General features: G+C 37.5%; 4 protein-coding genes across 5 annotated transcripts; 2 read left to right on the top strand and 2 right to left on the bottom strand.

The window, feature by feature from the left end:
* Positions 1 to 9,823: 9,823 nt before the first annotated feature.
* On the bottom strand, positions 9,824 to 10,345 carry LOC127087675 (uncharacterized). Its single transcript, XM_051028614.1, has one exon. It carries the CDS (start codon positions 10,343 to 10,345, stop codon positions 9,824 to 9,826), a length of 522 nt encoding a protein of 173 aa, XP_050884571.1.
* A 10,029-nt stretch (positions 10,346 to 20,374) lies between these two features.
* Positions 20,375 to 27,556, bottom strand: LOC127131244 (uncharacterized). 2 transcript variants are annotated; one of them, XM_051060235.1, is made up of 9 exons: positions 27,204 to 27,556; positions 22,904 to 25,422; positions 22,735 to 22,818; positions 21,892 to 22,044; positions 21,632 to 21,795; positions 21,376 to 21,523; positions 21,149 to 21,271; positions 20,978 to 21,065; positions 20,375 to 20,787 (listed from the first exon to the last, which is right to left on the bottom strand). In XM_051060235.1, the coding sequence occupies exons 2-9, from the start codon at positions 25,397 to 25,399 to the stop codon at positions 20,594 to 20,596; spliced, it is 3,450 nt and encodes a 1,149-aa protein (XP_050916192.1). In that variant the 5' UTR covers positions 25,400 to 25,422; positions 27,204 to 27,556; the 3' UTR covers positions 20,375 to 20,593. The 2 variants fall into 2 exon arrangements, with proteins under 2 accessions (XP_050916192.1, XP_050916155.1); XM_051060198.1 differs by having other exon boundaries at positions 22,904 to 25,438; positions 27,204 to 27,555.
* Positions 27,557 to 50,945: 23,389 nt separating this feature from the next.
* Positions 50,946 to 113,509, top strand: LOC127087669 (sugar transporter ERD6-like 6). Its single transcript, XM_051028602.1, has 5 exons — positions 50,946 to 51,392; positions 112,887 to 112,952; positions 113,041 to 113,100; positions 113,205 to 113,319; positions 113,397 to 113,509. Exons 1-5 carry the CDS (start codon positions 50,946 to 50,948, stop codon positions 113,507 to 113,509), a joined length of 801 nt encoding a protein of 266 aa, XP_050884559.1.
* A 16,473-nt stretch (positions 113,510 to 129,982) lies between these two features.
* Positions 129,983 to 131,314, top strand: LOC127115359 (aspartic proteinase CDR1). The gene has a single exon (XM_051046925.1). The coding sequence runs from the start codon at positions 129,983 to 129,985 to the stop codon at positions 131,312 to 131,314; it is 1,332 nt and encodes a 443-aa protein (XP_050902882.1).
* The last annotated feature ends 12,865 nt before the right edge of the window (positions 131,315 to 144,179 follow it).

Raw genomic sequence — 144,179 nt, 5'->3', positions numbered from 1 at the left:
AAGAGGAGATGTTGACTCGATGAAAAATCAGATAAACCAACTTGTAGAGGCTATGATAGATTTAGAAAAAATGGAGGATAATGTTCAGCAGACTGTAGTTGTCGAGAATGTTATTCTAGCTCCAATAAATGATCTCACTCATCCCCGATCTGTGCAAACCACAGTTGATAACGCTGTTGTACAAGAGCTTCATATTGTATAAGATGTGTGGTCCTCATATCATGATGTTATTGAGTATCACAGTTTTGCATTCTATGTACAAGATTCCCATGGGACAAGCTTGGTGGTTAATACTGAACAACCACAAGATGAGGAGATTGCTTAAAGATGTCGTGTACTAGAGAAAAGAGTCAAGGCCATAGAAACGCAAGATACTATTGAATTGAATGCCTTAGACATGTGTTTGGTTCCTGGCCTGGTTATACCCCCAAAGTTTAAAGTACCAGAATTTGAGAAGTACAAAGGGGATAACTGTCCAAAGCACCATTTGGTGATGTTTTGCCGCAAAATGACTTCTTATGCTCACAATGATAAGCTAATGATTCACTATTTTTAAGACAATTTGACTAGGGCATCATTGAGTTGGTATATGAAGTTAGAAAGGAGTCGCATTCGATCATGGGTGGACCTAGCTAATGCCTTTTTGAAGCAATACAAATAAAATTTGGACATGGCTCTCAATCGCATGCAGTTGAGGGCCTTATCTTAGGAAAGCAACGAATCCTTCAGAGGGTATGCCCAAAGATGGAGAGAGTTAGCAACTCACATTGAACCACCACTCTCGGAGAAAGAATTGATGGAATTATTCAGGGATACCTTGCAAAGTCCTTACTTCAAGAGGATGATTAGCAGTGCATCATCAAACCTTGCTCACTTGGTGTCAATCGGAGAACGCATCGAGTGTGGCCTCAAAAGTGGAAGAATCCAATACGCCTCAAATAGCCAGAGCATTGAGAATGAATTTATTGTCTGTTCCCAAGAGGAAGAAGAGGATGAAGTTATTGCAGTCTGGGAAATCCCACAAGCTCCATACCAGACAACATCCTTTCCACATGGTCAGTATCATACAAATCAAGGATCTCCTCGGTATCAATGATAGATTCCACCTCAGCAGCCACACAAACGACAGGATGTTCCACATCGACAATGTTATCACGCCCGACAAAGGCCAAGGAATCTAGAGATACACATCGATCTACTTCCAATGCCATACACTCAAGTACTTCCATATTTGATTGAGAGAGGAATGGTAGTGCCAAAGGAGCTAAAACTAGTAAGTCCTCCATATCTACCAGGATTTGATGCCAATGCTCAATGTGACTTCCATTCTAGGGCACATGGGCATTCAACTGAAGACTGCAAAGTGCTTAAAAGTAAGGTACAAACCCTGCTTGATTCCAATATGTTCTCATTTGTGCCTCGATGCTTGCAAATCGATATTACTCCTTCACCTATTTGTGATGGGCCATCAGTCCATGTTATGGAAGAAATTTTTGAGAATAGGTCTGAAGATGATTATCATACTGGTCTCGATGAGCAGAACTACCACTACTCTGAAGAAGGCTAGCCCAACAGTGAACCATACACGAGAGAGCTTCCTCTGCACTTGCAACCATTTGGATATTTCTAGAATTTCATTTGTATTTTTCTTTACATGTTAAGTACTTATCTGCTTTCAAGTATTGTTGATTTCCTTCAATGGTAATATTAATAAAATGATCATGCATGTTTTGAACGAATCCTTTTGTATTCACTCACCTTTTCCATTTATATATAAAAAAACAAAAGGATATTTCTCCCATTCATTTATCAAATTGTTATTTTAGCAAAGATTGAAGGGAGGATGACGAAAACAAAATACCCATAATTGTTGATTGTATGCTTTTGAATAAAATCATGCTGATGACGTACATGTATTATTTCAAATTCCCAAACACTTGAGAGATAAGGAGTTAATCCCTAGTTAACCACTTTGAGCCTAGAAGTAGGAGATTCTTTCGGATTTACAAACCCTTACGCTTAACCTGGGGAAGGGTAGTGTTCAGTTAATCTGACTACACATTCGAATTACAAGACGAAGCATCTCGTCTGTGGATCAACTACATGCCATTCTTCGTACACCTCCTGAAGTGTTGAAGGAACCAAGCAAAACTCACAATTGATGTCGGTTGTTCTTCAATGACCAATTTCTTGGCAGTCACAATTTTTCAAAAAAAAAAATCAAAGAAAGAGCCCGCGAAGTCAAATACCCAAAGAGGCGACTTAGGCAAAAAATAGGGGCAATCTCGGTGGACTAAAGCTTCAAAAAATGGTCCAGGAAAAAGTTAGGGATCAAAACAAAAATCAAAAGAGGTCACAAAAACCCTCAACAAAAGAAAAATAAGATTTAATGACCACCATACCAAAATCAAAGGGTCACCGACATCCAAAAGACGAAATAAGGTGGCTGCCATTTCAAGAGACCTTAAATCACCATCTTTATCCTTACACCTTCAAAAAGAAGAATGTGTATGTTGAATTAACTGAGCATAGGATTAGAGATCATCATGAAGAAATGGGGGGTTAAAACAAAATTTGAGCCTTACATCCTTTGTTTAAATAACCATGAACCAGACCACGTTACAATCCTTGAAAGATCTAATTGAGGATGGGTTTATACTGAAAGCATACTACAACAAGTTTGCATAAACTGACTCCTAAGTATTTGCTAATCACCTGTATTAGTATCATATTTTCGCTGTATCTTTCACACACTAGCTAAATCAGCAATGCGTTTGAACTATTGGTTCATTCGCCACACACTATCACATCACCTCAATAATTGATTTTTTAAAAATACATGAATATCGCATTAAAATTACCATTGATTAAATAAACAATTTTAGCTTCAAGTAAGAACTTGACATCAAGGAACTTCAAAGGAGTAATCAAAGAAGAACTTGATCATTCGTCAATGCTGACCCAAATCAAGACTACTTCCCAACCCTATAGATTAGGGGCATGATACCCAATGATCATGAATTGGTCAGTCAAAAAACAAATCTCCAAGCATTAATTGATCAAGGAGGAAAATAGTTTCAAAATACCCTGTCCATCTAGGGCAAGCCTTTCAAAAATCTCAATCAGGGGCAAACTACTGCAAGGCCCATACACTGGGCAAAATTGGTTCCGGCCATGGTATAATCGTTCCCAGGGTTTCCTTTCAAAGATGAATTCCTTCAAGGACCCTACAGACTAAGGCAGACAAGTTCCAAAGAGCCTTAGGGCAGAGCAAGAGCACAATCGTCATGCATTGATTACGTCGCTACGCTTACAAAATTATTTACGAGCCATCATGACATACCAGTCAAAGAAGTTGAGATTCCCTCCGAAACAAACATGCAGACTATCAGTAACGGATCAAACTTGGGGCATCAAAAGCATCCATATTTATCCTCCAATCATCGTATCGTCAAATACGAAGTGTCGGGAAGTCGAAACCTTTCACCAATCAAAAGTCTAATCCGTATTGGCAACTACCAAAAATAAAAGTCCACTTTGCTGACATCTTCATAAACTCAAGTCCAATCAACATTGGTACCCAGAAAGTCTCACCTTCAAAAAGGGAGATCAATCCAAACTAACCAATAATCCTCTTGCATTACCATATGCATTGCATACAATAAACACACATGACTTTCCTGCCAAATCAGGAAGTTGCATATCCAAAAGCTTTCTCGCAAAAATGAGAGATTTCCATTAACATGCAGCATATGCATACATAACAAAATAAATCCTTTCCATAAAACCCTTTAATAAGGACATAACCTGATTTTTCTTTTCCATCAGCCCTCTGATGATGACAATCTTTTCCATCATCCCTCTGATAAAGATATTTTACAACAGATCTTTTCCATCAACCCTTTGATGATGATATTCTATATTTGATTTCTTTTCCGTCAACCCTTTGACAATGACGATTATTTTCCATCAACCCTTTGATGATGCCACTCCATAGTGAAGTTTATTTCCGTCAACCCTTTGACGATGACAGTGTCTTTTCCATCAACCCTTTGATGATGCCACTTCATAGTGAAGTCTCTTTTCCATCAGCCCTCTGATGATGATCATCTTTTCCACCAACCCTTTGGTGATATCACTCCATAGTGAAGCATTTTCCGTCAACCCCTTGACGATGACAAGTTTTCTTTCCGTCAACCCTTTGACAATGACAAATTCTTTTCCACCAACCCTTTGGTGATGACATCCTTTAACTATTTTCGTCAATCCTTTGACGATGAAAAATTATATTCCATCAACCCTTTGATGACGATATTCACTATCTTCCATCAACCCTTTGATGATGATATTCCCCAACAATCCCTCAGTGGAAACAAAATAAAACCCTACAAAATATCCAAGTACCCAATTGCATTCCCACATGCATCAATTCATAAATTCATGAATAATTTTCCCGTCAAACAGGAATTTCATCAAACATAATCCCATCAATCATCATCATACTTATGCATAACCTTATACAAAATCAAAAATCAGTTGTATTCCCATGCACATCCTAAATATCCCCAGCAATTTTATACCTACATACATTTCATGCATTATTCCATGCATGGTACTGCCACCCAAAATGGAACATCATACAAAAATCATATTAAAATATCAAGATCCAGGGTCATTCATGTATATCTTGGACATTCCTTATTTCTAAATAAAGTTATTACCCTGCATGTGCTCGTGGAATTATTTCCCAGCAAGTCTTTCTTCAAATTTTATGGTTAATAACGATATTCCCCGACATCTTTGTTATCATTGCTCCCCAAGCAGAGGTTGCCCTAAAAAGTCTCTTATGAGCTTCTCCACTGCAGAGCTTTACCAACAAATTTCCTCCAAAAGGGGTCGTTTCTGAACTATTTCCCCTAACAAATGAATGTTTGAGATACTGCTTCATTCATATGGAGAATCTCATTTATCTGTTTGAGATACTGCTTCATTCATATGGAGAATCTCATTTATCTGTTTGAGATGTTGTTTCATTCATATGGAGAATCCCATTTATCTATTTGGGATGCTGCTTCATTAATATGAAGAGTCTCATTCGTTTTTAGAGATACTGCTCTAAGTATCCGTGGAAAATCTTAGATATGATTGAGGTATCATTCCCTTGTCGGAATATCTCGATTATATCACATAGGATACTACTTCATTGATCCTCAGAGAATCTTGTGCGTTAAAATCAAGACACTGCTCTGCTAATCTTCAGAAAGTCTTAGATACAATTGAGGTATCACTCCATTGTTAGAATATCTCGATCATGGCATGGAAGATATTGTTCTAATAATTCCCAGAGAGTCTTGATTGTTTCATTTTACATTCTAAAAACTTTTTCTTACTGTATTTCTCACTGCATCTTCTTTTTGTGTTTCTTCCTTGCATTCCAAAGGACAAAATTCGGGTCTTTTCGTATTTAATTATCTTCCACCACGAATGTACGAAGACTACTGTCATTCTTAGCTTCTAGTTCAAGTTAATTAAATAGGGGCAACTGTTATACCCCAATTTTGTCCGGGCATTTTAAAGTTTTCATAAATTCAATTTTAATTTCAGTTTGCATCATTTGTACAACATAATATGCATTTCATCACAAATAATACCTAAAATAGCAGTCAGAATAAATTCTTCAATATACAGACAATTTGGTTAAATCATTCCTCAAGTATGTGCAAAATCAGCGGGTAAAAAGTTTTGAAATCAAACTTCCAGACGCCAGTATTATTAGTCTACGGTCTGCGTAGCTTGATCTGATATGCTCGTTTTATTTTTCGACGACTTTTTCAGTGGTATTTTGACTCGCCTGAGCCTTTTAACCGGTCAAAATTTATTTCAAAATTAAAAGAAACGTTGTATTTTTCCAATAAATATATTTCATGCTGATCATTTTAGTGCATCCGATTTAATTTTTTGAGCAAATTTTTGCCCGACATTTGTTCATTTTCCGTCATTTTATTTTTATTCTTTCGTCAAAATATTCAAAAAAAATAAATAGAAATTTCCATGGTCTTATTTTATTTTTATCACATTTATTTCCAAATTTGTGAATTTTATTTGATTTAATTGGTTTAAATTATTTTAAATCAATTAAATCATCTAGAAATGGTAATTTTACCATTTAGAAATGTTTGTGCTTCTTTGATTCAATCCAAAGCATCGATTCAAATTAATCAACGATCAACATTTGCTATTCAAGCTCATTTCCATCATCCAATCAAAATCAAAATAATTAGATTATTAAAAAATCAGAAAAAATAATAATATATCTCTTTCTCCAACTACATGGTGCCACATGGCCATTCTTCTCCTTTCCATTGAGGAGTGCATGCGGCCAGCTGTAGACAGGTTGGTTATGATTTAAAAATAAATAAACATTGGAAGGATGACACGTGTTTCTAATGATGAAAAGGTTTATGCTGGCAAATGAATGAAAAAGGAAAAAGGTCGTCATATCCTCGAAAACGAAAAAAAGATCTTCCGAAAATGATTTTTGGTGGGAGTGCCACCTACTCCCTCACGCATCCTCTCTCAACGGAAAAAGAAAAAAGAAGATTGGATCTTCTTCCTCTCCATCTTCCACACCATACAGACTGTTCCTCTTCTTCGTCCGCTAAACACCCCTCGACGCTCTTCCAAACATCACACCACCAACCGCTGTAAAATGTTCGCATCACACACAACCACGCCTCCGTCGCTGACCCTTCATCGACCTCCAAAACAACTCACGAATCGGAGATGATGATGTCCCTTCGTCCGCGCCAACACCATCCCTCGCTGCGAAACCGACAATCAACATTCAACTCACTCCTCTTCCACCTACCGCTGTTCTAAGCTTCACACTAAGCCCACCATTAGTCCATCTCATTTCTCCTTCCGCATTTGGTAATATTTCGATCCGAGAATATCTTTGCAAATTTGAACTTGTTTGAGGTCTTGATTCTGTTTTTCTATTATACTGCTTTGTTATTTGTTTAGTTTCCGATTTGGTCATACCATATATCTCTTGTATTGTGAGCTTCCATTGCGTATCCGTTTCAATTGCAGCTTTATAGACCTGTAATTATCTATTAGTTTTTGGGTTATGATGTTAACTCTACTTTTGTATAAGTCGATTGGGTGATTGATGTTGTCACTTGTTTTAGCTCATATGTTGAACTAATGTATCGTTTGTAAAACATCTTTATGCTGCTATCCAGAATTTTAGCACTACTGAGTATTTGAATTTGACAAAATATGTGGTTGGATGCCTAAGTTTCCTTCAGTTAATTGTGCACCTTTTTTTTCACTGCACCTGTTAATCACCAATGGGATATGGACGTATTGCAGTTTTTATGCATAAGGCTTTCAATAGGTTATCACTTTCTGGTTATTCTTGTGAATTTATCATAATTTTTTTCCATGCTATTTGATGCATGATAGGACATGATTTGTCTCTAAGACTATAACATTATAAATAATTGGATTGATCCTGACTTTTTGGTTGTAAATATTGTGTAAATATTACATTGATTTGTTGCTTTTTAACCTCATTGCAAACCGAATTTTATCCATGGTTTCGACTTGATGATATGTCGTTATACCTCTAATTTCTATTCAATATATTAACATAATATTATAGTTTTCTTTGTATGATAATTTCATCAGTACGTATTCGTTTTATTATGAAAAAATCCGTTTCTGTTCTTTCAAAGAAGGAGGGAGCAATGATGTTGTAGAATGATGAGAGATAGGAAACGTTTGCATAGAAAATATTGTTCCTGGTTTTTAAAGTTTTTTTTGTCCATGTTTTTTTGAGATTAGTCCTTACATTGATTAAAGAGTCTCTCTCTCTCTCTCTCTCTCTCTCTCTCTCTCTCTCTCTCTCTCTCTCTCTCTCTCTCTCTCTCTCTCTCTCTCTATATATATATATATATATATATATATATATATATATTTGTTAAAAAAGGGGTATATTCCATTTTTTATCATCATTGTTATTATGTTAAAAATAATTAGAACACACATGTTATCGGTATGAGAAATCATGACTCTTTTCCCTATTTTTATTTATTCAAATTTGAATCATATAATTTAATTTGAAATTTACAATAATTCTTGTGTTGTATTGTCGAAAAATTATAGTAGTAATATTGGGTCATCACATTATCTTGCATTCAGGCCCATTAATTTATGTTTCTTATTGTTTACTATCTTACTATATGTACTCTCTCTTCTTTCAACTCACATTTCTCGTTCTTAGCTTTATTACCATTATTCTTGTACTTATCTTTTATTTATCATTTAACTCTAATAATGAATTTTAAATTTTTATATATATACCTGGTAGTAGTTCGATTGACATAAATAAATAAAAACCTATTTTTGCAAATCAAATCATTTTTCTAAGCCAATATAATTTCTAAAGATATTCTTTTAAAATTTAAACTTGGGATGAAAAGGAGTATAGGAAGCTTTCGCTCCACTATTTCTCAAGTACTCGAATGATTGGTGCACACCATATTGCTCGGATTCTTGTCACACGATTAAAACTTTAATCGTATAAGTTTAAATTATTTTTCAAATCAATATAAATATTTTTACAATTTAAACTTCAGATGAAAAATAATGGGAGGCGTTTGCCTCACCATCTCTTGAATAATTGAATAATTGGCGCTCGCTATATAGCTTAAATTATCGACTTCCGATTAAAACACGCTAAATGGACTTGGATAAAGGAATGGGTGGCGCACGCCTTATTGTTCCTTGAATAAGCAAGTGGGAGGTGATCGCTTCACTACCGCGCATATTCGATTTCCGCAAACAATTTTCAATAATAATTTGAATGAAAAAGGAAATATGAGGCATTCACCTTGTTATTCCTCGAAAGAATTGAATGATTGGTGTGCACCATATTGCTCAATCTTTTATCGTTCTTCTAAAAAATACCAAATATGTTAAACCTAATTTCTCGCCCTCATGCGATCAACAACTTAACTCCTTTTAAAAAAGAACATTGCTTAATCTTTTCTAGTGATTACACAAACTAGCGCTTAAGTCTCCACCGCGAGCATGCAAGCCAACATTTAACCGCTAGGATGTGATCTAAGCACTTGTTCATTAAAACACATCCAACTTATCAAACCTCTTTCGTCGCCCCCGTGCGATCGAAACTCCTTTAAAAAAGAACATTGTTTAATCCTTTCAAACGCACACAACAAACTAATGCTTAAGCCTCCACCGAGAGTAGACAAGCCAACATTTATCCTTTAGAACACGATCTAAATAGTCGTTTATTAAAAGATACCAACCAACCGTAGTTCCCCGAACTACGAATGCTCTGATTTCCTTATTGCACCATAAGAATACGTAGGCAGGAGATTGCTAGATCTTCGCGAGCACACTAATAAAAAACTTCCCATTTCCCCCTTTAGAGGTTTCCATCCATCTCTATTTTTTAATCCTTTATTCAGTCGAAGAAAACAAACAATATAAGCTAACATTCAAATTGCAAATTAAACTAAAAGGTTCCCGTTTAGTACAACGGACGTGAGCGGTGCTAACACCTTCCCTTTGCGTAATCGATCCCGAACCCGAATATGGTTGCGACGACCATTATTCTACTTTTGAAAGGTTTTATTGATATTTTCTTATTCCTTCATTGGGATAAATAAAGTTCGGTGGCGACTCTATTCGAACAATTTTTCCGCGACCATCGCGAGGGATCGTATTTTTTGAGATGGGACGGATATTTAACGGATCTATCAGCTAATTGAAGGGACATCCTAGTTGGTTGCATTTATCGTAGGTTTAACCTATTACAAATGGCTAAAGGCGTTAAGCTTACACTGATTCCTAAGTTCAGAAGTGTTTTATTGATAACATGATTTCCTAAAACACAAGGTATAGACAAACTTCTGGGGTCTTTCTCCTTTTTAGCAAGTTTATTTTCAGTAATAGAGTTGCATTCTAAGGGTTTATGATCATCAAGTCTACGTTTGTTGGTTAAGATGTCTTTAAGGAATTTAGCATAAGATGGTATTTGGGTAATAGCTTCGGTGAATGGAATCTCAACATTGAGTTTCTCAGTCACTTTTACGAACTTTTTGTATTGGTTATGTAATTTGGTTTGTTTTAGTCTTTGTGGATATGGAATTGGTGGTTTATAAGGAGGGGGTGGTACATATACTTTGTTATTCTTCACTCCTTCCATATCTTTAGCTTCTTCATCTTTTTGTTTCTCAGTCTCTACTGGTTTCTCTACTTGTTTCTCAGGTGTAATCATAACATTTTTCTTTAGGGGTTCTGGTTTATTCAACATGGGGTTTACATGTTCATCGTAAGTGGTTCCACTCCGTATGGCAATAGCGTTAGCGTGCCCCTTAGGGTTGGGTTGAGGTTGTCCAAGAAATTGTCCTTATGGCGTAGCTTGAGCAGCTTGTTGTTGTGCCACTTGAGAGATTTGGGTTTCAAGCATCTTATTATGGGTAATCACAGAATCAACCTTAATTCCTAATTGTATAATCAGTCCATTTATATGAATGTTATGGTTCATGAATTCTTTGTTTTGCTGAGTTTGGGCTATAATGAAGCTCTCCATGATTTTCTCAAGATTTGATTTCTGAGGAGAAGCTTGCATAGGCTGGTTCGGTCTTTGGGCTTAGAAACCTGGTGGTCTTTAAGGTCTAGAGTTTTGAGTATGGTTGTTATTCTTATAGGAAAAGTTCGGGTGATTCCTCCTTCCAGGGTTATAAGTGTTTGAATAAGGGTTTCCTTGGGCATAATTGACATGATTTGGGTTTAATTCAGCCAAAAGATTGCATTCAGATGTGATGTGTCATTGGATTCCACAAATTTCGTATCCGAGTTGAACTTCATCTATGGTAGTTGTAGGGTTAACATATAAACTTTCGACTTTTTGGGTTATGGCGTCCATTTTGGCATTCATATGGTCTAGGCAACAAACTTCATAAATACCTCATTTGGTTTCTTTCTTTTCTACTAATGCTCGTTTCGTTCCCCATTGGTAATGGTTTTGTGTCATATCTTCAATGAAAGCGCAAACTTCATAGTATGGTTTGTTCATCAGTGCACCATCGGCGGCAACGTCGATGGTCATCTTTGTGTTATAGATAAGTCTGTTATAAAATGTATGAATAATAAGCCATTATTCAAAACCATGGTGTGGACAAGCTGTTAATAGCTCTTTATATCTCTCTCAAGCGTCGAAAAGTGATTCGCCATCTTGTTGAGTGAATCTAGTTATTTGGTTTCGTAGGACAACAGTCTTACTCGGTGGAAAGTATCTAGCAAGGAATACTTTCTTTAAGTCATTCCAAGTGGTTATTGAATTTGCTGGAAGGGAATCTAAACATGATCGTGCTCTATCTCTGAGGGAAAAGGGAAATAGTTTTAGACGTATCGCCTCAGGAGAAGCACCATTGGTTTTTAAGGTACAGCTAATTGGATAAAAACTTTTAAATGTTGGTTCGGGTTCTCAGTAGGGAGACCTGCGAACTGATTTTGTTGTACTATTTGCAACAAAGAGGGTTTTAATTCAAAGTTATTAGCTGGAATAGTGGGGTTTACAATACTAGAATGGGGTTCTTCGTTAGAAGGCATGGCGAAGTCTTTAAAAGGTCTTTGGTTTTGTTCTTCGGCCGAGAAAAAGACGAGCGTGACATCTTTCAGGTTCTTCTATTGGATCTACTAAATTTCTGGTACTACGAGTTCTTCGCATTAACCGGCAAAAAGGGGTGCCTTAATCTAGATAGTGTAACAACAGGGTACGAAATTTGACATAATTGGTCCCCGACAAAGGCGCCAAAAACTTGATGTCGTCTTTCCGCAAGTATACGGAATACGTCAGAGTAATATAAAATATTATCGATCCCCCATAGACCAATGTCAATCTATCGATTACTATCGTTACAGTGTTTATCTAAGGCTAATCAAACAGGTGTATAGAGTGCATAGGAATTAAAAGTAGTGACGATAAATTCAGAGAAAATGATACTGGAATGTAATTCACATCGATTAAACAATACTCCTATTATTTCTAAATAGAATTATTTATGGGGAAAAATTTTCTTCCTAGAAAAATAGTTAATTAAAAAGGAAACATTGTGTTAGCGTAATCGGAACCTTACCTAATGTCTAATTTATATCAGCCGCTCACGCTGCACCGGTCGCGTATTGTGTAAAAGTGAAAAATCCTTTTTTTATATAATTACCTCTAAGACTCACTTGAAAAGTGATTTTGATTGGAAACTTTTAACATAAAAGGGTTTCTGGCATATGCTCGGCCAACCGGATCATAAACCTATAAACGCGTCCGAAAATAGTTTTAAAATAACTTTCTAATAATATTAAAATCTCCTAATTAACTTAACAAAGCGCTTTCGTTGTTTTTATCAATTAAAAACTAACCAAGTTTTATCTTAAATGTCCGATGACTTTCGATCTGACCCGACTTAATCGTGGATCTACTTTCATAGTAACCGATCAAGTTAAACACAAAAAACTTGTATTAAAATCAAAACAGCCCCTAAAGTATTCCTACAGATACAACATGCGGAGTACCGTCGAAACGACGGTCCTCACATTCCAACACTAAGGATTTAGCTGGACATGGTAACGTTAAACAACATAGCATATAATTGATTCATGGAATAAGTCATTTAGGAAAATAAAGTGCTAAGTGTGAAAATGGTTTTAAAAGTGAACAACAGGAATGATACGTTTAAAGTATGGTTTGAAAACAAATCTTTTGTGATGATAAAATAAATCTGACAAGTAATCGTGCAAGGAAAATAAACAAGATAAAGCAGAGCAATGAAGTAAACAACTTAAAGGCAGTGCGAGGAAATAAACAATTTAAAAGCGAAGCGAAAAATAAATAATAATAATGCGATTTGTATTAAAAACCCGCTTCAAACCCGATTACAACAATGTGCAATAATCCTCCCATGTGAAGAATTACTGCTTTAACAATGTGATTATATGGCCTATGCTGCAACTAGACTTGGATGCCTATAACTAAAGATCTAAGTCCTATTTATAGTGTAACAATACCTTGGAAGTTACATAGCATCTTCAAAATTCGTGCAGAGGAAATGTCTCTGGTCATGGCCATTTTCTACAACCGTCCTTGACTGGACGCGAAATGGGAAGATAGCGCCCGCCATCTAGGCATGGCGTCCGCCATGTGTACAACGGGTGGAAGACATGGCCTTGTGATCGTTGGAACATGGGTAAGTGCTTACACATCATGGCTACCCTCATGGCCAACGCCATGTGGAACGCCATATGTGTATTTTCCACTGAAAATCTCTCATTCTTGCTCTTTTCGCTTCCTTTTTCCGTGAAAGGCTTTATTTAGGCAATGTACATGAAAACAAGACAAAGGACAAGAATAACGCAAGAAAATAACAATAAAACTATAATAATCATGTGCAATCTGAGCCAAATACGCAGTGTGTTTCAGTGTTATCAAATACAAAGTCGATGCAACTTTGTTCAAACAAATTGTCGGATCTCTGAGATATGTGTGCAATAGTCAAATAGATATAGGTTTCTCAATCGAACTAGTGAGCAAATACATGAGTGAACCGAGCGTGTTACACATGAAGGTTGCAAGAAGAATCCTGAGATACTTAAAAGGATCGATAAACTATGGAATTCTATTTCTACGAGACTCTGAAAGCAAAGAAGCTATGGTTACTCTCTATTCAAATGTTGATTGGTGTGGAGATAAGGAAGACTGAAGAAACACAACTGGTTATTTCTTTCAAGTATTTGATGCCTAAATCTCATGGTGCTCGAGAAAGAAACTTGTGGTGGCATTGTCATAATGTGAGGATGAATATAGCAGGATCTTATGTTGTGTGTCAAGTAATTTGGATCAGTTCTATACTGGAAGAGATGGAGATCAAAGTGAAGAAACCTCTTGTGTTGCAGATTGACAATAAGTCATCTATAAATCTTGTGAAGAATCAACATTTGCATGGAAGGAGTAAGCACATTAAGACGAGATTTAATTTCTTAAAGGAGAAGGTAAATCAAGGTGAACTTGAAATAAGGCATTGCTTAAGTGAAGTACATTTGTCCGACATTTTCACCAAAGTATTGAAGATCGACAGATTCGTGAATTTGAGAAGGAAATGAGGTAGTTCAGATCGACTATAATTAGCGTTTGTTCGACAATTTGGATTATAGGGGTTTTAATATGGATTTAGGGTTTGTTACTTAGTAGAAAAGTTAGTTAGTTGTATATAAATATATATCATGTAATTCAATTTGTGTTTATTTAATAATATCAATCATTATTTCATATTCTCTCTCTTTCTCTCCTCACTAAAAGTTCCTCACACACTAACAACGGCGAAACCAGAATCAGAGCGGAAAAAAATTATACATGAAAACGAAGAAGGCACTGGGAGTCAGAGCGAGTCAGAGGAACGAGTTACAAATGTGTAGTGATGTTTTGTTGTGAGGCTTCTGGGAGCGATTTGTGTTTAGGGTTTACGCTGAATTTCATTTATATTTTGCCACTAGAGCGATTCGTGTTATTTGATTTTATTGGTTATTTGATTCGCCTGTGTTTCCTTTGGGTGTGCTTTAAAAGATTGTGTTTCCTTTGTGTGTGTTTTTTGAAAGATTGAGACTTTGTTTGTGGTTTTAATGTTTTTGATAAGTGTTTTTCTTGCTTGGGTTGGGTGTTGTGAAGGTTTGATGGTGTGTGGAGTTGTGGAAGGTTAATGACCGTGTGGTGTGATTTGAGAGAGTGCGTTGTCAAAACTGTGTAATGGTATTGGTGATAAAGGAAACTTTAATATAGGTTGGTGACCGTGTGATGTTGAAAACAAAGAGATCTATTATGCTACAATTTTTATTTAGAGCAATTTTGGATTTTAAATATGGGTTTAATGGATATGCACTGACAGTGTAAAATAGTTTTACACTATTATCCAATAGAAAACCAACAGTCTACCATATCATTAAAAGAAATTTAAAATATAAACGTGATGTGGCGGGATATGTGATCGTCATTGGTTGACAGTATACAAATAACTTACCCTGTCAATTAGTCGCCCACTTTCTATTTAAATATAACTTCTATTTAGAGAAATTGTCTTTTAATTATAGTTAATACACATTGCAATTTTGGCTTCAAGTATTGTTATTTTGGATACTTCGATTATAAGCATATTTCCACATCATCAAATGGAATTTTTAATTTTCGATTTGGAGAAGATTTATGTGCTTTTAATTATTTTTTGATGAAAATATGATAAGTGTATAATTTTCTACTCCTTAAATGATATTTAAGTATACTTGTCATATTTTCATTGAAAAATAATAAAAATCACACATAAGAAATTGTAGGTAAGTTTTCTCCTTTTCAATTTAATGTGAATTAAAAATTGATCAAATGGATTTCTATACTGCTATTGCAAATTCCGTTCAGTTCTATGTATTTCAAACTCGAATTTGGATCTTCTCCTTCATTTTTCTGTCATCTCTTCTCCTAATTATCTATCTCTCTTAATTTCGCTCTCGCTCACTATTAAAAAATAAAATTTTAATTAAGAAAGAGAATGAGATTGAGAAAAAGATAGAGAATAAAGAGAGGAAATGACATAAAAATAAAAGAGATGATCCAAAATATCCAAACTCACTAAATAATTAGTTCGGCTTAAAAATTCAATTTAACCAATTTAATTTTGACTTATCATTTAAGTCATACTCGTTTTGTCATTTTATAATAATGAGACTAAATTTTGACCCATTAATTGGTCAAGGAGTATCCCCTCCGTCATAAATTATAAGGCTTTTTGGATATTTCTTTTGAATTAAAAAATATAATCAATGTTGTATGAGAAAGAAAAATTATATATAGTTTTACAACATCAACTTTCATTATTATAGATGAAAGAAAAATTTTAAGAATTAAAAGAAAAAATAGTAATAAATGATATATAATATATTAGAAAAATGTCATTACCGTTATATTGGAATTGTAAAGTAACAAATTTTTTGATAAAATGACTTATAATTTGAGACAAATTCAAAATAATTTATAATTTGTGATAGAGAAAGTAATTGACAAGAATAATTGAAGGTGTTATATACTACTAATAAACAGAAATTTCATTGAGTCATAAGCTTAGCTTATTTTAAATTATTAGGGTAATTATTAGAAAATGAATAACAATGAACCACACATTTGGACTAAATTACACTCATACGGTAACCTATGTGCAAATTACAAAATAGAGTTTGAACAACTAAAAAAAACTTTCTTAACTAGCCAATATACAAAATTAAATCTTCTGCAATTACTAAAATCACGTATTCGGATTAGTAATAACCGTTTGACCAATTATCTAATTTAATAAAATATATATTTAACCCTTTTTAATAATTTAAATATTAAATTTAAATTTAAATCATTTGATCTTGATCAAACAATTATTTGTATTTCAAATATTTGAATAGGTTTGGTAGCTGCACGGAAGCTCAATCCCCAATTGACAATCGGATTTGTTATGTAACAAACCTTAAAGTTATTTCCTCCGATTTAAAATTACTTAATTTAACAAATTACTTCTTTCATTTTTAAATAATTTTTATTTAAAAAAAAAATATTTCATCGGTTTAGATTGCTTCGGTTTTTAATATTTTTTATAAATGGGTCTGAACCAAACTAATCGGTTTTGTTTGGTTTTTAACATTTTTTTTAAAATAGGTCCGAATCAAACTAATTGGATTGATTCGGTTGATCGATTTATAATATCTTTTTTACAAATATTATATTCATCAGTGTATTTTTCACTATCGTGTTTTTCGGCATGCTATTATTTTTTGTAAATAATACATTTCATGTGATTTATTTTCTGCTCTATCTTTTCAAACAAATTACAAGTTTCTCTTAATCCATACGAAATAGTGACATGATTTCCATTGCATCATGAAATAAGTTCACCATCATAAAAGTTGACACTTGGTATCAAAAGGTTAGGAAGGTATTTAACAGTTTAACAAATAAAACACACATCAATTAACATGTTTCACCTGAAGAAGAAGAAACAAAAAAGGTAAAAAAAAAAAATTAATTAAGGGAACTTAAACACAAAGAATACTACCATAATATATTAGAATGACGGTTGAGAGATAAACACTTGTGGTAGGTAGCGAGAGTAACAGTTTAGTGAAAACAAGTTTGACTTATGATTTCTACTTTCTATGTTTTGGAGTTTGATTCTAGATGTGTGTTTTATTGAAAGGAAAAAAATGTAAACAAAGATGCAGAATGGTTGGATTGATACAAAATTTAGGCTTAATGATGGGGTGGAATAAAAGATTTAAAGTATAATTATATCGATTGGATTCATCGGTTCCTGAAAACTAAAATCGAGAACTGAACCAAACCACATCGATTTTTATTGATTCATTTTGATTTTAGAACCGAACCAAAAACAATTGATTCATTTTGATTTTTATTGATTCATTTTGATTTTAGAACTGAACCAAACCACATGGATTGTAGGTTTAATTGGTTTTTTCTGATCCGCTTACGCCCTAACATTAACCACATGCATAACTAGCATTAACCACGTACATAGTTATCAGTAACCACATAACTAGCAGTAAAAATAATTAAAAAAAAAACAAGAGTCCCTTAATTTATAGAAGTTAGTAGACAAATATGGACCTCAAATATTCTATCATGTATCAGTGTTGGTTTCAGAGATATATTTTCGATACCACACCCTATCATGTTATTCCGGAGATACATATCTGGAACCTATCTTGAACCAGGCAGAATAAATCAGGCATAAAACAGAACCTAATTGATGACTTTATTTGACAAATGAACAAATGTTTTAGCAAAGATAAAAACAATGTATTAAATTATTTAGAATTTTGTATATATTACACTTCATTAATATTAAGAGACAATTACATACACTTAATTGATGACGAAAAATTAAAATGAATCGAAAGATTTATCGCCGGCTAAATCTTTAAGTATGGGTGGTACCCCCTTTGACTTTTGTGAATTTGTTTATCTTTAAATGTTGCTCAATTTCTCGAACTCTTGCATCCTTTCCACAATTTGGTTCGACCAAGTCTCGACTGTTGTTGTTGAATGAGTTGCTCACTCCGGTGATATAAGTGGTATAACGCATTTTGGTTTCAAGTAAACTTGAACAAAGTGTCGTGATCTCGAAAGCCATCAAATACACATAATACGATAATTTGGATTTTGAGGCGCGGCGGTGCATTGTGGGAAAAAAGTTTTCGAAAAAACGTCAACACACACTTTATCATACCCACATGTTATGAGGTGACTTATTTCAGGGAAGCGCATCCATTTTTCCTCCGGTGTCGGTCCACTAATGCAAGGAACAAAAGATTCATAAATTGCATCAAAATTTTCTTTCTTTCCATAAAGTCGTGTGTATGATTCTTTATGAGTTCTCGACTTATGGATAAGTTGATGGCGGACAAGATTATCTTCTCATTTACTAAGTAAAGCCGAAACAAATTGATAACCGCAATTATCGTCACCCTCAACATTGACGATCCACTCGATGTATTTGTGCATAAAAATCGGCATCTCGTCAATGAATGAAATCTTTAGTGAAGGCGGTGAAGGAAGTGGTATGTTAACGTGAGTTCATTTAAAAACACTTTTTTGAGATTTTGGAGTTGGTGAGTCCGGAAAAACTTTGTCAAGATGTTCAAAATACGAAGGAGATTGCGGCGTTGAATTGTCACTCGGTGTAGGTTTGACCTTCTTTGGAGAACCTTTTGTTTTTACTGGTTGAGAGGTTGGTTTCAAGTCAATGGTTTCCGAATAAACAATCTTTCTCGATTGTTCTTTGATGTGGAGCTCATATTGTCATCGGTTTTCAAAAATATCTCTTGTATCACTTCCCTTTTGGTCAATATAGAGATATTCGATTTACCGTCTTTCATGACACCATCATCATCAAACCTAAGTTTCTTCCCGTGATTGCAAACTTCATTCATTCTTAACGCACTACCAAGTTTCACCTCCTTTGCAATAAGACAAGCACATGGGAGACCATAGGTGTTCATAATTGTGCATCCACACTTTGCGTTATCGGAGCCTACATTATTAACTCGTTTAGTTTCGTGAAAAATATAACTCAAACCTGCTCGAAATATGTTGTCGACCAACTGAGAATAAGATTGTTATCATTAAATATGTGTTTCAAAACTGTGATGATCCGACCAAATGTTGTGTGTATCTCATTATGCTGGTTCTGGATCATTTGGTTCACAGAGTCTCAATCCCTACACAAATCACTCTTACTATTTCACAACAAATTCTTCAATGTAGCATGGGAAGACTCAACTCGGTTTGTTGTTGTATTTCCAATGTGTCTAACCTGATCAGTCTATGCACAAACAATGTTCTCCTTCACTTGATCAAGAATTGTGTTTTCAACATATTTCAACAAATTTGGATATTTCTCGCACACCTTCGTGAAATGTATAACAAAATCAGCATATAACCTTTTAGTGGAAGAATTTAGTATAACATTTTATGCATCCATTATTTTTTCCAGTACCACACCCGCCTTCACTCTTTTTATATCTTCAACATTTATTTGTTTCGTCTCTAATGTGGATTTAACCAAACTTATCACATTCTTTGTTATGTGATACCTATAAAGCAATGCATAAGAAGTAAGAAATACTTTTACAACCGAATTCATCAAAGTGGTATTGTAATCGATAACAATCACTTTAGACATCTCTTCTTTGTCATTCAACATTGTCCGACACATCTCTAAGACCCAAGTAACATTCTCCATTAGACTACTCAAATATCGATATATTTGTTGAAAATATCCGAAGATACATCTCCAGAATAAATTTTTGTTTTAATCTGGGATGACACTCATTTGATGCACCATAAAATGGTGCAAAATACGTTCGAAGATGTATCACTGAAATCTAAGGGACAATTTCGATTTTTCATTGGGTATTTTTTCATCCCATAGAGTAAGGATAAGAAATTCTCTTTTAATTTATGTGAAACTTTGTTTTTTCTAATAACACTTCACGACTAAATCTATTTGAGGTAACTTCTAAAATATTATCATCTGATTATATACATATATAAATGATAAATATCAAAAGAAACATGTGGGGTGATTTATAGAAACTCCCTTTGATGTATGTTGCAACAAAAAGTGTTATTATTTTTTCAACTAATTATTTCTTTTTTTAAGAGGTCAAGAAAAGAGAAAGTAAATACTAAAGAACTAGGTGATTTGATTTCGAGATGAAATGCCATACTAAAAAACAATTTAAACAGAAAAATTAATCTGAAGTTCTATGAATGCAGTTTTGAGTGTGTAACAATACTTCAATCAGCCATGGACTTTTGACATACAAAATTCATCAAATACTTCCATGGATGACCAATCAATGAACCATCAATTGTCATATTAAAAAAGAAAGCTTCCATGCCTATAATAATGGCAAAAGATAGAACAAACACTACACCAGCATGCATTTGTTTCAATCATTTGGATGCTTTGTGGCCTGGTGATTTCGTTTGGCTAGCTGCCGATGACATAATACGCAACCGACTCGCTATTTCTGTGAAAGATGGCCTAGCTGCAGGATTTGGTGCCCAACATTGCTCCATTAGTGTTCGCCATTCAAGATCACAGTAATTTGGAATTGTTGGTCTTAGTGTGTTGTTAACAATTCCACCTGCATAAACATTAAGATAGTCGACGAACCAAGTGGTTAGCCCAAATGGTCAATTATCTGTTTCAGTCATACGCCTGTGGCGTTTGTGACAACACTCTGAATCTTTGTGATGGAGCTTTGATCTCATTCCGTTAAAGTCGAATTGATCGGGAGCATAAACATAAACAAGAGCATAAGAAAAAGATTGTACCTATGATTGCACCATAGTGCATATTCGCGTACGGTTCCTCGCCCGTAAGAATCTCCCATAGTACTATGCCAAAGGAGAACACATCAACCTATACAAATCCAAATTCAATATCAAACAACCAAAACATATATAGCAAATAAAGTAATTAGTTTAGACAGTTCAAAATTCTACCTTTTCTGAGACTTTGCTGCTGCTACCATTCAGCAGCTCCGGTGCCATCCACGGTAGAGTTCCCCGCACCCCACCGGAAACTAAGGTATTTCGCTTAATTTTTGACAAACCAAAATCACCAACCTGAAAAAAAAATCTCAGTCTTGTCAGCATTTACATTAAATGTACAATATTTTAAAGCTCGTGGAAAATAGGCTAAGATAAAAGATCTCAGCTTAGTTCGGTACCTTGCATATTGGCCGTAATGGATCTTTTAAGTTTACAAGTAAATTGTCGCATTTTAAGTCGAAATGCACAATATTTTTGGAGTGCAAATACTCCATTCCAAAAGCTGCATCCATTGCAATTATCAGTCTCTTGCGACGATCAAGATACCTGCAATGAAAAACCATGCAAGGATTCTTAGAGTTAAATCCATTCGTTAAACACGATGAAAGATTCATCATCATACACTCTTTACGACTCTTACTCAATATGCATTACCTATCCTTGCGAAGTAATACATGCCTAAGAGAACCATCAACCATATACTCCGTAACAGTTGCCATTGTTCCTCCCGGTCCATCCTGCACCACGCCATAAAATGCCACCACGTTCGGATGATGAAGCTTGGAAAGAATATCAGCTTCCCGCCAAAACTCAAGAGTCTGAAAAAGAAGCAGATATGATTTCATTTCACATCTCTTAAAGATTATCGTTATCATTGAAGCACTTTCAAGAAAATGCGATAAGATTATCGTTACCAGTCTCTCTTGCTCAGATGACCGACCGGTAAAACAGGTTTTCTTTATTCTCTTAATGGCAACATCTGTTCCTCGCCATTTTCCATGATAAACAGTACCGAAGGTACCAGATCCTAGTTCCTTCAGCTCTTCAAGATCTTCATTCATTATGACCTACAATTTGCATCAGAGGAACGATGAATTAAATTTTTATGACAGTGTTTAACCAAGACAAAAATCACTAAATTTTCCACGGACATTTTCCAATCTAACTCAATTTTAAAACACATTACAAAAATAGAAACTTTAGGATCTTAAACTATGACAAAAACCAAATAATAGATCTAGATTTACCTAACATTACTTTTAATTTAATTAGATCAATTTTAACGATTATGATTATTATTACTATTATTTTCATATGTCCGACTAGATGCTATTGCCCTAATTGTAAATGTGGAATAAAATCATATTTGTATGTTGCAAAAGCATAAACAAATCTCAAATTTACTGTCATTTTAAGGTTCTGAAGTCGGCTTAATTAAACCTCGATTATGAATTAAATATTACGAATCCAAGCAGCAAAACATGTCATTAAACCTGGGCTTACTAAAGGCGGATGACCGGCAATGATATTTCTTTTACAACATCATACCTAAATTGTTAGAAATGCAACCTTAGTTCAAAAGAAAACAGATGTGAAAAACGCAAATAAAGAGCACACGAGATTTTATCACAGATTTCGACCAATTGTGTCTATGACTCCAATTTGATCAGTAGACTATGAGCCATTAAATTGCCACCTCCCCCAAATAAAAATCACAGCGCAGAAGAAATATCACACAAGAAAAATGAACATTTTACCTGCAATGTACTCGTATCAAATTCTTCTAAAGAAGGATCAAGAGGAGGAGGTAGACTGCTATTTTTCTTTTCAAACTTCCCAACCTAAGTTAAAGCGATAAGAAATTATGTCAGCAAGCATATACAAATATTTGTAAGATTTTCAATTAAGAAAATACTAAAATAGTACCTCATAGTGTGACTCTTGTTCTCTTAGGTTGTCCAACATAGCATCGAATTGCATACTTTCAGTGTCATTAATTTGGGACTGATCATAATTAGTTTTCAGACCAGTAGTTTCGGTTCCGTTTTCTCCATGCAAGTCTTTCTGAATTTCTTCGCCAAAATTTAGATGGAATTCTGCACGGTTTAGAGGAACTTCATCAGTTGTTAAAGGTGTAACATGTTGAGCTCTATTATCTCCAACTATTGCAGGTGAAAAACCAAGATGATCCTGGTCAATAAGAGATGCGTTATCGTTATCAATCCCGTCTTGCGCCAATTTTTGAAAATATGACCAACTTCTAGGTTCGTGATTCTCCATGTTTATGCTTAAACCGATTCCATCTGAAGCTAATGGATGTTGACTAGAGGAATCTTCTTCTAGTATTGCTTTGGAGAAGATATCGTTAAGCAACTCGCGGGGGAATCTATCATTAATATCAATAAGAATGTCACCTTGTGCCTGCGAATCAACTTTTGCAGTTGCGTTTGCATTCAAAGGAACAGGCAGTGCTTGATTGTTAAAATCATTGTTTGATTCTTTCACAGAGGTGTCACCCCAATCAACATCGGGAAGATTGGACGCTGGATCATGATACCGAGCAGAGATGTCTGATTTACCTTCAAGCGGGGATTTTTTATGGTTATTGTTAAAACTATTTTCTGTTTCCAACGAAACAGCATTGTCCTTATTTAAGATATCTTCAGTTCCTTTTCCATCTGTATGCAAAGGCTTCGATGTGATGTTCAATTCCTCGGCTAGATTAGACAGATTTCCGTCATGCAAGTTGTTTCCAGAGTCTATAGCTGAATCCTGTGAGTTGACCCCAGAAAGTAAATCTGAAACGTGGAACTGAGAATTGTGCGCATCATCAGACTTTGAGGATCGATTCAGCGACTCTACTTGCTTCCTTGGAGCTCTTTCGGAATAATAAACTCTTTTAGGAAGAGGAGGAGGGTGAAGACAACTTAAGTCAACTGCATTGGATCGGGAATCAACATAAGGAGCACCAAATGCACTGCCGGAAGTAGAAGAAGCTTCGTCGTAATCCTGGATCTGGTTCGTTCTGGGAGGCAATGAATGTCCCTCTGGCGCAGTAACTACAACTGACGCTTCCAGAAAATCATTTTGTGAGTAACCGTCAAACAGTTGGGAAGGAGACGACAATAGTGTTTCTTGTTGAATTGAATTATCACCCGTCATTCTCATCGAAGTTTCTGGTATTTCTGAATTTTGCACTTCATTTAAAACCCCTTGTTGAATATTCGGCATATAAGGAATCATATTAATAGGAGTCTCTTCAATAAAAGGTTTATAAGAAGGATTAACAACGCCATGATGCATAAGATATTGGCCATGACCATTCGGTTCACCATGGTGCATCATTTGATCAGCGTAAAACAGTGGATACATTTCGTATGAATTAGAGGAAGTTGGTAGCCTTGGTTGAGAAAAATGAGTAGGCAATGATGAGTCGAAATTGCTCGTCATGGGAGCATTGCTCTGTCCGTCAATATTTTGCCCACCCAATTCATTTATATCATTTGCAGAATAGCTGAAACCGGCCATAGTTGAGTTTTTTCTCGGTTCCAAGTCCATGCCATTGATAGCAATAACATACTGGATTTCAGAATCATCGCCCATGGAGGTGAGACCAAACTGAGCATCCTCCAAATCACTGATTGAGAACAAAAACATCCTAAGCTTTTGTGATCCTTCTCTATCTTCTAGATGATTACATTCTTCCATCATATTCTGTAAATCCTCGTCGGATGACACAGATACCAAAGCATCAAGATCTTCCCCAGGAAGCTGATACTTAATTGTATGAACCTGGTTATATATTAGCAATGCTTTCTGAATGAGCTCATGATAAGATATGTCCTTTCTTAAACGGAGAATCCGTGTTTGGCCTCCTACATACCTTAGCTTTCCATCAGATGGTCGCGGCAATATTCGACCGCCGAAGCTGCAAAGAAACTTCATCATCGTCGATGAGTTATAGTAACTTTCAGAAGAGCCATATCCATGCACAAACTGCCTGTTGTCCTGATTCAGTGAAGTTCTTGGTATCGATTGAATTGATCCATAGTTGCTTCTGTCTCCAAGAAACGACGTGCTTGTTCTATCAAACTCTTTAGGATATTTCTCCATCATTGATAGCATAGAAATGTCTGATCCAGTTTCAGATCCTGCGTGACTGATGCCTAAAATTCCTTTCAGTTCCATATACCCTGTGGTATAATTCGGATCACCGATATTCGAAAACACAGGCTTCCCGGGATTTGCCCTATCTCTCATAAATTCAAGGGCAAATTCCTCGCCCGTCTGTATCGAGAAATGATGTACAGGTTTAACTTCTGATGCATTGAGGTCATACGGTCTTCTACTCGGATAAATTTCATTCATATGGTCCTGCACTACTGGCTGTGATCCAGGCTGGTAGTCATTTCTAGGTTCCATGCGTTCGTATAGAAACGTTTTACCTATAAAGAAACTTCTCTGTAAACAGAACGGAATCGAGACAACTTTTAGCAACAAATTAACATGCAATAAGATATTACATAAATGGAAACCAATATACTTTCTATTTATAAGTGCAGAAACAATAAATGTTAGCCACATTCAAATCAAATATAAAAATTTACACAATGACAGCACCTTATTTTAATGTAGTAAGAATAATAACAATAATAATAAATTCTGCAAGGCAAGACTTGAATTACTAAACATATATATCAGATCATGCAAGCTTGAATGTGAATGTCTCGGGAAGTTTCCGATAAATTACACATCTACTCCTGCTACTACAATTTTGGAAACTTGTAAGTTTTTCACTCAATAGTCTAAAAGTGTGTTTGGTTCTATAGTGATAATAATTGAGTGAATGATTTATCTGTAGAGACACATTCATGTTAAAGTGAGTTGAACAAAAAATTTGAGACTCAAATCAATTTTAGAGGCAAAAGCTCTAGATTATAACTTTAAGTTAGAATCACTTCCATGGTTTTACAAAACGGTCGCAGTCGCGTCATGGTCGCGTATAGGCTTTCGTGATTTTGGTCAGTACATGTGTCGTGACACTGATTGTGGTCGCCGTGGTGTGAATTAATCATAATTTGTTCTTTAACATAAGACGGTGATAACAGTATCGGTATCGGCATCTGCCGATACCATTTTATCGCAGCCGTTTTGCGATCGCGGACCATTTTTTAAAACCCTCACTTCTACACGAGAACATCAAAACATGTTGGAATGGGATAAATTTATTGGGCCTAAAAAGGGACGGTCCATGATAAAGCGATCCGAAAGTGCAATGACATTGGGCGAGCGCCCGAAGCTGGCCTAATCGCCCAGTTAGGCTTGATTGCCTAATTGGACTTGGGTGGCTCGCCGAACTGGGACCCAATCCGCCTGTCAAACAGTCTGAAGATATTAGTCAAAGAAGAGAAACAGTCTCCCCCACGATTCAAGAAAGAATCAGTCCTCCCCACTTCCACTGTTAAGGGAATGAAGGAAAACCGCTTCCAGCTCGGCCCAAGAAATTTCCTATGAGTACTCCAACTCCTGAATGAGGGAGGGATCATGAAATTCTATCAGAAACAAACATAGGAGCTCTCCACAACCCTTACATGGATAAGCTCTAAACACACTATAAAGCCTAAACCTTAAACCTCATACAACCCTACACAGCTTGAAATGAGGGATGGGATCAGGAAATTCCCTCAGAAACACACATAGGAGCTATCCACAACCCTTACATGGATAAGCTCTCAACACAACACAAATCCTAAACCTTAAACCTCATACAAAAAGGAGTTGTCCATTGTATTCTTTTTAGCAAGTACACATGTCAAAATCAATTATTTTAAGCTTTCACTAATCTTATAACCAAATTTAAGAAGCCAAATTCATTCATGGATAAATCATGAAATTACAAACAATCTTCTAAAATACCATCGGAACAAAACAAATCTAATGAAAGTTGACAAATATAGTCAAAATATAAATACCATTAGAAACCAAACCAAAATCCTCCATCTAGATATCTAAACCCCAAGATTCTTCAATCTAGGGTTCCTCCTATTCTATTTCAACTTCATTCACATCACAATGGAACAAACAGAAGCATATTAACAGAAGCATATTAACAACAACAACAAAAAAAAACACGAAACTGATTCTAGCTACAACAACCCAATGAAGAAAAAACACGAAAAATCAAAACTTTGACACACCCATTTCCTCTAACTTCAAAAAGACGCACCTTTGATTCAAGAACGGATGAAAAAAACAGACATTTCTGAGCATCCAAAAGCAAAGCTTTGAGAAAAGAAAAACAAAACGGACGCAAGTTGTGATTTTCTGGATATTACGCAATGACGTAGGATTTACTTGATCAAGTTGTAGTTGAAGTTGTTGTTGTTGTTTGTGCAGAAAAAGACGGTCCTTTCTCTTTCTGTGTAGTGGCAATTTGCAGCCACCGTCCTTGTATTTGTTGGTGCCGAAAGTTATTAAATTTGGAGTATTTTATTACTAGATTTAGTCAAACGAGAAAAATCCAATCTTGCTCTTTAACTAGTAATAATGGGTGATGAAGTAACGGGTAATCCAATTCAAATTACAGGAACAAAACATCTATAGCTCTAGATCTACTATTTTCTTTGACTTTTTATAAACCTTTTTCAAATACTTTTTATTTTCGTTATTTCAAATTATATATTTATATGGATATAAATCTTAATATTAATATCAAATTCATTCATTAACCTAAATACCTAGTTTACTTGAAAATATGACCATCAGCATGTGCTCATTTATTGGAGGATCTGTCAATTCTGCCATGTATAATATATATTATCTCTATCTTGACTTTATTTTTTTAACCTATTATAAATTTTGTGCATAGATTGAGAATGAACTTTGTATTATAAGAAAGTGATTCATGTACTAATAAGAAATTAGAAAATCTTAATTATTCTATAACTATATAAAATACATGTTTGATTATTATTTTAAAATATTAATCTAAAATGTTAACTTAAAATAGTAGTAATAATGTGAATTATTTATTATAATATTAATTTAAAATAGTAATGTTTTATTAACAATGTCAATTTAATATAAATTATTATATCTATGTAATAATTATAATTTTAATAGTATAACCACATTTGATTTATTTGAATTATGTAAAGATACATTATTTTATTTTAGAAATCCAAAAAATATTATTATACTTCTTCCTTTTTTTATTTTATTAGTTTATAAATATCTTAAAGGAAATATTCAAATATCGGTTTTCTCTAGGTTATCGATAATTGTTTCTATCGAAAGTCTTTACTGTTACTAGGTATGTCATATATCCTTACCACTTTATTATTATTAATATTATTATTATTTGTTTTGATTATACAAAACTAATAATTCGTCAAATAATTTATAGTTAGAGTAGTTATTATCTTTATTATTACTTTACTCATTGTTATAGAAAACAAACAATTCGTCAAGTGATTTATAATTAAAGTGATTATTATTATTATTATTATCATTTTATCCATTATTATAGAAAATTGACAACTCAACAACTCGTCAAGAGCTATATAACAAATGTGATTATTATTATTATTATTATTATATATAATATCGATAAGAATCAACACAATGAAAAGTAGAGTAATGAATACAATAAATCATTTAGCCATTTTGAAAATATGGATAAATATGTTGAGAGTAATGTGAAAACTGTGAACGAAGTTGAAGTTTTTATAGAGTAAGTTTTATAAAATGATCATTATTGTTACTGTTAGGTGAATAAAGAAAATATTAATTTTATTTATATTTAATGGAGGTCTAAAACCTCATCTATAAATATAACTCTCATACTTAATGGAGAACTGAGATCCTTGCCTGTAATATTGCTTAAAGTTTATTATCGAGTAATAATATTTGATATTATTTAAATTACTAATGTGTTATTATCATATGTGTTCATTCACCATATATATTATTTTATAATCATCGTTAACACTTGTGCATCCTAACGGCTAGATGATATTTAACATACTTAAAATTTGGTTATGTGATATTTAACACGCTTAATTTTTTTCTTCCTTTTTTTCTATTTATTTCAACGAAAATGAACAATAAAATTAACATTTTCTTTATTCGCCTAACGGTAACAATAATGACCATTTTATAAAACTTACTCTATAAATACTTCAACTTCGTCCACAATTTTCACATTACTCTCAACCTATTTATCCATATTTTCAAAATGGCTAAAAGATTTCTTATTCATCACTCTACTTTTCATTGTGTTGATTCTTATCGGTATTATCAAACGTGAAGAAGTAGGTAAAGATTACATAGTATTAATAATATTGATCATTTTACCATTATTAGTCTTAGTTTGATTTGCTGATAGAGTTTTAAATAAAACATGGTCATGGTTTTGTAATAGTTATTATTGAATAGATTGATATATATTTTTAGTATATACATTAAAGGTTGATTATATTCGTCTATATTCTAGATAATCATGTTCAACGTTAAACATTAATTAAAATTTTTAGACATAACTAGGGACAACTACATAACTTTTGGAACAACGACTTAATTGAGTATCCTGCATGTGAGGGACTCGACAAGATCCTTGAATGAGACAATTTGAGAAAGTCGATAGTTGACCCAGATGGAATGACAATGAAGAAGTTGAGAGTAAATTGGATAATTAAGCACCACCTTGATGATGGATTACAAAAAGAATACTCAAATGCATAAGATCCCAATATATTGTGTGACAACCTTAAGACGAGATTTTGATATTATAGGAAAGTCTTATTGCCCTCATTGATGGATAAGTGGAATAAATAAAGGTTCCAAGATTATAAAATTGTTATTGCATATAAGTTTGTTATGCATCAATTCATAGCACAATTGAATCATATGGCATTGTTATAACCGAAGAAGAAAAGTTGAAAAAAAATCCAGTTTTCCATGCATCCCAAATATTGTTGCAACAAAAATATAAAACGAGGGGATTTACTGGGTACTCTAATTTAATTGCAGTCATTTTGGTGGCATAACAAAATAATGACCTCCTCATAACCACCAGTTACGTTCCACGTGAACAATAACATATCCTAAAATAAATGTCATAATATATAATCAAGGGGTGTGGCGGATATAATCGTCTTAAAGATGTAGAGGCTATGCTTGATTTGATGGTCATAGTTGAGGCGGATATCACGGTCAAAACCACTTTTGTGGTCGACATTGTGGACGTGGTTATGTGAATAATTATAGGTCTCCCAAATATGACCAAACTAATATGAATCGTCAAGGAAAGGGTAAATATATCCAAAAACACCCCTTGAGGAATCGTGATGATTTTTGTTATAGATGTGGAAAGAAAGGTCATTGGTCTAAGGCATGTTGGATGCAAAAACATTTGTGTAAAAGACACAAGACATTTGTATAGGAAAAGAAAAAAGAAGTAAATTTTAATGAAATTGAACCCGAAAATGATACTACCTACTTTGAGGTTGCTGATATCATCGAAGGAATAGATGAAACTAATATGGATTAAGTATCTGTTTTATATTATATATTTAGATAATGTGTGGTGTGCTTGTATTACTTTTATATTTGCATTATGTACATACTTAAGAATATGCATGTTGTGTGTAATGTGCAATGTTTACATTATCTATATGAAATAATAATGTTGAATATGTTGTGTTAATTTACTCTCTCTTTAATCTTGTTTCTATTTTAAAAAGGTTAAACATGGAATACGTCAAAGACATTTGCATTCTACATAGTGTAACTACCCACACAGTCCTCAAAAGTATGAAATATTTTACTGAAATAAATCATACTAAAGATGTAATAAATATAATCTCGGGTCCTGTAGATTTTATTGAAGGAACAGGTAATGATATGTTCATGTTATCAAATGGAACAAAATTTGTCATTAATTATGCTTTATGCTCTCCAAAATCAAAAATAAACTTATTGAGTTTTAATGACATGTATCATCAATGATATGATAATGAAGGATATGATACTAAAACTGCGACTAAAGGTAATATGAAATACATAAATATTACTGCTAATGTTTAAGGAAAGAAGAAAACTTTAGAAAAACTGCCAAAATTTTCTTCTGGATTACATTATACATATATACATGAAGTTGAATGTAACTTAATAGAAAAAGAAGATTCCAAAATTGTGACTTTTTATGACAAGACCATTTAGGTCATCTAGGTTTAATAATAATGTGAAAAATAGTTGAAAGTAGTCATGATCATCCATTCAAAGATTTAAAACTTACTAAAGAAGATAGACCCACTACAAGAAAAAAGAGAATTATGACACATAAGTTGCGACCCTTCTACTAAAACCGTCCTTATTCCTTGTTTGCGACAATTTTTATGGCAGTTAAGACCACCTGTCGCCCTTTTTCTAAAGGAAGTGTGCAAAAAAAATTGGTGGAAGAGTCTAAATGAACTTCTACGATAGTTTATTCAAATTTTGCAAATTTTTCTTCAACGCCGCCGCATTTACAATAATCTCACTCTCACTTTCACAATCCCCCGCTCTCACTTTCACTATCCCCGCTCTCGCTTTCAGAACCCTTATCTTTCACTAAATCCCCACTCCCTCAAATTCCCAAAATTTTCTCTCAAACAAATGACTAAGAGATTACCCTAGGGCTTTCTAATTCTACCAACAAGCATGATTATTAATCGATTTATGGTTTATGGAGCCATCTATATTGCAAATGGTGAATGATCTATCAACATTAGTGGAGATGAGATTATAATGGAAATCTAGGTGAATAATCAGAGGAATGTGAAGATGCATGTGTGGTTATTGAAGGAACCATGAGAGGAGGCGACAAAGAGATTGTATTCATGTTTTGTTTCATCAGAGCCTTCAAAGCATACTATTTCAGAAATCGATTGTGATTTCCCCTTATAGTTCTCTTAAAGCCCTTATCATTTCTCCAATTTCTTTTAATTTCAATGAGGTTTATTCCAACTCTTTAGTTTCGAATTACATCATTCACCCTCTTGCTTATGTAGTTTCGAATTACATCATTCACCCTCTTGCTTATGGGTTTTAAATTATTTTTGACCTAAAACTCTTTTGAATTTGAATTTTCTTTCTTTTCTTATTTTCTATATTCATTAAATTATAACAAACAAGGATGGAAGTAGAGCTTGTTAGATGGATAAGTTCATATTTTTTACAGAATTTATTCTTGAGAAGGAGAAGTTCATTACAAAAGTAGAAGATTGAAGGTTCAAAGTAGCATACCTCTGGTTTTCTTCATCTTCAAAATTCAACAATTTCCAAGACAAACCTTTGTCTTGCAGGTCGGTGAATTTTCGTTTGCCTCTATTTGCTTGAATCTTGATACCATAATGTAGCTCTTGCATTAGAGAATCAATGCCCCAAGGTTTGGTGGCTTGATTCTTCTCATTGGTCATTTAATTTTAGTTTTCATAATTAGGGTTCATGACTTTCTTACTTCAATTTTAAGAATTAGTGGAGTGTTGAATAAAATTGATGAGAGATATAGAAAAGGAGATGAAGAGGAGCATTTTTTATGTTGCAACTTGATTGATCTGGACAACTCTGCTGCCTCTGATGGTAGAGCAAAGTGATGAAAGCTTGGAAGAAGGTGAGTTCATGGAAGTGAAAAAGATGAAGTTTCTGAATTTTCTCTCTCCCCCTTGCAATTTCGGTTGGGCCTTAGTGCATTAAGCCCATTGTTTTGTTATTTACACTACTTGTTTGCTCTGTACACCTCTCTATTGAATACAACAACTATATTTTGCATTGGGCATCAATCTGTTAGGCCCAATGACTCTGTTTTCAGGCCACACTCCCTTATGGCATGTACACCCCTCTACAGTAGTAATTTTCATGATAACGAACTTTAATGCATTTTAATTTTATTTTATTTACACCTTTTACCCCTTCTTTTTTTCATACTTTAATGCATTTTAATACATTTTAATATACTTTAGTTCATTTTAATTCTTTTAATGCCTTTTTTCTATATTTCATTTTGACATGAAACATACTTTAAAATAAAATATAAAAATAGTTAATGCATGTTTTAGTTTAGTTTAGAATTAATTTTTAATTAGACATTTTAGGAATACTATACATGTTAATATTAGATTTTAGTTAGCATTCAATTGACTAGTTTTGATTTTTGTTAATATGCATATTAACATTTTAGTTCCTTCATGATGTTATTTTTTTCAATATAAAGTCCATGTGCTTGACATCTTGATCTAAACCCCGATTGGTTGATCAAAGTCATCTTTGATCAATTAATCACTTCACATTTTATCTGATTCCCATATCCAGTCAAGTGATCATAAGTCTTTTGATCACTTGATGGGATTAGTCCTCTATACTTTCACCACAATGGATCTCAAATCAACTCAAGCTTCTCATACAAGGCTTTGAAGATACAAGGGACATCGAGACTAGATCAATGCTTCATCATTCAATCACAACAAAAAGATTCTCCTGTCAACACTTGTTAGTTATGATGCAAACTATACACCATAAGCCTTAAATTATGGAGAAGGAATGAGAGGGAGTATTCCTATCCTCATTCTGAATATCTTTACATACAGAACGTTTGTCCTAGTTATTCAAAGTATTCACCTTCATTCATATACTTTAGTGAAATTTAATCGAATAACTTTCAAGTCTTTTTCCCCATAAATCACATTGCAACAGTCTTTATCAACAATAGACTCCCTCTTTGGACCAAACACTGCATTTTTGGGACTCCCATACACTCTGTTGGTTAAACACCTCATGGTCAAACACTCATTTCTGAAACAAAACCTCATGCATTTCCTTGTGGAGCCCCATGCTCTTGTAAACCTTATGAATTATCTTGTGGAGCCTCATGCTCTGGCAAACCCTTTTTCTTTTATTTTTCCCTGTGGAGCCTCATGCTCTAGTAACCTCATCCATTTCCTTATGGAGCTTCATGCTATGGCAACTTTCATGCACTTCCATGTGGAGCTTTATGTTCTTGCAACTTTCATGCATTGCCCTGTGGATCCTCATGCCCTGGAAACCTTCATATCATTGCCATGTGGAGCCTCATGCTCTAGAAAACCTTCTTGTGCCGTCGTTCGACAGTTGTTTTAATTCTTAACTCGTAGTAACAATGGGGTTTTGGTATTAGTCACGGTAGCTTGCATAAAAGTGTAAGAAAATGCGGTAAAAGTTTTGGTTTTTCTATTTGAGAAAGATTGTCAAAGTTAGGGTTCGAGGATCACTTTGCATGTATATGTTCGATCAACAACTCATAAACTCCTTTAGATGATAAATTATTTCACAAAGTCCTCCCAATGTGTTTATCTCTAACACACATTGTGGGTTTTCCCATTTTAATCCATTGTTTATCTCTAACACAATCTATCAAAATGACAACTTTTTGGTTCAACTTTATGGTGAACAAAATCATTCATTACTATCTCTAGCTAACAAACAAGATTGGATGAAAACCTAGGTAAAGAGTTGGTAAACATCTCTCGATCATAAACCAACACAAAGAGTTATCGATAAAACAAAGTTTTCACCATATATTCATCATTAAAGAGTTTACAAATGAAGATCATCCCATTTACACACAAAGCTTATGATCATCTACATCTAACCTTGACAAAATGAAGAACTTAGCCACTCATTTTCATGGTGGCTTGCACAACAAGTCTCGGTTGAAGGTTGATCAACATCCACGTCGAAGAATCGAGATTGGATGGGAATCCACCTTCTTTTTGTAGAATAATGTTAAGAGATGAAGAAAAATGGGTTTCTAGGTTACAAAATATCTCTAGAGCAATGCTGGAAAATATCTAAGAAAATGCTAAGTGAAAGTACAAAGTATGGAAGTATGGTTCCAAAAAGTAGCCCCTGCTACTTATACTACTGAGCTCTGAGCTGTCATGCTCGTTAGGCGAGCAGAATGGTTCGCCTAGCGAGCCCCAAAATAGGCACCAGAGGCACCTGCGTCCAGAGAAATATCTAAGTCCATAATTCACATGTTCGTTAGGCGAAGAAACCTTCGCTAGGCGAAGCTTACGCTTCAACCTTCGCTCTAGCAAGCTTAGGAGGTTTTGCTACTGGAATTGCTCGTTGGGCGCTCGCTAGAGGCTCGCCTAGCGAGTAAGTGTTGGCTTCTCTTTTGACCAAGTCTGGGCGTGCTCGCTACAACCTTCGCTGGCTGCTCGCCTAGCGAGTTTGCTGACTTTTGCTACTGTAAAATTCTGGAAATGCTCGCTAGCAGCTTGCTGGGTGCTCGCCTAGCGAGCACTTCGCTACACCACTCGCCTAGCGAGCATGCTTATGAATGCTTTCTTCTCTTGGTCCCTTTGCCAACTTTCTTGTGCCTTCATTTTCTATTATTTCATGCCTAATTCCTGCACAATAACGCACAAATTAAAGGTACCAAGATCGTTTAACATTGTATTGCAATTCATATAAAACAAAGGCGGTTTCAAACACTTTATCAACAAAAAGGAGTGAAAGATGCCCACATTTGATAGCTCAAATAAGCACTTTTGGGCATCTAACAACTCTCCCCAACTAGATTCTTGCTTGTCCTCAAGCAAAGTATGCCTCTTGAAGGACAAGAGGATTTGCTTAAAGAAAAAGGTTTCTCCGAAGTCGGATAAAACGGCTCAAACACAAGAAAATCAACCAGGCATAAGTTCCCAATGGTTAGAACAACTTAATGCACAAGAACTAAAACTGTATAGCAATGTAAAACATGTAGCAATCCACAACAATATTATTTTGAATGAATCACCATATCTCTCCTCTTCGAATAAGGATTGAAGAAATTACGCGTTTGCAACCGCGGGAATAATCTCACTCTCCAACAAACAATGAAGAAATCAATTCAATTCATACAATGTCTAACAATTATAAATGATAATGCGGAAGCACGAAGATCACTAAGGACTTTTCGGTTGTAGCTTGGTTAGGTTAACAAACAAGGGTCATTTCTAAGGCCATTGAAAACGAAATTGCCGATGCAAAAGAGACATTCACTGTACACTATTCACACATCTCAACTTCATTCCATTTGTTTCTCATTTGAAACCTTCACAACTCTTATTTCACAACTCAATTTTTGTTTTTCACTATTTTTCTTCCAAGCAAGCATTCATTTTCATTTTCTCTATTTTTTCTTTTCTTTCACATCATATTTACAAAACAGATGTTTCTCTTTTCTATTTTTTTATTTTTATTTTCAATGTTTGCTCGGTTTTTCAAGAGTTGTGGCACTTACCGATTCTCTTTTTCGTTCTCCCCAACTTATTTCTTACTCACCCTAAGTGAATGCTCTTGACTTTTTACGGCAAAAGAACAATTATCAAAATTTTCCGGGTTTCAAGAAAAAAGATTTTTGACATCTCGCTTTATTTCAAGCTGAGATTCAACTATTTAAGCTCAAAGGGGTTAACGAATACTCTCTTAGCTCACGGGTAAGTTGTATTTGGAACTGGTTGTGCTCAATAGAAAACAAGCGCCTTGATCATTTCTAATTGCTTCCACAAATTCACAATAATAAAAGACCAAGCATGAATCAAATGAATCAACAAAGTTTATTAGAATCCAGCATTTAAGTGTACAATGGAGGTTTCCTCACAATTTGTGGTTCTAAGTCCTAGATGAAACATTCATTCAATTATGTTGCAAAAAGAACAATATTCAATTACAAAAAGAGTGAAGTTCTTAATGCATTCTAAAACTCTAACCGAAGGTAACCACGTACCTTAGCATTATTCACTTGTTTATTTTTATCATTGCCATCCAAGCTCGGATGCACCTTCATTGGATACTTCTTTTGAGGAGCAACCAATCTAGAAGGTTTGACACTCAATCAACCAAAAATTTATTAAAACAAAAGAAATTTAAACCAAACACACAAATTAAAAACATAAACAATAACTATTACTTAAAAATTTTAAAAATGTGCATGGGGGACAAAACACCCCAAAAGTACATAACCAATACTAAAATACAACAAATCTGAAAATACAATAAAAATAAAACAACTTAGCCCTCAAAGGACTCAAAACCCTCATCACTACCGGCTTCAGAATCGGTAGCATCATCATCATCATCATCATCAGTAGCAGCAGCACCAGAAGCACCAACACCAGATGCACCGGCACCCGCCCCCTCTCCGAAAATAGGTCTGTCCACAGGCCAGCTAGCGTGCTGCAGAAACTGCTCACGCGTCATCATCGTATGATCTCCGGTAGGGTCACATGCCTGCAACTGCAACAGCTGCATAGAATCGTGCATGTCAACCATGGCGCGCTGAATTGCCGCCATCCAATCCCAATTATAGTTGCAGACAGCCTGCTGGAAAGGATCGGATCCATGAGCAAAAGTACCAGGACCATCAGAAGTCCCGGTAGCATCAGCAGCTGAACTGGCTCTGAAATTCTTCGGTTTGCAGTATTTGGCCACGTATCTATCATCAATAGCTGACGGGATCCTTACTTGACTCCTGAAGGGTAGCTTCACCCTCGCATGCTGGCATAAAGCCATGATGAGACACGGGAAAGCAAGGGGACAGTTAACTCGTGCCCCCGACTTTAGCCCGCTCTCAATCACGGACTTCAACTCTAAAGCAATTATCCTCGCCACATCGATTTGAATGTTCGTGAGAATACAGTGAACCAAATGTGCCACTGGGATCGGCACGGTTGAGGTGTGAGACTTGGGTTTTATGTTTGTCAGAACCAACAAAAGGATCAGTTGAGCTAAGGGAATCATGTCTTCCCTATGGTATCTCATCGGAACCCCAGATGGGTTCAGCTCAACTGATTTCCCTTCCAAAAGCAGGGCAGTAGAAATTGAATCGGTATCCCGGTGAAGCCTTAAATCACGGTGGTAAGTGTCTCTATCATTGGCTCCCAGATGGAGCAGTTCTCCCAGCACCCGGTTGATTGTATCCCGATCGAACCCAATTGTACGGCCGAACACTCTAGTCGTCCATGTGAACGGCTCGTCGTCGTTCGGTAGTGCGTTCGCGTAGAACTCACGCACTGTTTCGATGTCATAATGCTCCAGGGGAGATATCAACCGGTCCCACCTTTTACTGTGAATCAACCCGGCAAATGTACGGTAGGTGCCTTCTGGGTTGATTATAAATCTTTTTTCAGGCAGAATCTTTCTCTTTTCCAAAGCCACATATCTCGCCGCTTGTTTTGGCCCAAGAAATTTGTCGGTGTCGAACTGTATGGGCACGGGACGGGAAGTGCTCCCGCCCTTTCTCTTTTTAGAAGCGCCGGACCTAGATTCCATCTGCAAAGACATAGAGAAGAAACACACAAAACCACAGAACATATTAGAAAGCAAAACAGAAAATCCAACTACTGTCATGGTCACTGCTGCTTCGCCTAGCGAGAACCTAGCGAAGCTTCGCTACAGGTTCACCTAGCGAAGTGGCAGCGAATGCTCGCCACTGATTCGCCTAGCGAGATGCTAGCGAATCTTACGGGTTTTGGGTTCTGCAATGTTTAACAACCAATTTCCAGAAAAACCTAAGTCTAATGGTATCCATTTTAGAAACAAAATGATTTATCATGCAAAGAATCGTTCTAGGATACATGCAATTCTAAACCCACATGCAAAACCTAAAGATTCCCACACCACCAACTTCACCCTAAATGTCTCATGTTCAGAAATTTCAAGCAATTGGAAACAGAAAGTAATGAAGAAGGGGCAAACCTGATTTGAGATCTGTTGAATTTGAAATGCACAGGAGGTTAGGGATGTAATGTTAGGGTTTAGAGTTGTTAGATGAAATGTGAGAGAGTGTTTGAGTTCTTGTGAGAATAAGGTTGATACTTTATCAGACTAAAAATAAAATGAAATAAAAGTGTTTGGGCCCAAATGATTGGCCATGTGAAACATAAATAAAGTGCTGCCACGCAGCGCTCGCTGCTGCTTCGCCTAGCGAGCAGATAGCGAATAAGCTCGCTACTGCCTTCGCCTAGCGAGCAGCTAGCGAGCATGACAGCAATTTGTTTGTTTCATAACAGCAGGTAAAGCACATTCAGCAAGGTTTTTCAAATGGGACACCAATACAACATAAAAAAAACTGTAAATACTTACAATGTTGGGGTGCCTCCCAACAAGCGCTTGTTTAACGTCGGATAAGCTCGACGGTTCGATGCTCACAGAGGAGCATCTAAGGAAATAGCACAGCTCCCGCGATCCACATGACCGCCGAGATAAACCTTCAAACGTTGGCCATTAACGGTCTAACTCTCCTTCTTTTCCATGTCCTCAATGACAATAGCTCCATATTCCTTGACTTCTTTGACCCGAAATGGCCCGGACCATTTTGATTTCAATTTTCCGGGGAATAGCTTCAACCTGGAATTGAACAATAGGACCAACTGTCCGGGCACAAATTCCTTCTTTCGAAACTTTTTGTCATGATATTTTTTTACCTTTTCTTTATACAACCAACTCGAGTGATATGCGGCATTGCGCATCTCTTCCAACTCGAGCAGTTGTACTTTCCTTTTCTCACCGGCCAAATCCTTATCAAAATTTAATAATTTCAGGGCCCACAATGCTTTGTGCTCCAATTCAACCGGCAAATGGCAAGTTTTACCAAACACCAATTGAAAAGGAGTTAGCCCAATTGGAGCTTTGAAGGCGGTACGGTATGCCCATAACGCTTCATCCAATTTTTGTGACCACTCTTTTTTCGAATTTGACACAGTTTTCTCAAGAATTCTCTTAATCTCACGATTAGAGACCTCGGCTTGCCCATTAGCTTGTGGGTGATACGGAGTTGTCACTCTATGTGATACACCGTAATGTTTTAAGACGTTTTCTAACGGTGCATTACAAAAGTGTGACCCTCCGTCACTAATCAACACTCGGGGGGTTCCGAAACGGGAAAATATGTTTTTCTTCAAAAAAATTATTACCGTTTTCGCATCCGCCCGAGGTGAGGCAATTGCCTCAACCCACTTTGAAACGTAATCAACAACCACAAGCATATACTCATTACCATAAGAGGGTGGGAATGGTCCTACAAAATCGATGCCCCAACAATCAAATACTTCGACCTCTTGGATGTTTTGGAGAGGCATCTCGTCTCTCTTACCAATCCCACCGCTTCTTTGGCAACTATCACAACCTTGCGCATGGGCATGTGCGTCTTTGAAAATAGTGGGCCAATAAAATCCCGACTGAAGGACTTTAGTGGCCGTTCTTACCCCATTATAGTGTCCGCCGTAAGGCGAGTTGTGACAATGCCAAAGGATGCTCTGCGCCTCATTGCCGGTAACACACCTTCTCAAAAGGTTGTCACCATCCAACTTAAACAAATATGGGTCATCCCATACGTAGTACTTGGCATCCGACAGAAATTTCCTCTTTTGGTTCGAAGTTAGGTCGGGAGGCACCACACCACTAGCCTTGTGGTTCACAAAGTCTGCAAACCATGGCCTAACTTGAATTTTGAAAAGTTTTTCATCAGGAAACTCTTCCCGAATTTCCTTCTCTGAAGCGGTAACCTCCACATTAACTAAGCGAGATAAATGATCCGCCACCAAATTTTCCGATCCTTTCTTGTCTTTGATTTCAACATCAAATTCTTGCAACAAGAGGATCCAACGGATGAGCCTTTGCTTCGAATCCGGTTTGGTGAGCAAATATTTAATCGCCGAGTGGTCGGTATACACTACGACTTTGGACCCTATAAGATAAGACCTAAACTTTTCAAGCGCATACACTATCACAAGTAATTCTTTTTCAGTGGTGGCATAGTTAATTTAAGCCTCATTAAGAACTTTACTTGCGTAATGTATCGCATGAAATTTTTTCTCTTTTCTTTGGCCTAATACCGCTCCGATTGCATAGTCGCTCGCGTCACACATGAGCTCAAAATTTAGATTCCAATTTGGAGCGACTATAATTGGAGCGGTAACCAATTTTTCCTTTAAAATCTCAAAAGCTTGTAAACACTCATCAGTTAAAAGAAATACCTGGTCCTTAGCTAGCAAATTACTCAAAGGCTTAGCTACCTTTGAGAAGTCTTTGATAAAGCGCCGATAGAAACCGGCATGCCCCAAAAAGCTTCGGATTCCCTTCACATTCACCGGAGGAGGTAACTTTTCAATCACTTCAACTTTAGCACGATCAACTTCAAGCCCTCTTGAAGAGACTTTATGCCCAAGCACGATCCCCTCGGTCACCATGAAGTGGCACTTCTCCCAATTAAGCACAAGATTGGTCTTCACACATCTTTCAAGAACCGTTTCCAAGTTTGCCAAGCATAGACTAAAGGAACCACCAAATACTGAGAAGTCATCCATAAAGACTTCCATTGTTTTCTCGATAAGGTCGGCAAAAATAGCTTATACACATCTTTGGAAAGTCGCTGGTGCATTGCATAACCCAAAGGGCATTTTACGGTATGTGAAAATTCTAAAGGGACATGTGAAAGCCGTCTTTTCATGATCGGCTGGATCAACCGCAATTTGGTTATACCCGAAATAGCCATCTAAGAAACAATAATATTGTTGCCCCGAGAGTCTTTCTAACATTTGATCCATGGACGGGAGTGGAAAATGATCTTTTCGAGTTGCAGTATTCAACCTCCTATAATCAATGCACATACGCCACCCCGTTGCAACTTTGGTCGGGATCAACTCATCCTTATCATTTCGAATCACGGTAATGCCCCCTTTCTTCGGAACCACATGTACGGGACTAACCCATGGGCTATCCGAAATCGGGTAAATCATTCCCGCATCCAACAACTTAACAACTTCCTTCCTAACAACTTCCTTCATAGTAGGATTTAAGCGGCATTGCGGTTGAGCTACCGGCTTAAAGTCCTCTTCCATTAAGATCTTGTGCATGCAATAGGAAGGACTAATTCCCTTGAGATCGGAAAGAGTCCAACCCATGGCTTATTGATTCTTTTTCAACACATTGATCAAACGGGCTTCTTCATCTTTTGACAAAAGGTTGCTTATGATGACCGACTTTGCTTCGGTCTCGTCGAGGAATGCATACTTCAAAGTAGAAGGTAACATTTTCAATTCAATAGGCGATTTTTCCTTGTTAACCTCCTTCTTCAAGTCTTCCTCCTCAACTTCCCACGGTTGTAGTTCGTTTAAACTATCAAGTTCCCTTAAGCATTCATCAAGAGCTTGCTCTTCTTCAAATGTGAAAACTTCATAGGAGTCATCAAGAGCTAACTCCATAGGAGATATCTCGTGAATATGCTTAGAAACTTCAAAGGTTGCATCTTCAATCGCATCAATGCGAAAACTATCACGTCTATCATTTGAATGCTTCATGGCTTCGAAAAGGTCAAATGTAACTTCTTCATTTTGGACCCTTACCTTCATCAAACCGTCGTCAACGTCTATCATCATCCATGCGGTTTTCATGAACGGTCGACCAAGAATGAGCGGAGCATCGTCGTCCTCTTCCATATCAATCACAATGAAATCGACCGGGAAAAAGAATTTGTCGACTTTAACCAAAACATCTTGGGTTACGCCATGAGGATGGGTAGTCGACTTATCGGCCAATTGCAAAGTCATCCGGATGGACTTAATTTCAATGTTGCCAAGCCTCTTCACAATAGACAATGGTATAAGATTAATGCTTGACCCCAAATCAATTAGCCCCTTTCCGACATAGACATAACCAATTTTAACCGGCAAAGTAACTCGCCCCGGGTCAACCTCTTTTTTTGGAAGCGTCCTTTGAATGATTGCACTACAGCTCGCATCTAGGACAATGGTCTCCGGTTCCGTATACCTCCGCTTTTTTGTAAGTATGTCTTTCATGAATTTGGCATACTTAGGCATTTGCTCCAATGCTTCGGCAAACGGAATGTTCACTTGCAGTTGTTTGAAAATATCCATGAACCGGGCGTAATGTCGTTCATTCTCCCTTTTAGAGGGAGCATGCGGATAAGGAAGGTTTTGGATTGGAGTAACGCTCACTACCTCCTTTCCTTTAGCGACTCTAGAACTTCTCTCTCGTTTCTTTTTCACTTCCTCCACTATCACTTCATCATTCTTATTTTTCTCACTTTCCACACTTTCTTTATTTTCAACTTCACCATTCTTTTCATCCTCTTCAACTTCTTCCTCACTCCACTCCCCAACTTCACCATCAACACTATCCTCTATTATTTTCTCCTCATCTTTTTTCTCTTCCTCTCTTTTTTCACTCTCATCTCTTTTTTTATTCTCACTAATCAAATCCCTTCCACTTCTCGTCGTTATCGCTTTACAATGCTCTTTGGGATTCATTTGCGTGTTCGCCAAGAAAGATGGACCGGGTTGTTGTTCCGCTAGTTGTTTAGCAAGTTTTTCGACTTGAGTCTCGAGATTTTTTATTGTCGCATTGTTGCTCTTTTGATTAGCCGTCGACATTTGCATAAATTGGGTCAATGTCTCTTCCAATTTTGAAGTCACGACCGGCGGTTGTTGAGGTTGGTAAGGATTTTGGGGAGGGTTTTGACGGTTAGAAGAACCACCCCCATAACCTTGGTTATGGTAGTAGTTAGTCCTTGGTTGGAACCCTTGATTCCCTTGAAAGTGTTGTTGTTGATTTGGAGGATGTGGTTGATACGGTTGTTGTGGTTGTTGCCTCGGTTGGTAGTCTCGTTGGTTCGCCATGTAGTTTACTTCTTCGAACCCGGGAGGTGGACAAAATCCGGTGTCATGCTCACCTTTGCAAAGCTCACAACAAGTTATTTGTTTAGCTTTTGAAGGTTCTCTCAACTCTTTTATTTGTTGAGTTAAGAGTTCCACTTGTTGTGAAATGAGTTTGTTTTGGGCAAGAATAGCATCGTTCGTCCCAAGTTCAAGCACTCCCGGCTTCTTAAAAGAGTTGCCTCTACTTTCACTTTGGAGGTCATTTAGAGCCATTCGGTTAATAATATCTGTAGCTTCGTCGGCGCTTTTAGACAACAAGGAACCACTCGAGGTAGCATCCAACAAAGTCTTGCAATTCGGTTGGAGGCCATTTTTGAAAATGTGGATTTGAGTCAATTCGTCAAAACCATGCCCTTTACACTTCCGAAGCATGGATTTGAATCTTTCCCACGCCTCATTCAATGATTCGTTGGTCCCTTGTGAAAACACGGAGATTGCCGTTTTGGATTCCATGAAACGGTTGTGGGAGAAAAATCTTTCAATGAACTTCTCTTCTAACACGTTCCAATCCGTCATGACTGCAGGTGTTTGATCCAAGTACCAATCTTTTGCTTTGCCGAGCAAAGCGTGGGGAAATAATCTTTTGAACAACGGTAACTCTTAAGCTTGATCAACTCCGGCCGCCAATTCTATCTCATAAAATTTGGTGAGAAAAACAAAGGGGTCTTTATGGTCCATTCCGGTGAATGGACTTCCATATAGTAGGTTAAGAGTTCCCGTTTTCATCTCGCCTTGCTTTCCCGTGTGGTTGGCAAACTGAGCAGTATTCCTTGGACTGTTGATACAAGGTGTGGACATAGGCGGTGGTTGTGGCGGTTGATCCATGATAGGTATGAAAGGTGGTATATGTGTTGTAGAAGAACTTTCTCCTTGTTCTTGTCGTTGTCTAGCTTGTTGCCTCCTTCGTCTCGTTCTGCTATCCAGTCTCCTAGCGGTTCTTTCGATCTCAGGATCAAAAAGAAGTTCGTCCTCAGGAATCTGCCCTCGCATAAAACGAAAGCTGCACACAAAACCAAACAAATTACAAGCACAAGTCAAAAATTCAAAAGTTAAAAATTAAGCAACTATTGCGATGCTCGCAATATCAATACACAATCCCCGGCAACGGCGCCATTTTGTTGAGTGTAGTTTTGGTGTCGGGTTTTTGTTATCGTCTCCAGAGTGATTGTGAGATATCGCCGCCGTTCGACAATTGTTTTAATTCTTAACTCGTAGTAACAATAGGGTTTTGGTTTTAGTCATGGTAGCTTGCATAAAAGTGTAAGAAAATGCGGTAAAAGTTTTGGTTTTTCTATTTGAGAAAGATTGTCAAAGTTAGGGTTCAACGATCACTTTGCATGTATATGTTCGATCAACAACTCATAAACTCCTTTAGATGATAAATTATTTCACAAAGTCCTCCCAATGTGTTTATCTCTAACACACATTGTGGGTTTTCCCATTTTGATCCATTGTTTATCTCTAACACAATCTATCAAAATGACAACTTTTTGGTTCAACTTTATGGTGAACAAAATCATTCATTACTATCTCTATCTAACAAACAAGATTGGATGAAAACCTAGGTAAAGAGTTGGTAAACATCTCTCGATCATAAACCAACACAAAGAGTTATCGATAAAACAAAGTTTTCACCATATATTCATCATTAAAGAGTTTACAAATGAAGATCATCCCATTTACACACAAAGCTTATGATCATCTACATCTAACCTTGACAAAATGAAGAACTTAGCCACTCATTTTCATGGTGGCTTGCACAACAAGTCTCGGTTGAAGGTTGATCAACATCCACGTCGAAGAATCGAGATTGGATGGGAATCCACCTTCTCTTTGTAGAATAATATTAAGAGATGAAGAAAAATGGGTTTCTAGGTTACAAAATATCTCTAGAGCAATGCTGGAAAATATCTAAGAAAATGCTAAGTGAAAGTACAAAGTATGGAAGTATGGTTCCAAAAAGTAGCCCCTGCTACTTATACTACTGAGGTCTGAGGTGTCATGCTCGCTAGGCGAGTAGAATGGTTCGCCGTAGCGAGCCTCAAAATAGGCACCAGAGGCACCTGCGTCCAGAGAAATATCTAAGTCCAGAATTCACATGTTCGCTAGGCGAAGAAACCTTCGCTAGGCGAAGCCTACGCTTCAACCTTCGCTCCAGCGAGCTTAGGAGGTTTTGCTACTGGAATTGCTCGCTGGGCGCTCGCTAGAGGCTCGCCTAGCGAGTAAGTGTTGGGTGCTCTTTTGACCAAATCTGGGCGTGCTCGCTACCACCTTCGCTGGCTGCTCGCCTAGCGAGTTTGCTGACTTTTGCTACTGTAAAATTCTGGCAATGCTCGCTGGGTGCTCGCCTAGCGAGCACTTCGCTACACCACTCGCCTAGCGAGCATGCTGATGAATGCTTTCTTCTCTTGGTCCCTTTTCCAACTTTCTTGTGCCTTCATTATCTATTATTTCATGCCTAATTCCTGCACAATAACGCACAAATTAAAGGTACCAAGATCGTTTAACATTGTATTGCAATTCATCTAAAACAAAGGCGGTTTCGAACACTTTATCAACAAAAAGGAGTGAAATATGCCCACATTTGATAGCTCAAATAAGCACTTTTGGGCATCTAACAGAGGGGATATTGGGTTTTCGCAAGAAATCATGAGCCTACATACCATTTATCATCATGGATACGTCGAACCTTTGAACCTACTCCGAGAATTATATGTAGATTATCCAGAATGTGTTGAACCTTTAAATCTGTGATGTTGCATATCATTTCATCATATCAAAATTGATTTTGCATGTGAATTTCTTGGTAATCTAATCGCCTAGTTTGTTGTTGAGTACTCAAGAAGAAAATGAATACTGACAAAAGAAGCATTTATAGCTACAAGTTTATGGAACCATATTTGAAGGTTTTGAGAGGATTGGGAACTCGTCTAACTATTGACAACAAGGATGATTTCAAGAAGAGGTATGGTAATCTTCTAGGCATCCTCAACACTGAAGTCAACATCATGGACATCCATACTCTCGTGCAATTCTATGATCCTTCGATGAGATGTTTCACTTTCTAAGACTATTAGTTGGCTCCTACTCTGGAGGAGTATTCTTATATCATGGGGGTTGAGATTAAAGATAAAGTTCCATTCATTAACACAAAGGAACTTCTCAAATGTAACCATATAGCTGAAGCACTCCACTTGGAGAAGAAGGAAGGTGAAGCTTAACCTCAAAATCAAGGGTGGTATTCATGGCTTTATCTTGAAGTTTCTGATGGACAAAGCCATTATTTTTGCTGATGTTGGGAGCTGGAATACCTTTAATGCTATTCTTTCTCTACTTATATATGGGATGATGTTGATTCCTAACATTGAAGACTTTGTGGAGTTGGCTTCTATTTGTATCTTCATGTCTGGGAATCATGTTCCTGCTCTGATGGATGATACCTATTATTCCATTTATTTGAGGAATCAGAAGAAGAAAGGAACTATTGTATGTTATGCTCCTCTACTCTACAGATGATTCATATCTCACTTACCCAACAAGGGTCCTTTTGTTGAGAATAAATTAAATCTCAAATGGTCTTAGAGGATCATGTCCTTGATTGCTGATGATATCTTGTGGTACTCTCGAACCTATGATGATTTCAAGAACATCCTCAACTGTGGTAGCTTCCCTAATGTATACCTCATATGTTCAACATAAGGAAAAAACTACAATCCAAGTCTGGAAATGCGTTAAATGGGTCACCCAATGCTTGACAAACCAAACACTGAGCAATTGGAAGAGTTTGTCCTACATGAAGAGGTTGATAATCCAGAGTTGCTGAAGAAGATTAGCAGAGCTTGGGGAGAGATCCGTTATCAAGGAAAGGCTAAATTGGGAAAGAAGAATCGTATAGCAAAAGAAGCCTACACATAGTGGGTCAGAGGAAGATTCAAGGAAGTTCTGTTATCGTTTCCATTTGAACCTTCTATGATCCTCAAGCCTCTGAGACCTTTTATTGTTCCTATCTCTGAAGTTGACAAGCTCAAGGAGACTATCAAGTTATTGGAGAAGGAGAACTCTGATATTTGACCTGAAATTGGTAAACTCATGCAAGAAAAGGAAAGCTTTAAGTTTAACCTTAATTAGAAGAGAGAGCGCATGCTCAAAGCCGTTGAACTTGCTCAGGTTGAACAGAGTAAACAAAGGAAGATTTATGATGCTCTCAAGGGTACTTATGTTGGACTCTCTACTAAGAACAAACAGATCGCTGAGACTCAATACCAAGCTAGAAAGATATTTACTATTTGGAACCAGACTCTGACATCTCGCAAGGAGATGGAGGAAAGCTACAAGGCCTAGCTCGAAGAGCTACAAGACTAATTGAAGAGTTGCAAGAATATGTTGAATAAAGAACAAGACCGTGATAAAAAGCTGGAAGCTTCTCTCTCTCAATGCTAGTGTGATCTTGATAAGAGTTTTGAAGAAATTCGAGGGTTGAAAATCCAAGCGCACCAAAGTCAAGAAGTTGTTAGTCAGCTTAACCAAGAGGTCTCTCATTGGGAAAGACACAATCTTCATCTTGACATCCTCCTCGATCAGAAGGAAGTGTTTCTGTAAGGCCTCCTGAATGGGCATAACAATACCTTATTACATAACCTCCTTAAGGATGCACAATATTGGAGGGAGAGGCATGCACACCTGGTCAAATTTGTTGATCATGATATGGAAGATCTCCTGGGTTTGTTGAAGAAAGCTTATGTTGATGAGTTTCCACACAACATTCCCTGGGACGTTCTTCACTTTGTGTATGTTTGTAGGGTGGTATTTGAGAGACTTAAGGCTATTATTCTTGTAGCCCATCGACAAGATATTTGATTTATAGTGAATTATACTCCTTTTTCTCTAAACGAATAAAATGAGTATTCTTTGTTGGTGGATTTATCTTTTGTATTTATTTCTTATGCTTCATGTTTACTCATAAACAATGGACAAAATCTCAATGATTCCTTGGAAATTAAAATTTAAAATCTTTTTCATGCATTCATTTATTCATGCATTCTATCCAAAATACAAAATATACATACCATCCTATTTCAAACATCAAGAGAAAACGACGATTCTCCATTACAAATACTTCACAAGAGCTAACAGACAAAAAATCACGGTTGACGTTGAACAAGAGAATGCTACTTATCAGGAGACCTTGGGATAATTCCAAGGCAAAATGGATAAGTTTCAAGGCAAGGTGGATACCATCCTGGAGTACCTTCGTACTCAAAAAGAGGTCACCATTTCTGTTGTCGTTGAGACTCTTACTGAGAATGCTTCTCAACCTATGCCAAATCAATCAGGCTTTATTCTGGGGCCTAGTGGTCATGTTGTTGTTTATTCCCGTGGGAGGCCTCTGAATTTCAATCCTCAAATTGAAAATGGTGGTGCCTTCATTCCTTACCAGCCTATGTTAATGCATACTATTAATGGGAATTATGTTGCTTATCTGTAGGGAATGCTTCCCTGTATCTTCCCTCGGGTAGTGAATATTGACAATCACGAAGTACCTCAAGAGCAACCTCGACAGGATTCAGTTCTTGTAACTGCTGAAGCACCTAATGAAACTAAGCCTGAATATAGGGGTCATCCCATTCATGTTCAAATTCCTCAAGTTGCTTAACCTGTTGCACAATATCTGTATCAAGGCTTTCAATCTGGAATGCCTTTTTCCTATCCTGGGGCACCTTTTGCTCTTGTACCTCCATTTTCTTATCCTGGGGCACCCTATGCTCCGTATAGGGTCCAACATGGTCAAAATGTTAATCCTAGTTCACAGATGGTCAATAATGGTTTAATGTATCTTGCTCAGATGTTTCCTTAATATGGTATACCTCAAGTTCCTGCTCAAACTACTCCACAAGTTGCTCAATTTCCTAATTTTCAAACGTATATGCAAGATCAGGTTATTAATCGGAATATTCCTGGTGCAATTCATAGCAAGCCTGCTAATTACCAATTACTAGATGAGTGCATCAGGGATATTGAGGGGTTTTTTGCATAGAGTATGGATTCAAAAGAGTTGTGTCTTGTGCCAAACATGGTCTTACCTCAAAAGTTCAAAGTGTCGGACCTACAGAAATATAGAGGGCTCAAAAGTCCAAGAAGTTATATCACTATGTACAATAGGAAGATGGATTCCTATATCGATAATTATGCATTGCTCATCCATTATTTTCAATATAGTCTATCTGGGGCTTCTCTTGATTGGTATATAGGCCTCGCGTGTAGCAAGATTTGATCCTGGAAGGATTTGTCTAAAGCATTCTTGAAATAGTACAAATATAATATGGACATAGCTCCCACCAAATTACAGTTACAGAATCAGGCTCAGAGAATGAATGAGACTATGCTCAGAGATGGCGAGAAATGGTTGCACGTGTTCAACCTCCATTGTTTGACACTACTTTCATGGGTAAACTTCATGGAATGTACTTTGAGAAAATGCTTGGTAGTATGTCCTCAAATTTCTCTGGTGTTGTAACAATCGGCGAGCGTATCGAAAATAAGTTGAAGATTGGAAAGATTTATGGTGCTTCTAATCCCCACGAGGTGGCTACAAAACCTCAGAGCAACTTCACCAAAAAGAAGGAAGGGGAAACCGAACTGTTATGAAAAAGGTTCGTCCTCAATTTCAAGCTCCTATGGATCCCATGCCATACTACCTGTATCCATATGTCAGTGCAACTCAATACCAACAACCACCATTTTAGTATCAAGCATCTCCTCAACACCAACAGCCTCCCCAGGCTCAGGTTCCTCAAAACCAACGTCTTATGTAGAACAACAGAAACCAAGGGTGTGGGCAGAATAGGCCATGAAGAAATAATCAAGATGGAAGACATCCTCAATATGACAAGATCCTTGTACCTTACATCTAGTTGCTACCATACCTTGTCCATGTGGGAGTAGTTGTACCAAAAGAAATTCCACCTGCCACTTTCCTCTACCATTCCAGGAATACTCCTAATGTGTCGTGTGCATTCCATGTGGGATACATAGGGCACTCTACGGAGGATTGTTTGGTCTTCAAATCCAAGATGCAAGTGCTTATTGATTAGAATATTTTATCTTTCTCTAAGGAACAACCCAACATGAAAACTAATCCTTTGCCTGTCCATAACGGGCTGGTAGTTAATGAAATTATTGAGGCGGAATGCATATAAGTGGTTAAAGAGGCAAATAAGATTAAAACACCAATGACAGTTATTATGAATCAGTTGCAAGAAAATGGTTTCTTAGAAGATCTCCATAACGATTGTCCAATTTGTGACACAGAGCCTGATGGTTGTACTGAATTGAAAAGTTGTGTGAAAGAGCTAATGAATCAATGGGTGATCCAATTCACCAAGTCAAAGATTATTGAAGAGGTATATGTCATTGAGCCTATTACTATCATCTACATGAATAATAAAATTGAAGTTCATGCGAAGAAGATCCAACCAATTAATATATGCGTCCCTAGACCGTTTCCCTATCAGAGTACCAAGGTTGTGCCTTGGAGGTACTACACCACTACATATGTGGGAGGTAAATTAATATGCTTCTCTGAAGTAGGAATAGTCAATATAGCTAGAACTGGGGGCATGACTCATAGTGGTCGTGTCTTTGCTCATAAGTTCACATCAAAGATAACATCGCCAACAGTTACTACTGCTAAAAGGAAGATCGTGTCAACAACTCCTTCTTAACAAAAGGAATAATTAGAATCTATTCCGTCAACATTTATCCTTGCCACCACGGTTGCAACTACTACCCCACCTGTGGAGAAAGATGTTACAAACAGATCAACAGAAGTTATAAAAGGTAAAGAAATTATGGATTCATAAGCTCAACTTGAGAGCCATAAGAGAAGCTTCTCTTCAAAACAAGGTTAAGATTTCCTCAAGCTAATCAAGAAGAGTAACTTCAAGAGAATGGATCAGCTAGGCCACACACCATCCATGATTTCTATCTTATCCTTGTTGTTAAGTTCTGAAGCTCACCGAACTACTTTAATGAAAGTCCTGAATACGACACACGTAATTCACGATATCACAATCGATCAATTGGACGAGGTTGTCACAAACATCATAACCAACCGATATTTAGGATTCAACGATGCTGAATTTCCTACTGAAGGAACTGCTCACAATAAAGCCTTGCACATTTCTGTCACATGTATGTATACACTCCTATCTCAAGTCCTGGTGGATACTGGTTCATCCCTTAATGTGTTGCCCAAGAATACATTAAGCCAGTTAGTAGTAGAAGGGACGGAGACGAGAGCCAGTGCCTTGGTTGTAAGGGTTTTTTTACGGCTCCTAGAGGCAAGTAATCCAACTTACAGTTACTGTTAAGCAGACCATGGATACATGTCGTTGGGGTAGTGACCTTTACACTGCACTAAAAGCTCAAATTCATGTTTAAGGATAAATAGATCATTGTTTGTGGCGAAAAGGATTTTACTATCAATGAACTATCAGTGTTTTGGTATGTTGAAACCGAAGAAGGCATAACTAAGGTTCTTTTCCATTGCTTGGAATTCGAAGATGTCAATTCTGCCACATTCGCTTCAAAAAAGGTAGCAAAATGGTTTTATCATCTATAAAGAGGGCCATGGAAAATCTTGAGAAAGGTATTCCTCTAGGATAGGGTCAGATAATAGATGTTGCTGAGAAGCATAATTGCTTTGGTATCGGTTACCATTCATCGGCTTGCCTTCCAAATCAAGGAAACCATAAGAGGTTATGCCCTGCCAAGTTCAATAGTGATAGGTATCAATGTGATGACATCATATAAGTTATTGAAGGTTCTAATAGAAGAGAAGTTTCCAGCTTTGTGCGTAAATGCCCACCTGGCTTCATGCTAAACAACTGGACTGCCTCTATGGTCCCAATGGTCTTTTCTGTTACAGCATAACGCATTTTGTTTTTTCAAATCCCTTGTCGTCATCCGAGACAAGAGGATAAATTGTAAGGGGCTCCTTGTTTTTGAACTATTATGTGATCAATAAATAAAAATATTTTTTGCATTCAAGATCATATTCCTTTTCTTTATGTTATTTTACTTTTCACAAAAAATTATTTGGCAAAAGTTTCTTTTTCTTTTACACTTTTTAAAATGCCTATTCTAAAATAAGCTCACAAACAAGTAGAGAAAATAAATTCATTACAATCCACTCCAATTCGTGCACAAATGCTACTGATGTCATAACATGGAACCATGCAAAGGTAATTGGACATTGAGTTCAATAGTTGCCAAAATAAGCCATGTAAAGTATCCATGCGCAAGTCACTCAATTCATGTCCAAATGAAGTGACCTTGGATGCTTTGGAAAGGTGGCATCAATGGAAACAAATTTTATGTTGAAGACTTTTCCATTTGGAATTTGGATCATGATGAATTTTGAGGTGGAAGTTGGAGAAATCAAATATGGTTGAAAATTTTCTAAGTACAAAGTCAAATTACCACTTCTTCCACCTTAAATAACTTTTGCTATGAGCTTCAAATGAAAATGGTTCCTTCACCAAAGTTGTATCTATTTGATTACTCTTAAATTTGGTCATAAATTTTACATAATTTGAATTTGGCATGAGGGAGTTATGGATTTTAGAAGTTGAGGAAAATTATTTGTTCAACGGTGATGACCCAAAATGACCTATAATGGTTCCTCTTGGAACATGCCCTTGCAAGTAGAATTTGACATTTATCAAAGAAGAAAATTTTGATAAGACATCTTTAATTTGATCCTGGAACTTGGATGGCCTTCATATCATATAAATTGAGTAAGTTATAGTCTTTGGAAGTTGACCTTCTAACTAGGGCACAAACAAAATGACCTATAATCTTTCACCATAAAAAATGACCTTCCAAGCAAAGTTAGCTCTTGATCTCAACATTAAAGTTGTTTGGAATTTCATAAAGAGTAATGCTTCTCTTGTAATAATTTTCATATGACAAAAATTGTAGGAGATAGGGTCTAGGGAACCCCCATTTAGACCAGTTGACTTTCTCTGGTCGACTTCCTTGAACCAACTTGCAAACTTGAAGTTCTTTTGATCTTTGGGGCTCATAGAGAATCATATATGCTTGAGATGATGTATTATGAAGTATACTTTGATATCTTTGACAAATTGATGAAGAAACTTGTTGAGGAAGTCACACAAGATACCTAGATGAATTAGGGCTTCCAAGGAAAACAAGCTTCAAACTCTTGATGAATTCTTGATCAAAATGACAAATAAAGAACATGGGGATCTATATATGATGCTTAGAAAAAATTTGGGCCTTTTCTTTGTTTATCTCTTGCCATGAGGGTCTCAAACCCTAGTTGTGAGCTTGGTGGGGGCACAGATGGGCACACACATCTACAAAAGAAACAAAGCTATACATAGACATATTTTTGGTATTTTAGTTAGTAGACAAAGAAAAATAAAATATGATACAATTAAAAGTGCTTGGTGATCTCTCCCAATACAAATCCAATGAATGAGGGGTGAGGAGGATACCAAGGTGTGATCCCAAAGCCAATGCAAATGATGAGATAACGTGGGGGATCTTAGGGTCAATATTGAGGTCTTACAAGATTAGCCTAATTTTATTACATAAAATGTTTGGATTTAGGTAGATTTAACTAGGATTAGTTGATTTTTAAATTATAATTAATTGTTAGGAATTAATTCAACGTTGATTAATTTGTGGATAATAACCATTTTACCCCTAAGGTTTAGAAAGTTCATGTTATGCATGCTCCCTTAGTTTAGCGTTTGTTTAGGTTTATTGGATCACTTTAGTAATTTATTTCCCATGTGAATATTGATGTTTGAGTTCTTTTTTAATTTGATCCTAACTATTGTATGTTCCCCTAGTTTAGGGTTATATAGAATCAATTAGTTTAGATTGACCGATTAACCTTTTAGGTTGTATATTTCAATTAATTTTTCTCCCTGATTATGTGTTAATCAAAGTTTACTTTGATTAATCAAATCCTTTACATTGTGCTTAATTCCCCAACCCTATTCAAGTCATCAAAAGACCCTTGATCACTTGATAAGGAAAGTCCCTGGTGTCCAAGCTATATTGGATCTCAGGAGCTCAAGATCTCAAGATTCAAGATCAAGAGGTCAAGACTTCAAATCAGTACAAGGTCTTCACATTGTATACATAATGGGTTACTTCTCAAGCACAACAAATGTCCACACTTGTAAATCCTGATTCAAGTTGTGTGACATGGGCCTTAAGTAATAGTGAAGGAGTGAGAGTGGAGAATTACTTAACTCATTATGAATATCTTTGGGTACGGGACGAATGACCTAGTTGCTCATTGTATTCACCTCTATTCGTAGACTTTAGAACAATTTGAATCACATGAGTGTCAAATGTCTCTTCACAAGCAACTTCGCACTACATTGCAACAATCAGAACCTTCATCAACACTTGTTAATCATGATAAGAGTTACACGCCATGAGCCTTAAGTAACAAAGAATAATGAGAGTTGAACATTCCTTAACTCATCTAGAATATCCTTGGGCACGGGACAAATGACCCAATTGCTCAAGGTATTCACCTTTGTTCATAGATTTTAGTGCAATTCGAATTAAATGAATGACAAGTCTTCATCATAAGGAGCAACAAGAATAGTCCTCCTCAACAACTTTAAAGTCATGATGAGGATCACATGCAATGAGCCTTAAGTAGTAAAGAAGGGGTGGGAGTGGAGAATTACTATCCTCATTCTGAATATCTTTGGGTACGGGACGAATGACCTAGTTGCTCATCGTATTAACCTTTACTCATAGACTTTAGTATGGTTCACATAAAATGACTGCCAAGTCTTCTACATCTTTTATTATCATCCCTCAACAGTATTATATTGTCTTTTCTTTGGAACCAAATACCCTATCCCTTTGGATTCCATGTATACTTTCTTAGGGAAAATAACCAATACCCACCTTTGAACCAAGAGTTGTTTGTCTTGTCGACAAACATTTCATTCCTTTCTTTTTGGCCAATATGCCTATTTACTCTTCGGTTTAGAGTTTATTCCTTCATGGATTCAATATACTATTTTCTTTTAGTTTCAGATTATCTGTTCCCCTACAACGATATATTGTTTCCTTTGGATCAAACACCATATTCCCTTGGGTCCCTTACATATCCTTTTAGGGCAAATAACCAGTGCCCACCTTATGAACCAAAAGATGTTTGTCTTGATGCCAAACACTTAACTACTTTTCTTTTTTGCCAATATGCTTGTTTTCTCTTTGGTTCAAAGTTCGTTTACCTTCATGGGTTCCTATGTGTCGCATCCGCGAAAAACAACCGGTGGGCTGAAACAAAAACAACACAGAGCCGCCACCGTGCGTTATTTATCCCAAAAAGGGAAAGGAAACGCTCAGAGTAAACCTGGGAAAAGCATGGTCTCGCGACCAAAGAGAAAGGGTAAGGGAGTCGGTTACGCGAGGGGAAGGTATTAGCACCCCTCACGTCCGTCGTACTCGACGGGATCCACGCTCTAAAGAAAAAATAGGTTGCTAAAACAAACATCACACACACACTAAAGACAACACAAGTGGGGTTAAGAGGAAGAGGGCTCGCTAGGACATCGCATCCTATGCCTACGTATCTCATCTGGAACGAGAATCAGAGCTGCCGTAGTTCGGCTCACGCACGCCAAACAAGACACACACAAACACAGGCAAACTGGGAGCCTGAATGCCAATCACTGAACTTACATCAGCATCCGAACCAAAACACACGCAAAAAGGCAAACGTGGAGCCCGAAAGCCAATCACTGGACTTACATCAGCATCCGAACCAAACACACGCACGCTGGAACCCGAATGCCACTCGATGGACTTACATCAGCTTCCAAGCACACAACAACCAAACAAGTTGATAGGGAGTCGGGAACTCGAGCCTATAACCGTCAAGCACACACACAAAAAGAAAGAAAAGTGCCCGGAGAGACCTCGCACGGTCTCCTGCCTACGTACCTCATCTGGTATGAGGATCAGGGCGACGTAGTTCCCCTGAAAGGGAAAGAAATTCTAGCCAGAAACCAAGGGGAGACACACTACCAGGGAGCTGTACTCGAGCCTAGTGTTATCATGCATCATTGCCCTATGTTATGGTTTCTACCTACTTGCACAACAGCAAGCTAATCCTAACCAGGAAAAACAAGCATGCAAGCATCAATCAAAATAAAACAAACATTTCACATAGCACACACTATATCCAGTCAAGTGAGGCTCAAACAAAGGGTGGACTGCCGAGGCAAGTCAACTGTACAGGGGTATTGTTCGCTCTTAACCTTGCCATTGAGGGGCTAAGGTGAAGCTGATGAAAGGTGAGTGAAGATTAGACTTCACAGCTCTTATCCCTGATCAGGGAGAGCTTCAGACAAAGGAGCGTGGGTCCAGAATGGAGGGACCCTTCTACGCTCAAGACTCTGACTCGACTGTGCAACAGCACAAGATCTTGGGTTTGTGTCCTAATGCATCAACACAGTGGTGTGAGCAGAGGGACGACTCAACAGAATAGCGAGGGATAGATTGCATATCCCTTGGGTTCCGCCAATTGCCTCATAGAGGTCTTTACCTGCTTGGCACAAAAGTAAACAATCACAAACATCGCCTCTTAAGGAGGACTTCAGACAGTTGCCTGGCCAAGTAACAGGCCAGGTCTTCCAGACTACATGGAGACAAGAGAGTCTACCTCAACTGGTTTAAAAACCAAGCAACAGCAAGCAAGTTCTTAAAGAACTGTAAGCAACTTAATGTACCTGAAATCAATCAAGTATCATCAGTACTCAGACAAACCAACAGTAAACAGCAAATGTTAATCTGTACAGTCAAACACAAATTAATGCACACAGGTGCAAGCCATGAGCCCAAGCTCAAGCATAAAACCCTACAACACAAAACAAGTTAGTTTACAACATCAAACAAAACTCAATTTAATCAGCTTGCAATTTTCTCCTTAAGGCTTTTGCATTTCAACCTGAAAATCCAAACCAAATGTGAGAAACTAGACCACTAGGCCAAGCCTAGGGTCCAAAGGGGATGAAAAAATCAAAACAGCAAGTGAAAATTATCCAAAATCACATTCAAACAATTTAGAAACAAATGCAATTGGTCCCATGCTCATATCAATCACCATTATCATTTTATGCACAAAATAGCATCCAACATGCAATTTGCAACTTCAAATGACCAAACAGAACTATCTCAATCAAAAGTATATCAAAACAATTCAATTAATTCCACAAAAATTCACAACTAAACAGGACACATTCAATGTATAGCATGTCAATTTCCAGCTCAATTGGACAAAAAGAAGTAGGTCAATTAAAATCAAGAAGTTCAGACAATTTCAAGCAAGCCAAAACAAGGCATCACAACAAGCATCAACTTCCAAAAATCACAAAACAGTGTCACAACAAGATAAATGAATGGGATCAAAACCACAATGGCCTATAATGTGCCTACAATCCTCATACCAAATTTCACACTCATACAATACAATATGAGAATTTCACAAACAAAATACAATCATGTGTCACATAATGTCAACAAAATGACCAAACAGAGGGAAAAATTCCAATCAATTAGAAAATGTCATCAAAAATTCCAGAAAAAATCTCATGTGATCTCAACATTCATATGTTCATTCATGCAAAATTTCAACTCAAATCAACATCCCTAAGCATTTTAAATAAAATCATGAAGTTGACCTAGCTTGGTGTGACACAAATTGTCACACCTCTAATCAAAAATTCATATCTCCTCAACCAGGGATCCAAAAATCACATGAAAATCACCAGCAATGAGTCCAGAATAAGCACAAAAAATTTCATCCATTCATTTGAAAGTATCATCATTTCATGAAAGATATGGCAAGACATACACAAATGTGACACATACAATCCAACCCTAGGCATTTTAATTTTCTACACATGCAAAAATTCCACAAAAATCATGATTAAATTCTACACATCATCAGGAATATCATGCAAAAAATCTCACCAAAATTGGATAAAAAATGAGTGAGTTATGAATTTCTAAAGATCATGCAACAAAATGTAAAATGAAATGAAAAAAGAAATGAAATAATTGGAATTAAATTCAGATAATGGCAAACTTGTAATTCTGATCAACTAATCCTAAACGACGCCGTTCCAAAAATAAGCGCTGGCGTGTTTCTATTGGACCAGGAATGGCGGTAAACAACTTTCAAACATCCACAACCAAAACACAAGATCAAACGCGTACTGTGCTTTGTTCTTCACCATGAACAATCATAAAATTCCAGAAAATCATGAACATCAAAACGTAACCAAAATCATCAAACTTATAGTCAAAAGAACCGTCTCTCAACAAGGAACATGAACATGTAATTGATTTAACCTAACTCTCAACATAGCGACGGGATCGAGCAAAATAAGATACGAGCACAAAACTTCAAATCATGATTTCTCTCACCACACTCAATCAATTTGCAAACTATGAACATCATGTGATTCTACATTGAAAGATCTTTAAAATGCATATAATAATTCATGCGATGATGAGATTCGAAAAAACACCTTGTGGAGGTTGCAGGTCTCGATTCGTGAGTTTCCAGGCGTAATTTTGTGAAACAGATGAGGATTGATGTACAAGAAGATGATTGGAGTGCAGGTCCTAGCTCAAAGATGCTTCATGTGCAAGATCCATCCATTTGCCATTGTTGTGCTCACTTGTGACAGTTCCAATTCTTGGAGTTTTAGGCAATGATTCAGCAAAACAGCTCCTCAATGAACCTTGTGGAAGATGAATCCACGAAGAATCAGCAAGAATGATGAAGATTTGATGAAGATTGATGAAAAAAAGTGATGAAGATTTTTGAGAATTTTGAGAGGTTTTGGTGAAATTCAGTTACAGATCTTTGGAGAATGTGATTGTAATTAGCATTTTCTGTTATGCTTAACAATATATACCAGTGCTAATCCACTTTGCTAATCTCAATTACCAAAAATCAAGTGATTAGCATAATTGCATTTTATGTGAAAGTCCAAAAATGACCTCTTCAAATAACCAATGGAACAGTAAAATGAATGTTCACACAAGTTCTATTTTGCATTTGGAGTGTGTTGGAATTGGTTTCATGTCCATTGGCCTTGTAAAACTCAAATCCACTATGCCATGCCAAAAATACACATGAATCCACTTGAAAATTGACTTTTTGCCTTGACCATTTTTGATGAATTTGGACCATACACCATGAAAGTACATGTGAAATGGGGTTTGCTCACAAAAAGATCACCCAAATTGGACATTCCATGTGAAAGTTATGCCACTTTGATTATAGGTATTTTTGAAAAATGAATGGACCATAACTTGTCAACCATACACGGGAATTTCAAGTTCTTGGACTTTTTGGAAAGGTGAGAGAAAGATCTACAACTTTCATGTTGGACAAATTTTCATTTGAAGCTTTTTTGGACATGTAATTTTGTGGTGAAAAACTTTCCATTTTTGGAAACTTTCATTACAAGTCACTTTCCATTTTTGGCAACTTTTCTCCTGATTTTATTTTCTTCATTCTTGAGCTTTGACATGTCAAATGAAACTTGTTTCAACATGAATGAAGTGTATCCAACTCTCTCCCACCTCCAAATCCATAAAATCAGGCACAGTTGACCACAGTTGACTTTTTCAACTGATAGATGAATTTGGCAATGCACTGATCAAGCTAAGCCCCAATCCTCTGATGAAATGGCTCAATGGTGAAACCCTAGCCTCAATAAGCTCAATATAGTCATGTGATGATCCCCATATCCATTGTAGACCTCATCTCCTTGCCATGCCCTGATTGGCCCAATGCAACTGATTAGGGTTGACCAGTGGTCAAAACCCTAATCTCAAGGTATCTGATCAACACTTGAACCTCTTGGATGACAACAAAACCATGATGATGATGATGTATCATTTCAACCAAGATGAAGACCCATCTCTTTGAGAACCAAAACCCTAATTCATAGCCCAATCCTCAGATGGCTAATGATCAGTCAATAAAACCCTAGGCTTGCATCATGACCTTTTCATCTCCTGATCAAGACTTATGAGGATGACTTGCACAATGTTACCACATGATATGCAAATATGCAATGCCTAATGACCTATGAAATGCAATGCAATATGTTAAGCTAGTCCCAAGAGAGGAGGGCAAATTTTGAGGTGTTACAGCTGCCCCTATTCAATCCACTGTGAACCTGTCGATATGAATAGCCCCGGCTTTCAGATGATCAGGATGAAGAGTGATTGAATACCAAGAACAGACGAATAATTTGCACTCTGATGGGAAATAATTAACAATGCCTGTCAGAACCGGCAAAGAACACAATCTCTGAAGAAAAATCCGTCCGGTACGGAGAAAGTCGGCCTGATCACTGAAACAACAACGTCGACCTGGATACCAAAATAAATGGTAACGCAGGGATAACCATGGCCTGAACACCGCCCGCTGGGGATTATTATCTCTTTTTTATGCTTTTCTTGAACCCCGAAATTTTTCTGATAATCTCCCTTTTTTTTTTATTTTCTTGAACCCCAAAATTTTCTTTCGGCGCAAATGATCCCCGATCACTGCATTTGAACCCCGTTCTCCTGTTTGCCAAAATAATGAACCCCATTCTCCAGAAAACACCTCGTGTCTCCTTTTCTCCATTTGAACCCCAGTCGCCTGACGATAACTTGCGATCGCCATTGTGAACCCCATTCTCCAGAAAATGTCGCAACATCTCCCCTTCTCCATTTGAACCCCAGCCGCCTGACGATAACTTGCGATCGCCATTGTGAACCCCATTCTCCAAAAAATGTCGCAACATCTCCCCTTCTCCATTTGAACCCCGATCTCCAGAAAATGTCGCAACATTTCCTTTTCTCCATTTGAACCCCGTTCTCCAGAAAATGTCGCAACATCTCCCCTTCTCCATTTGAACCCCGATCTCCAGAAAATTTCGCAACATTTCCTTTTCTCCATTTGAACCCCGTTCTCCAGAAAATGTCGCAACATTTCCTTTTCTCCATTTGAACCCCGTTCTCCCATCTCTCGTGATAATTCCGCTGGCAACATCGGAAATAACACCAAACCACTCTGAGGGCGACATATCAGAGGGTACACCTTCACAAAAGGAAGGTAACATGTGCATCTCTTCTTCAGAAGACACCCCTAACGACTTCTGTTGGCCTCTGCCAAAGTCTAAGGTGACACATGAACAGAAGATAATCCTGAGGACCTCATCCTGGATATAATCTCCAACTCCAATCTCCATATGAACCCCGCTCTCCAGAAAATGTCTCAACACTTCCTTTTTTCCATTTGAACCCCGATCTCCAGAAAATGTCTCAACATTTCCCTTTCTCCGTTTGAACCCCAAAACCGCGCTGATCGCGTAACATCCTTTGATTTCACTTCCATCTCCGTCCGACGGAAAAAATTCATCCAGTATCGCACTACTGGGGAACATTGCTGATCTGACATCATGATGCTAGACTCCTCAGAGTAACATCTTCACCATCCGACGAAACCAAAACCTCAAGCGGTAACCACGGCTTGAGTCGCGCTGATCGCGTAATATTTCCATCTCTGGCCGACGGAAAAGTTTCCTCCAATATCGCACTATTGGGGAATACCTTTGATAAAAAATCAGGATGTTGAACTCCTCGGAGTAACACCTCTTCTCTTTTGGGCAAAACCACTTCTCAAACGATAACCACGGCTTGAGACTAGCTTATGCTTGCAATGATGAATGACTTTTTCTGTGTAATGCTCCATAATTATGGAAATGCTACGCGATTTAATTTTCTATGCAACATGATATGCTTATTCTACATGAAGAATGCATAAAAAGCGTCCCCCTCAAGGGATTCTGCTGGGGAGCACGAGACACTCCGTTGAGGAACTCGTCAATCTCCGATTCCACCCTGTTGGGGAATAGCACTGTTGCTGCTGGAAAAGGTAACCCTTGCTGGGGAAGAACCTCCTTTGCACCCAATCCGCTCGGGAAACTGCTGGGGATAAGAACCACCAACGCCCTCTGTGGGGATACAACAGTCTTCGACTTGCTAGGGATGTCAATCCCGACTCTGCTTTGGGGAACCCTCACAGATACCTGGCGACTTCACTGGGGAAATGCTCACAGATAGCTCTGCTGCGGAGACAGCAACCTCCAGGCCTGGCGACTGGGGAAGCATCGGTCTGACACCTGCCGGGGATAACCATCCTGACCCTGCTAGGGGAAACGAATGCTACTCTGCTGGGGGACGACCCCTCCAATCCACACATAGGATACACTGCTGGAGATATATTTCATTGAAACCCGCTCCACTCGGGGAATAGCAACCTTCAGGCCTGGCTGCTGAGGGAACACCGTTTTAAACCTGCCGGGGATAACCATCCTGACTCGACTAGGGGAACCATAGACCTTGCATTTGCTGGGGAGTTAGTTCTCTGATTCTGCTTGGGGACTACGCTGGGGAAATGAGAAAAGTTGGTACAGAACACCCGTCGACTCGTCGAACCAGGGTATCCGCCTCCCAATCTCGTATCAGCTTTCCACTTTTGAGAACTCCCAGACTCGTCTGGACCTTTTCTGCTCCATCATCTTGTATTCCCAACCGCTCTGCGCTCGACGGAGAGTGAACTCCTGGGGACTATACAGACTTTTCAATTTTCCGACTTTGAAGAGTCTTCTTGATTAATTCCAAAGGTCGTCGGACGTCCTGCCGTCTCTTCATCGTTCCTTCAACTCGCCTGTCCCTGATTGGACTCTGCGGGGAATTTCTACAGACTTTCCAGTCTTCCGACTTTGAAGAGTCTTCTTGATTATCATTCAAGGATCGGCGTACGTCTCAACGTCTCTTCGCCATTCCTTCATACATTCGCCCCTGACTGGACTCCATGGGGATTTCTCTTGTCAAAGCTTCCACATCACAACCTGCAAGTGAGTGAAAATATCTAACAGTACCTGCAAAACAGATCGTTAGATAAAACCGTGCCCCAGGCGTGTCAAGATTTCAACACTTGGGTCACCCAACCTTCCGAATAAGATTTCAAACTTTCAATCCTATAAACATGCATTGGAAGGGACCTGTATGTCTTAAAATGCAAAGATTCTTTATCAAAAATAATCGGATGTTTTTGCAATCAAAGCGGTAATGAAAAACAAAAACAAAATTATTTGACTGAATATGCATTTTATTGATTGAAAAAAAGTGTGGCTCAAATGAGCAATACAAAGGAAGCAATTCCTGAAAAGAGGTAATCGCGCACAAAAGAAAAAATCTATCCTAATGGCAATGTGAAACCCGTGATCTCATCGAGTTCCAACTCGGTTACACCCCATATGTCCTCAGACTCTCCGTGCTTTCTGCCTTCTGAACAAGACGCTTCTGACTGATCCCCACCGGGTATTATCCATGATGCTTTAACCAAAGCGCAAACGATCATGCGGGACGCAGTTGTTCGTTTCAATCCCTCTTTTGCCTGGACCGCCCTTTCGGGTTTTCAGTCCACCGGGATACCCCTTTTTGCCCAAGTCGCCTTTTCAGGTTTTCGACTTGCCGGGTGTACAATTTTTCATTTTTATCCCTAATTTTTGCCCGAACCTTTCTTTCTGTTTTTTGGTTCGCCGGGATGCCCCTTTTTGCCTGGACTATTTTGTTCTTTTCGTCCAGCGGGTCTCTTTATACGAAGTATTTTTTTTAACTGCGTCCGCATTCACAGGGGATGGAAAATCCTCACCGTCCATGGTCGTTAGCAACAAGGCTCCACCAGAGAAAACCTTCTTGACCACGAATGGACCCTCATAATTGGGTGTCCATTTGCCCCTTCGATCGTTTTGAGGAGGAAGGATCCTTTTCAGCACCATATCACCCACGTGATACACCCGAGGTCGTACCTTTCTCTCAAAAGCACGCTTCGTCCGCTGCTGGTATAACTGCCCATGACAGATGGCTGCCAGCCTCTTTTCCTCAATCAGGCTTAACTCCTCATACCGGGTCCTTACCCATTCAGCCTCTTGCAATTTCACGTCCATCAGGACTTCTCAAAGAGGGAATCTGAACCTCAACCGGTAGCACCGCTTCCATTCCATACACCAATGAGAAAGGAGTTGCCCCAGTAGATGTATGCACCGATGTTCGATACCCACGTAATGCAAACGGCAACATCTCATGCCAGTCTCTGTAGGTTACCACCATTTTCTGCACAATCGCACCGTCGGTGCATTCAAACGTTATCCGGGCAACGAAAGCTTATCCACCTTAACCTCCCCATCAGACATCAGAATCCGTTCGGATTCAGGGTCAGGCCCCTCCTCCGGGATCGGTTCCTCATAATCTTTCGATTAGAGCACCTCGAGATGTCCTCATCAGGGAACTCAAACTTCATCGGTTGATAATCCTCAACGGGTTGCGGGGCGATGTAATCAGACAATACACTCCCCTTGATTGCTTTCTGAGAGGTATACTGAATGTCGTATTCAATCAACATCATTTGCCCTCTTGCAACCCGTCCGGTCATTGCTGGCTCTTCAAATATGTACTTGATCAGATCCATCTCGAAATCCACAAAGTGGTATGAACCAGCATATACTGTCTCAGTCGGCGAGCAGCCTATGCCAAAGTACATCAAGTTTTCTCGAACAGTGAATGTATTGTTTCACAGTCGATAAACTTTTTGCCAAGGTAAATTGCATGCTCTTTTCGACAAGACTCGTCATGCTGACCCAATACACCTCGTAGACCCCTCGAGGGCTGTCAAGTACCAGACTAACAGTTGTTCCTTCCACGGGAGGCATCGGAATCAGAGGTTCCTGCAACTTATCCTTTTATTTTTCAATGCCCCTTGGCAATCATTATTTCACCTGACCGTTTGATCTTTTCTGTTCTTGAATGGGTTCCCACATGGCTGTTAGGTGAGATGTGAACCATGACATGTAGTTCAATCTACCTAGGAGACCACGAACCTCTTTCCATCCTCGGTTCAGGTATTTATTTATTTATTTATTTTTTTTTATTTTTTTTTAAGCAGGATCAACCTTGATTCCTTTCTTACAATGAACCCCAACAGCTTACCGGCCCGCACTCTGATAGTGCACTTATCTGAATTCAACCTCAGTTTGAATTGTCTCAACCAGTCAAACGACTTGCCCCGGTCTGCCAGATGCCCCTCTCCTGTTTGGGACTTTGCTATCATGTCATAGCATAACATTCAACTTCATGATGAATCATATCATGAAACAAAGTCACCATGGCTCTCTGATACAGGCACTGGCGTTCTGCTTCTCTAGAGGACAGTCTTTTCTCCATGGTAGCTTGTGCGCAACGACACCGATATCCGACCCTGGCATATCCTGACACGACCAGGCGAAGGTATCCACATGCTCTTTCAACAAGGCTACCATTCTGCTCTCGACTTGCCTCTGAAATGGCCCCAATTTCATTTCCTTTCTGACCTCAGCGGTGCTTGGAATAACAACCTCAACCCACTCCTCGTGCGGCTGAATCACCTTCTCCTCTTGTTTTGACAACCTGGCTAATTCCAGCAGATCACAATCTTCTTCGCCTTCTTCTTCAGCATGATAGATCGGTTTGTCGAAGTCATATGAGGTGTAACCAAATTGTTATCAACGAGATCCGGAGAATTATTTTTGAATTCAGAACGAGACAAATCAAAAAAAAGAGAAAAATGAGAATAAACATTGCCATTTTTATTTGTTTTTAAACTGCAAAAATAAATGAAAAACAGGGAACACCGCTTTTTGACTGAAAAACATCCATTTATTTATGATGCGAAATGTTGCAAAATGAAACATGAGGTGGCCCTTACAATGAACCATTACGTGTCGGGCAACACGCAAGGCTTTCATGCAGATAAAATCAAAACAGAAATCATTACTCTTCCGAATGAGTGACAGTGCTGATCTTTTTAGGCCTTCCAGCTTCCTGGTACGCACGATTTTATCCACGACTCCAGCTCGCGGTCGCTGTCAATCTCTTCACCCACTGTATAGGCGTGATCTGAATCTAGCATTCCAGCATTGACAAAGGTGAACGACGGACGACGTCCTCTGTTCTGCTCAGACGAGTCTTGACCTGGATGATAACCAATCCCAAACATATCCGCCTTTACCACAATGCATATGATCTGTCCCCAGCCTGGGATCCCTCCATTTCTCACCACTTCCACCGCCTGTTTGTAAGAAGAAATGGACGGCTTTTTCTCTTTCTCAACACCAACGGCATTTTTCACCTTGATGGTTTCAACTTCCAGACTGGGTGCTTTACACCTTACATCGTCCATTTCTACTTTCATCATTCTCTGGACCGATTCCCCAATTACTACACACCCCTTTGTAGCGATGGCCGCACAACAATCAACACGAGGGAAGCTCCATTTTTCGTCGGGCGTTTTGGGACCACAGACATGGGCATTCTTAACTGATCCTTCTCAGTCACCTCTATCCCTTTCTTGTCCTTCGACATCATCTCCACTTTTACAGGACCATGCCTTGTCACGGGGTTAGCACTATCATCTGTCGTCGGTGCAAAATTGATTGCCTTAGAATCCACCAAGTCCTGGACCACATGCTTAAAAGCTTTGCAATCCTCAACATGATGTCCGGGTGCCCCAGCATGGAACTCACACCTGACATTCTCATCATAACTGGAAACCCTCTGATCCGGTTTCCCTGGAACCAATATCCTTGGCTGCACCAACCCAAGATCCTTCAACTTTTTAAACAGAGAGGCGTAAGTCACGGGCGGCTTATTGAAATGACGATCTGTCGTCCTCCTTCTCACTTGGCCCACTGCTCTTTGTGTCCTCTGTTGAGGTGACTGTTTCCGCTGTGGTGCAGGTGAATCACCAACAGGAATGGTTACGGTGGCAGCATAAGGGTGGTAACGATCTTTACCGCATTCTCTTTTAGTCTGCACACCACCTGATTCAACTTCCTTCTTGAGCTGACCATTGTCAAGGGATTTCTTCACTACGAATGACGGAGCTTTCCCCTGAACTTTCTCCTTGATCATCCAACCCTCAATCCTTTCCAATCTCTCGGCCATGGCTTTCTGCCCCAAGGCAAGCCCTTGCACAACACTGAACAAATCCCTCACCATCTCTTTCAGTTCGAGGATGTCGGCGTTGGGAGGATCCATCAGTTTGGATTTGTTGCCCCCAGCAGGATATCTGAGCAAACAAGCTATGCGCACCGGTTGACACCTACAAAACAGCAAATGGGTTAATATGCATGAATGCAACGTCTATTCATATGAGGAACATTCCGTCCTTTGATTCTGGTTTCATCGAGACAGATAATATTTCACCAATAACATTTTGACATCCAGATGTCTCTCAACCAGATTCTCAATCCATAATACTCCCCATATGACTAGACGTAGGTTAGGTGCAGATGAATGCAAAACGAGAACGATGCAGATGTATGAATGCAATGCACTGTGCCATCCTCCAAGTCATCTGATCCTCTGTTGCTCTGAGTTACAGCCCCGATTTCTGAACCGATCACAACCATCTGAGGTCTGATTAACCATAAATCTGACTCAAGGTTTCCGAAATAAACGGAACTGCAAGATACACCATCATCATCATCACCATCAGAGATCCACTGAACAGATAACCATAACCTCTGAGTCGGCCTGGGGAATCCTGAAATAAACGGATCCCCACTGATAAATAACACGGACAACACTTCGGTGTCTCTGAAATAAATGGCCATAAATCCGACTTATAAATACGACTCTGATCAACGGAACCAAAAGTCACCATCTGAGTCACCAACAGAACATCTGAAAGAATCACCCTCCCCTCACAGGTAAATTCTAATTAAGTCACCCTAAGGCGGATAATAGTCTCGACAATCGGGCAGAGATACTCAATGGGTTTGCCCTTTCGGGTGTGCCATTGTAGCTCTCTTAAGATCGTCTAAACCAAAGATCCGGGAAATGATCGGTCACCAGAGTCACCAGCTCAAATGAAGTAACTCAACCAAAGTGGAGTACCCCACAGAGGAAAGCACTATCAAATGAACCTCGTCCGGCTTGTGGTACATCACGTTGCCAGGCACATGTTGACCTAACATGAAGGAGGCAACATGAGACCACACTAATCCTAGGTGTATACTCGGGCATGGGTTTTAGCCCCACTCAGAACACCCACCCCAAACAGAGGAACCACCTGCACAGAGGACGACAACAATAATAGCATGATGCATGCAGACATTTATGCAAATATATACACAATCAGAAAAATAAATGCAATAAATAACAACACAAGCAACCTAAACTATCCTAGAACGCTAGGAGAGACTCGCTTAGGGAAGATGGACCAGCACAGGTCAACATCTTGTGGAATCCCCAGCAGAGTCGCCAGCTGTCGCATCCGCGAAAAACAACCGGTGGGCTGAAACAAAAACAACACAGAGCCGCCACCGTGCGTTATTTATCCCAAAGAGGGAAAGGAAACGCTCAGAGTAAACCTGGGAAAAGCATGGTCTCGCGACCAAAGAGAAAGGGTAAGGGAGTCGGTTACGCGAGGGGAAGGTATTAGCACCCCTCACGTCCGTCGTACTCGACGGGATCCACGCTCTAAAGAAAAAATAGGTTGCTAAAACAAACATCACACACACACTAAAGACAACACAGGTGGGGTTAAGAGGAAGAGGGCTCGCTAGGACATCGCATCCTATGCCTACGTATCTCGTCTGGAACGAGAATCAGAGCTGCCGTAGTTCGGCTCACGCACGCCAAACAAGACACACACAAACACAGGCAAACTGGGAGCCTGAATGCCAATCACTGGACTTACATCAGCATCCGAACCAAAACACACGCAAAAAGGCAAACGTGGAGCCCGAAAGCCAATCACTGGACTTACATCGGCATCCGAACCAAACACACGCACACTGGAACCCGAATGCCACTCGATGGACTTACATCAGCTTCCAAGCACACAACAACCAAACAAGTTGATAGGGAGTCGGGAACTCGAGCCTATAACCGTCAAGCACACACACAAAAAGAAAGAAAAGTGCCCGGAGAGACCTCGCACGGTCTCCTGCCTACGTACCTCATCTGGTATGAGGATCAAGGCGACGTAGTTCCCCTGAAAGGGAAAGAAATTCTAGCCAGAAACCAAGGGGAGACACACTACCAGGGAGCTGTACTCGAGCCTAGTGTTATCATGCATCATTGCCCTATGTTATGGTTTCTACCTACTTGCACAACAGCAAGCTAATCCTAACCAGGAAAAACAAGCATGCAAGCATCAATCAAAATAAAACAAACATTTCACATAGCACACACTATATCCAGTCAAGTGAGGCTCAAACAAAGGGTGGACTGCCGAGGCAAGTCAACTGTACAGGGGTATTGTTCGCTCTTAACCTTGCCATTGAGGGGCTAAGGTGAAGCTGATGAAAGGTGAGTGAATATTAGACTTCACAGCTCTTATCCCTGATCAGGGAGAGCTTCAGACAAAGGAGCGTGGGTCCAGAATGGAGGGACCCTTCTACGCTCAAGACTCTGACTCGACTGTGCAACAACACAAGATCTTGGGTTTGTGTCCCAATGCATCAACACAGTGGTGTGAGCAGAGGGACGACTCAACAGAATAGCGAGGGATAGATTGCATATCCCTTGGGTTCCGCCAATTGCCTCATAGAGGTCTTTACCTGCTTGGCACAAAAGTAAACAATCACAAACATCGCCTCTTAAGGAGGACTTCAGACAGTTGCCTGGCCAAGTAACAGGCCAGGTCTTCCAGACTACATGGAGACAAGAGAGTCTACCTCAACTGGTTTAAAAACCAAGCAACAGCAAGCAAGTTCTTAAAGAACTGTAAGCAACTTAATGTACCTGAAATCAATCAAGTATCATCAGTACTCGGACAAACCAACAGTAAACAGCAAATGTTAATCTATACAGTCAAACAGAAATTAATGCACACAAGTGCAAGCCATGAGCCCAAGCTCAAGCATCAAACCCTACAACACAAAACAAGTTAGTTTACAACATCAAACAAAACTCAATTTAATCAGCTTGCAATTTTCTCCTTAAGGCTTTTGCATTTCAACCTGAAAATCCAAACCAAATGTGAGAAACTAGACCACTAGGCCAAGCCTAGGGTCCAAAGGGGATGAAAAAATCAAAACAACAAGTGAAAATTATCCAAAATCACATTCAAACAATTTAAAAACAAATGCAATTGGTCCCATGCTCATATCAATCACCATTATCATTTTATGCACAAAATAGCATCCAACATGCAATTTGCAACTTCAAATGACCAAACAGAACTATCTCAATCAAAAGCATATCAAAACAATTCAATTAATTCCACAAAAATTCACACCTAAACAGGACACATTCAATGTATAGCATGTCAATTTCCAGCTCAATTGGACAAAAAGAAGTAGGTCAATGAAAATCAAGAAGTTCAGACAATTTCAAGCAAGCCAAAACAAGGCATCACAACAAGCATCAACTTCCAAAAATCACAAAACAGTGTCACAACAAGATAAATGAATGGGATCAAAACCATAATGGCCTGTAATGTGCCTACAATCCTCATACCAAATTTCACACTCATACAATACAATATGAGAATTTCACAAACAAAATACAATCATGTGTCACATAATGTCAACAAAATGACCAAACAGAGGGAAAAATTCCAATCAATTAGAAAATGTCATCAAAAATTCCAGAAAAAATCTCATGTGATCTCAACATTCATATGTTCATTCATGCAAAATTTCAACTCAAATCAACATCCCTAAGCATTTTAAATAAAATCATGAAGTTGACCTAGCTTGGTGTGACACAAATTGTCACACCTCTAATCAAAAATTCATATCTCCTCAACCAGGGATCCAGAAATCACATGAAAATCACCAGCAATGAGTCCAGAATAAGCACAAAAAATTTCATCCATTTATTTGAAAGTATCATCATTTCATGAAAGATATGGCAAGACATACACAAATGTGACACATACAATCCAACCCTAGGCATTTTAATTTTCTACACATGCAAAAATTCCACAAAAATCATGATTAAATTCTACACATCATCAGGAATATCATGCAAAAAATCTCACCAAAATTGGATAAAAAATGAGTGAGTTATGAATTTCTAAAGATCATGCAACAAAATGTAAAATGAAATGAAAAAAGAAATGAAATAATTGGAATTAAATTCAGATAATGGCAAACTTGTAATTCTGATCAACTAATCCTAAACGACGCCGTTCCAAAAAGAAGCGCTGGCGTGTTTCTATTGGACCAGGAATGGCGGTAAACAACTTTCAAACATCCACAACCAAAACACAAGATCAAACGCGTACTGTGCTTTGTTCTTCACCATGAACAATCATAAAATTCCAGAAAATCATGAACATCAAAACGTAACCAAAATCATCAAACTTATAGTCAAAAGAACCGTCTCTCAACAAGGAACATGAACATGTAATTGATTTAACCTAACTCTCAACATAGCGACGGGATCGAGCAAAATAAGATACGAGCACAAAACTTCAAATCATGATTTCTCTCACCACACTCAATCAATTTGCAAACTATGAACATCATGTGATTCTACATTGAAAGATCTTTAAAACGCATATAATAATTCATGCGATGATGAGATTCGAAAAAACACCTTGTGGAGGTTGCAGGTCTCGATTCGTGAGTTTCCAGGCGTAATTTTGTGAAACAGATGAGGATTGATGTACAAGAAGATGATTGGAGTGCAGGTCCTAGCTCAAAGATGCTTCATGTGCAAGATCCATCCATTTGCCATTGTTGTGCTCACTTGTGACAGTTCCAATTCTTGGAGTTTTAGGCAATGATTCAGCAAAACAGCTCCTCAATGAACCTTGTGGAAGATGAATCCACGAAGAATCAGCAAGAATGATGAAGATTTGATGAAGATTGATGAAAAAAAGTGATGAAGATTTTTGAGAATTTTGAGAGGTTTTGGTGAAATTCAGTTACAGATCTTTGGAGAATGTGATTGTAATTAGCATTTTCTGTTATGCTTAACAATATATACCAGTGCTAATCCACTTTGCTAATCTCAATTACCAAAAATCAAGTGATTAGCATAATTGCATTTTATGTGAAAGTCCAAAAATGACCTCTTCAAATAACCAATGGAACAGTAAAATGAATGTTCACACAAGTTCTATTTTGCATTTGGAGTGTGTTGGAATTGGTTTCATGTCCATTGGCCTTGTAAAACTCAAATCCACTATGCCATGCCAAAAATACACATGAATCCACTTGAAAATTGACTTTTTGCCTTGACCATTTTTGATGAATTTGGACCATACACCATGAAAGTACATGTGAAATGGGGTTTGCTCACAAAAAGATCACCCAAATTGGACATTCCATGTGAAAGTTATGCCACTTTGATTATAGGTATTTTTGAAAAATGAATGGACCATAACTTGTCAACCATACACGGGAATTTCAAGTTCTTGGACTTTTTGGAAAGGTGAGAGCAAGATCTACAACTTTCATGTTGGACAAATTTTCATTTGAAGCTTTTTTGGACATGTAATTTTATGGTGAAAAACTTTCCATTTTTGGAAACTTTCATTACAAGTCACTTTCCATTTTTGGCAACTTTTCTCCTGATTTTATTTTCTTCATTCTTGAGCTTTGACATGTCAAATGAAACTTGTTTCAACATGAATGAAGTGTATCCAACTTTCTCCCACCTCCAAATCCATAAAATCAGGCACAGTTGACCACAGTTGACTTTTTCAACTGATAGATGAATTTGGCAATGCACTGATCAAGCTAAGCCCCAATCCTCTGATGAAATGGCTCAATGGTGAAACCCTAGCCTCAATAAGCTCAATATAGTCATGTGATGATCCCCATATCCATTGTAGACCTCATCTCCTTGCCATGCCCTGATTGGCCCAATGCAACTGATTAGGGTTGACCAGTGGTCAAAACCCTAATCTCAAGGTATCTGATCAACACTTGAACCTCTTGGATGACAACAAAACCATGATGATGATGATGTATCATTTCAACCAAGATGAAGACCCATCTCCTTGAGAACCAAAACCCTAATTCATAGCCCAATCCTCAGATGGCTAATGATCAGTCAATAAAACCCTAGGCTTGCATCATGACCTCTTCATCTCCTGATCAAGACTTATGAGGATGACTTGCACAATGTTACCACATGATATGCAAATATGCAATGCCTAATGACCTATGAAATGCAATGCAATATGTTAAGCTAGTCCCAAGAGAGGAGGGCAAATTTTGAGGTGTTACACTATGCTACCATTTTCTTTTGGTGCAAGTTATACTTTTCAGTCATACCCTTTTAGTTGTGTTTGTCTTGTCAGTCCTAGTTTCTTAGGAAAATACCTCTTTATTTCTTCTTTGTTCCGTATTTGTCCCACGAACTACAGAGCTCTGACTTTCTCATTGCACAATGAGAATACGTAGGCACAAGGCCTCGAACCCTTGGCAATCACCACCTAATTATTCTTTATTCTACCCTAGGGAACCATCCATATCTTTCATGATCCATCATTTATCTTCAATCATAATTGTTCATCTCAGTGACATATTGTCTCTCTTTGAAACCAAATACCATATCCCTTTGGAATTCCATATATACCTTTTTAGGACAAATAACCAGTGTCCATATTTATACCAAGAGTTATTTGTCTTGATGCCAAACATTTTATTCCTTCTTTTTTTTGTCCAATATGTCTACTTTTCTCTGTGGTAAAAATTTCATTCCCTTCATGGATTCCAATACACCATTATCCTTTGGTTCCAAATTATGCCTTTCGTCACTTTACCAAACCCTTCAGTTCTTTCTACTTTGATTGTTTCTCTCTATCCCACCATTCATTGCTAGTATTCACTATTCACTATCTACATTCAATATCTTCTACCTTCATTCACCCTATGTGATATACTTTATCTTTGAGCCAAAAACACTATTTCTTTGGATTCCATACATACCTTTGGACCAATAACCAATGCCTACATATGACCCAAGAGTTGTGTGTATTATATAGACACACACTTCCCTTCATGTTCTTGTAAGTCCTTATATAGGAAAATGCCATTCTTTTTTAGCCATATGCCAGTTTTCCTCTTATTCAAACATATTTTCCCCTTATGGGTTCAAACAACAGTGTGCTTTGGTTCAAATCACAGCTCTATAACTCTTCTTTCAACTCCCACCATTAGTTCTATGAACTACAGAGCTCTGAATTCCTTATTACACTATAAGGATACTTAGACATGAGGTCCCTAATCCTCACCGAGCACTTTGTTTATTCCTTTATTTTTTTCTCTTTTCGCGAGTAATCTTTAGATAGTAACACACATTCAAGCAAGAATAATCAAAATGGTTCCCGTGGAGTACAACAGATGTGAGGGATGCTAATACCCCCACCCCCCTTGCATAACCGACTTTCTTACCCTTTTTCTCTTCCCTCGGGTTTTATCGATGTTTTACCTTTCCTTCGGGAATAAATAAAGTTCGATGGTGACTCTATTGTATCTTCTAGCATGCGATACTCAGGTATTTTTCATGTAGCTTCACTTAGTGGTTGATCATCCAAGTACATATATCTTGGGATTTTCATTGGTCCATTTTCAATTCAAGTCAATTCAAGTCCACATGCAATTTAATATCATTTCCATTCATTTCAAATATTATTCAAATACCAATCATTCATAAACAAATACCAAATTTCATTTATACATTGTTCATTCAAGTCCATACATACACAAAAAGTACAAGTTTGGCAAGTTTTTACAACAATTGATGTTTGGTCAACAATTGACTTTTTGGTCAACCAGTTGACCAAAGTCAACTGACCATCTTTGACCACCCTAAGACCTAATCACATCTTATTGGTCTTGATTCATCATCCAAATCCATGCTTGCTTGCTTCTAGTTTGATTGCTTCAAATGGAAGTTACCATTGGTCATATTCATGTCCATGTCCATCATGCCAATCAAAACCTAACCAAGCCAAGGCAATGCAAAGTATGAACATGAAACTTAGGCATACCATTACAACACATTCAAACATATCTAACTAACCATGATCATTACCTAGCATGTTAATCATAACATACATCCAAGCTACCATGTTCAATCAACCAAAGATAAACCATTTTACAGCAAACATTACCATGATCAAACTATGAGTCATTCCATAGCAAATCTGCAAGGCATAAATCAATCCCAACATTGTTGCATCAAACCTTGCAAACATATCAATTAAACATTATTCCACGAACAACCATGCAAACCAAGTGCATACCCTGCAACTTACAAAGATTATGGCATGAATAGACCTTGTAGAACATGACGAACCTGATCCAGTTTGCAACAATGAACATGCACAAGGCAAAGCCATCTGCACAATCCACAAGCCATTTCACCATGAGAATACTTGTAACAATGAATCTATGCAACATGACCAACAATACATTTTCACATCAACAAGCCTGCAACAATCAATATTCTTCATTCCTAACAGCAAACCAAGGTAATTGAACCATCAATCCAAGCCTACAACCACATCATTATAAAACTAACTAATCATTGCCAACTAATTGCCTCAATATTAGCAAATCATCAAAATAAAATTATAACCAACTTAGCCTTAATTTCAGCAATGAAAGTTACAAAATCTCAACTGATTCTTCATAAATCCCAAGGCTTAACCACCTATAAATCATTCCCTAATCATTACCTGAATCATTTCATTCTCATCATCACTCTTTTAAAAGCCACGAATCATTCTTAAAATTTACACACTCTCAAACCTCTGAAAACTCTCATTCACCTTCACCTTCGATCCCTGAATTCCATTATCATCTTCAACCTTCCTCAAATTTACTTCATCAAAACCTTCATTCCACGAACTTAGGGCATTCAATTTATCTCACAACGCGCAATTCATTCACCATTTCAAGAAGAAGGAAGAATGAGTAGAAGAAGAGGTTTCGCAGCAAGACAGAGTAGAGAAATAACTTACTTGATACGTTTTCCGATCTTCTTCTCCGGCGAGGTAACTTCAAGTCCTTCACATTTCTTCATTTCCTAGTTACCGAGATGTAGGATTTAAGGAGAGGGATCAAAGCCCTAATGTCCTGAGCCTTGATTCCTCATAACTACCATTTAATTTAACATTTGACCACCTAGGGTTCTTGACCCCTTTCCCTCGGTTTAAACTTTTGAGTAAGAATCTTGCAAATTCGTTTCCATATTCATGTTCAACATGGCATGGCACATCGGATGATGGTCCTAATTTGAGTTCTAGTGCACCACCCCTGCCGAAGGAAACCTCCGACGTGGTGGTTGGTGGTGGTTCATGACTTGTGTTTGAATGTAACCTTTTTAGTTGGCGCGGTTTTTGAATTCTTTCCATGTTCATGATGAATTTTGGCTGAACACTACATTGCATTGCTTTGTCGTATTTTGGGATCCATTGATTGTGCCTTGTAACATTTTACTGACATCACCATTATTCTACTTGTACACCCATACTTCCATTAGTTGAAATGATAACGGGCCTTCCATTGGGCCCTTGCACTGAAATCACAATCTGCACCCTATTCCCATTTATGAACCCCCCTCCGAGTTTGCTATTATTTTTTCTACTTTTCTTGACATATTTTAGCATTTTTCCATATAATATTTTCTACTATATTTTGATATTTTTTTGTGATATAAAATTGATAATTTTCCATTGATTAGTGCAATTTTCGTTAGGGTTTTATGAGTTTTTTTTTTATATGAGTGATCTTCAATCATGGTTTTAATCAATTGCCTTGTAATTACCTTGATCCATATGTTTAGCTTAGGTTTTGGGTTAGGTTAAAATGTGGTTGTGGTTGTTGATTCACGATTGTTTCTCTTATTGATATGATTCCTAATTTTATGCCATGCTTAGATGATTTTGCCATATTTTCCATTATTTTAAATTTTTATTCAAATTGTCCACTGGATTGTGAGTATCTTGTTAAATTGAAAATGCCATTTCAATTTGTTTTGATACTATGCCTTGTTTAGATATCATTTCCCATAATAATGTTCATTGATTGGTCATGTTGAATCCATTTCCATTTGATTGAAAATTTCTATTAAATGTGTTTAACCTTTGATGCATATTTCTTATTCAACTTTGGCCCCATACTAACATCATTTGTCTTGTGTGTTTACCTGGATCATGTGTCTTCAATCCTAACCCATGATGTGTTACCATTATCACCATTTCTTATACCTATCATTTGACTTGTATTATTCGTTTACACATGAGGACACCATGCCACTTGATTGTTTTATGCATGGTACTTGGTTTGAAACTTGTATGATCCCATTTTCATTCTTTGTATTCTTTGGTATCATCCCCCCATTGTGCGTCATATGTCCCCCATTCCCATGAAAGTGTAATAGCTTAGGTTCATTTTCTTTATTGCTTTCCATACATGCTAACTAAAAAAGACAAAATCAAACGATAAAAAGACCTTTATCAAGAGACAAAAAACACACTTGATCCAACATCAAGTGTTTTCCAAATCAAACTCACTTCAAAGTAACACGGGTGTTTGATTCAACGTCAAGTATCTCACCATCATTATCCATTTTATTCTCTCATTTCTCTTCTACACCTATCTCTACCTTATTCTTCACACACTTTTTCAAATAAGTTCCAAACGCTTGATCCAACGTCAAGTGCCTTTTCAAAAACAATTTCTCAATAAACTGGAATGCAAAAGTGGGGTGTACGTACTTGTGTATAACATTCAAGTACTTGGGTTGTCAGTCGTACCTAGCTTGTGGCCCGATGCTTGACTTCCTCCTCAAAATACTTAATAATAAAATGAGTTATATTTGGTGCTCTGAGATAGAAACATGGTGGTTATAACTCCAATGTCCTCTCAACTCCCAATTATTCTGATTGTTGGCCGTACTTAGCCAAGGGTTAGATACTTGTCTCCCTCTAAGTACCAATGATTAAACTCGCCAAACCATTTCATAAACAAAAACTCGTTTGGATGAAAAAGAGGGGTTATGATGCAACTTTCCTTTCAACTCTCGAGTATTTAAATTGTCAGTCGTACCTAGCTCGTGGTCTGATACTTGTCTCCATATTAAAATCAACCACAACCAATTAAATCCAATTTTCCGCCTTAAGGCTTTCAAAAATTCCTTTTTAGAAAGGGCATGTTACTTCCGTTCTACCATGAACGAAGCTTTACCCTCCCATGCGCGAGCATACAAGTAATGTTTAACTGCTAGAATGTGACTCAAGCGCATCCATTCTACCGCAAACAAAAAATATTGAAGCCTCCCATGACGTGAGCATACAAGCAAGTTAACCGCTAGAACACAAACGTTAACATTGTCTATTAAAAATAACAAACAAATACTCCATTTTATGATCGGAACAACAAAACTTTGACTTCCTTATTGCACGAATGAGGATACATAGGCAAAAGGATTCAAAACTTTGGCGAGCACATTAATAATTATTTCCCCTTTTCCTTTTTCACACTAATAATTATTTCCTTTTCTTTTTCCTTAGCTTATTTTCTCTCAATTAACTGATAGCAAGTAACCTTCAGATAACAACATCCATACACACGAAGAACAAGCAAAATGGTTCTCGTTGATTACAACGGATGTGAGGCATGCTAATACCTCTCCCTTGCATAACCGACTTCCGAATTCGATCTTGGTTGTGAAGACCATTCTCTTGGGGGTTTTATTGATATTTTCCCTTTCCTTTGGAATAAATAAAATCCAGTGGCAACTCTGTACTTTTCGCGGTGCGATAGAGCCCGTGCATTAAAACATTGAGAAAAAACCAATTTTTGAGTTAGTAACCGGTTACCATGTTTTGGGTAACTGGTTACACCTGCTTCAGCTCACAAAAAAGCCATTTTTCATTCTGATTACTAATTACACAAAACCTGGTAACCGGTTACACCTGCATTTTTTCAACATCCAAGGGCCTGTTATCATGTTGGTAACCGATTACCCCAAACCTGGTAACCGGTTACACCTGCTATTTTTGTAATTTCGGCCTGCATAATGCATCACAGTAGAATTTCAATTCCAAACCAAGTCAAATAACAATACACATAACACACCAATGCAATACCAATGACATAATGCATTAAAACATAACATTCATATTTTGAACCAAGCATCAATACAACATCACTCATATTCACCAATACTTGAACTACACTAATTCACCTTAATGCTAACATCACCAAACTGTCAGTCCCAATAACAGTCTCAACTAACAATCTAATAGAAACTCTAACACTGTTAACTTCACATCCAAATTTCTCTTGGAATCCATTAACACTAACTGCTACCCTAACTTCTAACCGAGCTTCCCAAAAAAGTTGATCGAAACAGTTGAGAAATTCATCTATATAAACTCACCACACTCTTCAATCATCACCAACAATCACCTTAATCATTCATTCTCTAAAAATTCTCTGCAAATTTAGAATTCACTCTCTCAATTCATCTCCCTCACTACACCAAAGCTCTACCACCATTGGAAAAGATTCACATTAAAGTTTGTCACCATCTGAGCTAAACCTTCTACACTTTACACTACTCCCACAACCAATAACAACAATAATAATTCAGTTTAGAATTTTTACAGAATTGATCTTGAGAAGAAGTTCATTACAGAAGTAGAAGATTGAAGATTCAAAGTACCATACCTCTGGTTTTCTTCATCTTCTTCATCTTTAGAATTCAACAATTTCCAAGACAAACCTCCATCTTGCAGGCCAATGAATTTTCTTTTGCCTTCGTTTGCTTGAATATTGATACCACAATGTAGCTCTTGCATTGGAGAATCAAAACCCCAAGGTTTGGTGGCTTGATTCTTCTCCTCATTCATTTAGTTTTAGTTTTCATAGTTAGGGTTCATGACTTTCTTGCTTCAGTTCTGAGAATTAGTGAAGTGTTGAATAAAATTGATGAGAGATATAACAAGAGGAGATGGAGATGAGCATTTTGGATATTGCAACTTGACTGATCCTGACAACTCCGTCGCCCCTGGTGGTGGAGCAAAGTGATGGAAGCTTGGAAGAATGAGAGTTCATAGAAGTGAAGAATATGGGTTTTTTGAATTTTCTCTCTCCCCCTTGCAACTTCGGTTGGGCCTTAGTGCACTAAGTCCACTATTTTGTTGTTTACGCTACCTATTTGCTTTGCACACCTCCTTGCCGAACACAACAACTACACTTTACATTGAGCCTCAATTTGTTAGGCACAAAAACTCTATTTTCAGGCCACACTCTCTTTTGGCATGTACATCCCTCTGCGGTAGTAATTTTCATGATAATGGCTTTACTGCGTTTCAATTTCTTTCTTTTTTACACTTTTTACACCTTTTTTCACACTTTAATGTATTTTAATATATTTTAATATGCTTTCGTTCATTTTAATTCTTTTAATTCTTTTTTCCTACATTTCATTTTGACATAAAACATACTTGAAAATAAAAAAATAAAAAAAGTTAATGCATGTTTTAGTTTAATTTAGAATTAATTTTCAATTAGACATTTTAGGAATACTCTACGTGTTAATATTAGATTTTAGTTAGCATTCAATTTGCTAGTTTTAATTTTTGTTAATATGCATGTTAACATTTTAGTTCCTTCATGATGTTATTTATTTCAATATAAAATACATGTGCTTGATCCATACCATGGTTGATCAAAGTCATCTTTGATCAATTAGTCACTTCACACTTTATCTGAATCCCTTATTCAGTCAAGTGATCATAAGTCTTTTGATCACTGTGATACGGTGAACTGACTTTGTGTTTTTGCTTTGAAAAGCAATGTTGCGGATAGCAAGAGTCGCCACCGACTTTTCTTTTATCCAATAAGGAAAGGCGGAAAAGAACAGGAAAGACCTTGATTAGATTTTGAGTTCGGGAGGTACATTATACAAAGGGAAGGTGTTAGCACCCTTTGTATCCATGGTTATCCATGGGCTCTTAATTGCTTAACTCACTTATGTTTTCCTTGTTTGAGAAAGTGTTTGAGAAATGTGGTGTGTTTAGAAAATATTTTGAAAGGAGAGTTTAACTTTGTAATGATTCTTGTACGAATGTATACAAAGTGTTTATCTCGTTTGACTTTGAAAGATGTTTAGAAAAATATAACTCGGCGATGATTCTGGTGCGAATGTATACCAAGTGGTGATTTTCTAAAAGATGTTTTGAAAAGTGTGAGGTGTGAAAAGTATTTTAAGCTGTGAGCAGGCATTTAAGAGTTATACCTAACCAAGGTCTTTATAGGTATTTCCTATCCTTAGGAGGGTAAAACTGTCCTTACTATTGAGAAGTAAGTAGTCTTACCCTTTGGATGTAAAGGGACATCGTGGGGTCGTCGATTGGTCATTGAAGGCAACATTTGTAAGGATACCTTAGCATTCGAAGGGACGATCATCCTTTAATCGTAGGCTACAACGAAGGGTCATCGAGGGACAAAGTCATATATTCGAAGGCAATGTTCGAGGGACAAGGTCATATATTCGAAGGCAACGTTCGAGGGACTATGATTTATCTTGTAGGGACATTGACCTTTTGATCGAAGGGACTATGCCTTATCTGTTTAGGGATGATGATGATTTAATCGAAAGGGTCTTTGCTAAGAGTATCCCCACATTCGTGGGACATGACCGTAATATCGTAAGGCAACAAAGAGAGGGTTACCCTAGAGGTGCAAGTGTGGAAATGATTGGATTCGGATATATTATCTTGAATTAATTTATCTAAGTTCGATTATTTATCTTTCCATGCAATCCTATTAGCATACATGTAGACAGTTATATTCACAGTATGGAAAAATTAAAGTACGAAAAATAAGACTACGCTATTACATGGCTTCGGGATGGGGGGTACATAATTTAAAAGGGGATATAAAATATCTAAATCTTAATTAACGAGTGCAAAATTAAAAGGGCATACAAAATAATAAAACCTAATTAAACTAAAAAGAAAGAAATAAAAAAAACTAAATAAACTAAATTTAAGAATGTATTAAGAATGTTTTTAGTCTATAATAATAGAAACTTTTTTTTTTATGAATTTATGGAAAAACTTAGACTAAATTGATAGAAATTTTAAAAGAAAAGAAAAAAAATATAATTATATTTTTATTATTCAAAATAGCCCATTTTAATTAATTAAGTGATATATAAAAATTTAATTAATAAAATTAATTAATATAATATATTAATTAGAAAATTAATATAATCGAACCCAAGACCTCTACGTTTCAGTGAGAGGGGAGCTACCAACAAGCCATGTTAGTCCATTTGTTATTTATTCGCCTTCATTAAAATATATATTAATTCTACATGGATTTTTCCATTTTGACACAACACCACCATGCATGTTACAGCTTTCTCTCTTACGGCAAACTACTTTATTTTTTCTCATGCTGTTTCTTTCATGTGAATACAACAAACCTGTAACTTCATCTTATATCAAACCACACACATAAAATAAGATCATATGTAATCATCATGCAATAATAAAAATAGCCATGCACAAATCAAGAAGCTTATATTATTTTACTCATGTATTAATTCTCTTTACTGCAAGTGATAATGATAAAACAAACCTTACACATACATGTTAAAGACAACCAAGGATTTATATTATCACCATTATATCATCATCATCATTATTATGTAATAACAGCATGTGAAATAAACATAATCATGCTAGAAACAACACTCATATAATAATAATTAAATGACAGATATAATTCTTTAATTATGCAAACAGAATTTCTCCAACATGCTATGACATATCAAGAACAGATGCATACTTGAATAAAGCAATATCAACATCCACCAAACCATGAATACATCATCTCAATATATATATTAAACCAATATTATTCATTCATGAATTAAGGGGTATTGCAAGGTAATCATGCTGGATGCAAATTCCATAATGAACACTTACTGGGGATGTGATTCTTCTAGCTTGCTCACTGTATGTGTGTTGTTCTTATTCAGGCTATGAGTGCTTTATGGCTGCTTCTCTTTTCCCTGCCCGTGAATCTTCTTACTTCTGCCTTGCCTTGTGTATCTTCTTCTGCTGTATCTCTCCTCTTTTTCGTCCCCTTCTCTTGCTGCAGCCATATGAAGTATTTATAATGGTGTGGATTAGGGTTTAACCTTGCTAAATATTTGGATCCCTTCCTATACTTTAGGGTTTAACCTTGCTAAATATTTGGATCCTTTCCTATACTTTAGGGTTTAACCTTGCTAAATATTTGGATCCCTTCCTATACTTTAGGAGAGTTAGGGTTTAACCTTGCTAAATATTTATTAAATACAAATATTATTATAAATAATGAATAATTTAAATGACTTTTAACAAATAAAAATTAATTTAAATTTTAGTTACATAATTGAATTAAAATTTAAACCTATTTCTATTTTTACTTTCATCATTTAAAAAAGAAAAATCAAAATTATTCTTACTTATATCAATCAAAATTATTTTATAATTTATGGGCTTTTAAAAAATGTTACTCTTATAAATAAATTTTATTAAGTAAAAAACGTGAATTACTAAATAAATACTATTTATAAATAATGAATAAATGGAACATGAGTCACTAAATTATAAAAAATAGTTATTATAATTTAATGAGCTTTAACAAATAAAATTAATTTAAAATTTTAATTATACAATTAAAATTCAAATCTATTTTTATTTATCATTAAATTAAAACTATTTTATTTATATATATATAATTTATTTATATCATACAGATAACCAATTTTTTTTTTATATCTGTATCACATAATAAATAAATTAAAATTTATAATTTATATGAGAATGTATGCTAATGAATGAATGCAAATGTGAAATGAATGCCATGCATGAATCAATTTATCATAAAAATTAACAGGCAAATTTTGGGGTATGAAAGCTGCCCCTGTTCAATATTCTTAAACCGAGAGGATTAGAATGATATGTACGCCATTCGTGATCTGGAGGTGGAAGATTATGGAACACTTAGAATGCCCCAAAAATTTTCACTTGTTAATTAAAAGATAGTTTGATGATGAGAGCTTCAGAGTGCGTCGTACATTAGACCATATCTGAAGACATGGGTGTCACACTGGGTCGTACACTAGACCGTATAATGAGTCATCCATTAGGTGATATTAGGGTGAGCTGAACCTAATGAGATAAAGATCAGAATGGGTCATATGCTAGACCGTATCTGAGTAGCAGAGTGAGCCGTCCGTTAGGCTGTATCTAGAGAAATAAAGATCAGAATGGATCGTACGCTAGATCACATCTGAGTAGTAGAATGAGCCGCCCGTTAGGCTGTATCGGGCGATAAAAAGTAGTCATACGCTAGACTACATTTCAGAATGTGTCGTACACTAGGTAGTATCTGATGAGAAGAGCCAGACTGGGTCGTATACTAGATCGTATCTGAGTTGCAGAATGAGCCGTCCATTAGGCTGTATCTGAGGATAAAAGATCAGAATGGATCATACGCTAGATCGTATCTGAGTAGCAGAATGAGCCGTCCATTAGGTTGTATCTAATGATAAAAGATCAGAATGGATCATACGCTAGATCGTATCTGAGTAGCAGAATGAGCCGTCTATTAGGCTGTATCTAATGATAAAAGATCAGAATGGATCATACGCTAGATCGTATCTGAGTAGTAGAATGAGTCGTACATTAGGTTGTATCTGATGATAAAAGGGGTAGTCATACGCTAGACTACATTTCAGAATGTACCGTACGCTAGGTAGTATCTGAGGGGATGAGTATCCAAATGGGTCGTACGCTAAACCGTATTGGAACAGTTGAAGGAACCATACGTTAGGCTGAATCAGAATGAGCCGTACGTTAGGCTATATTGTCGCAACCTGAAAAATACAGTGTGCGAAAAAAACAACCGGCGAAAGAAAATGACAGAAGAGTCGCCACCGTGCGGTATTTATCCCAAAGGAGGGAAAGGAAACGCTCGAAGTAAACCTGAAAAGAGGAAAGGAAAAGACAAGGTCTCGCAACCAAATCTTGGGTTCGGGAGTCGGTTATGCGAAGGGAAGGTATTAGCACCCCTACGCATCCGTAGTACTCTACGGGATCCACTTTTGTAGTTCTTGTCTAAAGGGTGTGAGTTTATCTTGTGTTGTTTACTAAAAAAGGGGTTAAATGAAAATGACTCGCGCGGATGTTGCATCCACTGCATACATATCTCATCTGAATATGAGAATCAGAGTCTTCGTAGCTCGGCTGACCTATGGGTTAGGGGGATGTGTGCTCGCTAAGACATTGCGTCTTATGCCTACGTATCTCATCTGGAATGAGAATCAGAGCAAGCCGTAGTTCATCTAACTACGGGGTTAAGGATTATGTTTTGGGGCGGACGACGTTACTACGCAATCTACCGGATGCTCGACCTTTGGAGACTTACTCACCTGTAGTAGAATGAGTAAACGTGTGTTTAGGATAAGAAAAATCAATGAAGGGTTAGGGTTTGGGATGCTCATGCAAAAAGGCAGTCCTTGACGAAGGAACCGCGCTACCTGCGGGGATACGAACACATACAAAACAAACATGTATAAAGTAAATATGCCAACAAGGCAATCAGAATAAATCTCCCAAATGGTATCCCACGAGCAAAGTGGAATATCCAACGAGCTATCCCTGCAAAAGTCATGTGAGCCTTCACAAAAACTCAACAAAAGGGTTAATGAAACAAGATAAGGATTAGGAGAAAACATGCTATGACAAACGTAAGTCAGATTAGATCAAAACAGTATGGTTTTTCATGGATAACAATATGGTTTCAGAAACCTCAAACCCTGTGGCATACACTTCAGAAATTAAACGATTAAGCATTCAAGACATTATTTATACATTCATACATAATTATGAACCCGTGGGCAAAAACCTAATGAAATTCATCCATCATACCTCAAGCATTCAGAGTATTCAACTTCAAAGCACAAAGGTAATGGGAATAAGGGCAAACCTGATTGGAGAGATCAGTTGAAATCAAATGGCACGACTGGATTTGCAAACCAATGTGAGGGTTCGCTTGAGCTGAAAGTGTATGAGTCAGAATGAACCTTTCAGAGTTGCCTGGAGGTTGCTTTGAACTCTGTTAGCTCTTCTCTCACTATCTTTTTCCCCAGGGTTCTTCTCTCACTATCTTTTTCCCAGACAGGATAATAGGAATAGAATGCCTTTTGTTTCACTGAAACTCTGAATTTATAACCTGATTTTTGTGGACCTGTGGGCTCAAATGAGAGAGGTCCAAGTCCAAGATTTTTTCTTTTATTTATTTATTTATTCGTTTTTCGTTTTTTTTTTCAAAACACGTGGGCTTCGCCTAGCAAGCATGACAGCTCATGAACAAACATTTGCTCCTTCAATATTAACGTTTTGACTGACGAATAGACCCCTGTTGGAAGTAACTCAAGTATTTCCCTTGTGTTGACTGATCATCTAAATAGAGCCCACAAAGTGTCCTGGATGATGTCCAAGCTTCTTGGATCCGATTCCGATTGCCATGATGAAATGCAAATGCTAAATGACCTAAAAAATGAATGCATGCATGAGGTGTAAAACGTATGCTTCCAGGGAAAATGAAGGGTAAATTTTGGGGTATTACAGTTGCCCCTATTCAATCAACTGGAGACCTGGAAAGAAGATAGCAGCGGCTTTCGTGCTTTCGAGGTATCAAGGGATTGAATACAATAAAAGCCCGAAAATTTACACTGAAGTGAAGTGAAGTAACAATGCCTGTCAGAATCGGCAAAGAGGTGGTCTTGAAAGAAGAATCCGTCTGGTACGGTGAGAGTCAGTCTGAATACCGAAAAAGAATGTTAACCTGGATACCAAAATAAATGGTAACACAGAAATAACCATGGCCTGGATGCCGCTCATCAGTCTGAATACTGGAAATGACTTCGATCTGAACATCAGAAGATATGAGATTATTAATATCGGTATGAACACCGAGAGGCTGACCTGAATGCCACAAGTTGCGTCGACCTGAATGACGGAAACTTCTTCGATCTGAACATCAGAAAACTAGCCTGAACGCCACAAGTTGCATCGACCTGAACGTCGGAAACTTCTTCGATCTGAACATCGGAAAACTGGCCTGAACGCCACAAGTTGCATCGACCTGAATGTCGGAAACTTCTTCGATCTGAACATCGGAAAATTGGCCTGAACGCCACTTCGGTCTGAATACCGGAAACTTCATGCCTGTCAGCATCGGCAGAAATAGGGAACGATAATAGATGCGGCGCATGGGCCAATGACACTTACTGGGGATAACAAAGGTAAGTCATGAACAATCTTCAGTCTGAGTACTGGAAACAACTTCTGGCTTATCACTTGGGATACCGAGAATGTTTTATGCTTACATGCGTATGTTTGAATTTTTCAATGGCGTAATGCTCCACGAAAATGAAAATGCTACGCGATTTAGGAGGAAGCAATGCAATATGATTCTACATGCAGGGATGCAAAATGCTGGGTAGAATGCCAAGCTAAGGCAAAGGGATCTGCTGGGGAAATGATCACCATCTTCTGGACCCTGGCAAGGCTGCTGGAGATGCACAACGCAAAGAATTCTGTGGGGAAATGACCCGCCACACGGTGTTCTAGCAATGACGAAATACCGAGATTCTGACTGGGGAGAGAACGACACTGAAAACCTGCTGTTGGGGAAAGCGATAGTGGTTCTGGCAACCACGATCTGCGAGAGATGACTCAGTAGGGGAAGCAAACACCGATACGGTATCGAGATTCTGCTTCAAGGAAAGAGACCATGGATCTGGCATTGGGATTATCGATCTGGCATCGAACTCTAAGGAGCAGCCGCTTCTGCTGGGAAGATACAGCCTGGCACTATCAACTCCGTTGGGGGTATATAGTCTGACACTGTCAACTCTACTGGGGAGTGTATAATCTGAAACCACCGCTTGGCGCTAGAAGGAGGGGGAGGTACAGTGGTGAGAACCTGCTGGGGATTGAAGAATCCAACGCTCTGATCAGCTCTGCAGGGATAAGATACCGAATTCGTCTGTTGGTGGAAAACATTCACGATCATCTGCAGGAGATTTTAAGGAAATGCCCCGAGGGTACCTGTTCTGAATAGACGATCCAAAGCACTTAAAATTTACAGCAATTTTAAATGTTTATTAAGCATGTACCTGTAAAGCTCTTATGTGTCATGATGCAATGTTTATCAAAAAATTCGGACGTTATTTTTGCAAACAAAACAGAAAAATGAAAATGAAAACAGAGATATACTGAATAACATGATTTTATTGATTGAACGGCATCTGAATAGGCATTTACATCAGGAAGCAATCCCTGGAAAGAGGTAATCGCACAACAGATAAAAACAGACATTAATCTAATGGCAATGTGAAATGGATTTCTATTGGGTTCCAATTCTGCTATGACTTGTTCGTCTTCAAGATCCTCCAGATGATCAGCTTTCTGAAAAGAGTGATTGGACTGTTTCCTATCCTTCAAATGTTTCCATTCATTGACATGAGATGAGATTCAGAACTACTCAGAACGCAGTCATTCGCTTAATCCCTAACTTTTGCCTGGATCGCCCTTTTCGGGTTTTCAATCCACCGGGATACCCATTTTTGCCTAAGTTGCCTTTTCAGGTTTTCAACTTACCGGGTGTACAATCTTTTCACTTTTAATCCCTAATTTTTGCCCGAACCTTTTTCATTTTCTTGGTTCGCCGGGATGCCCATTTTTGCCTGGACTACTCTTTTTATTGTCCATCGGGTCTATTTTATGCGAAGTATTTTTTAACTGCGTCTGAGTTCACCGGGGAAGTGAAGTTTTCACCATAGTTAGGAGTCCTCACCATCAAAAACCTTGGTGACAATATACGGTCCATCATAGTTAGGAGTCCACTTGCCCCTGTGATCTGTCTGAGGAGGAAGGATCCTTTTCAACACCAAATCTCTGACCTGGAAGCATCGAGGACACACTTTCTGATCAAAGGCTCTCTTCATCCGACTTTGATACAACTGCCCATGACAAATGGCTGCCATTCGCTTCTCTTTGATAAGACTCAACTCATTGAACCTTGTCTGAATCCATTCAGTTTCGTCTAACTTGACATCCAATAGGACTCTTAGAGAAGGAATCTCCACTTCAACAGGTAGGACTGCTTCCATACCATACACAAGGGAGTAAGGGGTTGCCCCGGTCGATGTACGTACTAAAGTACGGTACCAATGCAAGGCGAAGGGTAGCATCTCATGCTAATCACTGTACGTAACGACCATCTTCTGCACAATCTTCTTTATGTTCTTATTTGCCGCTTCAACAACACCGTTCATCTTAGGGCGGTAAGGGGAAGAGTTGTGATGCTGAATGTTGAAGTTCTGGCACAACTCCTTCATCATTTTGTTGTTGAGATTAGAACCATTATCAGTAATGATTCTTTCGGGAATCCCATAGCGATAAATGATTTCTTTCTTGATGAATCGGGCAACCACATGTCTGGTGACCTTCGCAAATGACGCTGCTTCGACCCACTTGGTGAAATAGTCGATGGAAACAAGGATGAAGCGATGCCCATTGGAAGCGGTCGGCTCAATATTTCCAATCATATTGATGCCCCACATAGCGAAAGGCCACGGCGAAGACATCACATTCAAAGGATTCGGCGGCACATGCACCTTATCAGCATAAATCTGGCATTTATGGAACTTCCGAGCATATTTGAAACAATCAGATTCCATGGTCATCCAGTAATAACCTGCTCTCAACAATTTCTTAGCCATTGCATGTCCGCCGGCATGAGTACCGAAGGAGCCTTCATAAACTTCCTGCATTAACATGTCTGCTTCGTGTCTGTCCACGCATCTGAGCAAAACCATGTCGAAGTTCCTCTTATACTGAACATTGTCTTTGTTCAAGAAGAAACTGCCTGCCAATCTTCTCAAAGTCTTTCTACCATTGTTGGATGCCCCTGCAGGGTACTCTTGATTCTTCAGAAAGCACTTGATGTCGTGATACCAGGGCTTGTCATCAACTACCAGTTCAGCAGCAAACACATACGCAGCCCTGTCGATGTGCATCACATCGATCCTGGGAGCGTGGTTCCACCGAATCACGTTGATCATGGAGGATAGAGTAGCAAGAGCATATGCCATCTGGTTTTCGTCACGAGGTATATGATACAACTTTACTATCATGAAGAAAGTCAACAGTCTTCTCGTGTAATCTCTGTAAGGGACCAGATTGGGCTGGAGAGTGTTCCAATCACCATTCACTTGATTGATTACCAGAGTTGAATCTCCGAAGATGTCCAAAGTCTTGATTCTCAAATCAATGGCTTGCTCAATACCCAAGATACAGGCTTCATACTCAGCTTCATTATTGTTGCACTCGAAAGTCAGACGAGCGGTGAAAGGCATGTGGGCACCTTTCGGAGTTGTAACGACAGCACCAATTCCACTTCCTCTGGCGTTGACGGCCCCATCAAACATTAAAGTCCACTTTTCGTCTGGATCAGGTCCCTCTTCAACAACTGGCTCTTCACAGTCTTTCATCTTGAGGAACATGATGTCTTCATTTGGAAAATCAAACTTCATTGGCTCATAATCTTCAACCGGCTGTTGAGCAAGATAGTCTGACAAAATACTCCCTTTGATGGCTTTCTGGGAAGTATACTGGATGTCGTACTCTGTCAGTACCATTTGCCAACGAGTAACTCTTCCGGTGAGAGCCGGCTTCTCAAATATATACTTGACTGGATCCATCTTGGAGATCAGTAAGGTTGTGTGAGACAACATGTATTGTCTCAATCGCTTAGCAGCCCATGCTAGTGCACAACATGTTTTTTCAAGCATTGAGTATCTCGACTCGCAATCTGTGAATTTCTTACTCAGGTAGTAGATGGCATGCTCTTTCCTATCTGTCTCGTCGTGTTGACCGAGAACACAACCCATGGAATTGTCCAGTACCGTCAAATACATAATCAGCGGTCCCCCTGGGACCGGAGGCACAAGGATAGGAGGATTCTGCAAATACTCTTTTATCTTCTCGAACGCCCTTTGACAATCATCATTCCACCTGATAGCCCGATCTTTTCTCAACAATTTGAATATTGGCTCACACGTGGCTGTTAGGTGAGAGATGAACCTTGCAATGTAGTTCAACCTCCCTAAGAAACCACAAACTTGTTTCTCTGTTCTTGGCTCAGGCATTTCCTGTATCGCTTTCACTTTGGCCGGATCCACCTTAATCCCTTTTCCGCTAACAACAAAACCCAGTAGTTTTCCAGATCTCACCCTAAAAGTACACTTGTTCGGATTAAGCCTCAGCTTGAATTTCCTCAAACGCTCAAACAGTTTCTGCAAATTCACCAAATGTTCTTCTTCTGTCTGAGATTTGGCAATCATATCATCAACATAAACCTCGATTTCATGATGAATCATATCATGGAACAGAGTCACCATCGCTCGCTGATATGTTGCTCCGGCATTTTTCAGACCAAACGGCATCACCTTGTAGCAGAAGGTGCCCCATGGGGTTATGAATGTTGTCTTCTCCATGTCTTCTGGTGCCATCTTAATTTGATTATAGCCAGAAAAGCCATCCATGAAGGAGAATACCGAGAACTGAGCCGTGTTATCCACAAAAACGTCAATGTGAGGTAAGGGGAAATCATCTTTAGGACTAGTCCTGTTCAGATCCCGGTAGTCAACACACATCCGTACCTTTCCATCCTTCTTAGGTACCGGAACGATATTTGCAACCCATGGCGGATAATTTGTGACTGCTAGAAACCCTGCATCCAACTGTTTTTGCACTTCTTCCTTTATCTTGACAGCCATCTCTGGTCTTGTTCTTATGAGCTTCTGCTTGACCGGAGGACAACCTTCTTTGAGCGGCAAGCGATGTACCACGATGTCTGTCTCAAGCCCTGGCATGTCCTGATAAGACCAAGCGAAGATGTCAACATACTCTTGCAGCAATTCAATCAACCCCTTCTTCACATTGTCTTCCAAAGTAGCCCCTATCTTGATTTCTCTCTTGGCGTCCTCGGTGCCGAGATTAATCACTTCAACAGACTCTTTATGCGGTTGAATGACCCTTTCCTCTTGTTTTAATAACCTGGTAAGTTCTTCAGGGAGTTCACAGTCTTCATCACCCTCTTCTTCAGCTTGAAAGATTGGATTTTCAAAGTCGAAGCGAGCCATAGCAGAACCGTTATCAATAGGATCCGGTGATGTGCATCTGCATGAGTGATGGTATGTGCTTATGAGTGTGAAAAAAAAAGTGGAAACTAAACAAAACATTGCCATTTTTTTTGAAAAACTGCAAAAATAGAAAGACAGGGAACGGAATATTTGAATGCAAAAAGACGTCCTTTATTTATGATAAAAAATGCAAGTGTCACATAGATGAGCCCTACAATGAGTCATTACGCCTGGCAGAACGTAAGACTTGGATATGCATGAATAAACAAAGAAAATTACTCCTCCAGACAAGTGACTTGGACAATCTCCTCAGAAGACCAATTGTTGAGAACTTCACCCGGGATCCTCGGATGCACCCAGTTATCGATGTCGCAATCACTATCCCCATCTTCATTGTTGACCGCAAAGACTAATTTGACTTCTCCTTCAACCATGTTAACGTTGGCTCCACCATGCTAGGGCATGGGATTGTTGACGATATTAGGAGCTGGTGCAAAGTTAACGGCCTTTGAATCAATGAGGTCCTGAACTACGTGCTTAAAAGCTTTGCAGTTCTCAATATTGTGGCCAGGTGCCCCAGAGTGGAAGCTACACCTAGCGTTGGCATCATAACCCATCGGAAGCCTACCAACGGGAGGAGCCAGAGTGCGCAACTGCACAAGTTGTAGTTGTTGAAGACTAGAAAGCAACTGAGCGCACAACATTAGAAGAGTGTCGAAACGCCGGTCCATCGTCCTTGGCCTCTGTTGATGGGCGGGTCTATTACCCGGTTGTTATGGTTGGTACTGAGCTGGTTGACGTTGTGGTTGTTGTTGTAGTGGTGTTGTAGCTGGAATGGTCACAGCCGCAACATACGGTTGCTGATGATAGTTCTGAAAGTTATTCCTCCGGTTATCCCTGTTCTGATAAGAAGATATGGCACTTGCATCCCCTTCTCTCCTCTTCTGTCCCTGAATGAACGGCTTCTTCACCCCTGATGAGGATCCACCTTCACTCTGGGTCTCGTATGTCCTTAGGTAATTCTCCACCCTCTCTCCGGTAGAGACTACATCAACAAAATTGGAGGCATTGCAACCCACCAGGCGCTCCAAATAAGGTCCTGGCAGAGTGTTCATGAACATGTTAGCCATTTCCTTCTCCAACATAGGAGGTTGAACACGGGAAGCTGTTTCTCTCCAGCATTGAGCGTATTCTCTGAAGCACTCATCGCTTTTAAGAGACAGATTTTGAAGTTGAGTTCTGTCCGGAGCCATGTCTGTATTATACTGATACTGCTTCACGAAAGCCTCAGCCAAATCCCTCCAGCAACGGATGTGGGCTCTGTCCAACCTTATATACCATTCCAAGGATGCCCCAGCTAGGCTGTCCTGGAAAAAGTACATAAGCAACTTTTCGTCATTGGAGTATGCAACCATTTTACGGAAATAGGCTTGCACATGGGTCTTCGGGCAAGAGTTGCCATTGTATTTGTCAAATATCGGGACCTTGAATTTTGGTGGCACTCTCACACCTGGGACCAGCCCCAAGTCAGCAACATCTACTCCCAGAGGATTCTGTCCTTCCACTGCCTTCAACCTCTCTTCCAATCTTCTAAACATGGGGTCCACACCATGACCCATACCAAAGTCTTCCTACAGCAGGGGGAACTGATCGTCCTGATCATCATGAACGGGCTGTTGACCGGAGGTGACATGTAGGATTGGGATAGGCCCCGGTCCATTGGGTCCATTAGCCTCTCCAGCTGGAGGATCAGTCACCGTCTCTGGTTGAGCAGGGGGATTCCTCTGTATCATCTGCCTGAGCTCTTGCTGTCCCTGAGCCACCCCTTGAACCACATCCATGAATTGATTCATGCGTATTTTCATCTCGGCGAACTCTGCCTGTAGGCTTTCCATTACTCTCTGTTGGTTTCTGTGGGTACCGTACCGGTGAATGCCTGGGTCAGCTATCCTGATGATGGAACACCAAACAAACTGAGAACACTGTGGCGGTACCTGTTATGCAAGACATGCTAATGAATATGTAAATGCAATGACATGTTTATCAATTCCAAAGGTATTCTACCCCCTTGATTCCAGTCTCTCAATAGATAAACGATGTAAAAAAAAAAGACTAAGTCGTTGATGAGAACCAAGAAAATTCCGACTAGAATCAAGTAGAAGATATAAACCCCACAGAAATGGATAAACATGTGTGAATGATTATGAATGCAAAATGATGTGATGCAAAATGATGTGAATGCAGTGCAGTGGCATGGGAATCAGGATCGCTGTATCTGCTTGAACATCTGTCAGGTTGCACTGTCTAGAGAGAAATTAAGAGCACACCAAACAAAGGTCATGGGATGGATCATGTTATCCTTAATATCAACCACCCATTTTAGTGGATTATGGTTTACACCTTATCAACACCCAAGTTTCAGTGATATTAAGGATACCTGATCGGATCAACCATGAATCAAGGGTTTGTTGCAAGTCACGAGCATGGAGTTTAGGTTAAGAACCACCCAAAAGGAGTGTACTAAGGTTTAAACCTGCCAAACATGTTCTACAAAAGGTTCCCATAGTCATAATCCCATCTTTCGGATATTATCGGAGGAACGACTACTCGTATTCCAAAAATATTCTCAAGAGAGACTCTTATGAGTGTAGTATCGCGTAACAATCGTATCAAATCTTACACTTGAACGACTTTTGCACTACATCCTACGAATAGGCCAAGATGGGTTTGGTAAACTAAGGTCCTCGGCTTCTAAGGTCTATATTGGAAAAAGTAATGTCTAACCACAACTTACTTGTGTGACATTATTGATCTCAACATGACCTCCACCAAGTGAATGGGCTTGCAAGTCAACTTGCTAAGGAATAACTCCACACAAGTCGACAAGACTATGCCATTCTCCTATCCTATGTGCACTCGAGTTCGGGTATAGAACTCATCTCACAAAGATCACCAAGCAGCCATAGCCAGCCAACAGATACAACAATGATATGTACACAATGCAATAAGGTAAAGTAGGTAAATAAATAACTGTACAAAAGCATGAACACCCAATAAACAAACAAACTACAAAAGCTAGGAGGGACTCACTTAGGGAAACCGGGTCCCCAGCAGAGTCGCCAGCTGTCGCAACCTGAAAAATACAGTGTGCGAAAAAACAACCGGCGAAAGAAAATGACAGAAGAGTCGCCACCGTGCGTTATTTATCCCAAAGGAGGGAAAGGAAACGCTCGAAGTAAACCTGAAAAGAGGAAAGGAAAAGACAAGGTCTCGCAACCAAATCTTGGGTTCCGGAGTCGGTTATGCGAAGGGAAGGTATTAGCACCCCTACGCATCCGTAGTACTCTACGGGATCCATTTTTGTAGTTCTTGTCTAAAGGGTGTGAGTTTATCTTGTGTTGTTTACTAAAAAAGGGGTTAAATGAAAATGACTCGCGCGGATGTCGCATCCACTGCATACGTATCTCATCTGAATACGAGAATTAGAGTCTTCGTAGCTCGGCTGACCTATGGGTTGGGGGGATGTGTGCTCGCTAAGACATCGCGTCTTATGCCTACGTATCTCATCTGGAATGAGAATCAGAGCAAGTCGTAGTTCGGCTAACTACGGGGTTAAGGATTATGTTTTGGGGCGGACGACGTTACTACGCAATCTACCGGATGCTCGACCTTTGGAGACTTACTCACTTGTATTAGAAGGAGTAAACGTGTGTTTAGGAGAAGAAAAATCAATGAAGGGTTAGGGTTTGGGATGCTCATGCAAAAAGGCAGTCCTTGATGAAGGAATCGCGCTACCTGCGGGGATACGAACACATACAAAACAAACATGTATAAAGTAAATATGCCAACAAGGCAATCAGAATAAATCTCCCAAATGGTATCCCACGAGCAAAGTGGAATATCCAACGAGCTATCCCTGCAAAAGTCATGTGAGCCTTCACAAAAACTCAACAAAAGGGTTAGTGAAACAAGATAAGGATTAGGAGAAAACATGCTATGACAAACGTAAGTCAGATTAGAGCAAAACAGTATGGTTTTTCATGGATAACAGTATGGTTTCAGAAACCTCAAACCCTGTGGCATACACTTCAGAAATTAAACGATTAAGCATTCAAGACATTATTTATACATTCATACATAATTATGAACCCGTGGGAAAAAACCTAATGAAATTCATCCATCATACCTCAAACATTCAGAGTATTCAACTTCAAAGCACAAAGGTAATGGGAATAAGGGCAAACCTGATTGGAGAGATCGGTTGAAATCAAATGGTACGGCTGGATTTGCAAACCAATATGAGGGTTTGCTTGAGCTGAAAGTGTGTGAGTCAGAATGAACCTTTCAGAGTTGCCTGGAGGTTGCTCTGAACTCTGTTAGCTCTTCTCTCACTATCTTTTTCCCAGACGGGGTAATAGGAATAAAATGCCTTTTGTTTCACTGAAACTCTGAATTTATAACCTGATTTTTGTGGACCTGTGGGCTCAAATGAGAGAGGTCCAAGTCCAAGATTTTTTATTTATTTATTTATTTATTTATTATTTATTATATTTTTTTCAAAACACGTGGGCTTCGCCTAGCGAGCATGACAGCTCATGAACAAACCTTTGCTCCTTCAAGATTAACGTTTTGACTGACGAATAGACCCCTGTTGGAAGTAACTCAAGTCTTTCCCTTGTGTTGACTGATCATCTAAATAGAGCCCACAAAGTGTCCTGGATGATGTTCAAGCTTCTTGGATCCGATTCCGATTGCCATGATGAAATGTAAATGCTAAATGACCTAAAAAATGAATGCATGCATGAGGTATAAAGCGTATGCTTCCAGGGAAAATGAAGGGTAAATTTTGGGGTATTACATATATCTGATAATATTTGTATATGTTGTATTTTCAATAAATGTCTGGGATGGGCTTAAAGATGCCATCATTAGGAGGATATCAGAATGCTTGTCAGAATGAATATTCATATGGATTATATCTGAAAGATGTATCTGAATCTTGAATGTAATCGATAAAGATATCCGTCTGAATGAATCTTTATTTTGACTATATCAGGAGGATAATTAACTTGGAAAAAAAAGAGTTAGCCTCATGCCATGTCATGATGCATGAGATGTTTTATGCTCTTGAAAATAAATGCGAACATTGCCTGCATGTATATGCTGTGAAATGATGCATGAATGAATTATGCGTCTGAAATTTTTTGCCATGGGAAAATAAATCCCGATATTCTGGTTGGAGATATTTGTATTGATGACCCTTTCTTAGCTGGGGATATTTGATTTCTGTCTGATGGTAGAAATATTCAACAGAACCTGACTGGGGATAAAAGAGATGACCATTCTGTCTAGTAGTGCCAATTTCTTCTGGGAATAACTGGTTTTGCTGGGGAATAGGATTTGCAACCGGATTTGTTAGAACGCATGGTTAAACCTTATCCTTGATCCTAAAGTCTTTTAGTAATTGCTATTTCTATTTTATGCATGTATTTTTGGTAAACATCAATCATATTCAAATTCATATATCAATTCGAATTAAATCAATGGACGTTTATGCAAACAAAACGGAGAAAGTAAAACAAAAGTATCTTTTTGGAAATAAAATTGTATTGATTTTGAAAGAGGGCCTATAAACAAGCAATTTTAATACAAGGAGACAAAAATCCTAGTAAGAGGAAATTGTCAAGAAAGCAAAGAACAAACAGCTATGAAAAAAAGTCCTATTGATTTTAATTCTACTACTGCTATTATGTCTTCAAGCATCTCATCTCTTGATGTCGGATAGAAGTGATTGGCTTGTTCAGTCTCTTTGACTCTGGTGAAGCTGACCGAGAACGGGACATAGTCATACGCTTTAATCCCTAATTTTTGCCTCGACCGGCTTTTCAGGTTTTCAGTCCACCAGGATACCCTTTTTTGCCTAAGTCGCCTTTTCAGGTTTTCGACTTTCCGGGTGTACATTTTTATATGTTTATCCCTAATTTTTGCCCGAACCCTTTTGGTTCACCGGGATGCCCTTACTTTTGCCTAGATATGTCGACCTAGCGGGTCTCTTTTATGCGTAGTATTTTTTAACTATGTCCGCGTTCACGGGATGCGGGAAATCTTCGCCATCCATTGTAGCAAGCATCATGGCTCCACCCGAGAATACCTTCTTAACTACAAATGACCCTTCGTATGTGGGAGTCCATTTGCCTCTAGGATCACCTTGTGGTAGAATGATACGCTTTATCACCAAGTCGCCAATTTGATACACCTGTCTCTTGACTTTTTTATTAAATGTCTGGGTCATGCGCTTCTGATACATCTGTCCATGACAAACAGCCGCAAGTCTCTTTTCATCAATCAAATTTATCTGATCGAGTCGAGTATGAATCCATTCATCTTCATCTAAGCCTGCATCTTTCATAATTCTTAGAGAGGGAATCTGAACTTCCACTGGTAAAACGGCTTCCATTCCGTAGACTAAAGAGAAAGAAGTTGCCCCTGTCGAAGTGCGTACTGAAGTGAGATAACCATGAAGAGCAAATGGTAACATCTCATGCCAGTCTTTGTATGTTACTGTCATATTTTGTATAATCTTCTTAATATTCTTATTAGCAGCTTCTACGGTGCCATTCATCTTTGGCCGATACAGAGAAGAGTTATGGTGTTTTATTTTGAACTGCGTGCAGAGTTCAGTAATCATCTTGTTGTTCAAATTAGTACCATTATCAGTGATAACTCTTTCAGGGATGCCATACCGACAAATAAGACTATTCTTGATGAACCGTGCCACCACATTCTTGGTGACAAAAGCAAATGAGGCTGCCTCTATCCACTTCGTAAAGTAATCAATAGCAACAAGAATGAAATGATGTCCATTAGAAGTAGTAGGTTTAATCTCTCCAATCATATCAATGCCCCACATTGCAAAGGGCCAAGGGGCTGTCAACACGTTCAATGGAGCAGGAGGTACATGTACTTTGTCCGCATAGATCTGGCACTTGTGACAAGTTCTGGAGTGATGGTGGCAATCGGCTTCCATGGTTGACCAATAATACCCTGATCTCAGAATCTTCTTGGCCAACGTATGTCCACTAGAATGAGTCCCAAAAATACCGTCATGCATGTCTTCCATAATCTTTTCTGCTTCCTTTTTATCCACACAGCGAAGCAAAGTCGAATCATGATTACGTTTGTATAATACTCCATTACTCAAAAAGAATTTAGCGGAGAACTTCCTCAGAAATTTTTTGTCATTGATGGATGCCCCTTCAGGGTATTCCTGAGTTTCTAAATATCTTTTTACTTCGTGGAACCAAGGTTTCTCTTCTACTTCATCAGCATTAAGTTCATAACAATATGCTGGTTCATCTAATCGTTTAATGGTGATCATGGGAGCTTCATTGTCCCATCTGACTCTGAACATAGATGACATGGTAGCCAATGCGTCTGCCAACTGATTCTCTTCTCGTGGAATATGTTCAAATGTAATCTCTTCAAAGTATGGGATTAATGTCAACACCCGCTCTCGATAAGGGATGAGATTCGGATGTTTAGTGTCCCATTCTCCTTTGATCTGACTGATTACTAAGGCTGAGTCTCCGTACACACTCAAAAACTTGATTCTCAGGTCTATAGCAGCTCTGAGTCCCAAAATACATGCTTCATACTCAGCCATATTATTGGTACAATCAAAACATAGTCTAGCAGTGAAAGGCGTATGGAAACCCTTGGGAGAAATAATTACAACACCAACACCATTGCCCAATGCATTAGAAGATCCATCAAAAACCATAGTCCATCGGGATCCCAGTTCGGCTCCTTCATCCGGTCCAGGTTCTTCATAATCAGTAACAAGCATAACATCCTCATCAGGGAACTCAAAATTCATAGATTGGTAATCATCAACCGCTTGATGAGCCAAATGATCAGCTAACACGCTTCCTTTGATTGCTTTCTGGGTAGTATACTGGATATCATACTCTGTTAAAATCATCTGCCATCTTGCTATTCTTCCGGAGAGAGCAGGTTTCTCAAATATATATTTGATAGGATCCATCTTAGAAATCAATAAAGTGGTATGATTCAACATATACTGTCTTAGTCAGCGAGCAACCCAAGCCAAAGCACATCAAGTTTTCTCAAGCAGTGAGTATCTTGTTTCACAGTCGGTAAACTTTTTGCTAAGGTAGTATATTGCATGCTCTTTTCGACCAGACTCGTCATGTTGCCCCAGCACACACCCCATTGAATTTTCTAACACGGTCAAATACATGATTAGAGGTCTTCCTTCAACTGGTGGCATCAGAATTGGAGGTTCTTGGAGATACTTCTTAATTTTGTCAAAAGCTTCTTGACATTCATCATTCCATATTATCTCTTGATTTTTCCTCAGTAATTTGAAGATGGGTTTGCAAGTAGCAGTTAAATGGGAGATAAATCGGGCAATGTAATTCAAGCATCCCAAGAAACCTCTGACTTCTTTATCTGTACGGGGAACTGGCATTTCTTGAATAGCTCTCACCTTAGCCGGGTCAACCTCAATTCCTTTACCACTGACAATAAAGCCCAAGAGTTTACCGGATCTTACTCCAAAGGTGCATTTGTTCGGGTTCAATCTCAACTTGTATTTCTTCAACCTCTCAAACAGTTTGTATAAATGATCGAGATGTTCTTCTTCAGTATGAGATCTGGCTATCATGTCATCCACATATACCTTTATTTCATGATGGATCATATCATGGAACAAAACCACCATAGCACGCTGGTATGTTGCCCCTGCATTCTTTAAACCGAATGGCATTACTTTGTAACAGAAAGTGCCCTATTGCGTCACAAACGTAGTTGTCTCCATGTCTTCAGGTGCCATCTTAATCTGGTTATAACCTGAGAATCCATCCATGAATGAGAATACCTTGTGTTGAGCGGTGTTATCTACCAGAACATCAATGTGCGGAAGTGGAAAGTCATTTTTGGGACTTGCTTTATTCAAATCTCTGTAATCTACACACATTCGCACCTTACCATCCTTCTTTGGCACTGGTACCACATTAGCAACCCATTGAGGATAAGAAGTAACAACTAGAAAACTTGCATTAAATTGTTTCATAACCTCGGGTTTGATTTTCTCAGACATTTCAGGACGCATGCGACGAACCTTTTGCTTAACAGGATGACAATCTTCCTTCATCGGCAAACGATGTACTACTATATCAGTATCCAATCCTGGCATGTCTTCACAAGACCAAGCAAAAATCTCTACATAGTCATGTAACATCTGAATTAATCTTTCTTTGACACTGTTTTCCAAGCCTGCTCCTATTTTAACTTCTTTCTTGTCTACTACAGTACCCTGATTTACAATTTCAATTAATTCCTCATGCGGCTGTATAGTCTTTTCTTCTTGCAGTAACAGTCTGGCAAGCTTTCCAGGAACTTCGCAATCTTCCTCACTTCCATCCTCGGCTTGGTAGATCGGATTTTTAAATCCATAATTAACAGTAGCAGAATTATTATCAACAGGATCCATAGTGGATATGGATCTGCAATTTGTTACGTGAGTATGTGTAAGAAAACATAGCTTATTTGAAAGATGACAGGAAAGATAAAGAGCGCAATATTTGAATGCAAAAAGTCCATTGATTTATTGAATGTGAATATGCTTATGAAAATGACAAAACCCTGAACAAATTAGCTATTGTGCCCCGGGCATAGGCACAATGCTTTAAGAAGTTCAATTGTTCATAATAAAAATTACAAAATTTGAAACACTAAAATAAGCAATAACAATTACTCCTGACTAAAGGAAATCGGGATGGTGTCTTCATCCTTCCAATTATTGAGTCCGTCACCAATTGTTGGGAAAACCCAGCTATCCAAGTCGCAATCGCTATCAACATCTTCTACAGCATTAATCTGATCTTTGACTATCTTTTCAGAGCTAAACCCCAGGCCAAATTTATCAGACTTGTACGGTACCTCGATCAGTTGACCCCAGCCAGTACGACCACCATATTCAACCACAGCTTGAGCATCTTTCAGAGAAATCATAGCAGGAGGAGCACGAATAACCTTGGGCACACGGGAAGTTGGCTTAAGGACAGGACTGGTCGGAGGAACTACTTCAAATGACTGAGAAGGAGTCTCAAAGAATTCACCATCCATCTCGACGTATCTGAAGGTATGCACACTACTGACAATATACTCTTCTTCTCCACACACAGTGACAATCTTTCCCTCTATTGGATACCTCAGCTTTTGATGGAGAGACGAAGCTACAACACTTGCCCCATGGATCCAAGGGCGTCCCAGCAAGCAGGAATAGGCAGGACGAATGTTCATTACGTAACACGTAGTGTTGAAGACTTGAGGTCCTATCTTGATAGGGAGAACCACTTCACCATGGACAACACTCTTCGCACCATCGTAAGCACACACCACAACGTCACTAGGTTTCAGTTCAATGCTTTTACAGTCAAGCTTATCGAGCACAGCTTTCGGTAGCACATTCAAAGAAGAGCCATTGTCGATCAACACATGAGACAAGGTGATCCCCTTACACTCAATGGAGATATGCAGAGCTTTATTGTGATTCTTTCCTGCTGGTGTCAGGTCAGCATCAGAAAAGCCTATGCCATTATCAACAGCCAAGTTAGCAACATAATTTTCTAACTGATCGACAGATGTCTCCTGAGGTACATGAGCGGTCTTCAAGAATTTTATCAACGCACTAGCGTGAGATTCAGAAGATAACAACAAGGATAACATCGAAATTTTAGACGGAGTATGCCCCAGCTGTTCTACCACATCAAAATCACTCTTACGGATGATTTTCAGCATTTCTTCCATTTCCTGCTTGGCAACATCTTCGGTAGTAACTTCGACTGGTGTCTTTGACTGAGAAGGATTGATTATTGGTCCCTGTCCTCGAGCGGGAGGTGAGATTTCTGGAGAGAAGATCCTTCCACTTCGAGTAATTTTACTAGTCCCAATAATGTCAACGTCATTAGGATTAACAGAATTATCATCTTGCTTTATGTCGTGGATGTAAACATCACCTCCATAATTCCACGGAATGGCTTTGCTGAAGGAATACGGTATTGGGCCAGGTGCAGTAATAATTAGGGGAGCTACCTTGGGCTCAGCAGTAATCTTCACAGGCACTCTAGTAGCGGTAATCTTCACTGGAACTTTGGACCTAGCAATCACAGATATTTCTTCAATAGGGTTTTCCACCTTAGGAATCTTTTCAAAGAGAATTGTACGATCATCCATCAGCCGTTGAATACCATTCCTCAACTTCAAGCAATCATTGGGTCGGAGTATACAGAGATCGCAATTTTCAGCACAACCTGGAAATAAACCAGCTTGCAATAAATTCTTCTTGATGATCAGGAGAGGAGATGCTAAGTCAGCTACATTAGTAATGTGAGAATTGTCATCCACAGCATTAACAGTCTTGTCATGATTAGGCATAGGAGCAATGATGACATTAGGAGTCTCCGGAGGATCAAATTCAATTTCTCCAGCGTCGATCATATCTTGAATCTTATTCTTCAACAACCAACAATCGTTTGTATCATGCCCGAGGCTATCGGAGTGATATGCACACCTGGCATTGGGATTATAACGAGGAGAAGTAGTGTTGGGATTTGCAGGAGGATCTCTGAGGGTAATTAAATTTGCTTTTAGCATACCCTGCAGTGCTTGTGCTAAAGTCATATTGATCTTGGTAAACTGCCTTCTTGGCCTGTCTTGTCTGTGTTGGAAGTTTTGAGATGGCGGTGTTGCAATCGTAACTGCTCCAACAGTATGGTCACGATTTTTCTTGTTATGACCCCTTTGACCGTACACAACATTTGATTCATTCTTCCCCTGATAGGACTTTTTGGTGCTTGCAGAGGTAGCCGTCTGTATCTTTCCACTTCGAATGCCGCTTTCAACACGTTCACCCGTCAATATAAGTTCAGTGAAACCCGATGAGGAACTTCCCAATAGATGGCTGTAGAATGGGCCAGTCAGTGTACCCATGAACATGTCCATTAATTCTCGATCAGTCATAGGGGGTTTGACTCTGCCAGCCAAGTCTCTCCATTTTTGAGCATATTCTTTGAAGCTTTCTTTAGAGCCCATAGTCATATTCTGCAGCTGTAGCCGAGTAGGCGCTAATTCAGAATTATACTGGTAGTGCTTGTAGAAAGTTGTCGCTAAATCAGTCCAGGTGCGGATGTTAGAGCTCTCGAGCTGATAATACCACTCTAACTGTGTGCCAGACAGACTCTCTTGGAAGAAATGGATCCATAGCTTCCTATCAGTGGTATACGGCTGGATCTTTCTCACATAAGCTCTCAGATGCATCTGAGGACAAGACGCACCATCATACTTAGTGAAAGCGGGGACCTTGAATTTGCGAGGAATGACCACATCAGAGACCAGACATAAGCTTTCGAAATCCAGACCGGGCGCCTTCTGACCCTTCATAACTAGCATACGTTCTTCCAGCAACTTATACTTATCATCTTTCGGAGAGTACTGTTCATTTTCATAATTTTCATAGTCGTCCTCAGGGTTGAAGGGATCAACATTCTCATCTTCCGAATCATTTTCTGTCTCATCTTCTTTATCCTTCGGAATTCCAATCTTGACTCCTGGAGCCTGTCCTTTAAGCCTTCTTCCCGGGTTAATGTAACTCACAAATTTCTTGTCTTTCTTCTTCTCGAGCAATAGAGTCTTCAGTTCCTCCTGCCCCTTGGATAAGTTCAAGATCATCTCCTGGAACTGAGTATTCTGAGCCTGGAGATCCTTGACAGTTTGTTCGAGGGCCATTTTTCTGTTTGAGAGGAAGACCGTGAGAACATTGATCCTTTAGAGTACCTGTTATGCAATGTTATGTTATGCTATGCAATGTATGAAATGTTTTCAAAGACTTTTGGAATTTAACTTTGCGTAAACCACCAAAAAGGGGAACTTTTATTAATAATTTCTTTAATCAATGTTCATTACAAGAAAAAATGAAAGCTCAAGTCTCCCAGGGACGGCTTCTTTTTGGGCAGAGATATGCATTGAGACTTCGTTCCTCATTAAGCTGGCTGGTGAGCTCTAATACTTTCTTCCTTTCAGCACAGAACTGAGCTTCAAAAGTATCCCTTTCCTCTCTCAACCAGATCCAAGATTTCTTCAATTCTTCAACATTGGTAGGCATATCTGGATAAGGAATGATCTGAGGGGTACCTCCTTCAACTTTTGGTTCAACAATCAGAGGTCCGATTGCAAGATATGGCATGATAAGCTCACGAGCTCTGGCGCGTACCCATTTGAGATAAGGTTCCATAGGAATAGAGTTTTTCTATCCTAAAGTACTTCTTTTCACCATGCCCCAAGCTCGTACAAACCTTTGACGGAGACCTTGAGAGTCGTTGTCATAGTCAAACACAGTGCCTTGGATAATTATTTCATGTGGACCATCTCTTCGAGCATAACCAAACTGGCGTAGGGCTAAAGCAGGATTATAAGTAATACCTCCTCTTATCCCCAGGAGTGGTACGTTAGAGAATTCTCCACAACGGTCAATGATGATAACATTTTCTTTGGGTTGGGGACACCAATGGATGTCTGAATGGGAGCGCGACATTATCCTTTGAGACCATTTCAAATTTTGCTCATTCTTCAAGACTGATTGAGGAAGGTGCGAAATAAACCACCTAGATAATAAAGGTACGCAGCACATGAGAGTCCCTTGCCTTTTCATAGTACGAGTGTGAAGGGAATGCAAAATGTCTCCAAGCAAGGTGGGCACAGGGTTATGAGTGAGAAATATCTTAACAGCATTCATGTCTATGAATTGATCCGGATTAGGAAATAGCACCAAACCATAAATTAGTAATGCTAGAACATCTTCGAAAGCGTGGACACTCATAGCTTTTAGGAATTCTCGGGCCTTATTTATCAGAAATTTGGCAAGTAAACCCTTAACTTCACTTCTTGTTACCCAATTAGTTTCAATGTCGGACTTTGTCATGTGTAAAGCCGCGACAACCTCTTCAGACCATGAAATCTTTTCTAAATCACTGAAAGGTGTTTGATCAAGGATAGGTATCCCAAGCAATCTGGAAAATTCTTCTAATGTGGGTACCAACTGATAATCTGGGAAGGTGAAGCAATGATGTTTAGGATCGAAGAACTGGAATAGAACTCTCATCATATCTTCCTTGAGACTGGTGGTAACTAAATGGAGGAGATAACCATGTTTCTTGATGAACTGAGCATGATCGGGAAGTTCCGACACTAAATCCTTGAGTTGAGGAGAGGTCGCTACAAAATTGATCCGGATGGTCTTCCGGGAAGCCATAGCCCTACAAAACAGAGCAAAGTTAAATCCCTAAGTCCTCGAAATGGTTAGTACAATGCCATGATGTCATGATGTTATGATGTTATGATGTAAAGTAAGTAACAAGCACAAACAAGTCACACCACAATCATTCCTAGGTTTTAAGGCTTGCATGAGTTCCATAGGTAAGTACCCTCCCCACTGAAGTTTGGTTGGTTCAACCTGTCCTAGAATAGTAACCGGGTTCTAGAAGGATCTCAAATCATTGACCTTTCCTTAAGTCCACTTCAGTGCAACACCAAGCGGTTGACCAAAATTTCCCTAAAGTCCAATCTCAAAGAGTGTAGTATCGAGTATCAACCAACCCCAGTCGGAACCGAAGTCAGTTATCTCACTACTTTCTAATGGCTAGGATGAGTCAATTAGGGTTCTAAAGGTCTGGTTAATGCTTTGATGACACCACGCAAACGCCAAATTTTTCCTCAAGTAAACATGAGGAACATCAGGACATCCAAAGTGTCACATTAACCGTAGCCATCATTTTAACCATTCCAGTATACGCCGGACAGTCGCGATGATCTCTTGCTACTTACCTAAGGTACACTAGATCCGGGTGTAGGATCTTTCACTCAAGCATAGAATACCCAAACAATCCCTTAAAAGTAAATCAGACAAAGAAACAATTCAAAAACATAAGTGATCTTATCTTTAAGGTAACCTCGCTTTTTAAGATTCCCCAGCAGAGTCGCCAGTTCTGTGATACGGTGAACTGACTTTGTGTTTTTGCTTTGAAAAGCAATGTTGCGGATAGCAAGAGTCGCCACCGACTTTTCTTTTATCCAATAAGGAAAGGCGGAAAAGAACAGGAAAGATCTTTATAGGTATTTCCTATCCTTAGGAGGGTAAAATTGTCCTATATTCGAAGGCAACGTTCGAGGGACTATGATTTATCTTGTAGGGACATTGACGTATTATCGAGTGGAAAGGGAGTAACATAGTAAAACCTGGGGCTCGAACCCAAGACCTCTACATTGCAATGAGGGGGGAGCTACCAACGAGCCATGTTGGTCCATTTGTTATTTATTCTCCTTCATTAAAATATATATTAATTCTACATGGATTTTTCCATTTTGACACAACACCACCATGCATGTTACAGCTTTCTCTCTTACGGCAAGCTACTTTATTTTTTCTCATGCTGTTTCTTTCATGTGAATACAACAAACCTGTAACTTCATCTTATATCAAACCACACACATAAAATAAGATCATATGTAATCATCATGCAATAACAAAAATAGCCATGCACAAATCAAGAAGCTTATATTATTCTACTCATGTATTAGTTCTCTTTACTGCAAGTGATAATGATAAAACAAACCTTACACATACATGTTAAAGACAACCAAGGATTTATATTATCACCATTATATCATCATCATCATTACTATGTAATAACAACATGTGAAATAAACATAATCATGCTAGAAACAACACTCATATAATAATAATTAAATGACACATATAATTCTTTAATTATGCAAACAGAATTTCTCCAACATGCTATGACATATCAAGAACAGATGCATACTTGAATAAAGCAATATCAACATCCACCAAACCATGAATACATCATCTCAATATATATATATTAAACCAATATTATTCATGCATGAATTAAGGAGTATTGCAAGGTAATCATGCTGGATGCAAATTCCATAATGAACACTTACTGGGGATCTGATTCTTCTAGTTTGCTCACTGTATGTGTGTTGTTCTTATTCAGGCTATGAATGCTTTATGGTTGCTTCTCTTTTCCCTGCCCGTGAATCTTCTTGCTTCTGCCTTGCCTTGTGTATCTTCTTCTGCTGTATCTCTCCTCTTTTTCGTCCCCTTCTCTTGCAGCCATATGAAATATTTATAATGGTGTGGATTAGGGTTTAACCTTACTAAATATTTGGACCTCTTCCTATACTTTAGGGTTTAACCTTGCTAAATATTTGGATCCCTTCCTATACTTTAGGGTTTAACCTTGCTAAATATTTGGATCCCTTCCTATACTTTAGGAGAGTTAGGGTTTAACCTTGCTAAATATTTATTAAATACAAATATTATTATAAATAATGAATAATTTAAATGACTTTTAACAAATAAAAATTAATTTAAATTTTAGTTACATAATTGAATTAAAATTTAAACCTATTTCTATTTTTACTTTCATCATTTAAAAAAGAAAAATCAAAATTATTCTTACTTATATCAACCAAAATTATTTTATAATTTATGGGCTTTTAAAAAATGTTACTCTTATAAATAAACTTTATTAAGTAAAAAACGTGAATTACTAAATAAATACTATTTATAAATAATGAATAAATGGAACATGAGTCACTAAATTATAAAAAATAGTTATTATAATTTAATGAGCTTTAACAAATAAAATTAATTTAAAATTTTAATTATACAATTAAAATTCAAATCTATTTTTATTTATCATTAAATTAAAACTATTTTATTTTTATATATATATATATAATTTTTTTATATCATACAGATAACCAAAATTATTATTATTTTTTATATCTGTATCACATAATAAATAAATTAAAATTTATAATTTATATGAGAATGTATGCTAATGAATGAATGCAAATGTGAAATGAATGCCATGCATGAATCAATTTATCATAAAAATTAACAGGCAAATTTTGGGGTATGACAATCACTTAATGTGATTAGTCCTCTATGAAAGGAAAAGAGCGATGCAAAACGCAGTGGAATTTAAAATTTCTCCTTTAATGATCCTTACGAATGAGCATGATCAGTGGTAGAATCGCTACCTCTTGTGGCGATTGTAACCTTTGATGCAGATCTACGGAGTGATCACGAACGTTGAATGATGACAACGCCTCTACTGAGTCCACACGAACGGATTCCTTCAATCTCAGTGCTAGATGCTACGAATGAAGGCTTTGAGTGAGAGAGAGAGAGAGAGAGAGAGAGAGAGAGAGAGAGAGAAACGAAATTGCAACTGCACAAATGCTTCTACACAAGAGTTCTATTTATAGAACCACTTGTGTGGACTGCAAGCTAAAAAAAAGTCACTCAAGTGTATATGACCCATATCTTATAATATGTCAAAATCACTTAAGCGCGTGGTATCTTACCATATTTCGTATTCTACTTAAGTACACTGTACCTTACGATGTTCTACAATTCACTTAAGTGCACCGTACATTACGGTATTCCTTAGTTACTCTATCTCTCATCAATCCGTCCTTTTGTGTATGACCCTGTAGGTTTTCGTGGCATTGACAATTCTATTAAATCACGTATTTAACATAATAAACAGTGAGCGGTATCTAGCAACACATCACTGCTACCCAAGACACGAAAATGTCAAGTGATCTGACAATTCCTTCTGTGATAATACTTATGTGTATAATTACCCTTTTGCCCTTATGTCTATATTGAACACAAGGCATAGACCGTGTCATCCTTGTCTAGTTCAATATTGGGCCCATAGACATTTATCATGTTATGCAGGATGGGCAAATTCCATCTAGGTCACTCATGTCCCTTAGCATGCTTCGTGGAGTATCCATCAACTATCTTTATGGTCATCCAGTTACGGACAATGTTTGATCGGCAATAAGGCACTCGACTCTACATCTAGGGTCCATAGTGGTTTCAGGTCGAAGGGTGGTATACACCATTATCACCATGAAAATAACTTATGACACTTTGCATAACATTCTATATAGTATTCTCATAGCGGGTCAATCCAGTATAAATATTACTCTTAATATTCATACCTATGCTTAAGACTTGATAACTCATTATCCATGATCCATGAGATGTGATCATCAGTATATATACATAATAGTCTTAATGCTTTAATGTTATCCCACTTCACAATAAAGCTCGACTATGGATACTTTAAGAATGGTGTCCTTATGTTTAATGTGATCTCATGATTAAGTCACACTTGATACATTAAACGGACTATCTATTCTAGGGACTTTCTTAGACAAACATAATAAAGAAAAGCCTTTTATTATTAATAAATAATTCGATACAAGTACCAAAAGTATTGGCCTCTAGGGCTTACACCAACACTCTATACTTGCACCACACTAGATCTCATGTCAACTCAAACTTCTCATGCAAGACTTTGAAGACACAAGGGACATCAAGACTGGATCAATGTTTCATCATTCATGCACAACAAAAAGATTCTCTTGTCAACACTTGTCAGTTGTGATGTGAATTGTACGCCATGAGCCTTAAGTATGGGAGAAGGAATGGGAGGGAGCATTCTTATCCCCATTTTGAATATCTTTGGATACGGGTCGCCTGGCCTAGTTGTTCAAATTATTCACTTCAGTTCATAGACTTTAGTGCAATTCAAATCAAATAACTTTCAAGTCTTCTTCCCCACACTACGCCAAAAACTGGAATAGACAACGCACCTTAGAGGGCGCTTTATTACAAAAGCGCACTCTAAAGTGAAGCGAAAAAATAAGGAGCGAACAACTGGAATAGACAACGCACTTTAGAGGGCGCTTTTGTAATAAAGCGTCCTCTAAGGTGAAGCGAAAAAATAAGGAGGAGATAGAGGGACAACAATACAGGGCGCTTTTTAGAAAGCGCCCTCTAAGGTTACCCTTAGAGAGCGCTTTTAAAAAAGCGCTCTATAAGTCCATGTGCATTTCCAATTTATAAAGCGCTTTTGGAAAGCCTTAGAGAGCGCTTTCATAAGCGCCCTCTTAGGCCCCCTTTAGAGGGCGCTTTTTTTCCACAAGCGCCCTCTAAGGTCCCCTTTAGTAAACATTAAAATTATAACATACTGTGCGTTTTGTTATTTCACTCTCTGTTATTTTCGTTCTTTTTCACGTTAGGGTTCTCACTGCTACGATTTTCGTTACTTCTAAGGCGTTCTCCTTCCACCTCTGTTAGATCTACGACGTTTCCTCCTTCTATTAATTTGTTGTTAGCTGTTCGATTTTGACACCATAGGTATTTTTCTAATCTTCATATTACTTGGTTTCTCTTCTGACGTTCGCTATTGTTCATTTTTGGTTTCATTTTTCTTGGTTCATACATTTATTGAGTATTCTCAACAATAATTATTGTGTTGCAATGCTAGCAATGGAGACTAGGCATTATGGGTTAAATTTCACCAACTGTTCCATTTGTTTCTCGATGTAGAAAAAGGAGGCAGCAATATCTAAAACACCTTCTACCAATCAAAGGTAATAATAATTTTTTTTTTGTTATATTTTTTGAACATTTTTTTTTGTTTATTTTTATATATACATAATACATTAACTAGATATTACACATGCATTCATGCATAAATGTTCAGAAATTTGTAACACAGATTCACAGGATTATATATCAGTAAATTCTTCTTTATATTTTTGGTTTTTTATATGGATAATATATTTTATGTTGAATTTGCTCTCAGGAATATATATCACCAGATTCTGATTTATATGCGACATTGAGCCTCGTACCGGTGGCTGGAGTTGTGGTGTGTAAATACAACTTTATTACACAAATGATGGTTTCTATTGTTTGTTTCCCTAACTTCATTATTATAAACTTTCAATTTCTTTCAGGTCATGGTTATTGCATTCTCTCTGGGATTAGGAGCAATGCCATGGATTATAATGTCTGAGGTACAATTTTCTTCAATAATAATATGCATGACAACCCTATATGAACAAACCTTTGTTGTAATATAATGTGATAGTTGATGTGTTGAATATATTTTACATAATAGATTCTTCCGATTAACATCAAAGGCCTAGCTGGAAGTTTTGCAACACTTGCCAATTTGTTCTTTTCCTGGTTGGTTACATTAACAGCAAATTTGCTCTTGGATTGGAGTTCGGGAGGTTTGTGTGCATTGCCTATGTTAATTTTCTATAAATATCTATTGTTTCTAACCAGAAGCTTCCTATGTTTTTATCAGGAACCTTCACAATATATACTGCAGTGTGTGTTTTCACAACAGGATTTGTTGCCATTTGGGTCCCCGAGACAAAGGGAAAAACTCTTGAAGAAATACAACAGTTTTTCAGATGAAGTTTCCTTTCGAGTAGCACTTCAGCTAGTGTTGACTCATGTATTCACATTCATATTTTTTTTTCTGAATCAACTCAATTCATTTTTGTGCTCTTTGGTCTTGTTAAATATGAAAAATACCAAAACAGTGTGATTTTCTAATCTAGCAGCATACTTGCATTTTTGTTGTAATTGATTGATTATAAACAAATAAATGAAAGAGAGTGGTTATTATACATTTCAATTAGAGTAGCAGTGGTTTCGGTTCATGACATTTCAAATAGCAAGAGGATCATATAAATGATAAGCATATATCAGTATTTGTATTTTAATATTATAAAAGCATAAAAAGAACCTTTAGTTGCTCTTGTGAATTATAACAAGCAGCTGTATGCCATTTTCTTCTGGTTACCTCTTGTGGCTGCAACATAACCTGAAATGAGAATATGGTCACAGAGACATGTGATGCATGTAAATGTTAAATAACCACCCACTTTAGAGGGCGCTTTCCAAAATAAGCGCCCTCTAAACCCTTTAAATTTCCACTTTAGAGGGCGCTTTTCAGTAAAAGCGCCCTCTAAACCCTTAAAGGTTTCCACTTTAGAGGGCGCTTTCCAGTAAAAGCGCCCTCTAAACCCTTAAAAGTTTCCACTTTAGAGGGCGCTTTCTTTAAAAAGCGCCCTCTAAAGTGGCCCTTAAAGGGCTTAAAGAGCCACTTTAGAGAGCGCTTTCACCAGGAAAAAAAGCGCTGTCTTTACCTATGCCAGCGCCAGATTAGAGGGCGCTTTAAAGCGCTGTTATAGGCCAAAAAAAGCGCCCTCTTTTCCCTTATTTGGCGTAGTGCCACAAATCACACTTCAACAATATTCATCAACAATACACTCTCTCTTTGGACCAAACATTGCATTCTTGGGACTCCCATACATTATGTGGGTTAAACACCCATTTATGAACCAAAGTCTCATGCATTTCTCTGTAGAGTCTCATGCTCTAGAAAACCCATGCATTGCCTTGTAGAGCCTTAAGCTCGAGAAAACCCCTTTTCTTTTATTTTGCCATGTGGAACCTCATGCTCTGGCAACCTCATGCATTGTCTTGTGGAGCTTCATGCTTTGGCAACTTTCATGCACTGCCCTGTGAAGCTTCATACTTTGGAAACTTTCATGCATTGCCCTGTGGAGCCTCATGCTCTAGCAACCTTCATATCATTGCCTTGTGGAGCCTCATGCTCTGGAAACCCTTCTTGCAGATCTTGATCCTTGGATCTTGACAAAATCCTACAACCTTGCATTTGCCACATCATCTACTGGTCGACGCCACACACTCTTTGGTTCAGACACACCTACCACGTGGTTTCAAACAACCCAACCTTTGGTTCAAACAAGACTTTCACCACTTTCAAACACATAACTTTCCTCATTTCCCAACTCTCTTACATTTCAAACAATTCTTTTGCAATTCAAACGATTTTTTCTTTCTTTCTTTCTTTCTTTCTTTTCAAGCAACTCTTTCTTTTCATTTATCACACAAACTTTTCCAAAACAATCAAATTTCTTTTCATAAAAGAACTGTTATAATCAATTCCTTAGCAGTCAGACAAAAGTTTGGAGCATCCGAACAAGGATCAAAATCAGCTAATGTCTACACATTTCTAGGATAAAATTATAATTGTTCCTTAAAAACAACAAAGACATCCATATTTTCTACCACGAACTACGCATCCCTGATTTTCTCCTTGCACTATGACAATACGTAGGCACGATGGTTTGAATCCTTGGCGAGCACACTAATTAATAAATTTATTTTTTTCCATTCGCAAGTAACCTTTAAATAGTAACATCTATTCGTACAAAGAACAATCAAAATGGTTTCTGTTGAGTATAATCAACTTCCTTATCATTTTTTTCTTTTCCTTGGGTTTTATAGATATTTTCCTTTTTTTTTGGAATAAATAAAGTTCAATGATGACTCTATTATATCTTCGAGCATGCAATGCGATCAGGCATTTTTTGCGGCACGACAATATATATTAATAAAGACACCTAAAAATTCATTTGTATGTTATGATTGTTTTTTGTTTATATGTACAATGTGATATATGCTTTGTTTCTTCGGTATGTTACTGACATAGTTATCTTCCATGTCTCAAACTTAACAAGAAATTTCTCAGTTTGAAGTGTTGAATGGTTTTGGTGTGCGAGATCATAAGTGGTGGGTTTGAAGTTTGGGTGGAGCACGTGTGCCCAAGAGTTGTTTAAAAAATATATTTTTGTTAGTGCTGAATAATGATTTCATGCCAAAAGTATGCACGTTGGCAGAAAGAAGCAATATAACATTTGCTTCTTTTCCATCCCCTACTCCCACTATCAGCCTTTATTAAAAGAATAGTACACTCTTGTAGACCCTAACACACACGCTGTAAACTCTTATATTGATTTTATATATTTCTTATAGATTATCACTTCATGTGCATTTTAAGATGGAATGGGTACCCTGTTGGAATTAAGATTCAGGATGTGTATTCTTTGTTTAACCATCTTAGGTTCCCATAACACGAGCCACATTAGTCTCCTCGTAATTATGGACAAGAACATTAAACCTAAGATTTTGGTTTCGAGAGCTCTTTTAGCATAACAATTGATACTGTGATTTTGGTCATAATAGTTGTGAATGACTTTAATCTTCTAATTCTGTTTCTCATTATTGTTGATTTTTTTCACGTTGATTTTCTTCCGGTGCTTTTCTTCTACCTAGAACTCACTTACTCATTTATAACATGTCATTTTAGTGTGCTCCGAAGAAAATCATGAATGAGAAGTGTGTGAATCCCGCAAAAGTTATGGAAACTCTTTAGTTCAGAACTTTAGCTCAACATTTCAATGTTTTCTTTCAAGAATAATTACCTGGCCTGAAAATGCATTAAGAAGATGTCATTGTTATTACAGAGGCTAATAGTCAATATTAAACTATTCTGGTTCTTTTATTACAGAACGGTTAAAATATGAGCAGGGAGAATCTATCTGAAATCACCCCAGAAACAACAAACCTTTCCTCCAAAAAAAATTGTCGGAGTTACCATTTGAAGTCATGTAATCTTTAAGTGTTTTATCTAATGCTTTAAAACAAAATTTGTTGTCATAGGTGCTTCATCCTAGATTATCAACTTTGTTTATAAAGTAATTCAACATGTTTGTCTTCATAATTAATTTTGCAGGTTGAATTATCTAAAGTTGGAACATGAATGTTGAGTTTTTAGCTGGTTGTCATTCCACCTGAAAATAGAAGTGAAATTATACCGCTAGATACTACTATTAACACTATGTCACCTGTAGATCTCAAAGATGATGCCAAGGTATTCTACATGAATGTTTTTCTTGTACCACCATAACAACGAAGAAAGAACACATCACCATAGTTATTGTTGATCCCCTTCATGATTGTAGTATATATCAATCTATGTTCATATGCAATTATACTTATAAATGTTAATCAATAACAGTTTATACATGTTAGTAGTTTGAATAGTTTTTGAAACTCTTGCTAGAGGAAAAGTTTTTTGTAATTTAATTCATCATATATAAGTTAATTCCCCAATTCAGACATCACACAATTATTAGGATAAGTCATACTAAATTTTTTATTCAATGATCTTCTCAATTTTGGTTAAGGTCAAATTCCATATATCTTCATCTGATAAAATGAGTAATACTACAAATAAAATAGTAAGTAGTTAGCAAATATACTTGAACGCCATTCATATGCTTCTTTGATAGCCATAATGAACTCTCTGTCATCTTCAAGTAATCCCATTGCAAAGCAAACATCTCTGAAGCAGTTGATTGTGTGTTGTCATTCTTCTTCATTTCATCATATGACCAGTGCTATAAGGAACCCATACCAGCCTTCCAATTATATATCATTTTTTTTGTCTTGGTTGCTAGCGTATCATGCGTTTGTTATATACAAATTTTAAAACAATTTGGCAATATGTTAATTGTCGAGCATTAGGATATTTCTTTTTTCCTAAAACCATGAGGTAAACATTAACTATGTTACACTTGGTTTAAGAAGTACATCATTCATTCGTTCATAGTTTGTCAAATATGTAGACTGTTGGCCTAAAAAATGAAAGAAAAAAAGTTCACGTTTTCTTCCATGTATAGGAAAAGAGAATATCCTTCAGCATGCCTCAGATGGAGAAATATATCTACGATCTAAGTATTGTTAATCTCATCGGTTTCTTTGCTATCTTCATTTGCTTTCAATTTTTTGTAGTTATAGTTGCAGTAATGCGATCATAGCCTTTGTTTATATACTTGAAAAAAAATACTTGATAGATGTAGTCTGGTTGCACCATTCCATATTCATATGAGCATGATATTTCATAAGAAACCTTAGATTATAAAGAACAATGTGTTTATTATCCAAAGTTACACCACTCTTTTCAATATGTGCACCATTAGCTCTTTTGCGATAAACTAGAAAATCATCTTGATCAACAATGGTTTTGTCTTGAAACCTTTTTGGAAAGTACTTTGAACATTTACCATTTTTCATGCATGGAGAAGACATTTTTGATAATCCACATGGACCATGGATCATGTGAGACTTTACCAAGTTGTACAACTCTCTTTGTGAATTAGAGTCTAGTATCTTTACATAGATAATTCTATTTATATCATCTGGTGTTGGATACTTATTTGTTGGATGGAGGAAAATAAATATATGTGCATGTGGTAAATTGTGTACATATCTGCATTATTGTTATAATTAGAAACACATATATAACTTGAAACAATAATGAAAGTAAAAGCTCATCAAAATCATAATAAAAATAGAGATGTATTACATACAAGAAATTTTCCCAATATATGTTTCTTGGTTTAGTCATCTAAAAACTCGTCAAAATTTATTTTAAAAATCTATGAGATGAGATTTGGCCGATCTTAAGAGTTTAAGTTTAGTTGATGAAGTACATTTTTTTATTTTAGGCCAGTTTGGGTTGCAAGTAAATGTTATAAACAAATCAGAAAAACTATATGATCATTCCATCAAAATATAATGCATTCATGTATCTTTTACCACCAACAAATGTAGAGGGTAAGACAACTCTTTTTCTCCTTTTCTTTGATTGTATATGTAAGTTGCCTAGTGTCTCTGCTAGTGATTGATATTTGCCCATTCTAAGTTTGGATTGATTCTTCCTCACCCACTCTAATCTCTCAGACTCCATTATAGTATAACCATCAACCAAAAATTAATGATATAACCTGCAAGATGCAATAATGTTTTAGGCTCATTATCTTTATCTTGTATTATAAAAGAAAGTCAATCCTTTATAGAATACCAAAATAAATCAACTATAAAAAAATGATTTTTTTAAAGAACTTTTTAAAAACTTATAGTAGACATTCAATGTTGGAATAAAATTGATTGATACCATATCCCTTTTGATTTTGATGACAACAAAGTATTTACAGAACAATTGGATATTGTAACATTTGTTCAAGTTTGCAGGAATATATGATTAAGAACAAATAAAGATAAGCTTGAGGATTTTGTATCTAAAGATCAAACTCTAACTCTGAAGATCACTTCTAAAGACTTTGGCTCTGATGGAAGATCCCGACTCTGAAGAAGTCTACTTTAAAGAAAGTCAGTCTTTAGTGGTCCAGTCTCTGAAGCTTCATAAGTCAAGAAGTAGACTTTGAAGTGATCAACCTCTGAAGAGTGAAGTCTGTAGAAAGTCAACCTCTAAAGCATATTTTCTTCAATCGAGGCAACTCTAACAGTCTCAAAGACATTTTGATCACGTGAAGACTTAAGGAAAAATCTCTCCTTTAGTTGTCTAAGCTTTAACGCATAATTCCTCTTGTAAAAAGTTATTTTCTTGATGTGTCTAATCTAGCATAAAGATTATCCAACCTTTTGGTGAAAGTATTCAACATCTCTTTCTCACCTCTCTACATAAGGAGAAGTAGACTCGGAGAAAAAAATACAACAATGCAACATACTACATTACAGACTTTGAACCTTGACATTTCAAAGAAAAACTACTATGTCAAAAACAAGCTAGACTTAGATCATCTTAATATTGTGTATATTTTAGAAGTTCTTATGTCTTAGAGTCTTTCTAAGTTGTATTTTTGTCTACATCTCTGATTGTATATCAAATGTAGTGTTTACCCAAATCTTTTAACATTTTGTTATTGAGTCAGAAGTATTTTTCTTGTGTTCTTGAGCATAAAAGTCTCTTACTTGTGAGTTTGAGAATTGGAAGTATATTGTTTGTGTGCTTGAGAATAGAAGTCTATTACTTGTGGATTTAAGCAAAGGAAGTGTCTTTCTTGTGTGCTTGAGCATTGGAAGCCTCTTGCTTGGTGCTTGAGCATTTGTAATCAGTTTGGTTATAGTGGAAATCCCTTGGAAATACAAGGGCATTGGACTACTCTCAAGTTATGAGAGGAACCAAGATAATTGCTTGTGTCTCTACTTTACTTTACATGCTTCTGAACTATATTTCGCTGCTACTGCTTGTCTACCTCTGAGTCAGATTTTGTTTCAGAATCTGATAAGGATATCCTTGAGTTCAAAGTTCTGAAGTAAATTTGATTCAGACTCTGAACTAATTGTTCAAATTCTGATTAAGGTTTATCATAAACAGAATTAGAAAAAGCTTCAAAGAGAAAAATCCAACATAATTCAACCCCCTTCTTGTGCTTTTGTCATTCGAGGGATAGTGAGGCGAACGCCTCTCATTCCCTTTTTTATCCGAAGTTTAATTAACAAAAAGATTTAATTACTTCAAGTAAATGGAAAAGAAACTCGAGGTTGATTGAGGGTTTATCATATTAGTGAAAATGGTTTGTGAAATGGTTTGAAATGATATGAAATGCTTATTAAAGAAAAAAGCTTAGTGAGATTTTGAAAAATGTACTCGATGTTGATCAAATACCTTTTATATTAGTATTTTTGAAAGGTTAGTTTTAATGGTCATTTTGTCTTTTTGGATTAACAATTGAGATTAATTACTATACACTGTCAGTGTAAAAATATTTACACTGTCGATTCATCACCATCATCCGTTTGCATTACTTTATAGATTTTTAAAATAAAAGTCAAATTTATTTTAACATCCAACGTCTAGGATTAACTGACGGTGTAAAATCTCTTTACACTGTCAGTGTATTTCAATTAAATCCTTAACAATTATGCATCAACTAAAAATATAATAAACTAAACTAAAAAGTAAAGCAATAAAAAAGGAAAAAAATAATAATAAAAGGGATGGGGGCACACTATCAATGCAAGAGGTAAAAGAATTTATAAAAAAAAAACTAAAGAAAGAACAAAAATAAATAAATAAAGCAATAATAAGAAAATAATAAATAAAAATATATACAAAAGACAAAAATATGCAGAAAATTGAGGGTGTAGCTAGGAAAATGCTTTAGGCTAAAAGAAGAGAGCTTCACAAGGGTGCATTGAGAAATTAGGAGGTGTGAGGGAGACTTCATCTTCTCAAACCCCATATTTTGTTACTATTCCCGTAGCAACAAAAATGGAAGAAAATTGGTTCCAACGAAAACATAAAAACATTGTAACTTTCTCAATTTTTCACGGAATTAAGCAAATAAATAATAAAAAATTATCTACTCAATATCAAGAATACAATAGTATATTCAAAATAAGCAAATAAACAACAAAAAAATTCAAAAATCAACAAAAAATGCAGCAACATATATTTGCTTGATTTGCTCATTTTATCCACCCTCATGACAAACGAACTATGGATTTATACTCGGGGTGATGTTGGAAACTTATTGAATATATTATTTATGTAAAATAAACATCAATTAATTTGACCCTTTTTGTTCATGGAGGTTCAAGAATACTTTAAACTCTTGATTTTGAAATCAATTGAGTTTCCATACAAAATGATGATTATTAAGGTACTAAATAAATAAAATATGAGTAAAAATGCAATAGAATTAAATAAAGAACAAGCATAAGAGTTATTTAAACAAAAACAAATTACTTTTACTTATGGAGGTTCAAGAACACTTTTCAATTCTTGATTTAAAATCAATTGAGTTTCCATGCAAAATGGTGATGATTAAGGTACTAAATAAATAAAGAAATAGTAAAAATGCAATAGAATTAAATAAAGAACACGCATAAGAGTCTAATTATTCAATAAAAATAAAGAAATGACTTGAAAGAAAATAAAAACAAAAATGAAGACCTTTTAACTTAGTTTTTGTGAATGATTGGTGGTGTCATTTGTGAATGAAATAAGATTTATTTATAGATTCTAGAAAGGATAGTTTAAGAATTATGCAAAGAGTGTGAGTGTCTTCTAGAAACTTATTTAATTAAATAGTGAATAATGATGTAATATATGTATAGAATAATAATGTAATATATGCATGAAATAAGTATGTAATAAATGAGAGATATTTTGGACCTTCTAGAGACATTGATTTTTATTTTATGATGCATGAAAATGATTAATAAAATTCAAATGAATATTTTGATGATAAATCAAATGATCATGAATTTATTTTGTTCAATATGCATAATGAAAAAATGCAATTTTAGTCAATTTCTTCAATATGTAAAATATTGACTTTATGTTGACTTTTTACTATAGTGCATATATGCATGATTATGGTGACTATATTTGATGATAAAAATGCATATGGCTAAAAAATGTATAACATGACAAATGGACATTTATCATATAGTTTGAAATACACAAACAAAATTGGGGTATGACACAAACATAAAGCTAAAAGCATGTAATTATGGAAATAAACACCCAAGCAAACAAGAACAAACAAAACTAGGATTGACTCCTTCTAGCAACTAGGTTGTAAGAGTACATCCCCAGCAGAGTCGTCAGCTGAAGTTAGCTGAAGTATACCTACCAAATGCATCATATGCTTGAAGGTTTAACAGAGTCGGCACCGAACTTTATTTATCCCAAAAGAGGGAAGGGAAAACATCGAGAAAACTGAGGGGGAAAAAGAAACACAGAGAAACGAGTCAGGAAATCAATTATGCAAGGGGAAGATATTAACACCCATCACATCCATGGTACTCCATGGGAACCATCTTGATTGTTCTTTCTTGGGTGGGTGTTGTTATCTTCATGTACCTACAAAATAGAAAATGGATTAGAAAAAGGGTGCTTAAGGAGGATTTGAGTCCTCATGCCTACGTATTCTCATGGTGCAATGAGAAAGTCAGAGCTCCGTAGTTTGGAGAACCAGAGAGAGAAATGGGAAAAGGAAAGAAAAGTGCTTGCTAAGGATCCACATCCTCATGCCTACGTATTCTCATAGTCCAATGAGAAAGTCAGAGCTCCGTAGTTCAAAGGACAAAGGCTGAGAAAGAGATAAGATTAGGGGTGATGTTTAAACCAAAAGAAAAGCATGGGGGTTAACCATAAAGGTGTGTCCCAAAATAAAAGGAAATGCAATGGTGTTTAAACCAACATAAATGAAACTTGTCAAAGCCGGAAATTCACATGACAATGGTCTTACCAAAGCACTAGGTTTAACATGGTAAGGGAGGAAAGCAAGAACTTGTCAAAGTCGGAGACTCACATGACAAGGGTCTTACCAAAGCATTAGGGCTGATATGGTAAGGAAGAGGCAATAACCATAAGGTGTCAACCCAAGGAATAATCATAAAGGTGTCAACCCTCAAAGAAGTGATTGCAAATGGTGTTTAAACCAACAGGAAACTTGTCAAAGCCAGAGACTCACATGACAAGGGTCTTACCGTAGCACTGGGTTTAACATGGTAAGGAAATGGGAATAACCATAAAGGTGTCAACCCACAAAGAAATGATTGCAAATGGTGTCAAAACCAAGAAGATCTGAATAGAAGAGCCACAAAGACTAGGGGCAAACTTGATAGTGTATTAACTAGAATTGCACTAAAGTCTATTAATAGAGGCAAATACTATGAGCAATTGGGTAATTTATCCATACCCAAAGATATTCTAGACAAGTGTAGGGAAGATCCCCTCTCATCATTCTCTATTGCTTAAGGCTCATGGCATGCAAACCTAGTCAATGGCTGACAAGTTGTTGAAGCATGGTCCCAAAGGTGCTTATGGGGATGAGTCAGATGAATGACTATTGATGAAAGTTGTAGTCCACTGAGGGTCTTGAACTTGTTAATAGGGTGATGCTCTAAAGTGACAGAGGTAAGTCCTATCAAGTGGCCAAGGGACTTATGGTCACTTGACAAAGACAAAGAGGAAGTGTAGCAGATGAAAGGATTTAATAGGTCCAATGGAAATCGGAACATACCAAATCAAAGGAGTAGGATTGATGAAAAAGTAAGATGCATGACCATAAAAAACTAACTTATGGTCTCACTGTTAGGTAATCCATGAGAAAGCCATGTGGGTGCAAAGTGTATTGTCCTAGGTCTCATTGTTAGGTAGCCCAAGAGAAAGTCATATGTGTGTATGAGTATACTAATACTAAGCAGATGAATGCAAGAGCTAATAGTCATAAAGCATATGAAACAACACAAAAGAACCCAAGGGTTCAACAAACAAGAGTAAGCCAGAGTGTCCACCAGTTCCTAGAGTCCAAGATCGCTCCAGGTCAAGCAAAGGGCCTAAATCCTAAGTCAAATTCCAAAGTCCAAAATATCTTCAATACTACAGATCAAGCATAGGATTAAGATTAGGTTAAAGTTACTTTATCATGTTTTGATTCATTAAGATTAACAAGAAAGTAACTAAATAAGATAAGGTGAAGTGATATGATGATAATGGGACATGAAATTAAAGTGCATTAAGTAAATAACATAAATTTAAATGACTTGAATTAGATGACAAGAAAGTAAGTGGCAATAATGTAAAGAGCAAGATTAATCTTAGGAGTTAGTGGTTAGTTAATGATATCAGGACAATGACAATCTATGTGTCAGACAAGTTAGAGAATTAACACAAGGTTAATCTCAAACAACCATGTCACATAATGAGTAAAGCAAAAGAGATGAAGATGGAAAGAAGTGAAAGAGATAATCAATCTAATTACATTGGGTCATTCTATCCTCAAATCAAAAGACTCAAAATATGACGCATTGGGGGTTAACCTATCATTGATGCAAAATATTGAAGATGATTCACAATCATTATCAATAGTTTTGGATCAAAGAAGGTTGATCAACCTCAAGTCCATCTATCAATGATTTAAGATGAGGAAGAACACATCAACCAAGCAATCAAGTCAACTCAAAATAATTAGTGGTAAACAAAAAATCAAAATACACTGAATTAAAATGATTTAATATTGATTAAATAAAGAAAATAAGAGGGAAAATCTCAAAGAGAGGTCAAAACATCAAATAAAAGTCTAAGAAAAATGTGGAAGGTCAATAAAAATATGAGAAGTTTGACCTCAAAGGTTGGGGTCGAAAATGTTTTAAAATGATTAAAATAAAAATACAAAAAAGAAAATTAAGTGAAAATAAATATTTAATGCAAAAATGATTTAAAAACATATGCAAAAATAGTATGTGATGGAAAATATATTTATGAAATTATGAAAAAAAGTTGGACCAAAAAATAATAAAGGAGCTATTTAAAATTAATTTTGGACGAAAAAGGAATTAAAAGAAATAAAAAGAAAATAAAAAAATTTAAATGCAACGGTTAGCTGTGTGGCGCATCTTGATTAGCTAGGAGATTTGAATTTGGCACGAAAGCGCGCGAAGCGACTTCATCTTCAACCTCTAGATTTTGATTTTGCAACTTCATGAACTTGTATTTTTAACATGAACCAAGCATGGATTCATATACAAAACACCTCATAGTTCATGTCTCCTTGCATCAGAGCAATTTATTTTCTCTAAGTATGGATAATTTGTTCAGAAACTCGAAGAGGTTAGGGCTTTTGATCAGTGGAACCTCACAAAGAGAATAGTAATTTGTTTGCTTGAAATGGTAACTTGTGTCTACCTTATTATTTGAAGCTTCAGAAGTCAACAATGGTGGATCCAGAAGCAAGGTTGCAATAGGATTCAAACTAAAGTAAAGCTTCAAACACCTTCAGAGGATGCCGATGAAGGATTCTGGGTGAAGAATTGGAAGGAAAAGAGCTTGAATCAAAAAAGAGAGTGTCTGGTTATTTGAGGTGTCGGGCTTCAAGTGTTTCAGATTTTACTTGGCTCTCAAAGATTGAAAATGAATGAAATAACTCCCACTATTTATAGGGAATGAAATGGGATCAAAATACGTATGGAATTGGCTCGAATTCGTGTGAATTGAATGGGAAATTTCTAGATCCCGAACGTGTGAAAATTTGGCACCAAACTCGTGTTCTTTAAGCTTTTCAGGTTGTTTCAAGTTGGGGTCAGATGCATTTGGTCACGTGTAATTGATTTGCACACATGAGAAGTGGTCCCAAAGTGTTTTGTGCAAGTTTAAACATTATAGGTCGTGGACCAAAACAGAGTTGGATCACCAAGTTCAAGCTTAGGCCAAATTCAATTCACTCGTGCGTTTTGTGATTTTCTTTTAGCCAAATGTTCACTTCATGGAGTAGAATAAGATGTAAAAAGAATCAATCCAAGAGGAGATTTGAGGTGAAATTTATAGGCTTGTGAAGTTGAGGTCGTGACCTGAAAAATGGGCTAGGCAAATGGTCAAGCACCTTGCAGCATGTTAGGTCATATTGAAGTCCAATGTTGATGATGTCATAACTTTTGATTCCCTTGTGCATTTTAAGGCAAACTTGGGCCAAATGATCTTTGCCATAAGCTTAACATAATGCATAATAATGGGATCCAAAGAGTGAATGAGCTAAAAATGGCAAGGGTGGAAAGTAGGGGTCATGAAATGGTTTTTCCCCAAATTGCCAACTTGGCCAATGGAACAAATGAGGTATTAAATGGATGAATTAATGTTTGACCCTTGAATAATAGTTGTAGAAGATCCCAAAAGGCACATTTGACTCAAAGAAGCTTGTCATTTTGATGAAAATTGAAAATTTTATGGAGCTTAGACCAAAAGTAGGGCATACTTGCAAATTAGGTCAACCACATTTACACACCTTTTGCAAACTTGATATTTTCTTGCATTCCAAGCCATGATGATGATGTAATGAGAAACCCCTTGATGAAATATTGATTAGGGATTGAGTTAACTTGAAGATATCTTGAAAATTGAGTGATGTGGAATGAAAATAAACACACAAACCACCTTTGAATCACCATGAATACAATTGCCTTTTTTATGGCCCAAAAGACCTTTGTCTTGCCTTGATTTGAAGCATGGTTACCTACATGAGTATCAAGAGGAAACAAGCATCACCTATAAATGAAATTAGGGTTAGTATATAAACAAAGTAAAACCCTATGGTTAAGATACAAACCATAATATGGCCATGCTTGTGATTTTAATGACCAAATGCAATGGTCATGCATGATATGGTTTGTATGTAGGCCAATTATTTATGCAAAAAACGAAAAATGGAGGGTAAATTTTGGGATATGACATAGTCCATTGACGAGTCTCGGGTTCAAAATGGAACCAGTGACGAGTTTCATGATTCAGGGAGGAACCAGTGACGAGTGGATGAATCAGTAACATACCTTTGATATCCAAAACCTTGGTACCACATGCAATGGAGTATAGGAGATGAATACATTGCATACATAACCGCTTTTGTGATTGATTATTGTTGTGGATGATTTATCTAGTTGATTATTGATATTAATTGCACTATCCTCGTTGTTTTATGCATCACTAACATATATGAATGTATTCTCATCCCCTATTTGTTTGTATGTGTTTTTCTTTACGCATGTGGTGCAGATACTCGGGTAGATGAGTCTTAGATGTTGTTGTGTTTTTGAGGAGGATGTAGTGGCCTTCTTCGTCATTTATCACTTTTGAGTTTCTTTTAGTTTTCGTGTGTCGCTCTGATAGTGTAACACTAGGACGTGTTACCTTTCTATTTTGTGTTCTGAGAGTTATTGAACTATTTCTTTTATGATTTGAAATGAAGTTGATTTTTATTTACGAGACAATTAAAGTTGAGTTGTTGTATTTTATTTCCGCTGCTATAATACGATAATTGAGGAATATGTTTATGCTGAGAGAATGTGGCACCCTGTTTGTGAATAAATTATCTGCATGTTTTTATAAATTAAGTGTTTAGTGTTTAAGGTGTTACAAGCACCCCCGCTATAGTGGTTGGGTCATCGTTGTTTTTGTTGGCGGTCGCCCTTACCATTGTGGGATGATAAGGGGTTGTTGTTAGATACAGTTTTATGGATAAGTTTAGTTTTACCAAGTTCTACAGTAGGCGTCAAATGTACATGTTGGATACACTAATTAATAACTCTACCGGTGTTGAACTAGTCAGAGTCGCAAGTGTGAGTGTTAGTCATATGGACAAGTGTTTGTACTTTTCTCTATGATTAGATCTTTTATATAACGGTCTTCTTGGTGTGCTCTATATTTAATCCATAAAGACTATTTAAAAATATTGTCTCTTTTTAACGGATATTAATGATATCTGGCAATCAAACATAATTGTCAGATTCTCAAGCATAATGTCCTCAATTTGCTTATAAACTCATTGTACTTCATTCCTTAATTTAAGTAACTCCTTCATCTTAGTCCTAGGTCGGCCTGATCGACTTGACTCATCTGTTGACTTAGTTCAATCTTGCCCTATTAGATAGGTTATAAATTGGGACAGACTCTTCCAAATTCGGGTTTAATTCTGATCAAAACTATCAGATTTGGATACTTATAATCTTTTACAACCTAAAGGCATTTTAAAATTAAGTGTAAAAATATGATAAGAGAAATAAACAATCTCCTAATATACTGAACAATATATGCCAGAGTGGAAATGAAAAAGCCAAAGTTTAATATTTATTAAATTAAACTCAAATTACTATTTACGATTAGATGATAATTTTGTAATTTTGTATTTTTAATAAATTACATTTAACATGCTTTGGTACAAAATCAAAGAGGATTTTTATCAAGGGGATGGGAGGTGAGGGATTTTAATTACATATATGTTTGGTACAAAATCAGAGAGGGGAGCAAAGAAATTCTATTTACAAATATGTTTGGTTCACAAGAGGATGAGAGGTATTTTAAAAACTAATTTACTTTTTTATTCTTGTAATTTTATCATAAGATTTATGATATTTACCGTTTGTAATTCAAATACAAATTCATTGACGAAATATAAGTATTCAATCATAGAATATCATGAAAGAATTTATAAAAATATAACGACTATAATACATAATTTTAAAAAGATTATCGGATACAATAAAATCTAACAAAAATTATTATAAACAAAAAATATTACAATAATTAAAAAATAACATTAAACTATAAAAATAAAATAAAATAATTTAAACACATATAATGATAAGATGAAGATATAGAAATTCAAGAAATATAAACGGAATATAAAATTTGTTCAAAATAGAACTTTAACATTTTAATAAATTAAATTTATATTTAAATTCATAAATTAATAAAGATAAATATATAAATATAATTATAATTAAAATGAAACACATCTACTCCTCTCTAAATTCTCCTAAATTAGAGGAATCAAAAAATAATTCAAGAGAGATTTTGGTCCCCTCCATCTACCTCTCATCCTCCTCTTAAAATTTATATCAAACACATAAACTATTAAATATTTTGTCTCTTCTCCTGCTTTCTCCTCCAACCAAACAGAACCTAATATATTTAGTGCACTTCAAATTTCCTATTAGACCAAATTTAGACCTTACAAATTCATAAAATGAGATCAATCTAATCTATTTCTACACCTAATTACAATATAATGACTCATCATTGCCTTCCAATGTGCTATACTATTTTCTTATTTTCTTTGACCTTTGACTTATGCTTAAAGACTTGCCGTTTAGAAATAAATTTTATGTTTAATATTTGGGGTGACTTTTGGATATTCCAAATAACATTATATAATATAGTTTATTTACTTATTTATTTATTTAATGGTACAAAAAGTTTGTTTGGCCGTTTTGCTTTATGAACATTAAGTAAATATCATAAGGCAAGTAGAGGTAAGTTACTATATAATAAAATGTTTAATTGCAGTTTTGATGCTTTGAAGAACAAAAATGCAATTAAACATATAACAAAAAGTCAAATCGCAATTTAATTTGGTAATTATTTTTATAATTATATTAATTACATATTTTTTAGTCTAAATAATTCAATTATCAAAAATTCATCTCATTAAAATAAGAAAATGAGATGTCGTTGGTTCGAACCCGTACTCACGCAATTGAATGTTTTTATCATTCACTATATCAACTGAGCTGGATTAACCGAACAAATGAAATATATTTCTTAACTAATAAGAAATCTTGGATGCTAACTCAAAAATGCATAAATAGAAGCACATTAACAAACTTGCTTCCTTGAATACTCTTTGAGTCTACATTTCCTAAAACATGGACTCATTAGTATTCATCATTCTAGCACTATGTTCACTTTCTTCTCCACCATTTCTTGAATCAAGCATCATCCAAACTAGCTTTAGTGTTGATCTTATACATCGTGATTCACGAATATCACCTTTTCACAACCCCTCAACATCCCAACAAGATCTCATAAAAAAGGCAGCTTTTCGTTCACACTCTAGACTAAATAGATTCTCCCTTTCCTTATTATCAAATGAATCACCTGAATCAATTATTCTACCAAACAATGGTGATTATCTCATGAGAATTTTCATAGGTACACCACCTATTGAAAAGCTTGTTATTGCTGACACAGGTAGTGATCTTACTTGGATACAATGTTCCCCTTGTTTGAAGTGTTTCCCTCAAAACACTCCTTTTTATGATAGAACAAAATCCTCAACTTTCTCAAGTGTCCAATGTGACTCACAATCTTGCACATTGCTTCCTAAAGCACAACAACTTTGTGGAAAATCAAATGAATGTTTTTACTCATATCATTATGGTGATAGATCATTCTCTATTGGTGAATTAGGGTTTGATTCCATTAGTTTTGGTTCTTCTAATAGTACTCTCCAAGGTGCTAATAGTACTACTAATGTTAACATTACTTTTCCTAAGTCTATTTTTGGATGTGGATATTATAATATCTTCACATCTGATAGTAGTGGTAAATCATCAGGACTTGTTGGTCTAGGAGCCGGACCGTTGTCACTAGTTTCGCAACTAGGGGATTCCATCGGCCGAAAATTTTCATATTGTTTGGTTCCTTTCGCTTCTAACTCAACTAGTAAATTGAGATTTGGGAATGAAGCGGTTATAACAGATGAAGGAGTTGTGTCTACACCTCTCATAATCAAATCTTCTCAACCAACTTTTTACTACGTCAATCTTGAAGGCGTCATGGTTGGACAAAAAATATTTAAGACAGATCAAACTGAGGGTAACATAATCATTGATTCTGGGACAACATTGACGTATCTCGCACCACCTATATTTGATAGTTTTATAACTTCGGTGAAAGAAGCAATTGGTATCGAACAAGTGGAAGATATGTCATCTCCGTTTAACTATTGTTTTACATATCAACCTGATATAAATTTTCCTCATATTGGATTGCACTTTACTGGCGCCAATGTTACATTGAAGCCTAAGAACATGCTTTTGTTGTACCATAATGACTTGTTATGTTTGGCAGTGGTACCTTCGAATATCGAAGGAATTTCAATTCTTGGAAATGTGGCCCAAATTGATTTTCAAGTGGAGTATGATCTTGGAGGGAAAAAACTTTCTTTTGTTCCTAGTGATTGTGCTAAGAATTAATTAATTTATCGTTAATCCTTTTAATGTTATGTTTTTTTATCTTTTGATATAATAATTTTGTGCTTAATTGAATTTGTATTTAATTTTTAGTTACTAAAGTTATATAGTATCGATTTTGTCGATTCTATTTTGTTCACATTGTTTTGTGGATTCTCGTATAAAAAGAAAAGAGCGGATAAAATCTACCAGTCAAATGTGAAAATGCAAGAGGATGTGAGATCATACAAGTATTTGATTTATAAATGGAATGATGAAAAATATCCATGGAATGATGAAAAATATCCATGAGTCTCTCTAGAGTGAGGTGGGAATCTTGGGAAGATGAGGAATTACTCGATTTCTGGATAATTTCAAGAAAATCAGCCAAAGGATTTTGGGATTATTTATTTATTTATTTAAATTTGATGGAGTACAATAATAAACTTTCATTTAGTGTGTGTGTGTGTGTGTGTGTGTGTGTGTGTGAGAGAGAGAGAGAGAGAGAGAGAGAGTGAGAGAGAGAGAGAGAGAGAGAGATGGATGGATGAAGGGAGGGAGGGAAAGAATTTCTAACTAACTTTCTCAAAATACCAAATATGTTACAAATTCACTTTGCTTTGGTTTATATAGATTCATCCAAACTCAAACGCATATTAAATTCAAATTCAAATTTAAATGAAATTCAAAACTAAACTAACTTGAATTACATTCAACATCATCCCTTAATTCACACTTAAGTATAAAAATCAAAAACACCAATTTCATCCCTAAAATTGATGAAGTGTTCAGTTTTGATTTATTTGGTCAGCACATCTGCAAGTTGTTTCTGAGTGCTAACATGAACAACCTCAAGTACTCCATCTCGGACCTGATTGCACAGAAAATCGTACTTGGTATCAACGTGCTTGCTTCTTTCATGTAACACTGGATTCTGAGCAATACTTATGGCATATTTGTTGTCAACCATCAACTTGGCTGGTTGGCTCACTTTGAACTTCAGTTCCTACAGCAAATTCATCAGCCAAACAGTCTGGCACACTAACAAGGTACCATTTATATATTCAACTTCACAGGTTAACAATGAAACCACTAGTTACTTCTTGCAACACCGAGAAATAGGGGCTCCCAAATACATAAACGTGTATCATGTAGTTCTTTTTATGTCCAGTTTATCACAACATCAGTCAGAGTCTGAGTAACATATTAGCTCAGCAGCATCTGGCACTCCATATGGAAACAAAATTCCATGTTTTAGAGTCTCTTTCACATACCTCAGAATCCTGATTGTGGTCTGGTAATGTGACCACTTTGGCTTACTCATAAACCTAATCACAATTCCAATTGCATAACATATGTTATTGAAGGAGATTGGCGATCCAAAACGCAGCGGAAATTAAAATTTTCTCCTTTAGTGATCCTTACGAATGGGCATGATCAGTGATAGAATAGTTACCTCTTGTGACGATTGAAACCTTTGATGCAGATACGGAGCGATCACGAACGTTGAACGATGATAACGCCTCTACTCAGTCCACACGAACGGATTCCTTCAATCTCAGTGCTAGCTGCTACAAATGAAGGCTTTGAGAGAGAGAGAGAGAGAGAGAGAGAGAGAGAGAGAGAGAGAGAGAAAGAAAATGCAACCGCAATGAATGCTTCTGCACAAGGGTTCTATTTATAGAACCACTTGTGTGGGCTTTAAGCTAAAAAGCCCACTTAAGTGTATTTGGCCCATATCTTATAATATGCCAAATTCACTTAAGTGCATGGTACCTTACCATATTTCGTATTTTACTTAAGTACACCGCACCTTACGACGTTCTACAATTCACTTGAGTGCACCGTACCTTACGGTGTTCCTTAGTTACTCTATCTCTCATTAATTTGTCCTTTGTGTGTGACCCTGTAGGTTTTTGCGGCATTGGCAATTATATTAAATCACGTATTTAACATAATAAACAGTGAGCGGTATCTAGCAACACATCACTGCTACCCATGACACGAAAATGTCATGTGATCTGACAATTCCTTCTGTGGTAATACTTATGCGTATAATTACCCTTTTGCCCTTATGTCTATATTGAACACAAGGCATAGACCGTGTCATCCTTGTCCAGTTCAATATTGGGCTCATAGACATTTATCCTGTTACGCAGGATGGCCAAATTCCATCTAGGTCACTCATGTCCCTCAGCATGATTCGTGGAGTACCCATCAATTGTCTTTATGGTTATCCAGTTACGGATAACGTTTGATCAACAATAAAGCACTTGACTCTACATCTAGGGTCCATAGTGGTTTCAGGTCGAATGGTGGTATACACCATTATCACCATGAGAATAACTTATGACACTTTGCATAACTTTCTATATAGTATTCTCATAGCGGGTCAATCCAGTATAAATATTACTCTTAACATTCATACCTATGTTTAAGACTTGATAACTCCTTATCCATGATCCATGAGATGTGATCATCAATCTATATACATAATAGTCTTCATGATTTAATGTTATCCCACTTCACAATAAATCTCGACTACGGATACTTTAAGAATAGTGTCCTTATGTTTAATGTGATCTCATGATCAAGTCACACTTGATACATTAAACGGACTAGCTATTCTAGGGATTTTATTAAACAAACATAATAAAGAAAAATCCTTTTATTATTAATAAATAATTCGATACAAGTACCAAAAGTATTGGCCTCTAGGGATTACACCAACAGTTATACCTGGTATTACAAAGATATCTCAGACAACCAACCAATTGTTTGAAGGTTGTAGCATCTACATCCTCACCTTCTTCGTCAGAATTCAACTTATGATTTGTCTCACTAGGTGTGACTGCTGACTTACAATTCATTAGCTCAAATCTCTTTAGCATCTCAAGTTCATACTTTAGTTGGTGCACAATAATTCCCTTCTGATAATGCAAAATCTCCATCCCTAGAAAATATCCATATTTCTAAGGTCATTCATATCAAATTCATTCATCAGCACCTTCTTGAACTTATTTATCTCGGAAGTACAACTCCCTGTCAGAAGTATGCCATCCATATAAAGACACACCATAATCATATTGCCATCAGAAATATGTTGCACATACACGCCATATTCCATTTCATATTTCTTGAACCCCATATGCTTGAAAAATGAATCAATCTTCAGATTCCAAGCTCTTGAATCTTGTTTCAGCCCATACAAGGTTTTATGGAGGTCGTACATCATCCCTTATTTGTTCTCTTTCACAAATACAAGAGGTTGTAACACACAGACTTCTTCTTGCAATGGACCATTTAGAAAAGTTTACTTTACATATAAGTGTATCATAGGCCAATTACTATTTTCAATTATAGCAATAACCAACCTTATGGTTTCATGTCTGACTACAGGTGAAAACACATCAAAGTAGCCTAAACCATACTTTTTGTAGGAATCCTCTACCTACTAACCTTATTTTATGCTTGGCAACTGAACCATCTGACTTCAGCTTTATCTTGAAAACTCATATCACACTGATAACTTTCTTGTTCTAGGGAAGAACAATCAATTTCCATGTCTTGTTTCTTTCAATGGCCTAAAGCTCTTCCTTCATGGTGTTCACCTACATGTTCTTCTTGAGAGCCTCATTGATGCTGACAAGTTCAAATTCCACCATTATGGCACTTTGTGTGACTTCTCCTTCAGAATCAATCTCAGTATCTTGTAGTAATATAAAGTATGCAAGTCTCCTTGGTAACTATCTAAATATCTATAGCCTCTGGAAACCTTTAGAAGTAGGACCAACTTTAGAAGCCCCACCTTCAGAAGTTCCATATTTAGAGGTTGGACCATCTTCAGAAGCAGGACCACCTTTAGAGGTTAGATCACCTTCAGAGTCAAAGTTGTAACACCCCGATAATAATATGATAATTATTTAAATTAAGTTAATAATATATTTATTAATTTAATTAGATAATTGGATTATTATTATTATTATTATTATTATTATTATTATTTTTGGAATTATTGAATTATTATTATTATTTGAAATAATAATATAAATTGGAAAATATATAAGTGTGAAATAAGGAAAAAGAGTCTCATTTGGAAAAGAAAGTTTTCACGTGAAACAGAGAAGCGATTGAGAAAGTGGAGAAAGGGCAAAGAGGCAGAGCAAGAGGAAGAAGATTGGAGAAGAGAAAAGCTTGGAGATTAGAGATTTCCGGATTAACTCAGGTAAGGGGGGTTATCGTCGTTTAATGGGTATTATGGGTTAACATGTAATGGGTAGTGATAAGCCGTTGATTTGACCCTAATTGGATTATGAATGTTGAGAAATTGTGATGATTAGATGATGAGAAAACTGTAATTGAATCTGTATTTGGGTTAGTTGTGATTTTTCCGAACGTATAGCTTTTTACGGAATTGGAATCGGAGGTCCGGAAGTCCTCCAACGGTGGAAAATGCGGAGAATTCTGCATTCTGCCTTGTGTTAGCGCAGGAACAGCTTCTGTCTTGCGTTAACCGGTTAACCCAGGGTGTTAACCGGTTAACACTGTTATGTATTTTGAATAATTGTTGTTTTGTCTGCGTTAACCGGTTAACCCAGGGTGTTAACCGGTTAACACTGTTGTGAATGCTGAGATATGGCTGTTTGTGCTGCGTTAACCGGTTAACCCAGGGCGTTAACCGGTTAACACTGTTAAGTTTTGGGAAGGAAGCGTGTTTGTGCTGCGTTAACCGGTTAACCCAGGGCGTTAACCGGTTAACACTGTTGCGGAGTGGAAAATTGGTGTTTTAAATGTTGTGTACTTAATTGATGGTTGGCATATGTTGGCGGATGATGTAATAGGGATTATTTCCTGTTGTTTTGAGTAGTAAGGGTATTAGTAGAGTGTGCTAATACTGTGATTAATTATTTGACATGATATGGTGTTTGATATATGTGTTGATGATGTATGATGATATGCATAATGTTGTGAATGTATATATTATGCATGTATTTGTGAATGGACTGTTGTATGGCTTAGAGTGTGAGCATATGTCCATTGTGGATTGTTGTTGATGTTGCATTGCTAGATGATTAGCGTGCATAGCATAGCCCTTGGGGCTGTAGCTAATTCCCATGGTGAGGAATTAGTGAGTGAACCATTGTGAATTCGTTGTTGATGTTTGCATGCTAGGTGATTAGTGTGCATAGCATAGCCTTTGGGGCTGTAGCTAATTCCCATGGTGAGGAATTAGTGAGTGAGTCACTAGATCTCAAATGAGTGGGACTAGTGAGCTTAGTAGCCGTATCTGGATTTGATCGGTGAGCTTGAACTATATGTTCAAGAATAGTCGGTACCGCATGTGTGGAGTCTCATTTCATAATGTATGTATGGCGTATAATATGAATGGATGTATTCCAATATTATACGTGTGGTTGTGTTGACATTGAGTATGAGTATGAATTGTGTAGTATTGAGTATGATAATTGGGTTGATGTGCCGTTACTGAATGTGTGATATGATTAGGGTGATTAATGTGTTAAATTACTTAACATGACATGATATTTCATAATGCTTACTATATCGATTGAGGAACTCACCCTTACAACTATTTTTCAGGTAACGAGCAGTGATTGAGTAGAAGCTAGTGCTTGGAGTCTAGTGTAGTCTCCTTAGTGGGTCATGCTCTGATAGATGTAACATCGGGACGGGATGTTTTAAATGTTTTAATGTTGGTTGTGAACCATTTTACATGTAATGTGTTACATGTTTTACATGATTGATGAGATTTCTATCCGCTGTGTTTTATGCAAATGCTGATGTTTTGAATTAATAAAAGAGCATGACAGTTATAATTGGTGAATGGTGTGAATAATTGTGTGACACCCTTAACTGCATAATTACTCTGATTGATATATTGTTATTTTAATTAAATATTTGGGGTATTTTAGAAGGGTGTTACATTAGTGGTATCAGAGCATAGTCGGTCGAGTCGAGTCGTAATTATTCTGTTTCCCCTGTACGGGATAGGTGTTGTGTAACCCTATCAGTACTTATTATTTTAGCTTGTTAGGTTTTCAGAATAGAGATGGCTGGAAGAGGTAGAGACGATGCTGCGATTGCTGAGGCTCTGGGTATGCTAGCTGGAGTACTTGGAGGGAATCCGAATGTTGTCGGAATGGGAGCCGCTCGTCAACTGAGTGAGTTCCAGAAGAACAATCCTCCAATGTTCAAAGGAGCATACGATCCAGATGGCGCTCAGAAATGGTTGAAGGAGATCGAGAGGATCTTCCGAGTGACTGAGTGTGCCGATAACCAGAAGGTCAGGTTCGGTACGCATATGCTGTCAGAGGAGGCTGATGATTGGTGGGTTGCTACCCGCACTGAGTTGGAAACCGCTGGGAATGCTGAGATCACTTGGGCTGTGTTCAGAGAGAGATTCCTGAGGAAGTATTTTCCAGAGGATGTCAGAGGAAAGAAAGAGATAGAGTTCTTGGAATTGAAACAGGGTAACATGTCTGTTACTGAGTATGCTGCTAAGTTCACAGAGCTGTCAAAGTATTATACTCCCTATAATGAGGCTGCTGGAGAATTTTCGAAATGTGTGAAGTTTGAGAACGGGTTACGTCCCGAGATCAAGCAGGCTATTGGATACCAACGGATCAGAGTGTTTTCTGACTTGGTTGACTGTTGCAGGATTTTTGAACAAGATTCCAAAGCCAGAGCAGAGAGCTATCAGCAAAGGGTTGATAGGAAAGGCAAGAATCAGAATGATCGTGGAAAACCGCATGCAGCTGGCAAAGGTTTTCAGAAGCAGAGTGGGATGAAGAGGCCTAGTGGGGGAGACTCTAGCGCCCCTGCTAAGTGTTATAGATGTGGTCGGGCTGGACATCGTGTCCATGAGTGTACCAGTGCTGAGATGAAGTGTTTCAAGTGTGGCAAAGGTGGTCATTTGGCTGCAGAGTGCCGGTTGAAGACTGTAACTTGTTTCAACTGTGGAGAGGTGGGTCATATCAGTCCACAGTGTCCTAAGCCGAAGAAAGAGAATCAGTCAGGAGGCAAGGTCTTTGCCTTATCGGGTTCTGAGACTTCTGCAGATGATCGTTTGATCAGAGGTACGTGTTATATTAATGACTTTCCTCTTGTAGCTATTATCGACACAGGTGCTACTCATTCCTTTATATCTTTGGATTGTGCTGTGAAACTTAAGTTAGAGATATCTGAGATGCATGGTAGTATGGTGATTGATACTCCTGCGAAGGGTTCAGTGACTACTACTTCAGTTTGTTTAAATTGTCCTTTGAGTATTTTTGGTAGAGACTTTGGGATGGACCTTGTGTGTCTTCCATTAGTGCAGATTGATGTTATCTTAGGTATGAACTGGTTGGTGTTTAACCGGGTTTCTATCAACTGTTTTGATAAGACTGTGATCTTTCCTGAGATTGAGGAAGGAGAGAGTTTGGTTCTATCAGCGAGGCAGGTGACTGAGGCAGTAGCAGATGGGGCAGAGTTGTTTATGCTGTTAGCGACTTTAGAGGCTAAAGATAAACTGGTGATTGGCGATCTAGCCGTGGTGTGTGATTTTCCTGATGTGTTTCCTGAGGAAGTAAATGAATTGCCGCCAGAGCGTGAAGTTGAATTCTCGATTGATTTGGTACCTGGTACTAGACCGATATCGATGGCTCCGTACCGTATGTCTGCTGTTGAGTTAACTGAATTGAAGAGTCAGCTGGAAGATCTGTTGGATAAGAAATTTATTCGTCCGAGTGTGTCACCGTGGGGTGCACCAGTGTTATTGGTTAAGAAGAAAGAAGGTACTATGAGGTTGTGTGTGGACTACAGGCAACTGAATAAAGTGACGATCAAGAATCGGTATCCTTTGCCGAGGATTGATGATTTGATGGATCAATTGGTTGGTGCGAGTGTGTTCAGCAAGATAGATTTGAGATCTGGGTATCATCAGATACGTGTGAAAACTGAGGATATTCAGAAGACTGCTTTCAGAACAAGGTATGGACATTATGAGTATTCTGTAATGCCTTTTGGTGTGACTAATGCGCCTGGAGTATTTATGGAGTATATGAATAGGATCTTCCATCCGTACCTAGATAAGTTTGTTGTGGCGTTTATTGACGACATTTTGGTGTATTCGAAATCTGAAGAAGAGCATGCTGAGCATTTGAGAGTGGTTTTAGAAGTTCTACGAGAAAAGAAGTTATTTGCTAAACTATCCAAGTGTGAATTTTGGTTAGAGGAGGTTAGTTTTCTTGGTCATGTGATTTCAAGAGGTGGTGTTGCTGTTGATCCTTCTAAGATAGAAGCGGTATCTAAGTGGGAAGCTCCGAAGTCTGTTGCTGAGATTCGAAGTTTCCTTGGATTGGCTGGTTACTATAGGAAATTCATTGAGGGATTTTCTAAGTTGGCGTTACCGTTGACGATGTTGACTAGAAAGGGGCAAGCGTTTGTTTGGGACTCAAAATGTGAAGAAGGTTTCCAAGAGTTAAAGAGAAGGTTGACTACTGCTCCTATTCTGATATTACCGAGTTCGTCGGAATCATTTGAGGTTTACTGTGATGCTTCATTGTTGGGCTTGGGTGGTGTGTTGATGCAGAATAAGCAGGTTATAGCTTATGCTTCGAGACAACTGAGGGTTCATGAGAAGAACTATCCGACACACGATTTAGAGTTGGCGGCTGTGGTTTTTGTTCTGAAGTTGTGGAGGCATTACTTGTATGGGTCAAGATTTGAGGTTTTCAGTGACCATAAGAGTTTAAAGTATTTGTTTGATCAGAAAGAGCTGAATATGAGACAGAGGAGATGGTTAGAGTTTCTGAAGGATTATGACTTTGGTTTGAATTACCATCCGGGTAAAGCAAACGTAGTGGCTGATGCATTGAGTCGGAAATCATTGCATATGTCTATGTTAATGGTTAAGGAATTGGATTTAATTGAACAGTTTAGAGACTTGAGTTTGGTTTGTGAGAGTACTCACAATAGTGTTAAATTGGGAATGTTGAAGTTAACGAGTAGTATTCTGGATGAGATTAGAGAGGGTCAGAAATCCGATATGCTTTTGGTTGATAAGTTGACTTTAGTGAATCAAGGTCAAGGTGGTGAATTCAGAGTTGATGAGAATGGTGTTTTGAAATTTGGTAATCGGGTGTGTATTCCGGATGTTACCGAACTTAAGAAGAGTATTCTGGAGGAAGGACATCGTAGTGGCCTGAGTATTCATCCTGGAGCTACGAAGATGTATCATGATTTGAAAAAGTTATTTTGGTGGCCGGGAATGAAAAGAGAAATTGTGAGTTTTGTTTACTCTTGTTTGACTTGTCAGAAGTCAAAGATTGAGCATCAGAAGCCGTCTGGGCTAATGCAACCGTTGGCTATTCCAGAGTGGAAGTGGGATAGTATCAGTATGGATTTTGTTTCTGGGTTACCGAGAACAAGTAAGAATTTTGAAGCTATTTGGGTGATTGTTGACAGATTGACGAAATCGGCTCATTTCATACCGATCAGAATGGATTATCCGTTAGAGAGATTAGCTGAGTTGTATATTGAGAAAATTGTAAGTTTGCATGGTATTCCGTCGAGTATTGTTTCGGACAGAGATCCTAGATTTACATCGAAGTTCTGGGAAGGTTTGCAGAAGGCTTTGGGAACTAAGCTGAGATTGAGTTCTGCATATCATCCGCAGACTGATGGTCAGACTGAGAGGACGATTCAGTCACTAGAGGATCTTTTGAGGGCTTGTGTTTTGGAAAAGGGAGGTGCTTGGGATTGTTATTTACCTTTGATTGAGTTTACCTACAACAATAGTTTTCATTCGAGCATTGGTATGGCACCATTTGAAGCTTTGTATGGTAGGAGATGTCGGACACCTTTATGTTGGTATGAGTCCGGTGAGAGTGCTGTGGTTGGACCGGAGATTGTTCAACAGACTACGGAAAAGATTAAGATGATTCAGGAGAAGATGAGGATTGCTCAGAGTCGTCAAAAGAGTTATCATGACAAGCGGAGGAAGTCACTTGAGTTCCAAGAGGGAGATCATGTGTTTCTTCGTGTTACTCCGATAACTGGGGTTGGTCGAGCCTTGAAGTCGAAGAAGTTGACACCTCGATTTATTGGTCCTTATCAGATTTTGGAGAGGATAGGGGAGGTAGCCTATCGTATCGCTTTACCGCCGTCACTTGCAAATTTGCATGAGATTTTTCATGTGTCTCAGTTGAGGAGGTACATTCATGATCCGTCGCATGTAGTCCAAGTAGATGATGTACAGGTGAGAGATAACCTGACTGTTGAAACATCGCCTATGAGGATCGAGGATCGAGAGTTGAAGCAGTTGCGGGGTAAAGAGATTGCCTTGGTGAAGGTAGCTTGGGGAGGACCAGCAGGTGGCAATGTGACTTGGGAGCTGGAGAGTCAGATGAAGGAGTCTTATCCAGAGTTATTCGCTTGAGGTATGTTTTCGAGGACGAAAACTCTTTTAGTGGGGGAGAGTTGTAACACCCCGATAATAATATGATAATTATTTAAATTAAGTTAATAATATATTTATTAATTTAATTAGATAATTGGATTATTATTATTATTATTATTATTTTTGGAATTATTGAATTATTATTATTATTTGAAATAATAATATAAATTGGAAAATATATAAGTGTGAAATAAGGAAAAAGAGTCTCATTTGGAAAAGAAAGTTTTCACGTGAAACAGAGAAGCGATTGAGAAAGTGGAGAAAGGGCAAAGAGGCAGAGCAAGAGGAAGAAGATTGGAGAAGAGAAAAGCTTGGAGATTAGAGATTTCCGGATTAACTCAGGTAAGGGGGTTATCGTCGTTTAATGGGTATTATGGGTTAACATGTAATGGGTAGTGATAAGCCGTTGATTTGACCCTAATTGGATTATGAATGTTGAGAAATTGTGATGATTAGATGATGAGAAAACTGTAATTGAATCTGTATTTGGGTTAGTTGTGATTTTTCCGAACGTATAGCTTTTTACGGAATTGGAATCGGAGGTCCGGAAGTCCTCCAACGGTGGAAAATGCGGAGAATTCTGCATTCTGCCTTGTGTTAGCGCAGGAACAGCTTCTGTCTTGCGTTAACCGGTTAACCCAGGGTGTTAACCGGTTAACACTGTTATGTATTTTGAATAATTGCTGTTTTGTCTGCGTTAACCGGTTAACCCAGGGTGTTAACCGGTTAACACTGTTGTGAATGCTGAGATATGGCTGTTTGTGCTGCGTTAACCGGTTAACCCAGGGCGTTAACCGGTTAACACTGTTAAGTTTTGGGAAGGAAGCGTGTTTGTGCTGCGTTAACCGGTTAACCCAGGGCGTTAACCGGTTAACACTGTTGCGGAGTGGAAATTTGGTGTTTTAAATGTTGTGTACTTAATTGATGGTTGGCATATGTTGGCGGATGATGTAATAGGGATTATTTCCTGTTGTTTTGAGTAGTAAGGGTATTAGTAGAGTGTGCTAATACTGTGATTAATTATTTGACATGATATGGTGTTTGATATATGTGTTGATGATGTATGATGATATGCATAATGTTGTGAATGTATATATTATGCATGTATTTGTGAATGGACTGTTGTATGGCTTAGAGTGTGAGCATATGTCCATTGTGGATTGTTGTTGATGTTGCATTGCTAGATGATTAGCGTGCATAGCATAGCCCTTGGGGCTGTAGCTAATTCCCATGGTGAGGAATTAGTGAGTGAACCATTGTGAATTCGTTGTTGATGTTTGCATGCTAGGTGATTAGTGTGCATAGCATAGCCTTTGGGGCTGTAGCTAATTCCCATGGTGAGGAATTAGTGAGTGAGTCACTAGATCTCAAATGAGTGGGACTAGTGAGCTTAGTAGCCGTATCTGGATTTGATCGGTGAGCTTGAACTATATGTTCAAGAATAGTCGGTACCGCATGTGTGGAGTCTCATTTCATAATGTATGTATGGCGTATAATATGAATGGATGTATTCCAATATTATACGTGTGGTTGTGTTGACATTGAGTATGAGTATGAATTGTGTAGTATTGAGTATGATAATTGGGTTGATGTGCCGTTACTGAATGTGTGATATGATTAGGGTGATTAATGTGTTAAATTACTTAACATGACATGATATTTCATAATGCTTACTATATCGATTGAGGAACTCACCCTTACAACTATTTTTCAGGTAACGAGCAGTGATTGAGTAGAAGCTAGTGCTTGGAGTCTAGTGTAGTCTCCTTAGTGGGTCATGCTCTGATAGATGTAACATCGGGACGGGATGTTTTAAATGTTTTAATGTTGGTTGTGAACCATTTTACATGTAATGTGTTACATGTTTTACATGATTGATGAGATTTCTATCCGCTGTGTTTTATGCAAATGCTGATGTTTTGAATTAATAAAAGAGCATGACAGTTATAATTGGTGAATGGTGTGAATAATTGTGTGACACCCTTAACTGCATAATTACTCTGATTGATATATTGTTATTTTAATTAAATATTTGGGGTATTTTAGAAGGGTGTTACAAAAGTCATCTTCATAGCCAGACTCACCTTCAGAGTCAGAGTTATCTTCATATTCAGACTCTCCTTCAGAGTTAGAATCACCTTCAGAGGCAGAATCTCCTTCAGAGAAATAATCTCCTTCAGAGGCAGAATCAGACTTTAATGTTGATATTGCACTAGAGTTGGATTCAGACTTGCTCCAATCTCATGTTTCTGATTCTTTCACTATGACATCTCTGTTAACTTTAACTTTGTTGGTGACTGGATAATAGATCTTATAAGAACATGTATTATGGTAACCTATAAGCAACATAACTTCGCTTATGTCATCCAAATTTCCTTCTAGTAGCATATGGTATATGTTTGTAACATACTGAACCAAATACCTTGAAAT

This window comes from Lathyrus oleraceus, chromosome 1 (genome assembly GCF_024323335.1).
Source record: "Lathyrus oleraceus cultivar Zhongwan6 chromosome 1, CAAS_Psat_ZW6_1.0, whole genome shotgun sequence".
In the NCBI taxonomy this organism is placed as follows: domain Eukaryota; kingdom Viridiplantae; phylum Streptophyta; class Magnoliopsida; order Fabales; family Fabaceae; genus Lathyrus; species Lathyrus oleraceus.
The sequence above is the reverse complement of the archived record's forward strand: the minus strand, read 5'-3'. Positions and strand labels throughout refer to the sequence as shown.

Bases quoted from the DNA above. Each gene is read 5' to 3' on its own strand.
- LOC127087675 (XM_051028614.1), bottom strand. From the start codon at position 10,345: ATGTTGAATAAACCAGAACCCCTAAAGAAAAATGTTATGATTACACCT.
- LOC127131244 (XM_051060235.1), bottom strand. From the start codon at position 25,399: ATGGAACCTAGAAATGACTACCAGCCTGGATCACAGCCAGTAGTGCAG. The intron at 22,819-22,903 runs GTACTATTTTAG...GCTTTAACTTAG, and splicing joins AACAAGAGTCACACTATGAG to GTTGGGAAGTTTGAAAAGAA. The intron at 21,796-21,891 runs GTAACGATAATC...CTTCTTTTTCAG, and splicing joins CATCTGAGCAAGAGAGACTG to ACTCTTGAGTTTTGGCGGGA.
- LOC127087669 (XM_051028602.1), top strand. From the start codon at position 50,946: ATGACAGTTATTATGAATCAGTTGCAAGAAAATGGTTTCTTAGAAGAT. The intron at 51,393-112,886 runs GTTACTACTGCT...ATTTGCTCTCAG, and splicing joins CAAAGATAACATCGCCAACA to GAATATATATCACCAGATTC. The intron at 113,101-113,204 runs GTACAATTTTCT...TTTACATAATAG, and splicing joins CATGGATTATAATGTCTGAG to ATTCTTCCGATTAACATCAA.
- LOC127115359 (XM_051046925.1), top strand. From the start codon at position 129,983: ATGGACTCATTAGTATTCATCATTCTAGCACTATGTTCACTTTCTTCT.